Source organism: Lycorma delicatula, chromosome 2 (genome assembly GCF_047948215.1).
Source record: "Lycorma delicatula isolate Av1 chromosome 2, ASM4794821v1, whole genome shotgun sequence".
Classification (NCBI taxonomy): Eukaryota; Metazoa; Arthropoda; class Insecta; order Hemiptera; family Fulgoridae; genus Lycorma; species Lycorma delicatula.
In genome coordinates, this window is record NC_134456.1 from 56394041 (window position 1) to 56538219 (window position 144179).

At 31.0% G+C, this 144179-nt stretch overlaps 1 protein-coding gene across 1 annotated transcript; it reads left to right on the forward strand.

Moving 5' to 3' along the window:
• The first annotated feature begins 22634 nt into the window (after positions 1-22634).
• LOC142319879 (uncharacterized) lies at positions 22635-78357 on the forward strand. Its single transcript, XM_075357552.1, has 7 exons — positions 22635-22720; positions 32725-32798; positions 34613-34755; positions 38925-39695; positions 43094-43327; positions 60346-60443; positions 78322-78357. The coding sequence occupies exons 2-7, from the start codon at positions 32734-32736 to the stop codon at positions 78355-78357; spliced, it is 1347 nt and encodes a 448-aa protein (XP_075213667.1). The 5' UTR covers positions 22635-22720; positions 32725-32733.
• Positions 78358-144179: the final 65822 nt, after the last annotated feature.

Genomic DNA, 144179 nt, shown 5'->3' on the forward strand with positions numbered 1-144179 from the left:
TATTTTTGAGAAATGAATTGAGTTTCATATCAAGCAGCCTGTAATCGTAATGTCACCACGTATAAAATATATACAAGAACATTTGTAATTTACTAAATTGTACTTAGGTTACGCCTAGATGTAGGGTAGACGAAGTTTATTCATAAGCAACTCAAAAATTGGATTCCGAATTTTCGTAAAAAATGTCATTTTAGCTAATAACGTATATTATAAACTAAAATATTTAAAATATATAAAGTCTAAGAAGGAAATTAACATTTGCAGTACATTTTCTTATGGTGTTAATATACTGAAATTAAAATTGTTATAGGAATTCAAATCATTCTACAACGAATAAGGTGTAAATTCTGGAACGTAACCGAACCCAGTATTGAATATTTTATCATTATTTTTATTTGTTTATTACCTTTTTTCAAATTATAAAAGTTAAAGCAGGTTAATTTTAATACATTTAACCGGAAATTAACTTTTCGTTTTGACGTACTTAATTTTACTCTATATGTAGCATAATAGATATATACTCCAGTGAAAAATTACGTTGCCTTAATGAAAAAAATATATATAATAAAAATGGTAGTTGAATAAAAGGATAAAATAGAGCGTAAGGGATTGTGTAAAAAAATGTTAAATAATGAAGAGAAATAAATAAAGAGTAACCTTGTAATGAATGGTGACTCATTGGCGTGACGCTATCCCTCTTGTCACTGAACATGTGAAATGTGCTGCAAGTCAACATTTCTTCTCTTTTTTAATTGACTTTAATATAATATGTTACTCCGGTTTCTTTACTTCACAAATGTATTTTTTTTTTTTCATTACAAGTATTCCACTAAACAATTCCTTCACGTGTTCACAAATATTATAAGGCAGATTATTATACTTTTAAGATACGCTATTTTTAATCACAATTCAGATGGTAGACCATACACTTGGAAAAAAAATGTATTTAATATGTTAAGTACAAAAGTGGCATTTTGCTAGTAGATGGTAATTTTTATTTTCCGGATTATTATTTACTACTACAGAGGTATTGCTTTCGATAAAAAATGATCTTCGAGATTTTTGGTTTTTTTTCTATAGACCTCGCTACGAGAACAATAAAAATTTTACGTAAAAAATTCCATGTCTGTGTGCGTGTCGTCTACTAAATTTCTTTATATCTCAGATGTTACCAGAGTACCCAAATAATTTGATATTTGGCATGATGCCTTCTGTATATGCGGCATTGATGCCGTTAAAATTTGATACTGATATCTTGCGGGAATAAAGTGATAGTAGTGGGTGGGAGAGTCATATCTTGCGATGTATAGAATTTAGTGAAGAGCTTACTCTGACGCATTTTGAGTAGTAGTTAAGATATTCACTGCCAAAAACTTATTCAAATAAAACCAACCCCACTCTTAAAAAAAAAAAAAAAATATTATAATTTCTTTAGTTTTTTTATTACTTCTGTTTATTTAAATTAAAATTTAATATTACGGCTTCCAAATACGGAAAATTGACTTTTTTAAATTTTAGTAACAATGTGTTTGGGAGTGAGATGATATTATCGCTTGTTCGCGGCTCCGATTAGGATATTGAGAGATTGACAATTGAAAATGTTTAAATTTCAAATTTAAACTTTAGTTAAGGTGGGTGATCGTGTTGAAAATCTATTCCATGTAGTATTCACTGCTTTTACGATAATATTTCATGATGTAGAATTTATCAGCAGATTACTACACTGAAGATAATAAAACGTCTGGTACATATTAATTACTATCTACCCGCACATATAGCCAAAATTCTATATAAAACACAGAAGAAATCTTTAAGAACACATTCGGTGACAGAAAATGCATGACTTTAAAAGGTTAGCTTCATCCATGAAGTCAATTTGTTCGGCAGTAACATAAAACTGCTAACCAAACAACCGTTTTAGAAACAAGGTTACTATACCATTTTAAAACAACTAAAGAAATTTATAATATCATATAAACAAAATAAACGCATACAAAAAAAGTAACCATAATATGAAAATTTTTAAGATAGTACATAATAATTAGGATTTTGACTTACGTATCTGAGTAATATAAAATTTATCTTCTCAATAATTTGGAAAAAATAAATACGTATTAAACAAACAGATATATTACAGATCGCTTTTAGATTAATCGATTACATAAATAATTCCTTCCCCTCTTAAACACGGGTCTCATTACAAATGCATCACTGATAACTCCAGTGAACAGTAGAATTAAAAACTTTCAATTGACTTCGATAGGTCAAAACAATAAAAATATTCCATAGTTAGTTAACTTTCTGGATTCGGCCCCATAGATTGTGCATCCCTTGTTCGTGGACATGTGAGTGAGATATAGTCTTGTACAGACTCAGGCCAACCGTTCCTGAAAAGTAGTTAATTAAAACCCAACCACTAAAGAACACAGCTATCCACAATCTAATATTCAAGTCAGAATAAAAGAGCGACAGCCTTTGTTAGGATTCGAACTTGAGAACATATACTGATTTCATTTCAAAATCAGCTGATTATAACGACGAGTTTTACCACTAGCATAGCCCAGCGGGTTATTCCGTAGTTTATAAACTATAACAGTTATTAAAGTAGTGCATTATTTCAGTAGATTTGTAATGGTTTTTTTTTGAAACGGATTTTAATAGGTCTCATTCATTTAGCTAACTGATATCCCTTATCGGTTAAGATATAACGGAAATCTATTCGTAGGTTAAAGTCAGGAACCCCATTAGGTTCCTTAAGCTAAAATACAGGTTGCTTACTTTAGTTGCCGTTTTTAGACTAGATATCAATTTACACACGTTGATGAAAATGTAAAACTTTGCGTTCTTAAGTATTTACAAAAAAATTCCTGATAAAATAAGTTTAAAATAAATTAAAAAAAATAATAGACTAATTTTGTGTAAAGTATGTAAATGTGGCTTGCTTTTTATAAGATTATAAAAAAAATATATAAATTAAAAAAAGGTTACTTTATTTTTTACAAACTTAGAACTATTTTCTTAATCGTAACACTGTTATATAATTCCTTCTTTAAGTTAATAAAAAAGTAAACTTATAGAAATTTAGGTCAGAATTGTTTCATATACCCTGAGCATATATAAATGTACATATAGGTCTTTAAAGTTTAAGTGAACAAGGCCATCTACTCCATCTTTACGTTCTCATTTCTTGTAAATAGGAAGCGATGCAGCGTTAACATATATATAAGCTTATTTTCACTACGAATAATGATTTCGATTACATTTTTTAAATTCGTTGACACTTTTTGCTGCTTTACTCTTATTTCTGAAATTCATTCGTAAAATTGAATACCAATCAAAAAACAATATTTTGACTGAAATATTAATCTTTTTAAAAGCCTTTTGCACATGTGCGAGCGCGCGCGCGTGTGTGTTTCTATGTGTTTAATTAGTTTGTAATATTATCTATTAATACCGTTGATTCAATCCTTTTAAGATAAAATAATTTAATAATTTTTATAAAAAAATGTTGATCGTTCATCATACAATTAAGTTTTTTATTTTTATTTTTGATTATCTTAACTTAATATTTTGTCTCTTTAATAAATTAGATAATTTCATTTCATTTCATAATTAAACATGGGTGAATTAATTTTAAGAGAATTACTAGAGCAATGGGCTTTAAACAGTTTTATTTTCCAAACTCCTGTTGTAAAACACTTCGTTAAAGATTTCATAACTGCCTGTTGAAACAGAACTAGTTCATTCATAGTGAAAAAAAAGTAAAAATATCCATGGAATTGAAATCAGGGTTAACGATGTCATCTTACTTATTGATAATTGCACTGTTTAATACTTTTCTTAAGTTAAATCAGTATTCTGTGGAATATATTAATTTATGGTGTTGTGAAGTTTCAGCGTCTGCTTCTTCACCGTACGTTGTAAAATGAGAACGAGTTGATCGTCTTTCTATTTTTGTAACATTTGATTATATTTTCTTCTAACCGCTAACGTTCTCTTAAAGAATGTTCAACTTAACAGTTATAAATGTTCTCCTCGGTTCTTTAAAAATAATTATTTGTAAATAAGCTTGTAAAGACAATCGCTAACAAACTGTTAAAAAAAAATTAATTTAAACTAGATCGAATTTTTATCGTGAAAAATTCAGTAGTAATAAAGAAATTGGTTAAAGTAAATATAAATTTAAAAAAGGACCTTCAATTATATATTTTAAATAAAAATAAAAACTAATGATGATTATGCTGAAAAATAAAACCAAAAAACAATATTTAGGAAAGAGTTCAAAAAATAAGTGTAAATAAGTGTAAAAATAATAATAATTTTAAACTTTTTTCTGCTTTCTTATTGTAGAAGAAATCAAAGATTTTATTTGTTAACCTGTTTTTACTGATTATGACAAAGGGATCAAAGAACATCAATCTTTGATTTTCCATTTTGCGTAATGTTTTCTATATTTTGATATGTTTCATTATTTCTTGTAAGTTTTAATGCGTCTTTATCCTTTACTGGATCTAATATTTTTCTTCTTTCTTTCTTTCCTATATTTTCCATATTTGTATTCAATTATTATTACGTATTATTAATATAATTAATATATTATTGTATTAATATAATTAATTTTTATTATTATATATTTTTTACTTTAATTAACTTGTTTTACGATTTCTTTTTAAATTATATTTACTTTTATATATTTTTACCTATCTATTGAGTGTGATAATTTAGTAATTGAAATACTTACGTAAATAACCGTTTATTATGCCTTATTTCTAAGTACATCTTAACTTTAAAGTTCTTAAAAGTAAAGTTCAAAATATTTATTTTATAAAATATATTATTCTGGTTTATTACACTGTCTGTACCATGCCTGCATGGCAATGTTTTATATAATCTAAATATTACCTTACAATTTCACAAATTTTTGAATAAAAGGTTAAAACCATTTAAAATTGTATAGACAGCTGTTTGAGAAATTCAGCATTGAAGTTTTGTAATTTTAAGTAATAATTAAAAAATAACGCGTTTGGCAGGAGTAAGATCTAATGTTAATAGAACGTTCATAAAATTTTTTAGAGTTAAAAAAATTCACTATTCTTAAAAATACTTGAATTGAATAAAAATATTTTTAAAATGATCTAAACCCGGTACAGATAATTTCTAAATTAAAATTCTCTCCTCCAATAGATTCTAGATATGTTTCCATACGAATGATGATAAACTTTTTATGCTATCCTCCTATCTTTTAAAATTATGATTATTTTTAATTAAAGATAGTGAATTTAAATGGATTTAAAATTGTTTAAAATGTACACCACTACAGATCTTCATAAAATCAATTATTATTATAACCTACAACTTATTTCTTGTACTATCTTTTAATTAAAGAATTATTTATTTTTTTGTACTGTTTAAATAAAGAAGAATCTTTTTGATGCAAAATATTACAATTTTTTTCTTGTAAATTTAATGAATTTTCTGCTAAATTTTATCTAGTTTGCTTTAGCAGTCTACAGTTTGGACCGTAATTTTCATCTTTCATTGGTTATAGACTAAGATTTAATATTTTTCCAGTGATCGTCAATTTTATAGAAGTAATTCCCATTTAGACGTTCTATATTTATGTAAAAATTAATTTAAAAAGGATTTATAGAGAATTACGTTTTTTTTCTTTTCTAGTGTATTTTCTAGAACACTCCTACAAAGAATGATAAAAATTTTAAACAAAAAGTGAATCATTATCATTGCAATAATAATAATAATAATACAAGAAGTATAACCAGTCCTCATTTTAGCCGTATTTCTTTAGGATAAGAAAATTCCTCGATCTGGATATCAATCACGTAGCCACAACCACTCTCAGATATGTAGCCTAGCTTTACCTCTTCTGTTCGTGTTCTGCATACCCTTGTAACCAAATAACTAAATAACCAACAACGATAAACTAAACTTTCTAGAAAATAACTTAGCCCCTCGTCATAGTCTCCCTTTACATTACCATTCGTCTGTAAACTCTTTCTCCTAGTTTGTATCCTAAAAAAACTCCATTTCTCACTAAAACAGAGACGAAAAGAAAATTAGATTCTCTTCCTCCACATTTCACCCACTTTCCTTCTCTACATATATCTGTCTCACTCAGTGGTATTTTAAAACATAGCCGACTTATTCTTCTTGGGATGAGAATTTTTGTTTTTTTTTTATTAAATTGCATATTCTCTCACACGTGTTCGATATGTACAACAGACTCTATTTGCACGCACGCGCGTGCGTGTTTTCAAAATCTAAATTATCATATATCATGAAGCCTAAATATTCGCTTTTAACGAAATTTATTGCAACTTTGTTACGTTTACAGAATTAAGAAGTCTTACATTACTGCTTGCAGATTTATCGAACTTGTACGGTTTTAGTTGATATCACAGAGAATGCCTTCTTTCCCTTAATTTCTAGGTAGTAGAGTTAACTTTCATTAACTGTAGCCATAAAGCTAAATATTCTAAATAAATAAAATTGTAATATTTTCATTTATCTTTTATTATTGATTGTTTTATAATATAAATTTTATAAATAATATTACTATTACTTTATAATAAGGTTTTCCTTCCATTAAGTCTAATAAATATGATTATATTTAAGTCAGAATGTGTGAATGTATTTTTTTTACCGTTGTTAACATTAAACTCAGGTTTTTTTGTTTCGATTTAAGTAATTCATTAATTATTATTTCCATTAAATGTTGAATTTAGAGTAAATTTATTCAAGTAAACGCCTTTTTTAAGTAGTGAAACTTAAATAGAAACTGTATTAAATTCTACTGCGCTATATTTCGTGTAGTAATATTTTGCATCGACTAAATCTGTTCTATAAGTCAGCGTTTCTCAACCTTTCAGTATTTGCGACCCGACTTTCAATTATAATTTTAATCGTGCCTCCTCTCATACAATATCAATGTACACAAAACTAATGTATTTTGACGCTAAAGCTACACTACGAACGTAATTACAAATCTTAAAAAATACCAAGAATAAGTAAATTTATTGAAATTTGGCAACACTGATCCCCTACATTGACAAAACTAGAATGTATGCCTCTCTATTGCTCTCTGTTGTTCGCCCATCGTATCGGACATTCTCGCGGCTTTGCGAAAAGTTCCGATTTGTCTCGAACATTCTGGAACGTCTGCGCAAAAATTCCAGCCACTGTCAGTCGAATCGATCCTTCTATCGCTATCGAATCTATCGTGATGTTGTAATTTGCGTGTTAATTTCAATTCACGGTATTAAATATTCACGCCAGTAGATTTATACAAAATGATGGATAAATTTTTAAGTGAGCGTAAGTGAACATTAGACGAAAAGTGAAACATCAAGTGCACAGACCAGTACGGTTCCGAAAATAAAATCAAGAATACTTAAATTTTGGGTTTACCAGTACTGAAGTAAATGATACAGAAAGGCCCCTGTGTTCATTTGCTCAAATATTTTGGCAGCAGTCAGGATGAAACTTAATAAACTTAAACGACATTTAGAAACGCTTCATAGTGAAGAATACGTTAACGAACACCGAGAATTTTCGAATTAACATTAAAATCATATGAAAAGCAAACATCTTTTTAAAAAGAGCCTTTGTCTGTGAATGAAAAAGCTTTACTTGCTTCTTACAAAGTTTCATATAAAATGGCCAGATGTACAAAGCCTCACACCATTGGTGAAAAGCTTATTTTGCCAACTGCAATTGAGATGTAGAAACTATGTATGCAGATAATTTTGCCAAACATTTGCAGTCCATACCTCTATGGAATGATATTGTAGCCCGTCGAATTGGTTATATACCTGAAAATGTACAGCATCAGTTTTTGGCAACTTTCGTGACAAATCGTTTTCAATTTAACATGGTAAAGCAACAGATAGCAATAAAGATGTTGTTTCATTGCCTATGTTCGATTTTGTGATGGTGTCAACAGCAGAAGAATTACTTTTCTGCAAACCAATAGAACTCAAAGCAACGGCACTCGAATTACTTGCTACCTTAAATGATTTTATAAACGAGCGCAACATAGACTGGAAAAAGTGTGGCAGAATATACACTGATGGTGCTCGTTCAGTGTCTGGAAGATTCCACAGTATAAAAGGACTTGTGAAACAAAAATCTTCACAGTGTGTCGGCACATTGCATGATCCATAGAGAAGCTCTGTTTCAAAGAAATGAATCCTGGTCTGAATATTGTGCTAACGACAGTTGTAACCGTAGTAAATTATATAAAAATGAGACCCTTAAAAACAAGAATCTTTTCTGAACTCCCATGTCTTTACAATGGGTGCAATACATTCAGCGTTATTAGTTTATTGCAAGGCAAGATGGTTATCTCGTAGAAAATTTTTTCAACGTGTTTATGAATTAAGAGATGAAATCACCATTTTTCTAGAAGAGGAAAACCGACTGGAAGCCGAGAAGTTTCGAGGTGGTTTATTTGTGATGGAATTGGCTACTTGAGCGACATATTCGAGAAATTATATACCTTGAATCTTCAACTCTAAGAAGCAAATACACATACGTTGGATACGAGTTATAAAGTTAATGCTTTTTAGTTTTGTTGAAAATTGGAATTGTGAAGCAAATATTTAAAGCAAAAAACCTAGAAATGTTTGCAAATGTCGATGAATGTGTTAAAACTTACAAGGCTGAAGAAAAACATGTGAAAGTTGTTTTTGTACCAATTAAAAATCATTTAGCCATGCTGGCAAAGAGTTTAAAAAAGTGTTTTCTTGCTGACGACAACTTGGTAGCAAGTTACAAGTGGATTAGGGATCCATTTTAAAATACACCCGAAGGACTCTCAACTGCCGAAGAAAAGATCTTCATAGACTTCACGGCAAGTGGCGAAATCAATAGACAATTTAGTAATAAATCACTCTTTGAATTTTGGGAAAGGGTGAATAATGAGTTTTTGCACTAAAAACAAGAGAATTTCGTATACTATTACCATTTTCAACATCATCCTACTTTGTGAAACCGGATTTTCTGCGGTGGCTGCTTTGATGAAAAAATATAGATCTCAGCTAAATAAAGAAAAGAACTCTGAGAACTTATTTCTAATATTAAACCTTTCTTCGAAAAACTTTGCTTTGCAAGACAATTAAAAGAAAATTATGCAAGATTATTAAAAGAAAATTAAGTATTATTACTAATAATTATTAAACTTTTTTTAATTTAGTATTTATAAGTGAATTATTAAATACATTGTCCGTTAATGATACAATCTATTTATAAGTGTATTATATCAGTGTAAATGCATATTTTCTTATTTATTATGTCAGAATGTATTTTGTTTTGCTTTCCTTTCAGTAAATTAATAATTCTTTTTAATAAAATTTTCTTTCAATATGCTCGCACCCCCCGTTTAGTGTTATCACATCCCCCTAGGGGAGGAAGCTCCACAGGTTGAGAAACTCTGCTAGAAATGATATAAGATAGATTGTATAAGTGTACTAGCTGTACGGTTCTCGCAAGGGAATTTAAAAAAAAAAATGTTGAATATTATTTGTGTATTTGTCATAACCGGCAGATATTAGCGACTAAAAAATAATGAGGAGAGTGTCGTATTTTTTTTATAGCGAGTTGTATCTGGGTATTATACTATAATTTTCTGTAATATTAATCTGACTACATAATATTTAAATTAATGTCTCTTCTTATTTCAATTTGTAACTGTTTTGTATGAGATAATTCATAAACGATAAAACCTATTTAGCAAACCTTAAAAAGTTAATTTACGTTAACAAGATATAGCAATTTACACTAATGAAATCTCAGCCATATTTGGTATTTTTTGTTAATTGAAATATTTACTTGTGGACAGCATTTTTAAAGGAAAATATATGTTGTGCATTTTGATGCTCTTTACAAAAAATAAAATAAATATTTATTACAGCTACATCTCATTATGTGTATATTAAAATTTACTTGTAATATATATTAAATATAATTTATTATATAATTATATAAATATAACTATAATGTGTGTGTGTGTGTGTGTGTGTGTGTGTGTGTGTGTGTGTGTGTGTGTGTGTGTGTGTGTATATATATATATATATATATATATAAATACGACAAAAATATTAAACCCGTTCTTTTTTTAACTTTTTTTAATTTACACGCTTAGGATGCATTAAGAAAATAATTTCAACGAATGAAAATCATAACAAATAAAACTTTGCAGAAACTTAAATCTAAAACTAAATATTTTAAATGTTAAATAAACGTTTCTTTCTTTTCATACCTGGTGAAAGAGTTTTTTTGTAGAATAGATAAATAAAAGATTTCAGTAGATCAAGAATTAAAGAAAATTCATCTTAAAACATGTGTGTTAAAAATTTTTCTTTTGGTATTTTGACCGCTGGTTCCTTTCGGATTATAATTAGGATCTAGTACCCAGAGGAATGCCGAACAGTTCAGGTTGTTATTAAAAATAATGAGATTTAATTGTGAGTTCACCGGTGAGTTTCTTTATATCGCTAACCAACACTTAGTATTGATCTCCAAAATTGATTATTCCTTATTAACCGGATACTTTGTTTTTCGTGGAGGCTCTAACATTCTTTTGAGAAGTATGTAGCTGTACGGTAGACTCTACCGCATCCAAATTATATTCCTTCGTAGAATTGGAATAAGAGGCTGAGGCCGTAAAATTAAAGAAACTAAAACTTTCGTGTTCAAAATAAACCTGCTTGTACTGAATACAGATTTATTAATTACAAATGAAGTATTAAAAACAGCTGTAAAGATAAATAATTGAATCGTTTTAAATGTAATGTTACAGGAAAAAAATTAAAATAAGCTAATTAGTGAACTATGAAATTACTTGCAACCAGATTTTGCAGAAGATTTTTATGAACTATGATTCTTAATTTAAAGAATATAATATGTTTATATACTATAAGTATTATATGTAGAGTACTTTTTTCAATCAAGGGAATAATATCATAATTTCTTCTACAAAGCGTATTTACAAGGAATTTTTTGTGCAGATATTGATTAAGCGCGTGAAAATAAGTTTTGTTTTTGAATCGATCTTATTGTAAGAAGTGGAAAGTAAAGGGGATAATAACGATGGAAGAAGAGTAAGAAGAAATAGTGAGGGATGTAGTAACAGCAAGGGGAGCAGCAATGGACAATTTGTCGCCATTAAAGGGAGAAAGATTTATGAGGCAAGGCCATCGCAGGGATTGGGAAAAGAGAAGGGAGATGGGCCCTAATTGCCACCGTGCACAAACACCCATCTTACTACTTAGTAATACTGCTTGTTACTACATTCACTATTACTGTTGTTACGCATAAGTAATGGGGTACACAAAATCTAGAAGCAACACAGCGCTTGAAGGTTGATCTTCTGTAATAAACGAAATTTTCTACCGACTTTAATTTCAAAACGTTTTATTATTTGGAAATAAATCCTTTTTATTTCTAAATGACTTATTAAGCTTGTTTTAAACCTTATAAAATCATTTGTTTAGCCGGGAAAAATGACAATCACCTTCGAGATAAAGTAATTAATTAAATTTATTCCTTTAATTAATTTTTACTTTAAGGCGAAAACCCTCTTCAAATTAAGATTTTTAAATTTTTTTCGGAAAGTCATTTTGACCGTGATGTTTTCTTTAAAAAATCGATTAAGAACATATAGATTCTAAACAGATTAGGTACGTTTATTGTTCAAGTTGTATTGTATTAGAAACGGTTAATGGATATAACTTTACCTGATAATCATCTTGGTCCCGAATTGGGCTTCGTGTTCTACATCAGAATAGAAAACCTCTTAGGATATTCTCAAGTATATTGGCAGATCTCTCTCTTTTTTCTGATTAGCCTCCGGAACCACCGTAAGGTATTACTTCAGAGGATGAATGAGGATATGTATGAATGTAAATGAAGTGTAGTCTTGTACAGTCTCAGGTCGTCCATTCCTGAGATGTGTAGTTAATTGAAACCCAAATATTGGCAGACCTGCTCACATTCAAAGATCGCAGATAACTCAAAGAAAATCCCAATTCATAATAAAGATACAAGATGTTTCTGTAAATAATTAGAAGAGAGCGAACATGTCTTATCTTATCGCTACTGCTTTTATTGTCCATTTAAGTATACCATTCTGTTTTGTCATTTCTGTTGTGTTACTGAGTAAACGGATTATTACTACGTCTTTATCTACTAATTGTGCAGAATGCAAAAAGGAAGTTACAGAAATCGATAGAGATAATTAATGTATGAAACATAATGAAATGCCATTGATGTTCATTCCTAGAAATGGCATCTCCATTTCATTGTTTATTAAACATCACTACTCTTAGAAAAAGCAAATATGAGTGGTGTTTGTCCTTCGTGCGAGCTTTACATACTTCACACACATTAAAATGAATCGGTGGAAGATAGTCCTGTAGGGCGAAGGAACAATATCTCTATGGTGAAATATTGAGTTAAACTTATCTTGGGATAAATACCAAAATCAACTTCAAAGAAGATATTCTAGTATTTTTTTTTTCTTTAATATCATTTATCATATGTGAAAATAAAAAAATTTAAGAAATAGATGTGAATAAGGGAAAATACTGCCACGTAAAAAATTGATCTAAAGGTTTCGATTAATCTATACGTAGCAAGTTTCCTAGTACAGCAATTTTGTTTTTTAATCGTCAGTTTGTACAACTGTTCTTTTTTTGACTGGATCTGCTGATTCTCGAATAACTAAATTGATTTTATTCTAATTATTTATTAGCGGTCAAGGGATACGTCACTATAAGTGTAAATTTTACGATTCTTGCCAATTTCTTCCAATCGAAAATAAATTTAATAAAAATAAAATTTGTTTTTATAAAAAATATTAGTCCTCTTCTATGTGGCCATTTGAGGTTGTACAGAATTTTATTTTTGTATAAGGATATTCTATGGTGTAATAAGGTATAATGAAATCGATCTTTTTATTTTTTTTTTATTTATATACCTATGATTTCTTTACAAAAAAATTTTTATTATGATAAATTAAATATAATAAAAAACTGTAAAGTTACAGTTTCTGTAGAATTCCTACCTCTTTTTTGTGACAGATGTTATTTAACACCGTGATTTAAAGTTTTTTTGTTTTTTTTATTATTAATTAACTGTTCTTTTAATTTCGTGTGCTTTTTGTTACAATACTGACGTGCTTGATAGCAATAGTAGAATAGTTCACTTAAATTTTGTCGAATATTTTTAATTTGTTTATTAAATCCTAGCTTAGTCAAACGTAATAAAATTTATGGAATGGAATGGAATGCAAAGTTGGCAGGAGTCTATTACTCCCTACTTTATCGCAGAACCTGGACAGAGTCCCTTGCTGCTGGATCATTCTAATCGGGCTTGTTTTTAAAAGGGTTATTTTTAATCTCGGATCTAATTTTTCAAGTTTTGTCTATTATTATTTTAGTGAATTTAAGACGGATTTAATTGCATTCCAATCCGTTGTTAAACCAGCGTTATCGAACCCATTTCATGGGCCGACCGCGGAAGGCTAGGCTTATAAAGCCTGTCCTCCCGACGTAATTCCCCTTCCCCGTCCACTGAAGTCCTTTCGGTGCTAACTCTTTAATAGGCTAGCAGGAATACGCCACAACGGGGCACTAGCTATAAGGAGGGAGCAATGCGTCCCCTTTTCCGGAGGAGTCGCAATTGCTGGGTTATTTTGTCTTACTGTAAGTTTTGAAATAGGAGAGGTTGTGTAGAAGCTCCTCATCCGCAATAATAAAATTTAAAAAGTATAAATAATTTACAGTTATTTTTAATGTCTACACACTACAGTAATTACACCACATATTTAAAATATCTTCATGCGAGAGTAAATTTATTTTTAGTTCGTCAAAAGTAATAAAACATGAACACACATATATAGTACTCCGCATAAAGGTTTATATGGAGTACGATATATGTATATTGTTAAGTGCGTATCTTTTACAATTTATGATCCCGCGTTTAGTAGGAATTCTTTTTCTGTGTAATATATCTTCTCTTAACAAATCTTGTCACTGTAGTCTTTCGAAAAAATGCATAGAGTACGTATACGCTTAAAATATCAGTAAATTAAAGAATGCCTTTCCTATAATCTCAGTTACTAAATTAAAATAACTTGTAGAAACTCAGTTCCATCCCTCTTTTAATCTTGTAATCCTTATTTTTTAATTTATTTAAGGTTTTATGAAGATATAACACACGTATAAAATTATATAAATTATTTCGTGGATCACACAATAAATTAAAAAGAGTATCTAATGATTTAAAAAAAAAAAGTTTTGTATTTTTTATATATAAATATCGTTTATTTCTGTATATACTCGTGTATATATATATATATAGAAATAGTGATTATTCTTTGCCGTGCTTAATGTATATAGTTTTTTTTTTATTTCATTTAAAACCATTATGAAAGGAAATATTTTAAGTTCGAAATATAAGTTTTAAGTTTTAGGTAGATTTCATAAGAAAGCTACCTATTTTAATGGATAAGATGATTCGACTTCCGGAAAATTTCGACATACCTTTGCGTTTCGCAACTCCCAGGCCCCATTACCACCATCAGTTAAAAAGTTTATATATATATATATATATATATATATATGTGTGTGTGTGTGTGTGTGTAGATTTCACTTTCTTGTGGACACGATAACTGCCGTAATTTTGCCCCAATCACTTTCAAATTGATACACAAAATATAAACCCGAAATCTCTGTCGAGTTTGTTAATGGGCAAAATCGGACCATAGCGGTGAAAATGGGAGGGATTTTTCGAAAAAAAAAAACAAAATATCGCTATAACTTTCTTATTAAGTAATCGAATTCGTTTAAAGTTCTTGCTATTCTTTGGATAAGGGTCTAAAACTTATCCATTAAAGTTTTTTGATATCACCAACCATTAGCTCAGGGGGTGAAAAAATGGGGTTTCGAAGACAAAAAATCATACCGCCCTTAATAGGCACAGTATCGAATCGGTTTAAAGTGGTCGTCAGAAGTAAACAAACTTGTGTCTGAAACAATTTTTTATATGACCTACCCTTACGGCAAGGGATGACCAAATTTTTGCTGGAAATGTAAGAAGATGGAGCTTATCGTTTGCTGAACATGTGAAACTTTTTTCGCATTCAACCATTGTCGTATTGAGTAAATTTGAAGTTTTTCTTAACTTTGGAAATCTTTTTATATCCCCTACTTAGCACCCGTGAAATCTACCTCTGCCTTCTGGCGTGCCGAAAGGGATTTTTTAAATACAGCCGATTAGTTTTTTATCAGGTTAATCTTAGAGCTAATGTTTATTTAAAAGTCTATAACACAGTACGTATATTTAATTTATTTTTATACATTTATTTCATTATATTCCGTGCACGTCATATTATTTATTATATTTCATATTTTTAATACAATTTATTATATTTATTCTGACAATTTTCTAATAAATCTATTTGTTTGTGATATTTCATTATTATTAATTTTATTTACATTTTTATTTAAATTTCTTTTATCGATTTTCTTTATACTCTAGGGAAATAGTTACGGCTTGTAAAAAGCAGTTGTGTTTATGTTACGTTAAACTAATAATTTTGTTTAACAATTTCAAAAATTAAACATTTAAAAGTTAAAAATGTTTATTCTTAATTAATAAAAGCTATTTTAATTCTTTTTTAATTAAAATTACCATTTTAAAAAATATTACTATTTTTTTTTTTTTTTTCAGCAAATTGATTTAGAACCCCGAATTTGATTTCTGATTAATATTTTACGCTGTACGTATTTTTAGTAAGTACTTCATTGCTGAAATTTTTGCTTCTTTATGAATATAATTTGAATAGAAAATTTTGTTTTTGTATAATTTATAGTATGCTTCTCTCAGTTTCTCTTAAGCTGTCAAGTGTTTTTAATAACTGACAATCAAAATTGTGAACTGAATCTAATTTACCATCACATTGTATGAAATAGGTTATTTTATGCTACTGTGAAAGATAGTAATATTGTAATCAATCACCAGCATTCATAATTATTTCTACGTGATTTAGATCTTTGCCCTAATGTTTGATTTGAATTGTTTTCATTTATTCTATCTTATAAATTAAAATAAGTAACCCTACTTTATGGAGCTAATTTTCTTTAAACCAGTGTAAGTTTTCCAGAATATATTCGATTTTAATGCCAGATGAGCCTGTTTTAAAAAAAACAATACCAATAAGACATATAATATAATATAACTAATCAGTAGTATTATTGTTAAAAAAAAATTAAAAATCGTTTTTCAGTTCGTACGGTATTATAGTGTATTTCAAAACTAATTTCTTTAATTGAATCTTATTTCATAATTATTTATTCCATATATTTACTGTATAAAGTAAAAATTCTTTCTTGGTCATTTTGTTTAAAAAAATATCAGCATAACTAGACGAGTGAATTTTTTGAATTATTAAATGCGTACAGCTTTTTAAAATGATATAAATAATTGTAATATTTTATAAATAAACTAAATAGATGTCAACAAAAAATATTGAATTGCTACTTAGTAATATGATAAATATTCTTAATTCCGTTCTTGCTCTACTGGAAGTAGGAAGGTTTGTTTAATAAATTACAAATCTTCCTTCAAATCTCGTCCGATTATATTCTTAAAAGTAGATGTCTTTAAAATATGATCATTTATCACATTTCTATTTCTACTAAGGATTCCTATATAATTTCTTCTGTTCATCGACATCATCATTCAAAGCATTTTTCCAGTCTCTGCCAAAAATAGTCACGCAACATATTAACTTACTTGAATATACTATGTTAAATTGCATTGTGTAATCCATCAATTGCCATAAGCGGTGTGTGTGTGTGTGTGTTTATAAAATATTGTCAACCATGTGCACGCAAAAATGATATTAAACATATTTTATGATACTTACATTTTCTAAGTATATCTTTATCAGTACTAACATTGTTATATAGTCTATTTATAATTTTATATACTATCCCGTACTATGTCCCTAATATCGATCATGGAAATTATTAAATAATTTATTTGAATACTAAAAATTTATGTAATATTTAATAATAAATAAATATATATATATAAGTTTGTTACTTTTCTTAATTTATAAATATTTTCAACAAAATAACTTAAAAATTATTAAAATCAAATTCCTATTAATAGCCGTCCAGTTGGTTTGGAGGTTAGCTGGCTTCTAATTTAGCTTCTCTCGGCTTCCATTCTCGAAGGTTTTGGCGTTTTTAACTTACCGTTTCTCTATCTCTTTCCTCTTTAAAATGAGGGTGTGTAGCAGGCATGAGGTGCCATAAAAATAATAATAAAATTATTATTATAAAGTAAATAATAATAATAAAATTATCATTGTTATAAAACAATTATTATTATTTTTATTATTATTATTATAAGTTAGTAACTCGGCGATTGGGGGCCTCGCAGTCACCAGCTCCACTAGACGAGGATAAAGCGGAGCACGTCGTTAAGATGTTGTTCCCGGCCCACTCGGTCCGTGCCGAGTGGGACTACAGCGACGTGAGCGACTTCCCGCTCTTCTCGATGGAGGAAATGGAGGGAGTCCTGCGGTCGCTGAAAGGCAAAAAAGCTCCTGGTCTCGACAGTATACCGGCCGAGGTACTCAAACTAGTGGGGAGCTGCAGGCCACGTCTTCTACTAGACATGTATAATTTATGCCTGAAGGCTGGGTCTTTTAGCGCCAGATGGAAGACCGCGCGTCTTGCGCTAATTCCCAAGGGCAAAGAAAACCCAGAGTCGCCGTCCTCCTACCGTCCATTGTGCATGCTTGACACAGCTGGGAAGGTATTGGAGAAGCTGCTAAAGAAAAGAGTGGTTGCGGCGATGAATCAGACAGGCGGCCTGTCACCTAACCATTACGGTTTCCGGCAGGGTCAGTCGACCCTACACACAATTCAAGAGGTTGTTGAGGCAGTGCGGCGAGCAGAGGACCACAATCATTTTTTGCGACGTGTGGTCCTTCGTAACGAGAAGGACCACACAGTTGGACGTTAAAAATGCTTTCAACTCCGCACGGTGGAGCGATATGATTTGGGCCCTGGAGCATTCGTTCCATTTTCCTCAATACCTCCTCAGAATGGGGGACGCATATCTGAGGAACCGTAGTCACATTTACGAGACCGCGGCAAGCAGGCGTAGGACTACGATCACCTCAGGGGCGGCGCAGGGGTCGATTTTCGGCCCCGACCTTTGGAATGTCGTCTACATGGCTTGCTGAGGCTGGAGATGCCTGAAGAATCTGTCTTGGTTGGGTACGCTGATGACGTTGCGCTACTTGTCGCAGATCGCGATGTGGAGCGCGCCCAACTGAGGCTCAGTCGAGCCACGCACAGAATCTGTGCCTGGCTGGAAGACCATGGATTGTCTCTAGCCCTCAGCAAAACGGAGATCGTGGTTCTAACGAAGCGTATCGACATCCTTCTTTCCCTGCGGGTCAGGGTAGAAGTTGTCGAGACCAAGCCGACCGCAAAGCACCTAGGTATGATGATTGACCGAAAACTTAGCTTTGCTAAGCAGCTTTGTAGAGCCACCGACAAAGCCACGAGAGTCGTAACTGCTCTCAGCCGGCTCATGGCGAATGTCGGCGGACCGAAGGCCAGCAGACGGCGATTGCTGATGTCCACGGTGCATTCCATCTTGTTATACGGGTTGGAAGTGTGGGCCCAGACATTAAGAGTTGCAAGAAATCGGAAGCGGCTCGCGCAGGTGCACCGCACCGCAGCCTTGCTTTCTTCCGCGTATCGGACGGTCTCCGTGCCTGCAGTACTTGTGGTCGCCGGCGTCATACCCACTGCTATTTTGGCAAGGGAGTGCCAGGTGATTTACAGGAGGCGACGAGCAGGTGAAGACCGGGTGACCATTGCCAACGAGGAACGCACTCGCACGTTCCTCAGATGGCAAGAGACCTGGGACCACGAGACCAGAGGACGATGAACCGCAAGGTTTATTCCTCTGGTCAGACCGTGGACGGAGCGTCGGCATGGAGAGCTGGAGTACTACATGACCCAATTTTTAACGGGTCACGGGTACTTTTGCGCTTGCCTCCATGTTACAGGGAAAGCGCCGTTTCCCGACTGCCTGTATTGCCCCTGTGTACGGGAATACGCTGAGCACATCTTTTTCAAATGTGCTCGGTAGGCGGCAGATCGAGGGATACTAGAGGCGGATCTCGGAGCATTGAGTTGTGGAGCCCACAATCTGGTTGCAATGATGCTCCGTGACCTGAGCAGCTGGGAAAGTGTAGCCCGATTCGCGGCAACATTTTCAGGGCCAAAAAGGTTGACCTGGATAGTCATGAAAATTAGGTAGCACCTAATCAGGCTAATATAGGAGGACTCAACCGGAAGTAATGTGTTAAACGGTTCCGGGTTGAGTCCTGGTAGAAAGGGGGATGGTTTTATTCGGTAGTCTGCTGATAGTGATTGGATAATACCATCAGCGGAAGCCCGACACTCCGTGCGTAAATGCATTTCCACCTCCCTCCGGAAAAAAAAGAAAAAAAATTATCATCATTATTATTATTATCATTATTCGTAAGTTTTAAGTTTTTCTTATTAACCGTATTAATGTTACAATTTACTTAGGAGGCATAAATCTTAAACCTCCTCTTCAAAACTTCCAAACCAACTGATTTTAGATTTCCAGAATTTTTTGAGGAAAATATTACTTGTACATATCACTGATGAGAACTATCCCTCTAAAATATCGTACATTTCAATTATCCTCGTTTAGTCCTTTATATAGTACCTCTGCATTTTTAACTTGAATAGATTAAGTCTTAATGACTTTCATATTGGTTATTTGATATTAGGAGAGGAGGTATAAGTCCTGAGTTCTACCAGATAACCTAATACCGAGTATTAAACTTGTTTTTCAGTTGTCGGACAGGAATTAATTCAAGTCCATCCGTAAAAGAGCCCTCACGTATCAGATATCCAGGATTCATTACTAGGATCTCCACCGAGAGCCTAGATGGATCACTTCTGCACTCACAGACACGAAAATCGTCAAGAAGGGGCAATGAAAAGAGGTCTGCAGTGACGATCAACTCATCACAGTTTAGCGGTAGTTCATTCAGTATATCTTGTGATAATACTGAAAAATATCTATATCAAAGACTTTCTCATATGTGTATCTTTGAAACAATTCGTCGATCTCTTCATCATTAGATGATTATAAGCCCTGAGGCAGGACCTTTTGGATTCCCTAATCAATATTTTTTTCATTTCCAACTAAACGTGCTCGACTTCCTGATAGTTTAATTATCTTTTAAATTTTAATCATTTTTGACATCCTTTTGAATTTTCTACTGATCCTTTCAGTTCTGTTTTAATAAACATTTCTCTGCTCGTGATCTGTCACTACTCTGAATTTATTGAATTATAAAAACAAAAACAAAAATAAATTATAAAAAATAAACTAAAGTATCAAAAAAAAACCTTTCCTTATTAATACTCCTTTTTTCACTGTATCGACTCATTTAATTTTCTCTAATTTTCTCTACTCCCAAATTTTTAAATGCTTCCAGGCTTTCTTTTTAATGCCTGTGTTTCACATCAATACAGAAGTTTTAAACTTGTAATCTTACAACTTAATAATTATTTTATTTCTAATAAACGCTCTTTACCCATTTTGTCTCATTTATTTACTCAATTCATCCCAGTGTTGTATTAAACAGTTGGTAGGATGATTCTGAAACCCACCCAGATGTCACCAAAATTAATCGTAACTGTTAAAAAATAAATATTTCTGGATTAATAAAATTTACTTCTGGATTGGAAATTGATTGAAGAATTAAGGATGTTGATGTTTTATTTTTAATAAAAATTTAATTTTTTAGTTTAAATTTTGTTGTTTTTAATCCTTAAGTAGCTATAACGCTTTGTGATGAACTGTATAACAAGCGTTCTTCTACATCTTTATACATGAATCAAATTCAGTTTTTTGCTCTCCTTTGTTGCAGTTGTTTAGAATCGTTTTTTTTTTTATTTGGTAAAGTGAAATCCACAGTTACATTATGGCAACAGTAATTTTTCAGTTTTAATACAAAAGAAAATCTTATATTTAGGAACAATAAAATGTCAAAATATCAATAATAAATTTTAACTTAGTTAACTTTTATGTATGAACGCATAAAAAAATAAACGACTGCTTCTTCGGTAAGTTTGCTGTAATATTTATGTTCCACGTTCTGAAATGAAGAAGAATTATTCTATAACTATGCCTTTCGAAAAAAAATCGGTAATGATGGGGAAATATTTTTCGACGTTAGTTTAATCTTTTAGAGATAAACTTTTTTTAATTGAATGTTTTCTTTTTCAACATGAAAATTAATCGAGAGTAGCTTACAAACTTGTGAAATAGTTTCCTACTTAAAGCAATTTTTTTTTGAAAAGATATCTCTAAATGATGCGAAAATAGTATTTATTAAAATATATTGAATTGTCAAAAATAAAAAATTTAGGCTTACTTATGTTATTTGATCTGTGAATTTTATTAAACCCTAGACCAAACCGTGATGAACATAACAGTATCGATTTATCTCTGTAAGTTATTTCGAATACATTCAAACAAAATTAAAACTGTTTAAATGTATTCAGAATGAATGCTCTTTTGGTGTAGTTGAACGATAGAAGATTTAGAATGATTTAAGGGAAAAGGTAACATTATACGGAAAACGAATGAAAGAGAAAAGGGAAAGCATGTGTCAGAGGCACTTAGTTGTACAGCCCGATCTCCAGGTCCAATGGGAAAATGGTCCATGATTTCCTATCTTCTGAAACCAACAACAGTTTTACAAACTGAATGGTATTGATTTGGTTCTGAAACCTACGGGGAATGATGCTAACTTCTTTATTCTGTATATAACATGATCTATAACAACTTTTATCCCTTTTGACCTCTGTTTCATCATAACAGTTTGAAATTAACTTTAGACAATATAAGATTCATATACGCCCATTGTATATATATTTTTATAATTTTTTCAAAGAAAAAACTTTTTCGAAGAAAAGTACCGTGTTACTTTTGGTCGCAAAGTGGGAGTTGTGGTGAAGAAGAATTTTCTTTACGTTTTGAGCAATGAAGAGCACAACAATACCATTTACTTAGAATGGAGTTTACCTTTATATATATATATATATATTATATAATTAATATTATTATAATATTATTATATATATTATAATTAATATTATTGTTAAAAAAAATTAAAAATCGTTTTTAAATTCGTACAGTATAGTATATTTCATAATTATTTAATTATTTATTCCGTGTGCTTGGTGCATAAAGTAAAAATTCTTTTTTTTCGTATTTTTTTTTTTATATATATATATATATATAAAACTACTTAACTAATTGATAAATTTCATTGAAATTTGATGAAGATTGTTTGATTCGTTCTTGCGGTGCTCAATTTAAGGTCGAAAATATTTGAGGTTATGTTGACTTTATGTTGGTGTATTTTTCTTACACCAAGTTTTTCTTATGTAGTAAGTCACAGTGGTGAATGAGTTAAAATTTGATGCTTGTGTGTAAGGTCTACTGGTTAGTCAAACGTATGTAGTGCGTTCGTTGTACTCTGAAAATCAGTGCATTTCTGGCTGCGAAGTAGTGATGGCATCAAAAGTTAAAAGTCGATCTTCTTGTCCGGAACTGCGTAAGAGCTTTTTAGTATTTATCTATATTATAATCAGATAATATTTTTTTAATCTTGATTCTGTCATAATATTTGTTTTTGTTTTAGTGTAATTTATATTATTTGTATCACACTCCATATTTATCCAATATATAAAATCCCACTTAAAAGATATTTTTACTTACATTATTTGAAATTCATGAAGTTTATTAATAGTAATTTGGCGTTCTTTATACGTTAGGGAAAATAAAAAAAATGTAAATAGAAAACTGTGATTTTAGTGATAGCTTGAAAAGTATTCTGTAAGTGAGAGTATCGCCACCAATACTGTCGATAAGATTTGAATTAAAAACTTTTATTTTAAACCAAAGCTGAAGGCATTACTAGTTTTTTGGTATGTAAAAATTTAGTTATTAATGAAAAGTATTATTTATTACGTAAGAATTAAGTAGAGAAATGGCTCTAGAATATTGTGGAATGAGGATAATTATTTGTCACCGGACGACAAAAAAGCAGCAGACTCAATTTTTTCCATTTTCTGTCGGTTAAAGTAAAACTTCGTATGTTTTGACATTATAACATTAAAATCGAATTGAAATCCTGAAAAATATCAGCTTTATTGACAAAAGTATTTACTATCTAAGTGCATTTCATATTCCTTTACCTTTTTTTTAAATAGGTATATAGAAATATTTCTATTGATTATTGATTATATGATTATTGTTAATTTCTAAATATATCGTTTGATTACCAAAGTTAACGGCAAATTTTAGAACAAAGATAATTATTTGTAAATAATTATACTACCTTAAATGAAAAAAAAAGGACAAAACGGTTTTAAAATAAATTTTCGATGCAGAAGACAATTTCGTGATTCACCTTTTTATTCTTATAATATAATCTACGAAGATATTTGGGCGACTCAAATTTCTGATTTCGCCTGCTATATCGTTGTATCATAACAGATTACAATTTTAAAATTTTGCTGTATAAAAATTTCAGTTTATTTTTTATTTGTATTAAGAATGGTTTATTCTATAAATTATGGATGTAATGCGTAAATTTCTTCTTTAAACCATTTATCCAAAATAAAAGATTCTATGTTATTTAGTGATAAAAGATTGGATTTTTTATTGAAAAATAAATTTCGTTGCAGGCTTATTTAGTTGCACTAATTTATTCACCTTAGGTTCATGCTCAATTCTCGGTTATTTTTAGTGATTAACTCTCTCTTTCCCCCTCAATCTCTCTAATAACTTTAATATTATTGTAGGGAAAATTAATAATGATTCTTTTACAAAAATAAGTGGTTTTTAAGGAATTACAGAATAACGTATAAAACTATTATAAAATAATTCGAAACTTACACGCATAAAATTTTTTTCTACATTTTATTCTTTTATATGAGAGTTCTTTATAGAACTTTCAGATTTTTTGCTGTTTGAACATCCTTGTGGGGGAAGTGCAATCCCCAGCAGTATTTCTTTGGGGCAGAATGTCGGCTGGGCATTATTAAAGTTCATAGCTCGACAGATGTTACGTTCTTTTATAGAAGTTGTACCAGCTGACTGACTGAGCTCAGTCTAAAGGTACTTATAAAAAAGAATAAATGTAATAAAGTAAATTTGTCACAAATATCAAATACAGACGTAAAAATCTTTTATTAGTATTTCTTTAAACGACTAACAAAAATAGAATTATTTGCTAAGAATTTCCTTGTTTCCTTTTTATAGTGTTATCACTGTTCTATAATCTATAAAAAAAAACCTTTTTATTCCGTTGATGAAATTATAAAAGTATAAATTTATTCTGAAGATTTTTTTTATTTTTAATAAATATTTTTAGTCTCTAAAGAAAAAAGAAATTACATTAAAAAACAACCAAAACATTTTTGTAAAACCAAAAACATAACACATTACTTTTCTAAATAATAGTTGATTACAAAATTTGTTTTAATACTACTCATCAACAAAATCACATTTTCAAAAATAAATATTATAAATTTATTTACTTTGTCTGCGTTATTTTTTTAATATATATGTATATATACTAAATTATGGATTCATATCTTGCATATTATTTTCTGTTTCTTCTTCTTCAGATGCAGGTCTTTTTCTTTTGCGGAGTCTGTGTTGTTCTGAAAGTATTTTTGTATTACTTTGTGTTTCTTTATTATTTTGATCTGATTTTTCAGATTTAGAATCTTCCCTAAAAACATAATATCATAAAAGTAAAAAAAAGTATTATAATTGTGTTAATTTTGATTAAAAAACAAATATATATGCATATGCTTAAAATTGTTTTTAATTTATATACGATCACATAATTTCTAATCGTTTAACTTTTTTATTTACAGTAAATTTATTTTATTATATTTTTTGTTTTATTTAAGTATATTTATTTTTCAGTATCAGTTTATTAATAATATTAAAAAGAGTTACTGACATCACTGAAGTGGAATCAGGGTTTTATGATGGTATGTGGACCAAAACAGAGAGCATCGCCTGGGTTTGCCGCTCATTAAAATTCTTGAATATCTTGATTACTTCAATATGTCAATAAAAATTTGTTCTTAGAAATGCATAGTGTGGAATTAGAACCCACACTAAAGTTGAAAACTGGCATTGAATGCCCCATATAATAGAAAAGAGAACAATGGTAATTTATAATAAATTCCCGTTACCTACAAAAAAAGATTAATCAATAAAAGTACAGGAGGGCTCACTTTCAAAGATGAAATAACATTCTATCTACCTCAAATATTAGATTTTTGCGACGATGCATTTATGCTTTATTATTTGCTCCTGCTATTTCACTTACTAAAATTAAGCTGCAAGTAATAAAGCATTAGCACCATCTCTTATTGAAAATTTTCCTAGCATTATCTTTTCAAGCCATCTACAAGTTCCATCTCTGTTCATTATACACAGAGAGTGAGGATAAGAGAAGAGATTTATTATATTTGGAATTGTACTCAAGATGTAGCAACACCACCAACCATCATTTAATATTAGAAATTCTGCCTCTGTTGAAAGAGAGATTAACACGTACAATTACTTCGTTTCGTTAATGTGTAATAAATTATGAAAGTTAGTAATTATTACAAATAGCAGTTTTTTAATATAAAAATGATAATCTTGAAAATGTTGTATCATTTCTTAACCTTTTCTGTTTAATACTACCATTAAAATATTTTTAATTGCATGGTTAGTTTATTATGTTATAAAAAAACTCAATAGTGACAGAACATCCTGTTAATTTAACTGTAGATGTTACTATTTAGTATGTTCAACAAAAACATGGACTCATCATTAACCTGATAATTAACTGATAAAGTTAACACGATACTGTCAGAATTTAAATAATAATAAAATCACCAGTACCATGATGAAAAACCATCTCATGTCAATCCTCTTGCAGTAAGGCAAAAATGTGCCAATCCACTTGCAGCTAATGAAAGATTTTCATCAGTGAAGAACATAACAATTCATCTTATATTATTTTTTAATAATAAACACCATTCTAAAACTCATCACCTCATTGTGAATACAAAATTATCCCAGGAATGTGCTTCCTGGGGTATATGGTTGTACACCATATGCATGATCAGTTCCTTGACACTAAATATTAAATCACACTGATAGGTTGGATACAATCCCTTTTATTCCAGTTACAGCTTTATCTTTCTACGCTTGATAAAACTATCACATACAAATAGAACCAATTTAAAAAATACACTAGTAATGTATTCAAAGTGAAACTAGTGATTCACTTTTAAACTGAAAACTCTTTATATTTATATCAAACATATCATTACCTCAGAATAAGTGAAAACAGGACCCTAAACAATTTAGTTTCTATTATTTTGAAGTTCCTACTATCATAATTACCCTGGAATAGGGTTTTTCTTTTATAAGTTTGAGTCCGTGTAAAGGCAGTTGCTTTTATATGCATTTGAATGCTAGATTGCGGATACCAGTATTCTTCTTTAGTAATTGGGTTTAAATTAACTACACGTCTCAAGAGTGGTCGACCTGAGTCTGTTCCAGACTACATGTTTACTGATACTATTTACTCTTCCACTGAATTATGTCTGCAGTTATGTCAGGCTAGGTAGCAGTAATTGCATTTGCCTACACACACACACACACACACACACACACACCCAGACCTAACAATATCTGAAAAACTAATTGAAGAAAACAAATAATAGTTTAGTAATTACATGAATGCAAAAAATGATCTTTTCAATTTTTACTTCCACATAATTGTTGACTAAGTTAATGAATATTATTTAAATTAAAAACCAAAATAGTAAAAATTTAAAAAAATGTTTATATGTTAAATTTATAGTTTAGAGTAGATAAATTTGATATTTTCTTACCTTGAACTATATAATTAATTAAATTTATAGTTTTAGTATATAAATTTTATACTTTCTTACCTTGTTTTATTATTTCCTTTTACTTGCTTTGAGGACGTTTTAGTGTTTTTATCTGATCCTTCTTTCTTTTGTCTCTTCTTTTTATTAGTTGTAGCTTTTTCATTGCCATCTTCACTACTTGAAGAGAGTGAAATGATATCATATTGAACTTTTGGTTTGGTTTTTCCTTCTTTTTTTCTAGTTAATTTTTTATTTTTAATTTTCTCAGTTCTAAAAGGTAAGCCACCTTTTTTTTCAGCATTTTTGCCTGATTGTTCGTTCTTTTGTGTCTTCTTTTTAAAAGTTGTAACTTTGGTATTGCCATCCTCACTGCTTAAAATATCTGAAATTAAATCATACTGAATGATTTTTGGTTTGATTTTTCTTTCTTTTTTTCTAGTTAACCTTTTTTTTATAATTTTCTCAGTTTTAGAAGGTGGCTTATTAAAGATGCTCGGAGCTTTTGCAGGTCTAGTAATTTTATCACATGTTGAACATTTGCATTTGTTTGTTTTATGTAATTTTGATCCTTTTTTATTGATATTTTTAGATTTGGGTTTAGATTTGGAATTTCCTTCAGGACATTGTGCGAATGTATTTTCTACCAAATTACTAGCCATCCTTTTATCAGATATTACTTTTAATCTAAAGTTTCCAGTGGGTGTCATTTCTAAAACTCTTCTTGATAAAGCACGCCTCATTGCATCTTTAGCTAATTCTAATCCTTCTCGTTTTAGATCACTTATGCTCGTAACATTACTTAGATTATTAGATTGCATATATTTAACTGCTCCACACACTGTAGGTATTAATCCCATTGGTATTGTCTTTCTTTGCGGCATTTTGTGATTTAATGAATAAAACTCATTCCTGACTGAATGCTTTTATACATATATTAATTTATTATGATATAATTTAATTTTGTGCTTTTTTTAAAACCTTTTCGCTGTTACTAAGTTACTAAAAATAAGTAAAATTGATAAATACTTCTTACATTGTATTGTTTTATTTATTTAAAGAATATTCAATAAGTTTTATTTATTATTTATCTATAAAAAGGTTTTACAAGTATGATCTACCTTTTCATAATTTTTCCATGCAAACAAAAATAATCAGTATAATAAAAATATGGATGGGTGAAATCTACTTAAATTATCCTGGATAAATTGTTCGCATATCACTATTAACTTTTTGTTTTAAAATATGACCTCAGACATGGTACAAATATATTTTAATAAGGAAGTCGAGATTTATATGACTGGTGAAAAAATGTATAACCATCCCAAGAACTGATCCTGAGGATTTAGAATTAGAGAAGTGCTAATAAAGCAATATATGTTGTTGGAAGAGGATATTAGGGAAATTTTATCATGAATAAAAACTTAAATTTTTATTGATATTAAGTAATAAAAACACTATAATAACTTTGCAAATTTGTTTTTTTAAAAACTGGGAAAATAGAAAATTAAACTCCCAGTGTTCACTAATTAATTTTACAAATCAAAATTCATTGAACAGATGACAAATGATGATAATCATTAAATTAGTGTTAAATAAAAGCTACATTTCACTTTCAGTATTTGTGAAAGTGAATTATTTAATATTTAATTATCTTAAACAAATCAAAATTTATGTAACCCAGACATCAATTTTTATTTTTTCACTATTTTTAAGATATAATATTGTTTCTTTCTACTTTAATTTTATTCCGCTATTATTTATTCTCTAGGGATCATAAGTCCTTGATATTGGTGAGAGAGCTTGCACGTTTCTGAAGCAGTTTAGCTGTACTTTAAGTGGTTATTGGGAATACAACTGATTAAAGGTTGTCACAGACTGAGTAATGTAAACTGAAAGCTTTGAATGTACAAGGCATGCTTAAAGTTGTGAGTGCTGCATGGCTTTAAGCAATGAAAACAAATTGAAATTTTTAAGAATACATATTCTTCTGTCCTCTTTCCTTTAATAAAATATGATAGTTTGAATATTCTGTAAGTAAAATGGTCTCCAGTTGTAGCAACCAGAGGAAGTATTTCCTCTGCCACAAGTATTCAAAAGGTAGCCACAAAAAACTAAAAAAAATATTACATTCATTAGACTTTCAGTTTGGAAAGTCAGAACTTCAAAAAAAGTTGGAAGATTAGACAATTTAAGAAGGGGAATGGATAAAAAAAGGTTATATGTATTTTATTTTATTAATAAACATCAGACATTCCTTTGCTCACAATTTAAAAAGAAAAATTAAATAGATGAAATTATAAGTGAAAATTACAAACCCTTGGTATGAATTGAACCTAAGACCAGCTGATGTAGAAGGTAGTGAACTATCACTACATTTGCTAGCCAACTAACCAAAACTTAGAAAGAAATGTAGTAGCAGTAATTAGTAAGGATAAGTGGAAAAATGGGCTTGATTTTTTGTCAGAAAATTACAAGATTATTAACACAATCAGGTAAATAGTAATAATCAGTAGTAGTAACAATTAAAAATTGTAGATAACCTCACTCCTTCTGATTCATTACTGAGCCTCCAATACAATCCTCCAATACTGGCAATTTTGTAAACATTTCAGGAAGTCTAAGTTATAACTGCAATTGTATTTTTAAATTATATTGAAAATAGTGATCATGAGTGACATTTTTATCAGGAAGAGGTAAAATAATATAGAACTTTCTTTTTCTACAAACTGGATCTCAAAACAGCAAAGAACTTCGATGCATTACGCTTTTAGTACAGTTTGACTTATAATGGTCAGTAGATTTAGTGTGTACTAATGATGGGCAATGGTTTTGTAATCCAGTCAGCATTCTCTTTACCTAGTTCTGAACTAGCTTTTCTTGATTTTATTAAGAATCAGCAATTTTATATTGAATATGAATTTTTTTTCTGGACTGCAGCCACAGATCAAAGTTTCATAACAGTAATTATAAGAATTTTCATAAAACTTGGTGCATTGTTATGAACCTGTGGTTGTTTGTTTTCAGTTTTTTCATTTTCTCATCAACAAACTACAACTTCATCTTCTATTGTCTAAAGTATTAACTTACCATATTGGGATTTTAAGCTTTTAACATGATTGTGTCATGATCCATACATGAAATTCCATGATCCATCATAGGCGATTATTAATGAATGCTGTGGAAATTTTTCTGACTACTTTAGCATTCCATCTTGTAGAAGATACAGTGTAATTGTATCCTCTATGAAACTATAAAACCACTCAAAAGCATACACATTTACCATGTTTAATTAATTGGATTTGATAGGTTTCCATCATAGTTATTTTAGATTTTGTCAGAATTCATGTGCACTTCTTCCTCATTTTCATTCATAATGAAATCTAATGGGATGTAAAAAACAACTTCATCCAAGCCATATTACCTGGATTATCTTAATAAAATTAAGTAAAATCCTTTTGATAACAATACTAATTATGCTATTCCATGAGAATGTAAAGAAGGGAGAGTTTAGAAGTTAGGGAGTTAAGATTGTTTGGAGAAATGAAAGGACTTTCAGAACTCTACATAAAATATGAATCTTTACTCTTTTAAAAATCATAAAAAAGACTTAATTATCCAAAATATAACTTAAATTTAAAAATGATTCAGCAGAAATTCTGAAATTTAATAATAGTTAATAGAATCCAATCTCTGCAACAGAGTGATTGTGTACCAACTTTTCATCTGGGATCCTGGGTTTGAATCTTGGTTAGGCATGGCATTTTTCATATGCTACAAAATTTCATCTCCATATTACCATGTATAAGCTTCTCTGTAATCTTCTGTGGTGAATTAGTTAATCAAGCAAAAAAAAAAAAAAAACACAAATTAAGCAACATGTGTAATACTAATACTGATAATTTTGTTGTAACAAATTATAATATTACCAATGGATAAATATAGGCATAAGTTGTGAGTAGCAAGGAAGTTTATCAGTTTTGAAAAAATGAAATGTGTAATAATGTTAAAATTAAAACAAAAATAAACTGGTGATAACATTTTGTGTAGAAAACAATAAATAACAGTAAAGAAAGAGTTAATAGGTGGTATCAATCTATAGATCTAAACAAAGAGAAAAGATTACTTGATAACGTGTTGGAGAAAAAATTGGAAATGGATGATGAATTAAAAAAGAACACTAAGATATGAATTTGAAATTACTCTGAATTATTTAAAACAGGTATAAGCCTGTAGGATAGATGATTTATTACACAAATTATGATGTTATCTAAGTGAAGTGGAATTGAGTGGATAGAAAAATGAAAGTGTAAAATACAAGAAACTGCAGAAAGTCCAGTCAGATTTGCAATCTGTGTAGCATTGTGTGGCAACAAAATATGGACTAATAGAAAACAACACACACAAACAACAGTCTATTGAAATATGGAATTATAAAAAAATACTGAAAAATAAGGGGTTATGGTAGTTTAAAATAAAGAAATTTTAAAATGAATTGGACAAAAACATTGCCTTCCACAAATTCTTCGCAGAAGAATTCAGGGTTAGTTAATTTATTAATGGGAGGAAATAAAAGACAAAATGTACTTGTTTTTTTGTTTATCATGAATGAACAATAAAAAATTAATTACCAAGTTATTAGTACTAGTTAGATAATTTGTCACATAAATATACTTATAAGTATTTTTAAGCTATAAATATATTATTTACAACACAAAGTAGAACAAATGTATACATATGTCATTGACTGATTATTAATGGTATATATGAATGCTTACTTCTCCATAAAGTATGTATCCTACAGGATTTCCCATAAATGGAATTAACACCTGTGATCATTAGTCACCACTAAATGTTTCATTGCACTAACACTGCCTTTTGTTGTTTTTTGAGTTTGAGGTTCTAATAATCCATATTAGAACCTCAAACCTTTTGACTTGCTTATAATAATTCATATCATATATGATATGAATTATATATATGATATATATATTTATTTATTTTTTTTTTTAATGAGATTATCATTACTTAAAACAGCAACTAAGCTCAGTTGGATTTACAGTTGGTCTTATCCAAATTCAAGTTAGTAATTTCCATGATCAGCCGGGATTTGAATCCAAAAGTGTATGACCAAATTATGGTAATATCTAGTTTAACAGAACAACTGTAATAACTGCAGAGAAATTATGATACTCACTTTTCATCCAACCAATATACAGAGTGGACACAAATTTGTCATCTGTAGTGGATAGAATTGCCCTACCCAATATTAATGTAAATTGCAGTACACTACTTTGGCAATATTAGAGGTTGCCCTTGGCCAATATATCACCCAGTTCCTTACTTTCCAAAGTATATGATTCCAATTCAAATAAATATTTATAGATATGCATAAATATGCCACTATTTTAACACATACATTATAGTAATACATTACACGTACAATAATAATTATATGTCATGTATCTTATTATGCTTTTTGTAACAAAACCAATATTAAGTTAGAAAACAACAAACACAATGTGTGCTAAATAAAATTTGAATTTTATTAAAATTCAAAAATATCTAAGTTGTATAAATATTTAATAAATTACTCTATTAACAGTTTATTCAGTTTGTATTTTATTTTATTTATTGGTTACAGGAGGACGGGATGCGATTGAAGCAGGACAGCACAGATGGATCCTTGGTTGTTCCTGCCTCCATGTCACGTAATATGTAAGTATTAATATAATTAGTTTTGTAATAGATGTATGTAGATACACACATACTTTATTGAGACCAATAAAGTAACACAATCCTTTCCCTCCCCCAAAAAAAAAATCAAATCATTCTAAAGGTTGATGAAATTTCATGGCTAGTGCACAAAATTTATTTTCAGACATTTTTAACATTATAATACATTTTATTAAATTATGTTGAGACATCTAGACAGGGAATCAACTCATTGTTAAAGAAGCAAACATATAACCTTCTTACTAAACATATACCTACTTACTATAATACTTACTCCAATATTATAATTCCTCCATTATCTTGTTTTAATACAGATAAGAAAAAAAATATTTTTATGTTGTTTTCAGTTATTACTGTAGTGCACTCAACACTCTTGGTGCTATCATAAGCACACCCAATGCTACATGTTATTTTTAATGAATCCTGCATTAAAGGAAATGTTGATTTAATGTAATGATGTTTGTGTAAAAACATTCACTAGTACTGGTTAAATTTGGCACCATTTTAAGGCCAATTGATCAGTTTATTTAGGCATTAGTTGACTAAATAAACACCAATAATACACAAAGGAATAACACTTATTATTATTACTATTATCTTTTATGACCACATAGGATCTCTTTAGTCAGTACATTATCCAAGTCTCTTTGATGGGACTGTTTGGTCCTCCCAGACAGAACATACTTTTTCATTCATTCCGATTTTTGTACCCTTTCTGAATAAACTGTTAAGAGAGTAATTTATTAAATATTTATTAATGTTCATGTTGTGAGTCTTTTTCTTTTGAGTGTGAAGCAAATGTTTTTGTTCTCGATTTTCTTATTTAATTTTATCTTACTTGTGGTGTCCGCTGATGTAAGGTCAGTTTCCTTCAGATCCTCTCTTATTTCTCTGGCCCATCTGCATCTTGGTGTTTTTCTAGTCAAGAATATATTGTACTAGACGTCTTGAATCTTGCATCCTCATGATATATCCAAACAATCTTAGTCTCCTCTTATCCATGGTATCAGTTCTAACTCTTTGTACAAGACTAACCCACCTATCTGGTATTTTTTATTGGTGCAGGTTCTTCCAATTCTTCTTTCAGTTTTCTGGAGTGTGTCTGTCTGATTATTTGTTCAGGTGGAAGAGTGTTTATGTTGCATAAGTAAAACTTATATTCCTTGTATAGTGTTACTCATTTTTAGTTATCTGAACCCAGGGGAAAATGGTAAACTATCTTGATTTACTCTGGATCTTAATAGATCATCCTTTCTCACTAACCTGAAAATCTGAATCGCCAACCTGAATCTGGAATGTTGATCTGCAGGTTGGGCTCTGTAGTTGTTTCATTAAGAAACCTGGTGAAAATTTGTGATATTGATGTAATTGTTAGTTTTATTAAGGCTTGGATCAACTGTTACTAAAATAGAGACTGCAATAACCAATGTACACCTGCATAACTGGAATTCAAGGTCACTGAAAAGTAACTATTGTTGTAATTGGGCTCAGAAGCTGAGTTCATCATCATTATAGGAAAATTTCTTACCAACAATTCAGAATTATTACCTTATCACTTGCTTAAGTGATAAGTTGAACAGGGTTAGCTAAGTACAAACTTAGGTTTGTACAAAGTTAAATCTTAGGTTTAAGAGATTACAGCACTTTTACATATTTCTTTGATAATAAACCTGTAAATTTTATGTTTGTGGGAAATGTTTCTGAAAGAGTCATCTGTAAAAATGTCAATGTAAATTGTATTTTCCTAAAACTGGGAACTAGTTGATTTTGATTGTTGTGAACAATATTTGTTTCAGTACACAATGGACAGACAAGTTTTCAGATACAATAACAGAGAGAAACAAGAGCAGTTACAACATCAAAAATTTTACTACTCAACAAGACACCCTCTCCTGTGTATTCTACACATCAGATGACCTTCATCTGAGTCATTGTCAAGGTAATTGTATAAAAATATTTTTTTGTTTATTACCAAATTATATTTGAATTTAAAAGTTTCTGGGAATGATACATATAATAGTGGATAAAATGTAAAATGTTACTGGTTCTTCTAGACAAAATTTTTAGAATGTATTGTTATTAAGACTAGAATACATTTAATCTGTATCTGCTAGAAAAACCACAAAAATAGAATTTGAGAGATATCTTTGTTCATTGAGTTAAGCGACAATATTACTTAAGTTAGTTTTTTTTTTTCTTAAATGTGACAGAAAATTAATGTAATCCAGATACAAAGCAATATTTATTGAAAAAAATATATTTTTTTAATATAATTAAGTTAGCACTTATTAGAAATGTTTTTTATAATTTTGAAAAGAGATTCTATAAATCTACATAATTACTTCAATACATGTCATAATATTCTTTATAATGTGGTTAAAACTTTGTTTACTTCTGTATCCAAAATAGTAAAATTTGGCAGTTCTAATATTTGTTTTTCGGTTAATTATGCAAGTTAATTCAATGAACATTTTATTAAAAAAGATTCATGCAAATAAAAATCAGAAAAAGAAGGTCTAGATAATGTAAAGGACAAGTAATACAAAAGTAACAAATAATACAAAAAAATAGCTTAAAAAATGTGTAAAATCGCTATTGACAAGTTTTACTTGTGGCCTGATGATTACCTTTTTGCATCAAACAAAACCACTTGTAAAATGATTTTACTGCCTTGAATAAAATTATTTATTCAGTTAATGAAAGGTTATTAGTACCTTTTTTAACGCCTAGATTTTACTGCATTTGAGAAAAAATAGGACTGGTAATTCTTTAATGAAATATATCTTTTTAAAACTTGATTTTTAGTTAATGCATTGGAATGAAATATAGTTTTCAGTATAGAATGTATAACTCAGAACTCCAAATTTTGCTACTTTAGTAGTTTACACATCAAGTAGAATGTTCATTCCTAGAAAATTATTTTTTATCTAAAATAGGCTTGTAATGTGTAACAAAGTGAATAGCGATTTTAAAGAAAATGTTTATCAATATTATAAAGCTGTTTAGATCTCCCAATTATGTTTTAATAATTTAATTCTTTGTATTTATAGAAAATAAAATATAAATTAACAGAGTTTGTCATTTAAAAGATTTTGGGTTTGTACCATTAGGCAACCAAGAGGTACAGGTGGTGGCATAGATGACAGTAAATAAAAAAAACCAGCATTGATTAATACACCACATTTTTCAAATTAAAGTACAATTTATTTGAAAGTATATACAAAATAATAATGTAAATATCAGAAAAAAGGATCAAGAATGCTGTTTTTTTTTATTTTTATTATTATTTTTTTTTTTTTTTACAAAAAAAAAACTTGTAACTAAAGGGAGAACACTACATTATATATAATCTCCAAAACAATGCACAATAAATAAAATATTTTCATAAAAATTAATTTGGCAAAAAAATAAATGTTATATCAATCCTAAATATGCAGCAATGTTTCCATTAGATTCATGAAAACTTGTTATAATGTTTTAAGATGAAACGTATTAAGTCAACCTTCAGCATACAAAGCAAATTAGCTATCTTTGGTGACCTCCATTTGTTACTATTATATTAAAAAAATATTAAATGTCTAGTAACTCTCTTGAACTGTGCTACAACATTATTATCTTATGTTCAATTGAATCTGAAAGAATAAAAATAATCTACCATCAGACGTTTAATTTAAAAGTTTAAGTAGTGACATTTTGTAGATACGGTTACGCCGGTTGTAATTATTCTCCTCAATAATTCGGCAAAACCTTTCAGAAAAAAATTCAATAACAGCATCAAGTTATTTATTATAAATAAATTATCATAACAATTTAATAAAAAAAAAACATTATCACTATTTACTTTAAACAAAAATATATTAATGTAAGTTAAAAAATATTTATTTTCTATTGTAATTAACTTAAATTATATTCAGTTTTTCAAATTATTCTACCTTATAAACCTTTTTGCTTCTATTTCTTATAAGAAATAATCTTTGTGTTAAAAATTTAGCTAATAGAAGAAATAAGTGATGAGTTTTTTAAGTCCTTCGAATACATATATAGTGCATTAAAAAATTTATCTATACTTTCAGTCTTGACCTAAATTTTCAGAACTTATGAGAATCTGTATAAAATGACAAAATAATAATACAAATTTTTAATCTGTATTAACCCAGGATTTTAATCTCCATTATTTTATAAATGGTAGAAAAAACTTTCAACATTATCGTCATTACCATGCAATGACATTTTAAACTAAGTTAAGTTTTACTAAGTTCTCGGTACTGTGTGTAGCACAATTAGTTATGGCATATCTTTCATCAAGTGTGATTAAGTAAAGTGAATTTTTAAAATAATTTTTTCTTATAAATTATATGTATAAATTGACATCTTCTCTGTTATCTTTAGCAAACTGCTAAGTTGCATGCCAGTAGAAACTATCATTTGAAGTTAATCTAAGAGGTTTTAATTTCTTCAATAACTTTTCATTGTATTCGAAGACTTGTCATTAATCCATTTTCAATAGATTATCAAGGTCAAGATAAGTTTTATTAATTAAATTCACATAAAAGGCTCGCTCATATGATTTCGCATAGTTTTCTCATTAATGTATAGTATGCTAGATTTTTTATGTATATATATCTACTTTTTTTGCTTTAGAGAGTTTACCAGAGTTTGCATAAGAATGATTTTAAAAAATACATATACAAGGTCTGTAAATAAAGTAATGCGATTGGTTCAGAAAAACTTTTTATTTCCAATCCAATTATACATGGACTCTATCACCTTCAAAATAGTTCCTTGGGAAGCCATGCAATGCTTCAAACAGTTTTTCCACTCTTCATAGCAGTGTTGGAACTCAGAAACTGGAATATCCTTCAGATGGTCGGTTACATATTTTTTTTATGCTTTCTACTATTCCAAAATGGTGTCCTTTGTGGTTTTTTTTAAAGTCGGGAACAGGAAAACTCACAGGGACTCAACTCAGGTGAATAAGGTGGTTGAGGAAGTACAGGAATGTTTTTCTTTACCAAAAAATCATTAACTGAGAGTGCAGTTTGACAAGGTGCATTGTCATTATGCAGCATCCAGTTGTCTTTGATGGCTGGTCTCACATGGGCAACTCTTTTCCACAGTCTCTCAAGAATTTCTCGGTAAAATATTGATTTGCAGTCTGTCCTGTTGGCAAAAACTCCTTAGAGACAATGCCATTACTACCAAAGAAACAAATTTGCTTGGTTTTGATTTGCTCATTTTTGATTTTTTTTTGGGATGTGGTGAGTTTGAAGTGAGCCATTCCTTGCACTGGCGTTTTGTTTATGTGTCGTACTCAAATATCCAAGATTCATCACCAGTAATAACATTTTTTAGAAAATCCGGATCAGTTTCAATTCACTCTATAAGACTGTGGCACACTTCCACCCTGTTGTTTTTCTGTTCAACAGTGAGGTTTTTTGGGACTAATTTTGCACAAACTTTTAACATATCCAATTCGTTTGTCAAAATTTGATGGACTGTCGTATGGTTCAAATCCAATTGTTCTGCAATCATTCTGACAGTTATTCGCCGATTGTACTGTATCAAGCCTCTGATTTGCTCAATATTGTTGTTACATTCTGACATTAATGGTCTTCCAGAGCGTGGATCGTCTGCAACTGATTCCCGGCCATCTGAAAGTACTTTAAACGACCTAAAAACCTGGGCTTGTGGCAGAGCGTCATCTACATACACCCTTTTCAGTTTGAAAAAATTTCTGTAGCATTCTCTCCGACTTTAACACAAAACTTGATTGTACAATGTTCTTCATAATTAGTATCACTCATTTTTGTAATGCAAAACAAAAACTTGTTTCACAAAAAGTTAGTTTACATCTCACATGACAACAATAGACTAAAAATATTAATACCTAATATAAATCAGCGCTTCATACAACCATATGTTTATTAGTAATTTCAGTGTTGCCACTTTGGCTGCTAAAGAAAACTAGCCTCATTACTTTATTTATAGACCTCGCATATTCTTTATAAATTGTATTGTATTATACGTGCTCCTAGAACTCTTTAAAGTAATTTTAAAAAACAATATTTTATATAACAATATTATTAAAGAAAATATAACTTGTTTCAGAATTAGATCCTTGTAGTGGTACTTCTTCAGATATATCTCCAGGTGTAGAAGAGGAAAATAGTGCAAGTAGTAGTGTAAGCAGTGATTCAGATTCAGAAGAAGGAAATTTACTTTCTAGAAGTCATGGAATTATAAATCCAAATTATCCAGGGTTTCAAGACCTAGCTGATCAACTGAACAGTGACGAAGAAACTACAATTTTTAATAATAATAACACTATTAACAATAATAATTCCCCTGACACCAACACTAGCAACATCAATAACAATAACCAACACAATAACAGCAACATTAACATTAACAGCAATAATAACGATAATAACAATCACAATAACAGCAACAATAATAATAACAATAACATTGAAAATCTGTGTAATATAGATAGTGTTAATCAGTTAGATAGTGTTCATCATAAGACATTTTATGATACACCAAAATTTAACTTACCAGTGGACTCTATTACTACAGATTTAGCGAATGTTAATCTAAAATCATTTGATACTCAACTGAATAAAGTTAAAGATCTGAACATTTCAAACTGTGAAGGAAAAAATAATTTAGAAAATTTAGAAGTGAAGTGTTTTAATAAAAAACAGGACCAAAGTGACTGTGTGCAAGTGTCGGACATGGCAACAAATATTGTTGGATTTGAACTTCTTAAAGAAAATAATAAAATGGCTGATGCGTTTTTGTCAGGTGTAAAAGATGAAATTAGACAATGTGAAGATACAAACAGAAACTCAGAGAAACTTTTCGATAAACTAACCAAAGGTAAGTTGAAGTACACTTTTTTCTTTATTTATTCATTATATAAAATATTCATTTTTTTATATATTCATTTAATAAAATACAAATTTTCAGTATTTACCTTTGTTATTTAGTTCAAATAATATCAATATGAATTTACCTAAATCTTCAAAAATTTTTTGAGCTAAAATATTACTTTGTTTTTCTCAAGTTGTTGTGATAAAAATATATTACATATAACTTGAATAAAAATGTTTGTTGATGAAACTAGAGACATAAAATATTGATTGTAATAAGTTTGGGGAATTAATTGTATTCATTTGGTATTTGGTATTATTAAAATTAATTGTTATTATAACTGTTCATTGGCATTACAAAACCCTAGTTCAAATCTAGTTAAACACTATAGATGGATTAGATAAATAAAGGTGCTTTTACTCAGACTTGAGTGCCTAAGGTATCAATATACATTACTCATTGGATCAGTAATATCAGCCTGAAGCTGGGTAAAACTGTGTTGAATTGTAATTGGCTTTAGAGCCTGTTAAACTGCAATTGGGATTAGAGTCTTTTGTAAAGTAGAATTATCTCACAAATAACCAGAATTCTCAATAAATGGATCTGTTTATTTTGACTTAAATTGCTCTTTTTATTCATGCCAAGCAAGAAATTCAACTATCATTAGTTTATAATTAAGTTGCAGTGAAGGAGTTGACCTTGTGTTCAGTTCCTTGAACCATTTAAAATTTATACCATTTACCCAAACAAAAGTCTGCTGTACTGGCTACCTGATTGTATTTTTACCTGAACTGTAAAACAAAAAGAGTTAACAAATTATATTTGTACATTATCTATTTAGACTAACTGAAATTAGTATGTAAAACTCATAGATTTTGCTTAGTCAAATTACAAAGCCAAAAATATTATGATATATATGTATATATATGTTTGGTAGAATTGAAATACAGCTTTTTCTCTTTTAAAACTTAATTCATTCAGTGTAGTTTTATAATTACATAATTTTAATTGTATGTATAAATTATTGCATAAACAAACAGTCATAAAGTGATGATTCATGTATTACTTCATGACCTTTTATTGTATTCCTTAACAGATGGTGCTTACCCATCCATTTGTAACCAGTTTTTATTGTTTCCTTTCATTTTTGCAACTAGTTCTCACCATCCTTCTGGAATAACTTTTGTTTTTATTTATTAGAAGAGGATCTACTTAAATAAAAAGCTTTCAAACAATAAAAATTAAACAAAGTAAAAAGTATAAAATAAAACAAGTATAAAAGTATAAAATTAAACAACTTTCACTAAAAAAAAGAAACTCCTTGATAATAAGTTAAAAATTAAAAAAAAAAAAAAAATAGTATCATGGTGTTATCCAAACCTTCCATCTGTTTTAGTTCAGTGAACATACTTATATTTGATTATGAGCATACTTATTACTCTCTTGTACAACAATTTTTCAAAATTAATTTTAACAATTTTTTATTTAACTGCTTTAGGAAAACTTTTTTAATAGTTTAGTACTAAGTTCCTGTTAACTATACTACCAAAACATTTAATAAACAGAATAAAAACAAAAATTCTGTATTATATGAAGATAAATGAATTAAACTTTTATCAGAAACATGCTACCATTTTGACAATTTCTACTGTAAAACTGAACTAAATTCTATAGTATTCAGACATCCACAAATAAACTGGAAAGTTCATTAATTTTAAAATTATTAATAAATTTGTTGTTATAGCTCTAGTTTTTTTTCTATGAATAGATGCACTTCATTCTCATATAGATCTTTTTTCTGATAATGTCTAATTATTGAAAAAAAAAAAATTATAAACTTTCTATTGCATTTTTAACTCCACATGAATAATTAAACATTTATGAATCGCGTTCTAAATACTTGTAAATCAGAGGATCTTTCAAAACTCTTTCCTAGCAAATGTGCTATGTTTTAATGTTGTTAGAGAACACATTTAGTATGTAGTGGAATAGTTTGATCTGTTTTTTTTTGTTTAGTGGGAAATTTAATCAATTTGTAAATTTCCTCTTTTTCAAGTTCATGGAGATTTTAAACAATAAATTATTCATTAATTCTGATTAATCCCATTATTCTGAATAATTAGTAATTTATACTAATTTATTTATGTTCTTAATGTTTATGAATATACCTGAACTATCTTTTAAACTAGAAAATTGTACAGTTCTATTATTCATCTTTTATGACAATCAGATTAGTTTCACTGTAATATTGGTTATTATCATGATTAAATAATAATATCTAACCTAAGATGAAATTATTCTTTTCTATGGTTGAAAGTTCTCTTTTCCTATTATTTGTCTTTTTTTATTACATGAGTTAATAAATATCAATTTGTGCTTTGTTAATGAAGGTCAGCTTCACTAAAATTCAAAGACATAAAATTAAAGATAGATGCTTTATTTATTGTAAATAACTTGCAACAATTTATCATTTAGCAGTTTTGATGTTGATTTCCTTTTCATATCAACTGTAATGATATTCAGAGTAACTATAATCAATTATTATACAAAAAGAATGCACCAGATTCTGATAAGATTGTAAGTGATGACATGTGGAATGTCTCAGAATGTAACACCTAGCAAATTAAAAAATTTGAAATAAGCAAAGATGGCATTGGCTAAATTAGTCAGATATTGTAAAATAATCATTTTAAACCATTTCTCATAGAATACTGAAAATGAACAATGTTAAACGAAGTTTCATTACAGCACAAACTACTGTTGACATTTATTAGGGTTCATGACCAAACTAGTCTATGTTTCTAAAAAATAAATTAAATGAAAAAAAGATTTAATCAAAGCAAGATATTCATGTATCGTTTTAATTTCTCATTGTCTTATTTTAACAAAATTTAGCTTTAAACTTCAGATGTAAAAACTACCATTTCCATATTCTTTGGAAACTATTAAACAATATTGTTGAAAAATTCATTTTTAATTCATAAGTTTATTGAAAGAATCATTCATTAATATATTTCTAAATAATGTAGCAAATTAAAAAAAATTTTTTTTGTTAATTTTTATTTTTGTATCATTCTCTTAAAGGTAACATATAACTAACAGATATGATCCTGTATCCTGGAGCCCCTTGTACTATAAGAATATAATACATTTAATCTTTCAAAGCCAGTTAAAGGTTGTGTTATCGTTGATAGTATATTTTATAGAATGAAGGAATGTTGCTTAACGGGGATCACTTTACATATAAAGAATTAAATGGGCAGAAAAAATACCATTGATTGGGTAGGTATATAAAAATCTGAAAAGTGGCACTTTTAAAAACTGTATATTTTTACTTATGCTAGTGATATATTGTTTGATTTTTAATTATAAATGCTGTTAATATTTTCTGCTGTTTTTTTCAGAAGATCAAGAAAAAGAAACAAATGATAAAGAAAAAGAGGATGACCCTGTCATACCTCGAAAAAAGGAAAAAATGGAAATAAATTATAATGTAAAGAAAGGATGGGTACAAGCACAATCGTCCAACCTCACTGTTACCTGTCGCCCTCGTTCTGACGTTCCTCGATCATCACTTGCAAACAGAAGATCATTACCATCAATGAGAGAGAAGAAAAAAACATCTCCAGAAGTTATGGGTATGTAAAACTTTTATAGTAGACGTTCTAAGAAAATGTGTTTTATGAGAAAACTGTGTGCAGATTTTACTTTCCCTAGGTCTAAAAAACTAGACTCTAACTCTGCTGCTTGTATATTGCCTCTTCAAGACAAGCAGCATTACTATAAAAGTAGAAAGAAAAGAACACAAATTTTTATATACATAATCTAGAAAATGTTTGTGCGGGTAATTACTTGTACTTAATTTAAATTTAGTTATTTCTTTATAAAAACATTATACTTAATTTTACAGAAGGTTGAATGTATAATGTGGTCCACTTAAGACATTTTATTTTTTACACTCCAGGATCTTACAGTACTCCAGGAAGAGTAAACCATTTCTGCAGAGTTGTTAAGTAAATTAACACTAAAATTGTAGGAACATTCATTTAATTTTAATTAGAATTATTAAAATGTATTGTTTAAAATTAGCTGTGTAGATAACATTTTAAAAATTATAGAATGTATTAATGACACTAATATAAATATATATCAGAAGAGAATCTTTTTTTCATTGTTTTGTTATAGTTAGAAAACAAGGTGAAAAAATTCATATGTAAAAATGTTAAAATTTATATAATCAAGATTTATTATTAACATGATCTTTCAATTAAAACTGAATGAAAATGGGATATTTTAAATTCCACTTTTTTTTCAATTGGAAGCACTCCCAAGGCAATTAAGTATGGCAATTAAGCATCACTCAGTCACCTCAGGGTATCGTGGCAGCAGCCTGCCCTCCTTGTCTAGCCCCGTGGGCTCACCCACTAGCCCAGTGGGCTAGCCCACTGGGGTCTCCCTAGCATCATCAGGATATGCCAACTTCCTCTTCTGGATAGCCAGCCCATCTCTCAGATGGAGAGCTGCCCTTCCTGTTCCTAACCTATGAAGCACCAGGTGTGCATTGCACACATCTGGTGCTTACCCCATGCAACCCATCCCCTCACACCCTTACCCTTGAGTACTTCAAATAACAGTACTCCAAAATTTTACTGACCTTGCTGCCTTGTTCATCGTTGGGAGCTGTCAGTAGAAGTTTGGTTCCCCCTGTTCATGTAATTTTGGTGAGGGCCTGTACCAAATGTCTCACCATCTCCGGATCTTCCTCCTCCACCACAATGGCGAACACTGTTAATTGATCCATATCCTCAAATTCAGGACAGTATATTTCAGTGTTTCTGGTATTCTTAACTATCGTGCCACTTGGAACACGACTACCCATTGCCAGTCTTCCCTGAATGCCTGGAGCTGACCTGCGGGTTGCTTCTGAGTCCTTCCTCCCAATTCTTCTTAGATCTGATGAGGACCATGCAGCCATCCTCATCAGGTTTCGGGAAACTACTTTTTGAAAATTTAAATTCCACTTTATAATCCACAAATTTTTACCTTTATTAGATATATTTTCTATATTATTGAAATCAGTTATCTGATTAAATATTGTCTTCTTTTGAGTTATACTGAAAGAGTATAAAATCTATGCTTTGTATTATTATATCAATTACATTTATATGTAATTTCTTACTACAAGGTTTATAGTGGCTATAATTATGGTGAAAAAAAATTTCCATCATTAATATGGTCCTGCTAATTTTAAGAAAATTGAGATATGAAGTTTTTTTAATTCTCACCAAGCTTCTTTTGGTTATTTAAAAAAAATAACTTTTATTAATAGATGAGTGAAATAGATCTTTCAGATAGGAATGGCACAAAAAATTATGTATGAATCATTTCAAACTTTTTGAGTAAACTTTTTCAATATACCTGTAGTTTTTGAAGTTATTTTGAAGCAAACTTTAAAAAAGGGATGAATTGCTTTTAGATTAAAAGTGTAAATACTGCAGTTAATATTTTCAAAACATTTCTACTCTATACTGTTATAAATTTACATAAAATGAATAATTTAGAAAATAATAAGGAAATTTAATTCCTCATCTCTACACATGTAAAAAAATTATACATATCACTGAATAAAATTCCTTTAAAATTCTCCAAAATAAGTTTCACCCCAATACTAAAATAAAATTCCTTAATCAAGCACCTTTTATAAATAATGACTAATGAGTGTACCAGTAAACATAGACTACAGCAAATTTTTCATTTTCACTCCTTAACTTCTTTATTTATCAATATTAATTCTTTTTATCTAATAAAAATTCAATAATCTGTCCATCTGTGAGGATAAAACACTTTCAGATATGTTATTGCATTCCAGTTAAAAAAAATCAATAATATTTGAAATAAACGTTACATTATGAACTGATTTATTAACAAGTGTACTTCACAAAGTTACTTTAGTAATGAAATTAAATTCAGTTTTATTTTTATATATTATTATACAATTTAGTAAATTTTATTTTTTATGATGTAGGTACCTATATAAAAATTATATATATATACATATATCTGTATAAAGGTCTATGTGTTTTTGAAATATTGTATTTGAAATTGTTACTTTATTTGAAAATATTTGTTTTTTTTTTTTAATGCCAACCAATTGAGAAGCAGAAAACTACATAAACCACTTCTAAAAAAAATAATATTAAATTCAAATTGCCAGTAACTAAGTTGTGAAAAAAACAGCACAGTATTGTACTACGTAGAATAAATAATACACTTTTAATATACAAATAGTGAAACCTTGTTATTTTTGTAACTCAAGGAATGACAAAAAAGATTTTGATCTAGCAAAATTTCTAATTACAAAATTTAATTAAACATTTTTAAAGTGTCCTTTAATCTGTAAATACTATTTAAGAATTATCACTTTTAATAAATCATGTTTATTCTTGCATAAAATTAATTTTGAATACCAAATGTATTAATAATGAAACACTATAACAAAATGTAGATGTACATTAACTTTATTTTAATTTGTTATTAATGGTAACTACCTGATATTGCCAATATTATGTTTTACACCATTATTACTGGACTTTATGGAATTTTTTATGCTTTTGTTGATAACTTTGTATTTTATGCACTTGTTTTTTTAAGCTTCTGCTGCTTGAAAATTTCTTTAACCTTGAAATATGATTATAAATACCTAATTACAATGATCAGGATTTTTATGAAAATGTAGACATCCTAGTTAGTCTACACCCTATCATGAAAATCCTTGAAATAACTTTAACGTAACAGAAAATCACTGTTTTTAAAAAGCTTGATTACTTGATTTGCAGGAATTAGAATCCAAAATAATATTGAAAAATTATGGTTAGATGTCCAGTTCCTAAAGATAAACTATGAAACGTAAAATAAAATTCTAATTTCGGATCTTTACTTTTGATGAATTTTGTATGCCAACTACTTCATGCTTGGCCTCTTTTCTTTCATTTGGTTCAATTTCTTCCTCTTCCTCACAATGTACTCTTCCAACAATAACCTGTAACTCTAAAATGACTTTGTCATCATCCATAATAACAAATACAGAAAACTGTAATGAGTTTTTTCCAGTATTTGAGTTCTTTTGACTTATATCCAGTATTTCAAAGCGTTCCTCATACTTTTTGTAGCAAATTTTTTTAGAGTAGTAACAATAACTTAGGGTTTGCCTTTTGTTCCTTAAAAATAAATAATTTTATTTTTATCATTCCTTACTGTTTACCAGATATTGGTAATTGTAATTTTATTTTATTGGTATTTTAAATTGCGTAGAAATGCAGGTTTAAATAAAAATAAAACTACTGTTTTTTAAAGGTTTTTCTGTTTCTTTTTTTCTTACTTTTGCAGAGCACATTCCTTCGTCAAGTGATTAAAAAAATTTAATCTTTCAGCAAAAATGAGAACTATGTAACTTTTTTTTAAATTTTGAATTATATTAATTGTACCATTTCCTTTATCAGATCTACATTTACAAATCTTATTTGTTCATTTATCATTAATATTTTATTTTATGATATTTCTAATTTTTTAATGAGTTTTTATTAATAACAATAGTTTGATAAATTGTAATTATTAGATCTAGTTTGAGATTGAAGAAAGAAAATTTCATAATTCTTTTATATTTTAAACATTTTTTAATCAACTAAATAAATTATAATCAAAGATGAAGAAGTGCATTTTTTAAAAGCATTAGTGAAAAATAAAAATCTTTTTAAAAAAGTATTTATTGGTTTGTTCATTAATAATTTGTGTAAATTCATTTTGATAACTCTAATTAACTATTAATTTACTATATTTCATCTTCAATGTAATCTTAAATCTTTAAGCTGTAAAATTTTTACCTTTATCATAATAAATAAATTATGTTATTTCATAAAAATACTGATTATTGCCAATTGTATAAAAATAAAGTATTTTTTTATTTATATATGCTTGCAAGTACACTCAGTTACAGTTGCCTTTTTGTGGGGGAATTAAGGGGTAAATTAATTTAATAGCATATGTAAAATGCTAACATAACCAGAATTCGATTCATAATCATTAAGATAAAAGTCAAAAATACCAGTAGCCAAAATTTTTTTTAATTTTTTTAATTTAAAATTTAAAAGTATATGATATATATAAATTGAAAGTATGTAATAGATCTAAATTAGTTTAATTAACAAATATTTTGCATTAGATATGTTTGAACTATTGATGTTTCATTGCATTTATAATTCTTAAATTGAATAACAATGAAATAATAAATAATTCTCATTTAATATAATGCATGCATAGGTATTTTGAATATAAGTCATTTTGTTTTAATTTTCCTCTCTTTTACTTTAATTCAATTTTTAATTTAAAAAAAGTAGTTGTTCATTTTCAAAAGTTACAGGCAAAGTTTAACTTCTGATGGAATGCCCCAGAATTGTGTTCTGGCACATATAACAACAGAAATTTACCCATGTAAGTAGTGAAGCAATAATAATAAATATCCCATTTAAATAAATTATATTTAGTACAACTGTTTTTCAAAAAATTAAACCTTAAATAAATAAAGGTTGATCAAAATTGTGAAGTATTCTTTGCAAATTCTGTACCAACCCTGAATCTAATTAACCACAAAATTGTTTCCCTCCATATGATACATTTGTTTCAAGCAGTGACACGGTATCTTTACTTCTTAGGCAACTTTGTAATAAAGACTACCTAATAAGTAAATAAATACAACTCACTTTTCTTACATCATTTAATCATTTATTGATTGCATCCAGGAGATACATTGTATCCCCTGGATATAATCCAGGACATGTGTATCCAGCACTGCAAATATTATAACACTTTGATTACAAGTATACAAACAGTTTATTTTACACAAAGATTGTACTACAACTAAATACATTGATATATATATATATATATATATATATATATATATATATAAAACCTGATTATTTATACTTTTAATATGTATTATCTATTTTTCTCCTTTTAAAAGATTATTCTTGCAGTATTTATTTTTTACATCTTGTTCAGTTTTATCAGTATTTATAATTTGCTTAATTATAATATTTAATACAGAAAGTTTAAAATATTGTTTTATATGTTTTTTCAAATAAAATTAACCATTTTTTTTTATAACATTGGTGTTTATGAAACATAGTTATTATTTCTGATTTACATACATTTATTGTCTTTTTTTATATTATTTGTTATATAATTGTTGGTAAATGTAATAATTTGTACACTTCTTACCAGCAGAGTTATTAGTTGTATATAAATGTATAGAGGATGTTGAAATCAGATTAATGTATATAATGAATAGAATTGAAGCTGATGATAGGATTTGTAGAATGGAGTATGGTGGTGAATGCCTGTATATAATTGAAACTGCATGATAACATCATTGTTAGGCTAACACATTGAGCAGCTTACTGGCTTTACTTGACCGCTCACTCTAAATTCAAAATTATTATTCTGATTAAATAATTCAAATTCATCATTATTATGATTAATATACTTATTCTATATTTAATAACAGGAAATGCAAATTCAAGTTAGTCATTTTAAAATGAGCAACATTTTTTTTTTTTACTTTCAGATTAATAATGTAATGTCTGTGTAAATTTTTCATAAATAAAATGTTAATAATTGTACTGACAAAAATTTAATCTAATCTTTCATCTAGCAATTTTAAATTCAACAAAAATAGTTTAAGTAATTTTAACATTTTTTTTGTGGAAATAATTTAAATATTTCTAATTCTAAAAAAGAGTATATTTATATAGAAATTTTCTTTACTAAAGAATTAAATTCATATACAATATAAGGGTTGTAGAGGATTCTCTAAAAGAACAACATTATTATAACACATTAACCACCAATTTCACTGTACAAGTAATAAATTGGCAATATATTTATTATAATAAAAGACTCATTACAACTATGGTGCTGTAGTTAATCTGTTATTTAAGCAAGTATATTTTTCTGATGTTAATCTGTGAATAATATTGTTATATATTCATTTATATTGTTTAAAAATATTTATATTATCAATGATTTATTTAAAATTATGTTATATTAAAAAAATATTTTATATAATACAATTCTATTTGTACTGGATTACCAGTAAATATTATTACCAAAATTTAAAAGTCTCTAGTCTCTTTCTGTATTTAATTTTTTAATAATACTTTTACCATTTCATTGTAACTTCAGTAATTGGTTTCTAAAACTTACATCCAGTTAATTCCATCAAAGGCTTAATACTATGTATACTGTTAAGAACTTATATCCCGTTAATTCTATCAATGGATTAGAAGCAACAAACTATTCAAGTTGTTAAAAATACCAAATAGTAGTATTTTTATTATTAAGTTGTAATTACCCCTACATCATTTACTTAAATTTTTCTATTGAATAAATATGCAACTAATTGGAAATTACGTGCATATTTATTGTAAAATAAATGTTTCTGTTATTGAATACCCAGTAAATTTTGATTAATCAAAGATTTTCTACCATAAAATTTCCAAATAATGTATGATCAGATTAATTAAAAGGATCTTACTTAATATCACCATTGTTTGTTCTTTTAAAATGCCCTATGGGAATAAACTTTGCATACCTTCAGTGGTTATACCATTAAGGAGTAAAGATATTGTTATCGCTACTTTAATCTCTAATACTTATTAATAATTGCAATTACTATAATATGTTTTTAAAAACTTTAGTAAAAATATTAATAACAGCTTTAATTTTTCCTCTTTTATATCTTTAACATTTCTCTATGGATCAATATTTTAGATGATTTTTTTTCTTTATCTTATAAGTTTGTATAGGAAAAAAAGGAGCATAAAAAGGAACGTAAACATTAAATAATTACAAAAATTTTTTTGTGATCACAGAGAAATTTATGAAAATGGCTTCTTCATTTTAAACAAATATCTTCATGATTATTATCATTATCTACACTGAATAAATTTAGAAAAATAAAAAGAAAATACCAATTTTTGGGGGTATTATTAAAAAGGTTCTTAAAAACCATTAGTCATAAAAAAAATTAATAATAAACTTTAAGATTATACCAAGTTTAAAATAACTCATTTCAACAAATTTTAAGGAATTTTGTCTCCATTTATGGCTGTGATACAACATGTTTACAGCAGTTAGAGCTACCTCCTTTGCTTATTCTGACAATAATGATATTCATTACAATACCAATAGTGAACAAAGAGATGGTGTCACTAATAGGTCTAAGTGGGCTTGGCATGGCGGATATGCAACCATATTTAGAATTATTAAAGAAGGCAAATGAAAATTACTTCCCTCCTCATTTTCTACAAAAAAACCTGACATAGGGTACTTAATATTTTTTGAAAATGGTAATGTTATTTTTAAGTTGACTTACGGCTCAGATCAGGTCGCCTACTACCTAACATTTCAGCTGTGGTAACACTCATATATATTTATAATATATCTTCTAGTGAGCCAGTTAAATTTTACTTCTAAGACAAACTTTTAACATATTAGTTCTGCGTATGAATGTAGAAATTCTTTGTTAAAAAATCACACGCAATATTTTTGAGTATTATTACAGAGGATTATATTTTAACTAATAAATAGATAACTTAGTTCTTTTGTTTTATTACAAAAATGAATGAGTGCAGTTTAAGATCATTAAAAACCCTGGTAAAGTAATGTAACAAACATTATTATTAAGTAAAGCAATATTTATTAAATATTTAATAATTATTATCAAAACAGTAATACTAATAAATTCAAAATCTTTTGTAAAAGTATTAGCAAAAAAATACAATTAGAAAATAATGCCTGACCACTTTTTTAATTGTTTATCTCTTTCTCACAAATTTTAAATTAAAATCTTAGTATAATATTTAATATATGACATTCGAATTAAACAAACTGTTTAAATACTTTCCAGTAAATATTCTATCATCTCCTTTTTTCTAATAATTTTTTTTTTAACTTAACATAGACTGTATCCAATAATTACAAAAGGATACAACTGCCCAAAAGCAACTGACAAAAGATCAAGAAACTGCCCATGAGTTCTGTATCAAAAAATTAATCTGTTGTATTATATAAAAAATTAATCTTTAATACCAAACTATAAAAAAAATGTATACATAACAGAAAATTTTTCTATTTTTCTAAGAATCTAGACCAGTGGTGTCTACTGTCGGTTGTAAAAAGTGATTAAAGGGCAGCTGTTCATTAATCTTACCTCTCTTTCCTTTTTTACTTTTCTCTCTTTCCTTCCTACTATCCTGTGGATACCTGAGCATACCCAGTTGTAATTAGTTCTAGCTTCTGTATGCCTGGGTTCTGCAGAGGTAGTCCTGTATTTCCTCGGTATTCATGGGACCAAAATTTCATGTCCTCAAATAAATTGTATGATGGTTAGCGGGTCATGTGGAAAAATCACCAATACTAGTCTTATGAAAAGGCCTCGCTCAATATTGTCTGTCGAGGATAATAGTTTTGAAGAAAGTAAATACTTAAATGATGAAAAATTCAGTTTACAGCATAAAAACATCAGATTTGTAGTTCTTCAAAGGAAGGTGGCTGGCTCCCTTCATAAGGTCTCGCCTTTGCTGAACAATAAATAAAGTTGCAACGGATTCATGTGGTTCCCCAAAGAATGTCCGGAAATTAAAGAGACGGATGGATACTGATAGAAACGTTTAGAGACGAGCAGAGTCGATCGCCTGTACGTCTCAATAATGTAGATGATATAAACGTAAGAGCGGTGAGCCATAAAACCTTAAATACCAACCGAGAAGTAATTTTTTGCCGGGACCTTCTGGAGATGGTCATTACTGAAATTGCCGATGAGTTTCGTCCCCAAGTTGTAATAGAGGTAAAAGGAATAATGAAACGTCAGAACAGAATGTAGGAACCTTCTCTTTCCTTATATTAATGTTCAACCTTCCCGTACTGCCGGAGAAAATTAAAGTAGGATAATGGTCAGTTCGAGTACGACCATTCATCCCCAACCCTCCAGTGTCACTGTTTCCAGTGTCAAGGGTACGGCCACACTACAACTTCTTACTTGAAAACCGCGGTATGTTTTCAATGCACTAAAGAAGTTTACAACGATTATAACTGCCAGAAGGAAGAAAAATGTTCTAACTGTGGTGGATCACATTCAGTTCGCCCATGAGATTGCCCAACGTTTAAGGAAGAGAAGGTAATTCTCAAAATTTGTATCGTGCATCCTGACCCCGTAGGGGAAGACATCTACGCACCATGTGACAGTTGTGGTCACATGGTGACGCTCCCCTCTCCGTACCAAGCTCTTATGGCCTTTACCATTCAAAACCTCGGCAAAAGGCATCTCTGCCGAGGCCTTGTTCTTGCCTCAGTCAGAATGCCACCGATTCGAATGCCACATGTGACATTCCCATCGGTGTACTACTATCCTTAAAAAACAACAAACTAAAAACAAAACACATCTTACGTTAGTCACAAACAAGACTGAGTAAATAAAATAAGGAAAGGAACTGAAATCCATTACCTACCCCAAGGTAAAAGAATCGAGTTCAATACGCAATTACAATAATACAAACCAACAACAAAAACTTAGCAACTATAAAACAAACAAAAGAAGAACACGGGAAAGCCCAGGCGATACCCTAAATGCCCTCGGAAATCCTTTCTTTTGCCAAATAATGTATAATTTTCTCAACTATTATCCACGCGGCCTGGTTTCGCCAAATGACATGGAGATCCAGCGCCGACCCGATAATATCGAGCCGATAGATAGTCTCCGTGCGTATTAACTCATACTTCGAACAAACGTACAGAACATGATTAAGTGACCACCTTGTTTTCTATTGCCCTCAACAATATTATTAAATGTGTGCAGCCACCTCATTCATGTTCTTTACTTGTTGAAGATCTTGCTCTATATATATATATCACGTTCCATTCAACAGCCACAGCTGTGAGATTATACAGAATACTATGTCTCGCCTTGAAGCTTGATCTAAGGTCACTCACTTCACTTTTCGCCTGAGAAAACAAACGTTTTGTATTCTCTCAATTACGTGATCCATTTATTTCACAAGTTTTTTTTTAACGGAAAGCCATTTGATATCTCTCCTGAAGTTGAACTTGTAGGTTTGCTTTTTTATAGTCGTCTTATGTGTGCCAAATACATAAAACATTTAAAAAAGGAATGTTTAAAAATTCTAGATAACGAATTCTAGTGCTCTCCAACCGTGTAAATTTAAACCAATATTTGTTTCGGTTCCACCTGGCAGCTGATGAGCTGTGCGTCTGCGGGGAGGTCCAATCGAACGAAAACATGATATTTGATTGCCCAGCTCTTGGGGGGACCAGAACTCAGGCCATCCTAGAACATAGAGGTCAAGGGGAAAATTGGCCACTCACAAGCGGCGAGTCGATGTGGCGAGAGCCGCATTGTCGGACCGTGTGGAAGTTCCTTGATGCGGTTGCTTTGTTCAACCGACATCAGTAGTTTACCTAGGGGAAAAGACTCCTACCGCACTGCTGTAGGAAGCTAGCCGAGAGATATGGCTGGCTACCAGCCAGATTAAGGTTTCAAACGCTTTAATGGTGGGCAGTTACTTGCTGGCATTCAGCGGCTTAGGCGTGGCAGTGAATTGCTGTCTTTGACAAGAAAAATTAATTATCGGTAGTCATATTTGTTTTAGTAATTGACGGGGTGCGCCTAGCCATTTTAATGATGTATGACAAGTGGGCGGTGGGACACGCAAGCGAGTGGTGTATGGTACCACGCTTATTCCGCTCGCGTTTTCAGGTTAGCTCTAGGAGCTAGTTAGAACACTGGTCGCTAAACTGTTTCGTGGCTCAGTAGCCATTTTTGGCACAGATATTCGGTCTTATGTTTTAGGAAAACCGAATGGGGTGGTCGCGGGAGAAATGCCAAGCAAACCAAATCACCATATCCTAAGCAATAAAAATGTTTTAGACCGGGAGTTGTTATTTCTGCGAAGTGTCAATATACTTCATAATTTTATGAAGTATATTTTATACTTCATTTTATTTTATTTTATGGAGTATACAGTTTATTATCATAAAACTTTCATTTTATTTTGTTATTCGTGTTTTATATTTTGTTCAAGAAGTTCCTTTTTTATTATTGTAGTTTTAAAAATGTTTTAATCTTTTTGTTATCCGATAAGGCGCCCTTTGCTCTCCTCTCGGACTTCGTTAAATTTTATTTATGTTTATTTTATATTTTTTGCTGTTCTTATTAAATAATATATCTTATTTTCAAGATTTCTTGCGTGATATTAGTTTTAAGTTTTTAGTATGTTGGCTGTGATATTAGTTGTTTTTAATATTTTAGCTAAAGTCAAATTTTAGTTTTTATTTGTTATATGTTTGCTCCGGACGATGATAACGCGAAAGCGTTTTTCACCCCCGAGAATGAAGAAAAATAAAGAAAATCAAAACTGACAAAATTTTACTTTCACAAATATTTCACAATAAAGCAAGTATGAAGTTTTACTTCATAATACTTCACAATAAAGCAAGTACTGTTTATGAAGGATACCCTCATTCAATTTGATATAGTTATATTTAACAAATAAATTTAGATAGTTAGATTTAATATATTAAAAAGCCTTAGAGAACCAATTTCCAATTTAAATGAAATATTCTTGTGGATTATAACTACACGTTTTCTTTTTACTTCTTTATTAGAAAAAAAATAAACTTTATTAAATTTGGCGAATAAAACCCATTAGTACTATTTAAATAAATCTGCAATGGAATAATTTAGATTTCAAATGTAAAATACTAGATTCTATGAAACATAATTAATTAAAAACTGTAATATCGTAAAACGTTTTTTATCAATTTGATTTTAATTAATTCTTAAATAATTAAATACAAGCAACATACTCTACCTTTTGAACACAAAAATACCTGCAATGACCAAGTCCAGAAATTTTATATAGAATAATCCAACACTGTTAAAATATGCTCGGTTTATGATAGTTCGAATTGCCTTTTTATTCAACTATTTCATTCATTATTTCATAGTTGAAATGAGGAAAAAATACTAACAATAAGGAAAAGATATTTAAGTGATGGGTAACTACTGATTGGTTGTTTGATATCCGTTAGGAACTGAGCCAGTTATTATTCTTTCTGATTGATTAATTAATCACAAACAATCTGTAGCAGGTTGATGTTTGGAAGTTCGTTTAGATTTAAAATCTCTTCCTTTTAAATAAAATAAAAAGCAACAAGAAATTAGTATTTGTATAAATTTAAATAGTAATTTTACAAAGAGAATATCGTATTTTTTTCATAATTATCTTTATATTATTGTGGATTGGTTGTTGGGAATATTGTTTGGAATCTTCTCTCTGGATCTATTTTTTATTCAAATTGCATTGGTTGATCAGTTACTGAAATCAGTGGAAATTTTTAAATTAAAAGAAAACTTATCTCTATTTTTATAGAAAGTTTATAGAAAGTGTGCAATAATTTAAAAACTTGGCATTACAGCTTTTGGTCGTTCAAGCTCTGTATCAACTCTCAGCAGAAAAGCTTGAACGACTCTTTTGGATTAGTTGACAGTGGTGATCTCTATTAAGATTTATTTAGTAATTGTAATTTCTAAATGTCTATTAAAAATTAAAAGAATTATTACAGACTTAAACCTTAATATTCGCAGCTTGTAAGTACTTTTATGTTTATGTATGTTTCTTTTTGTTAACTTTAGTCCTCACATTCATTTTATTGGAGCTTTCTGGATAAAAAAAATGTTAAGACATCCTAACTTATGCTAAAATTAAATGCATTCATAGAGTTTGGCTTTTATCAAGGTTTATTGACATGTTAATATCTAAACTATATATTTAAAAAATATTTATCAGCATTAAAATTTTGTATAAAAAAATTCTGTATTATTACCACATGGAAAATAAGAAATTACGCTGTCGCTGCCATCACACATTGGATTTAAATTTTTTGTAAATTATATTTTTAATAATATACAACAAAATGGTTCATACTAGCCCACAATTTTAATACTAAAAGGAAGGACTTTTATATAATCTTTCTGTAAAATATCTTCCAATAAATCAAACGTGTAAAAACTAGTATTTTTCATAAAATGGTACTAAATTAAATTTAACATTGTATAACTTTATAATACAAATGTAAACAATGAAAGCATATGGTCGTACAGTTTTTTTCTCTTCGTCCTGTGAATCCCGGCTTAAAAAATAATTTAATTCTTCTTTAAAGAACCATTAGCGATAGTAAAATACAAAAGTAAACTGATAAAAGTAAAAGCGTTTACCACTAATTTTGCTGGTTTGCATTGGTTTTCTAGAAAATTAGTAGATACAATTTTGTAATCTTTTTATTAAATTTTTCAGACCAAAACACACAGTAAACCACCAAATTTGGCCTTTAATTTAGGGTCCAAAAATGTCAATATAGCTTCATTTTACCTTGGAGCAGAAATCATGGCGAAATATTTTGTTAGCCGTAAAACTAATAGTAAAGAGTTCTTTCTTACTTTAAATATATAGGAACGTTTTTGCTTACACTGATGTTCCAAATCAACTGTTGAAAAGTATTTCCTGTAATTATGAATCGCCTGCAAAATATTTTTAAGAATTGTAAGACTTTTAAAATCAAGTACTTTTTGACCCATTTTGCCATCTAAAATTTTTAATTTGTATATGAATGTGTACAAAATTTACAATTTTTTTCTGAAGAAGAAATCAATAATTATATAAAACCCTTTGTTTAAGATTTTTTTAATGCTTTTATGAAAACAATAATTTATTTTTAATTCCGTTGGTTAATTAAAAAACATTTGTAAATTTTGAATTTTTTGCTATCATTTTCAAACGTTAAAAGATTTATTAGAATCCCTTTTCTGAAAATATCTTTAGAAATTTAACCCTTAACCCTAATTGGAATTAATATTTCCAAGTAAACTTCTTTTCATGTCATCAAAAATAATCCTTCGTCACTTAAAAGAATTGAAAATAATTTCATTAGATTTAACATTAAAAAAATCTACGATGAAGTTTTTTTTACTATACGTATCCAGACAAGTAATCTGACCAATCTAGTTTGTCGGCATAAAGAATTTTTTTTTTTTTTATTTATAATATTTTAGAATGAGTAAGGGTTTATTAATACGGTTATATGTATGATTTATCATTTACCTCTGATTATATTTGTTAACTTTCATGCTTTTTTAAAGTCTTTATCTTACATGCAGTATAACTTTTGTAATAGAAGAGATTAACTACATTATTTTTTATTGCGCGAACTAGCTGTGAAATAATTTTATAGATTAGCCAGAGATTACACTCTTCATGCATTTTAGAATTAAGACGGTCTAAATACGATTATGAATCGTTATAACAATCTAGATTAGATTCGAGATGGAACTTATTTGTAATAATTTTCACCGATGTGTTTAATGTTGAAATTATACGTCTAAATTCAATGTGGAAAGCCATTAACGAAAGTAAAAGGATGCTTAAGGACGAAAGTAAAGTAAGACTATATTTATCCTTTTTCGTCATCAGCTATCATCTGTTATTATCCAGGATACAACTATGTAGAAGTTTGCATCAGTCAATGCCGATAACAGACTTTATATTTAACTACTTTTGTCTCCTTAGAATGTCTTTAAAGCTAATGAGAACTTTTACTATTTTTTATTTAAAATGGTATAATCTTTATTACCTTCTCTAGTTTTTGTTTTAATAATTTCTATATTTAATTTAACCTCCTTAGACTTTTATTTTAATCAGTTCAGTATTGGTTTTAAAAATTAGTACTTATTTTTTACAAATTCATTGTTTTGAGAATGTTACTAAAATTTGAAAAAACTTTTTTTTCTATGAAATTTAAGGTGAAAAGTTATGTTAATATTTGTAATAATGCATAGACTTATACGTTGTTACGCCATTATTTTTGTTAACCTGTTTTCCGTGCTTTTGTTTTACTTTTTCAATTTATTTGTAATATTTATTTTTCTTCTTTTATTTTATAGTTATGAAAAGAGAAAATGCTGGCCTAGTCTTCTTCGAAATGTCATCTTAAAAATGTTTAATCTTTAAGAATTTGATTTGTATTTCTCTTATTGTTCCAAAGTGAAAAAAATCTTGCTCTTCTCCATTTGTTTATGCTTATAATAATGTACTTAAAAATCAAACACAGTCAATATAGTAAAATTGCATTTTTTTAAATTCATAACTGTCTTTTTTCTGAACAATACACTAGTATAATGGTTTTATTGCGTGGTAAGTCAATAATTAGAACTGCTAACAAGTTTTCTCTTTCTCTCTCTCTCTCTGTGCGTGTGTGTGTGTGTGTGTGTGTGTGTGTATGTGTGTATCACATGCGCGCGCGCAGAGAGCGAGAGTGAGATACATTTAAAAAATTTGGTCCAATTTGGTCACTGGTCCATTTTCATAACAATTTAAAAACCTAAATTTCATATACATTTCTGTTAGCGTATGCTTGTATTATTTTAATTTTTAAATTTCTTAAATCGATACCTGCATCTTGAATATTTTTTAAACAAATTGTAAAACATTTTAAACTGTACCTATAAAACAAGATGTCCTGACTGACTCATGATCAACGCCCAGCAAAAATTACTGAAAATAAATAGATGAAAATTTGTATACACCTTCTTCTTACGGTGTAAGTGTGCACTTAAAATGGGAAAATTAAATATTTAAAAAAATTTTAATTTAAAAAAAATAGAAACGAAATACGATCACTTCCTAGTGGTGTTTGTCGGGTAACGCTAAGAACCATCCAAAATACATTTTTATCCGCACGAAGGACGGGTAACCGGCAGCATATAATTAATTGCTGAAAGCAAATATATAAATTAAAATCTCTAAATTGTCAATCGTTCATATAGTCTGCTGATTTTAATAACAATTAATAAATAAGATATTAAGTTTACTTTAAACTGGTTTTCGATAATGAGAAATACTTTATGATAGGGGCTGAAAATATATTTTGGTCATGAATACTTAGACATATTTATAAAATATCTTAACCGTATTTAACATAATAAAATTATCGTTAAGTCTGTTAAATTTTTATATTTGCAAATCAGTATTTTGTATTACTGTATAAAGATAAAAATTGTTATTGTTTAAAAAAGTCTTTACTTTAAATAATCTCTTTAAATTCCTTCATTTTTTGCGGTTTTTATTGTAGGTTAAGTTCATTCATTTTTGTTTGATCTTTTAAAGTAAACTTATTACAATTTACTGTACTAATATATAGAATGGAAACAATCATAAAATTCTACTGACTATGATTGTTAATAATTACTGAACTTAAATGACTGAGGATGAGGATGTTACAAGAGTTAGTCTTATCATATCGTAACAACTCCCACTTCATTATTAATTCATTTAATGAAACAGTATAAATGTGTCGTACAGTATGTATACTTTTTTCTTGCTCTACGTAGTTGAGTGTGCTCATTGACCATATCAAATTAATATCCGTATTAAAAAATACAATTATTGATTAGTATAATCACGGTTTAATTGTTTTATTAGTCTATACTTTATATATTGTTATTGGTAACATTTTGTTATTATTGTAGGCGGATTTGACGTTTATAATATTGAGACGGCTATGCCACACATAGATCTTGATGCAATTGAATCGCATTTGAGAGCTGCACGGGAAGAAGAAAGAAGGGTAAGTTGATAATTTTTACAATTCAGATTAAAAAAAATCTAATTATTTAATATATTATATTAAATTAACGATTTTTTTGTATATGGATATTATTTTTTTCGTGTATTTTCAGCACTTTGCAGATTTATTATCTCTAACTTAATCCAATATTTTAAATTGAAGTTTTTTTTGGTATCATAAAATATATTAATTAATTTTCTAATTTATATTCGCTTTGTTTCTGCTAATCATATTAAATATGATTTATCACGTAACAGCAACATGATCTTAACGGAGTGATTATTTCAATTATTATAATGAGTTTTAATTCGCTAAAACAAAATGGAAAATTGTGGATTTAGTTAACTATATAGTAAGCAGGTATAAGGATGTTTCGCCATGCCAACCAACTAAATATAAAATTAAAAAAAAATCAGATATTAAACACATCAGGTAATTCTAAGCAATTACTTGATCGATTTCAATTTTTTCCTATTTTAACTAACCATAGCGCTTAGAATCAGAAAAACATAAAATTTAAATGTTAGAAAACAGGTTTGGACAGCGGATGACCCGTGCAAGATCAAATTCTGTGTCGCGTTATCAGTATTCTAATCAATTTTATGAGTTATATGACCTCTTCAGAAGCTAATCCGGCCTGTGGAAAAAGGTTAGGATTAAGGTTAGAGCTGGAGTTAAGGTTACTCTGTGAAAAGAGGTAAGAGATAAATTATCAAGGTTTGGCAATACTTAACACTATCTCTTAGCAAACTTGGATGAATTTACGTTTAAAGGGGAATACAGTCACAACAGAGAGAGGCTACATCACATATTCGGTGCTATTAGTCATGTGTATGACGGATAATCACCTTACGAAGACGCCGTCAATCATCTTCAACCATTGTCTCCGAGCCCTAATACTCTGACGACTAATTAAGAATAGTTATCGTTCATTTCTCTCTCCACAAAACTCTATCTTAACTCTAATCTACCTACCTACGTACCTTAACCTTCACCCTATCTCTCTCCTCAAAACGAATTAGCATCTGAATAAGTGGCCATATTTCACAAAACTGGTTGCTAATTGACGCTGATAACGCAGCTTTGACTTTGATCTTGCACGATTCGCCCATTGTCCAAACCTAGTTTCCGACATTTACATCTGGTGTTTTCCTGATCCTAAGATACTACTATGGTATATAAAAGTATGAAAAAACTTAAGTTGATCGAGTAATTGCTCAGAATTATCCAACGTAATAATGATAATCTTATAATTTAAGTAATTTTCTTATGTAGGTTTCGTTACGCTAGATAGAAAAAACTTCTAAGATGAAATAGATCCATGATACGACCATAACTAATTACCTCAGCAGATAATATTAACAATTAACTTACATCACGAGTAAATAGAGAGAAAGTTTTGTTTTTAAAAATCATTATATTAGTACGGCATAAACGTTAGTTTAAAATGATTTCGAGCGGTTAAAAATTAAAGAAATAGCTTAAAACTGTTATCACCACAGTAAAATTTACTTTCATATTAAAAAAAAACACCATGAAAATTTCAGGTAATATCGTTGTGATGTCGTTTCTTTCTTTTTTTTTTAATGTATGGAATTAGTTATATTTCGTTTAAGTATAGGTTTGATAAATAATAAAATTATTTAACATACAAATTCTATAAAGCTTACACATATTTAGTTACTGTAGATTAAATGGCTTCGCCTGCTGTAATATAATTTATATTCCTACTTTTTCTGTTCATATTTTTACATCCTGTGCCGCCAAGTAAATTACTTTTTTCTCTTAATCAATTTTTTCAATTATTAAAATTTCAACTGCAGACATGAATAAAAATAGTTCATATTTCATACAAATTGTTTATTTTTCGTTATTTAATATTGAAAAAAATTTGATCCACATTTGAATATCTCGTTTAATGCACGTCATAGTTTACTTTCAGCAGGAGAAACAAATTTAATATTTCTAATATTTTAAAGTAATAAGAAATGCATACGTCGTAAAACAAACAGTATACTTAATAACATATTTATTTGGTGGTATTGTTTAAATAGAAAAGAGTTTAATTCCTGATCTTTTTCAGAAACATTTTATTATTTGTGTAGAAATCAGAATGTCTTCATGTTTGCCTAGATGTATAAATAAATATACGGACGTATTAATATTTGCAAACAAATAAGATAAATCCGTAGAAATTCAATAGCATAACTTATATACCGTACTATGTAAACAGATATTCACAAATAAACAAATTGACATACATTTTTTTATACATCTTATTTATTACATGTAAAGTTGACGTTCATTTTATTTAAATAACCGGAATAAAAAAAAAATGTAATGCATTAGTTAACTCTTTTTTCTACTTTTTTTTTTAAATAAAAAAAAGATTGCTCCAAAGAGGAAAAATAAAAAAACAAACATGAATAATGAGCAAACAAGGGTTGAAGTGAAGCGGTTCTTCATCACTCACTCGCACCTGACAAGCGAACATTTGTCATCAACATGTTAGTTTATAGGCCTAACTGGCCCTCCATAACTGTCCTCATAAACATGTTTGTTTAACAACACGATCCTCTATCCGCCTGCTGTCATTCATCCTCTCAACTACGAAGTGTAAAATAATGAATAACTCATAGTTGTAGTATTGTCATTAAAAAATATTTTTCGAACGTACTCTAGTAAAAAAGGGCATTCATCATCGTTACTCAACAACTTGAGTTATAATTTCAATCGTAATAAAAAAATGATATGTAAATGTGTTATTCATGTATATATATATATAAAAGCTGCGTTTCCCACGCACTTAACCTTTGTTTTCTGTGATAAGAGTATTAAATACTATTGTTTCTTGATTTGTTAAACCAGCATGAATTATCTACGGTTATCGGTGCTGTTCTTCTTTCTAAAATAAAGAAATATTTTTACAACCTGATTTTTTTCATTTTATTGATTCTTAATAAGAAATTGAAGAACAAAATATATTAAAACAAACTTTTGGCCTTGATATTAGAGTTGTCCAGCTGATATTATCAGATACTTATAATTAGAATCACTTTGCATCTGACACTTTAAACACTCTTAACGTTATAATATTATTTGAAATTTATTTTAACAAAAATTAATTCAACGTTTATTTAACGTCTAATCAAAAAAGAAATCTACTGTTCAAAAAGAATTTAATATGGATGTACTCGTAATATGAAAAAGAAGTGTAATATGTACAACATTTAATAAGAATAACGAATTACAATATCTCAAAAGGATTTTAAATATTTGTAAACTGGCCGGCCCGTCTAACCCGAACCTGAGCCCAGGCGAACCCCGGAGCTACCTCAGCGACTCCTCGGAGTAACCCGGGGCCTACCCCAGGGTCGCAGAGCTCGCTTCAGTCGCCATTCCTGTTTACCCAGAGGGATCCACCCCCTGGACTCGAGCGCTGTTCTTTATTCTCATGGTTTTGAGAATAATACTGATAAATAAAGACCAAAGCATTCAGGGTTTATAGAAACCTTAAAAGGAAACTAAATTACTATAGGCAGAATAATAGTAACTATAGTAATTAAAGTAGACACACCTTTGACGACGAAAAATTCATAACTTATTTCTTGCCATGGTGGCAGAAATATAATAATAAATTAAAAGGATTAATCTTTATTTTCCATAATGACTATCTTTAATTCACAAATTCAATCTCTTTAGGGGTGAAGAATAATGAATATTTTTAACATCCTAACCTTCAAGAGAGCTAAAGCCTCTGTCTATGGCTTAAAACCTTCCCCGAGAAAACGCAAATGTAACTTGAAAATTTGAAAGCAATTGATCGGTTGGTTCTCGCGTGATGCGAGAACAAATAAACAAACATTGTTGTTAATGTTTTTTTTCGGGATGAAATACTCGTACATCTAAAAACCTTCTTGGTAAACATGGGTAAATCTTTAGTTGCGATTGATCGAGTAGTATTTTTTTGTTTATCCCGAACAAATAAAACTCTCTTTTTCTTTATATAATAATATAAGATTGTTAGTTTTATTAAATAAACGCGTTTAATTTATTTTAATTCATCCTAGTTCCAGAAAAAAAATCTATTTAATTTAAATTTATCAAAAATGTTTTACCCCTATTTTCATATAAAATTTTCATCATTTCTTTAAAATTGGTAAATGATTGGCTCCGATAAAAAAATAGATGAGGTTTGATCAAGCAATGATCTAATGATAGTATTGTGAGTTAGATTCGTCAATGAGAGTGAGCATTTTAAGTTACACTCCTGCGGTTATAATGAGTTCTTTTAAACGCATGAATGTATGTGTGTGTGTGTTTTCTTACCATATGATTATGAGCACCAAATAATTTTTACATTGCCTTTTTTAATATATGTACTACTAAACATTTTTATTTATTCTTTAAATATCTTTATGAGAAGGTTAAGATTCTTAACCTTAAGGTTAAGGTTCTTCTCTTCACTAAGAGAAGATAATATCTTCTCTTAGTGAGGTTTTTGTCAGTCTCTGCTCTTTCTATATAACAGCGTTATTGATTTTACTTCGCAGTAGAACAGTATAAAAGTGGAATTTATTGTAGTCAGAGAGAACATTTTTTTAAAAACTAATTTTAAAAGAAAGTTGGTAAAACTTTCTGTTCTACAGCATATTCATTCTATTTTAATCTACTTTTAAACTCGCTTCGCTAGCGTACAGATTTTTCAGATGATATAAAATAACATTAATACATTTTTCAATGGAAAATTACTAATATATTTGTATAGAAATAAAAGAAATACTCTTATTTGAGTTTTTGTACAGTAGGTCTACGTGTTTTTTTTATCTATCAGTGCGGTGAGAAAAAAGATAATTCTTTATTTATTCTTTCCTATCACATATTACGTTAGAACTGAGTAAATTTAAATAATATTTGGTTTACAGTATGAAAGCTTTTAATTGTGTATTAAGATGAAGTACAATTCAAACGCATTTACTTCTACTATGTATGTTTGACATCGCAGGGCAAGAACAACGTACCACGCGTAGCTTGAATATATATTACTCGAGCTTAATTCTGTCATTAATTGGTCATAACGTCAAAGTTTTAGTTGTTAACTTTATTTCAAATAATAGTAATACTGTTAAAATACGATTACCTTCCTAAGCATGTCTGCTTGCGTTTTAATATTATTTATAAGGGAAATTTCGAAATAAAAATAGTACTTAGTAGGTCTGTGTTCGATATCGACATTAAAACTATTATGGTGGTTGCCATGAAAGATGGCGCTTGTGTTTAAACTATTGTATCTCGGTTAAAAAAAAAATGCACAATAAAAATGAAGGTATCCTCAGAAACTGCAGTTACTTTTGAGCTAACTGGATTCAATCAATTTTAATTTGAATTTCTATAAAATCAAAACCGATCGAAATAAAAATTTTCTACTTTTGGAGGTTGACTAAACGATTGTTTCTCAATAATTATAATTAAGATTTAGTCCAAAGCTACTATTATTTAAGCGTTCATTTCAAGTAAAACCACTACATTTCGGTTAACATTAGGTGTAGAAAAAAGTAATTTCGGCTAATATCAGGCATTAATTTTGTAGAATTCATTATTTGTAAAGTTTACATTAATAAACATTCGGCTTTTATGGTGAGGATCATTTTAAGGATCATAAAAAACGATTTATAAACCGGCCATTATAGGATGGACAGAAGCCGTTTCAATGAAAAGGTGCAGTCTCAACAACTACGTTATACCTTCTGTTTGTGTTCTATTTATGAATATTTTACACCACTACATGTGATAATCAATCACAAATAATAAAATGATAAATAACTAATAAAAATAATGAAATTATTTATTATAACTGAGGGTCTTAACTTTATCCATTCGAACTTCTATGAAACAAGTTTTACTGCTGGAATAAAATATTAAAAATGAATGATGAGTAAGCTGACACATTTTTTTTTTTAAATTTCAGTGTTATAATAAATTGTATAATGTTTACCGATATGATTTTAATGGCTTTTTGTAATCTGTTATTCTTTTTATACAGTTGAGTCTTTGATAGAAATATTGTAAATAGTTGTAAAAATTAAAATATATGAAAATAACAGCAGTAATAATAATAATGATAGTATTGACAAAATTATAATTTTTAATATTAACGAAGTATAAAGTAATGTGGAAAAGCTGTGAAAGGCAATATTAATCATGCCCGCTTGTCGCTTGTATGTATGCAACGAGCAGGACTCACGCTCAACTACTAGTTGCAACTGTACTTTATGAATGATCGTCCATACCTTTCCCACCTAATTAAAAGCTTAATACTAAATAATTTATTTTCAAAATAAACTCATTTTATTCAAATTGTCTCAAGGATTACAACGATGAGTTTTCCGTAAAATATTAATTGAAACTAAAGATAAGATTGTCTCGTAAAAAACGCTTAAATAATTGTAGTTTTTGGACTAAATTTAAATTATAATCATTGAAAAATAATCGTTTAATTTACGTTCAAAAGTAGAAAAATTTTATCTCGATCGGTTTTGATTTTATAGTAATTCAAAGTTTACGTTCTCAAGAAAAGTACAAAAATCGTGATTTTCCGCTTTTCACGCCCTTAATTTTCAAACGAATGACTGTAAATAAGATTGGCCAAATTGTACAGATTTTTAGAGTGAGATACAATAGTTTAAACAAGAGCGCTATCTTTAATGGCGACCACTACAGCTCATTATTTACTCTCTGAAATTAAAGAACGGTAAATAATCTTAAAGCTTCATCGACTAGCACTATGAAGTTGATCTTGACACGTCTGAGAGGCAACAGCGTTATGTTGCTGAGAAGTTAGATGAATTGACTTCGGAGAAAATAAAGAAGAGAACAGCATGGTATCGCCCTGTGGCAGGCCAGATGGAATGAGACTGTGTGTGGGCGTTATGATGATGTTTTTCCTAATGTTGATTTGCAGGACGCCTCTTGTGTACACCCGAACAAGTATGTGACGCAATTTCTTTCAGGACATGGCGCTTTTCGGGACAAACTACAGAAATTCGGCTGACTCTGGTATGTGTCCGCAATGCGGGTTATCGGACGATGCTTATTATGCGATATATGAATGTGCTAGGTATGAGTTAATGCGCACAGAGACCATTTGTCGACTTGATATTACCGGATTGACACTCGATTTCCGTGTTAATTGGAAAAACCGAGCCAATGGATGATCGTAAAAAGTTTTATCATATATTTGCGATGATGTTTCGCTTGGACTTTCCTTCTTTGTGTTTACGTTTGGTTTTATTGTTATTTTGTTTTGTGGTTTCCTAAATTGTTGCTGTATTTTTTCTGTTTAGTTATAGATTTGTTTGTTTTTCGTTAGTTATGTTTTATATTACTGTTATGTTACATTATTTATTGTTGTTATATTTTTTTAGTGTTTTTGTGTTGCGTTTATGATTCGTTGTGTGTCGAACTCACTTTTACCTTTCGGGTAAGTAGAGTTCAGTTCCTTCGTTCTTAGAAGTCATTCAGTCTTGTTTGAGACTTGGCTAGATGTGTTTTGTTTGCAGTTTATGTTAGTAGTACACCGACGCAAATGTCGCTCGTGGCATTCGCATCGGTGGCACCCTGGCTGCGGCTAGACTGATTGACGTCATTACCAAGGTTCTGAAGATGACCTCCGATAAAGCCCATAAGGGCCTAGGTACGGAGGCGGTGGCTTGGCGACCTGAACCGTCACACGGAGAGTATCTACCCCTTTGGGATCAGCATGACCTTGACACATTAAAGGGAGTTATGACTTATTAATTACAGCATTGAGATAACTGCGAATACGTCTCCTCTACTTCCGTCATGGTTTGTATTATATAAACATTTACTTATTATTTTTTAATTATTTTTTTTTGTTTATCTTCATTTATGAGTAAGTGACGCTGTAACACTGAATGTAATTATTAAATTATCGTTACTACTTCTATACCAAAGACTGAATATATCCTAAATAAAATAGAACCTAACAAAAAGTTATTGGAATTGTACGGTTATGAGAGTTAGTAATTATTAATTAAAAAACTATTATAATTTTTTTTCTTATAATGATCATTACTGTGTAATATTGCTCTTTGTAAAGTGATCCTTATTTAACATAATTTAATCTTTTAACACTACATTCTTTCTTTCTTTTTCCTGTTTAGCCTCCGGTAACTACCGTTTAGATAATACTTCAGAGGATGAATGAGGATGATATGTATGTGAGTGTGAATGAAGTGTAGTCTTGTACATTCTCAGTTCGACCATACCTGAGATGTGTGGTTAATTGAAACTCAACCACCAAAGAACACCGGTATCCACGATCTAGAACACATTACATTACATATAACACTACATTTAACACTACATTACATATAGTATAACTTTACGAACAAAAACTGGTATACTGCATACGGTTGAATTTCAAGAAAAGAAGGTTAAGGTGTTATAAGGGTAAGTTTTGTAGGGAATATTATTCCCCAAAAGGATGGAGACACTGGTTAATAATGCACCATTTCATAATAAAAAGAGATACAGTAATTTATTGTTATATACTATCCCACAAGTCTTTTTTATTACAGTGTTGATGTACGTAAAGCATTTGAAGTACCAAATGCATTACTCAGTCTTTTTCTTTGAATATCACGGTGTACACTGTACAACCAAATCCTGTGGTGAAAAAAGAGATGCCACCTACGGATATTATCTTATACTTTTCGGATGGGTTTGGACTGCTTATTTGAAAAAGTACGAGTATATTCGATTCAGTTAAGAAGATTACAATTGGGAAACCATCTCACATATCTTTTTTCTTAGTAAAAGCCGACTTGTTGTTCTTCAGAATTACCTGGTGTTATTTATAAAAATAATTGTCGTCTTTTATTACGTCGCCAAAAGTCATTCAGTTACTGAGCCTAACATATAAATAGGGGATATTACCAAAGTCAAAAGTCAAAAGTCGTTTCTTTTTCCTGTTATTTAGTGCCAATGTTTTACATCTGTACAGAATTACCGTTTACATAACATTTACATAACATATCATTTCACATAACTCTTAACTCATGTTTACTTTTTTTGTTAAATGTTTCCTTAGCCATTACTCATCCTTTGTTTCTTCTTTTCCTGAATTCACATCATTATTCTGTTATCATTTACTCCAATTTTTGACTCAGTTTTTTTTAGAATTCATAAAAGAATTTTTTGCTGATTACATGATAAAACTAATTGTCTTGTTACCTTGAGACTGCACTACGTTTGTTGGGAACTGAAATCATTGCTGTTTTGAAAAAGTTGTTAGAGATCGGATTCCATCGTTACAGATCGTACAGTTTTACAGTACGATTGTACAGATTTACTACTTTTGTAATTCTTCTTTATTAAGACGTACAATTCACTAAAATTATTGAATTATAAAGAATAATTAATAGCTGTTTTCTCTATACTGTTTTTTAAGTAGGATATTTTGCCTTTTTCCAGCAAAAAATAAAACGTTCTTAATTAGTATCCAGTTAAAAAGTATAATGATTCAAGCTGTGTGAATGAAAAAAAAATTGCATCATCGTTTCAAGTAGATAAAATTTTCTAATAGCGTCTTTATTTTGAATAATTAGTAACATCTTTTGTATCATTATAGTTAACCAAGTATCACAATTCTTTGTGTTACTCTATACTAGATGCTTGTTGTTGATGTTTATCGTATGGAGTTAGAATGCCTGCTCTTACCTAAAAACCATGAATACACAACCATCTTATAACAGATGGTAATGTTTCCTAACAGATAGCTAAACAACCATCGGTTGGAAACAGAAACTCTTGGCAAAATACAGGCGGTTCGCACAAAATCAGGTTGCAACCCTAGCGGGATCTGGATCACAGAATATAAAATATTGAAGAAAAGATCAAAGATCTTTCGTCTCCAGGCAGTAAATACCTATTCCTGTCAGAAACCTCTCAGGAGATCTGAACGGTTTAATTCCAGAATGGGGGTAACACAATGGTTATCAAAAATTTTCCGTTCTAACTTGAATAAATGCTGCATAAACTTTCCCTTCAAGTAGTAAAATCTCTCGAGAAGTGGCTCAGATTTTCTAAAAGAACACTTTCGCCTACCTCTGGAGTTTTGTCGCGTATCTAAAACAACAAAAAAATCAACACATTTCCAGATAATGAAGAAACTTATTTATTTTAACTTAATCACTATTTCTTTTCTTTTTTTAAAATTTACTAGTAGATGTAAGTCACTGAAAAACTGTTAAATATTTGAGTAGGTAACCAGATTGCGAACAAATTCGTTTTCTGTATTGACCAAGTCTATGACGTCCAGCCATTGGCTAATCATTGCTGAACTATCCTCCGCACATCTCTGTACTTTTTGTTCACTTCACAACTTCTGGCTATTGATTTTATTTTAAATAAAATAAAAAACAATTATTCCTTTCAAAATGCTATTCAAAATTTTTCTCATAAGTTTTATCATTTCGTTTTTAAATGCAATACATTTTACGAGCGATTTCAATCTAATATTAAGTGTATTTAAATAAAAGGTCTCTTTTATATCGATTTCATGCAGAATTGCTGTTTACGTTAAAAAAAGCAAAGCACAATAAAAAACAAAAAAATCAGATACAGAACTGGTATAGACAATCAATGATAAAAGTATAGACTTAAAGACAATCAATGATAAAAGTACAGACTTACAGACGTAAACTTGAAATTAAAGCAATTGTTAATTGCATTTTTTTTTCGGTCTGCAATACTTAGATATCCTTCGGAATATATATGTAAAAATAAACCAAACAAATTTTTACCGGAGTTTAAAAATAAAGGAAGTTTTTAGTTCTATCAATATCATATCCTGGTTTATTTTAAAACGTACTAACAACATTGGACTAATTTCATAAAACTTCTAGAAGATGAATTTAGAACATTAAGAGTAAGTTTTAGACGGTACAGGTTAGAATATTGGAAAAACATTTCAGAAAGATATAGTGGTCGTTTTAACAAATAATTCTTTGTTACGTAAAAATCATATCCTTTTTTTTTAAGTAAAGTACGACTAATTTTCATATCTAAATGTAAGGTATGTTAAATTAAAATAATTTTATCAAAAGACTTATACTGTACATACTGAATACAGTAAGTAACTTTTATACGAGACATCGGAAGTAGTGACCAAAAACTTGTCTCTTGATTGGTTTGGTATATTGCTAATACATAAATATAGTATGTATGTTGTTTATAATTATATCCGTTGTAGTGACATATCGGTTATTATGACTTATTTTTTCTATTGCAATGCAATATTTTATCGTTTATAATGACGACGGAAGTGACTCGTAAGTAACGTAGTATATCTACATTGTAGCTACAGTAATATTTTGACGGTTAAAATGAGTGATATTTTCCTTTTTACCTGCATTTGTATTATAATTCTTGTTTTTCTTATCTTCTTCCTGTACCAGATTATTGTAGACTGACGCAGCCACATTCAGTTATTAAACTTTTACTGTGAGCGTATCATATCGTGCGGGTACAGTATTTTACTTTACTATCCTTTGTAATTCATTTAATAGTGATTTAATTATGACTTCGCAAAAAAAAACATTCACGATAGAGGAAAAGGAGCACATTATCTGGCGGTTACAGTGGGGAAACTAATAAGGACATAACCCAAGAATTAGGCGTAGGTCATTCGACAATAACGGTAATATGGGAGAACCGTAAAAAAAAAAAAATAAGAAAGATTTTGAAACAGATTCTATGAAATTAAAAAAAAATACGGCCTAGTCAATACAATGATGTAGACCAAGCACTGTTAAAATGATTTAAATACCAGAGGGCAGTGATATCCCTCCCTATTAACGGTTCTATATTGCAAACTAAGACGAACGATTTTTTTTTTAAATTCGGAAAACCACGTTTAGTGACACAAATACATGGAGTGTTTGTTTTGATTTAGTAAAGAAGGTTCAAAAACTGTATTGCAACACAAAATGTTCGAAACAAAGCAAAGTAATCGACTTTTTGCAGAAAAAGTAATTCTAAACTTTTTCTCTATCTTAGTTTACTCTACCGTATTTGTATTTATTACTGCATTTTTTTATACTATTTTATTATGAAAATAAATTATTATTAGTTTTAATGATTATAATTTTACTGCTTTACAATACCCGTAGTTGGCATATTAAAGTTGTACCACTAAGCTACCTAAACATCGGTTATTGTGACTATCGATTATAACGACTTAATATCGTCGGTTCCTTGGAGGTCACTACAAACGATATTTACTGTACTACAAAAAGTAATTAATAATTTTTCTTAAAGAACTAAAATGTTTCCAAATTAATGCCCCACTTTATTTTTAACTTTTTTTTATAAATTGATAAAATATGGTAGAACATTATATTTTCTTCCTTTTTCATTTAAGTTTTAAGTTAATTTTAATCTTTTTAAAGTTTTAATCAAGTAATCTTATTAACAATAGCTAAAATAAAGTTCAGTGGATTGTATTTGGCATTAGTGGGTGTACTTTTGACAGGTTTATTCGTCTTTAATTGTAAAGGGAAAAGTTTATCGTCGCCTAATATTATAAAAACGGAAATAATATTATTACATTTTTATCAGAATGATAAGCTTAATTGTATTCCGTATATAACCATTTAATGTAGAGTACGGTACTTCAGTGTTAGATCGTTTATTGTATGTTAATGGTGTAAAGTGCTGTCTAAATTTACTTTTTTGCGTTTATTAATCTTCTTTTATTGTTAGTTTTACGCTAATTTTTACAGCTAACTTTTTTTTCTAAAACGACTTCCATTATTATTATTTTATTGTTCAATTTGTAATATTTATTGTGCATCGGGTTTGGTTACATTTTTCATATTTAATTTTTTGTATTTCATACAGCATTTAATTTATTTGTTATTAAACGCTAATTTTAAAGTATATAAACATATACTGTAAATATAACTACAGTAGATTATATTCTTAAAGCGTAAATGATATTTATATTATTCTATTGCGTAAAATAATACTAATCATTCATGAAGTATTTTATCGGTTATTTTTTATTTCCTTACGAAAACAAACATTTATTGACTTGTTTAATTATATTGACAAAACTGTATTTTTATTACAGGAAATATTTTTAGCTGTTTCGTTATTATTGTGAAATAATTGAGTACGTATTTCTTTTTTTATCATTAAATAAAAAGCTAATTAAATAATCGGTGATATTGAATATTCTGTTAGTAACGAACGGAATGTTAGAGGAAATAAGTGAAGTTGATTTACCTTGGAATATACCACCGACACGTGTTACATCAGTACAGGTACTAAATATTTTAATTATAATTTTTTTATAAATTCTGTATTTATATAAAGGTAATTTGAATCTTAATTTTTTATTTAAGTATGTGATTTTTTACCAATAACACTATTTTCAAAGATAAGTAACCAGATCAACGGCACAGCAATCGTTTGTAACAAAGAATGCAGCGTTAATTACGTACAGTATATATTGCTTATGCGACGTTCCGTATTCGACATACCATCGTCAAAAAAATTCATCAATCGGCAACAAGAACTGAAAGTTATGAGCGTAGTCTATTTTTTGTTCTCTTGACTCTACCGCGTGGCGCACTGCGACTCATGTGTTGCTGTTCAGTGCAGTGCATTTTATCATTGTACGCGGATCGTTTTGTCGTCTGTTACTGTTTATGCGTATGTGTCTGTGTGTAATGTGTTTAATTTTACAAATATTGTTGTGATATTTAAAAGTTGAAATTTGTGCAAGCACGGAAAGAATGGCAACGAAAAGAAAGAAAGTTGTTGTATCGACGGAACAAAACTTAAGGCAAATCAAGAGAATAGATAACGGAGAGACAATGTAGAAGGTAACTGATGACTTTGGCGTTAGACGGGTAACAGTAGGAGACTGGAAAAAGAACAAATAGAAAAATGTGTACATCAAGAGTTATGGAGAGTGACTTAATAGAAAGAAAAACTGTGAAAAAATGTGATTATAAATGAGTGAAGCTTCGTATGTTTGGTTAATACACTTCAGGGAAAAATATGTGCCTATTTCAGGACCTATTTTACAGTAGAAGGGGTTGCATTTTCGTAATAAATTCAATGAAGGGGATCCAGATTTCACAGCAAGTTTCGGTCGGCTTGACCGCTAGAAGAAACACAACGGTATCCGTCAGTTATGTGTTTGTGGTGAAAAACTGTCGTAGAATTTTGAAGAAATAGAAGCATGCAAGAAAACATTTCAGGAGATAAGCGAAAATGAAAGCCTAACGGGTGGTCAGATATTTAAATGTGATGAGTCGAGCCTTAATTATAAAATGTTACCTATACTGTATTCGGTTAGCTTGTAGAGTGAATAATAAACAGTCGTTGCGTTTATTTTAGTGATTTCATCACGTTTCTCTTGAGTGGCGTATAAGTGCCGATTCACAACGCGGCCGTATCTATATACTATACAATAATCATTACTCATATTAGTCGCCGTATAATTAATTATTCATATAGTACTGTAATTATTACATGTAATGAAACGTTTATGAATTTGTAATAATATGTCTTGCAGTTTTGTTAAAACCCTTGATCTATTCATATAATTACTCTTTTTGTTCTTTTGTTCAATTTTTGTGTTTCTTATTTATTAACTCTTATGTTATTTAAAGTTAATATATCGGTAATGCAATTTTTTTTAAGTTTACTGGAACGTAAGTGTAGTTTATTCTAGATTTGTGTCTGTACGACTTGAGTTGTACCGTTATTTTAACACCATGTGTGATACCGGTTTAGCTAACAATAGTGCACAATTATCAGCATTTTTTTTGGAAGGGACATTGACATCCTCTCCAAAAAAAGGCCGCAAAAAACATTTAGGTAGTGCGGAAAAACACATCATTTTAAATGCTTATAAAAATGAATTTTGGGTGATTGCGCAGGGGCTGTGTACATACCATGTGGATTAGGTCTGGCCTCTGCGTGACTAGATGAGAAGGTTTTTTAGCGGATGACAGCCCCGCACTTGCCGTCATAGCGGGCCTGGCAGCGGTTGGCAGAACGTTTTCCTCCCCCTACGGAGAAATTAAAAGTTACTTAATTCTAGACAGATTTTTCTTATATTATTTTTACTTCTTTTTAATATTTGCATTTAATAGCAAGACAAATGAGTTCTACTGGTATTAAAATATAAAATTTGTTTCTTTTTAATGAAGCAATATAAGAACTTATAACCTTAATTTTATGTAGTATTGTGTGTTGGGTAATCTTCATGCAGTCATTAACGCTTAGATTTATAAATATAAAGAAAAAAACTTTTTAATTACAGTAGCTGAAATTTAATGTTTTAATGAATGAATAAGTCAAACATTTTTTTAACGTACGAGGAGTAAAGTTGTTCGTAATTGGTGTTGTAAAAAAAGAAAAGAAAAAGAGTTGGTAGTAGCTGGTTAAAACGAGTGTAGGGTTCAGACAGATTGATGGTGAGGTCAGCTCTTCGTTGTGTTTGTAGCCGACTATGGGAAAGGGATTGTGAGTAAAGAGTCAACGGACAAAGGGATATAACAGCAACTCTCTCTCTCTCTCTCATGTATACTTTGCGAACGTTCGTTTGTCCATAAACAAAATACCCTGTTTCCTCTCAACCAAAATTTAATGAGAGCTTACGTATACCTATATTAACAGAATATGTTTCACGATTGATGTACTAAATACTAATATACTATTATACTCGTACGATTAAATCGATGAAACAAAAGTTATATATAAAATATAATTTTACTATATTTTCTGGGTTCTTGGAGATTTGAAAACAAATGAACCACTTGTTCATTCCATTTATTGATTCTGAAATAACATTTTTTTATCACTGAATTAATTAAATCAAAGTTTATATTTTGTAAACGCACTTTTTAAATAATTTTATTAAAAATACCCTTCTCTTTGTGTATTTAGTATGATTTTTCTCCTTAGGGCCACCCAAACAAAATTCTTTACCTTGAAATGAATGTGAACCCCACATAACTCGGAATTAGTGAATTGAATTAGTAGATAACTCCAACAATGAGGAAATTTACCGAGCTGCAGCGGCTTTATATTTAAGTTAATTTTTCTGGTTTTTCTGTGGTTAGGTGGATTTTTTTTCTGAAACTCTTCCTTGGTAAATTATTAGAATGAAAAATGACATGGATGATAAGAAAAATTATGTAACGGAGACTTTCCAGATGAAAAATATATAAAACCGATCCGAACTTTCTAGATGACTGATAGAGGTTTTTTGCTATATTTAACTTGCATAGTTTTCACGTTCCAAATCAGCGTCAGGTGAAAACCTTGAAGTAAACGGTCATCGGAATTTTTTTCATCTAGAAAATAATCTTAACTGTTCTCGCAATAAGAAATGCTTGTAGAAATTACTAATACTGACACGAATAAAATTAGTAACGAGAAATAAACCTGGATGATTATAATACTTTGATGCCATTCTCCATTCATTTGTATTTTATGGGACTCTTTTACCTCCAACATTTATCATATACTATATCCTCATTTATCTGTTTTACATATTCCAGAATTCTCCTTTCTATAATTCTTTTTTTTTTAGTCTGTACGCATCCTTCTATTACTAAATTAACTAAACATTGGAGTTTTAGATCCACCAACTTATATTTTTTTTTACAAGATTTTTTCCCAATCTTTTTCCTTTCTATTCGTTTTATGATTTCCTCATTTACTTTATCAACCCATATAATTTTCAACAACATTCTTTTACACCACACATCAAAAACTCCTGCTTTTTTTCTTATTGTTTATGTTATCAAGCGCTAACGCCACAGGTATATTTTTAAGAATATTTTCTAATTTTTAGATCCATATTTGACAATATTAAGTTGGTTTTTTTTCGTAAAAGCTGTCGAGTGTACCAGTCTACTTTAGTTATCTACCTTACTTCCTTATACCCTTTGTAATGCTTTTACCTAAATTACAAAATTCTACGTTCGGTATATTGTGTTCTTCTACCTGAAAACTTATTTCCTCTAATTCAACTTTTCTGTTATATATCTCTTTACCATTGTTTTATTCTTATTTATTTTAGAAATGAATTTCTGTCCAATTCATAAGTCCATGCCCCTCAGAATTTCATTTTTTTCGGTTTCTGGTAAATAGTAGTGGTAAAAAGAATCCTCGTTTTTGGTTACTGTTATATTATCCAATGAATCTCAAATTTAACTCTTTTTCTTCTCGAGGACTCTATTCTCAAATTAGTCCTTCAATTCCTGTATTGCTTCTTCTCTATAAAATAATATATAAATACACTTTTTTATTTTTTTCATTATACGATTTCCAACATACATTTGCACGTAATTTAACGAGAAAAAAGAATGAAGAATGAAATGATAAATGAGAAAATAACAAACCCTTGTTGGGAATCGAACTCAAGACCAAACTATCTAGAAATTGGCAGCTCTACACCATTTGGCCAATCAAATGGTCATGTAAACATATAATTTATATAATTACACAATATACTCCTACTATTTGCTTTTTAAAAAAGAAAATAAATGTTTTGCCCTTTACATATTAACAAACATATTGTGAGAGTCTAAAAGATGGTATCAAGAATCTTTAGCCTTTTGGTTTAGGTAAACCGTAATCTAGAGACGAATTAATTCATTTCATAGATCAAGGCACTTAAAACCTATCATATATCGGTAATCATAAACTAAAATACCTTTTTCATTCCTGACTGTTTAAATATTATTGTTATATCACGTACATGAATTAAAATCATTCTTTAAAATACCTATAACATAAAAAACGGTATTAATTTGTATTTTTTCAGAATAATGGATCATTTCCAGTTTTGGAAATCAGTTGATTACTATATTTTCTTGGAACTGTTTAAAAACATGCTTTTGCTTGTTGTTTTATACATTTTGCGGTAATGCTAGAAGTTAATAGTTAATAGCGTATGTAATGCTTGCTCTTTTCACAGAATAAGAAAGTTAAGTGACTGTTGAAGTGAGATTTAAAAATACACTTTTTATTTGTAATACAGTATTTTTATCACAAGCTCCAAAGCTTTTATTTTATAAACTTTTAACATGTGAAAAAGATACAGATTCATACGAGTCTACTATCGATCCGAGTCTTTAAATATCCAGCTTTGTTTGCTAGCTGGATAGAAATAAGTATGACCTGTTTTGAACATTTGTATCTAGTCTATTATCTTTTTCTTTATATATATATATATAATTTTCAAAAATAAATTATTTTAATTACATTATATTAAATCATACATCCACATTGATATATGATTTATTCTACGGGAACTTAGTTTAACGGAGATTCAAATTCTGGCAATTACTTTTACCTATACTTACAATCATGTATGTACAAGTAACGTTTCCTACAATTTTTGTAAATATAAGCTATATATCCACATTCCTATTAAGAAATTTATTTCGTGGTAAAAGCCACAAAATTTTCAAACCATTATCAATCCAATTGTAAACTAATTCCAAAGATAAAATAACAATTATCCTCTACAACAAGGCTCTTATAAAAAAAAAGATGTAAAGAAATGAAACACCAGATAACACTTAGTTCAGTTGTACCTAATTGCCAACACGGTAAACAAGAGAAGGCATAGTCGGTGTTTCTCGAATATTGTTGATAAAACTGAATAAATGTTAAATTTTTTCTGAAGAACCAGATTCAAGCATATTTGATTAAAACTGGAGACAGAATTCTCAGAACTATTTAGAGAAATTACTTTATTTTTATTTTTCAAAAATATTTCCTTCGTATTTATTTTAAGAAATCTAAGTAAATGATTTTTAATTAAAATTAATTACCGCTAAGTAAAGTCTATTGAAAAACAGTGTTTTAATTTAGTGTGTTTGTTTGTAAAACGCTACTTTTTTTTAATTTGTTAGACAAATTTTTATATATTTATTTCAAAAACCCATTATTATTTTTCGAAAAGTTAATAAGTTGTAGAATAGTAGTTAAATTATATAGATAAGGTTAGTAAGAAAAGAATAGAATATTAAGTGAGTAAACTCAACTGCCAGAAGGTTCAAGATCTTTTTCTTTTAACTGATCCCCTTCCTGTTCCTCTCTATCTGTATTCTCTTTCTTCCTTTTTACTCCCGTTCGTTCGACTACTGTTTCACTATCACATGTTCTCTTACCCTTTACATACTCTTTCCCCTCCTACCACCACTGTACCTCATTCGCTGTGCTTTCTATCCTATGTTATTTTCTTACAACACCGTATTATTTGTCTCCTTTTGTTTCTGTGTACTAGTTTTTCTTAAGTGTATGTTCATGCTTTTGGACAGTGATAAATAGAACACTATTTACTGTTGCTACGGCAACAAATTACACCATCCGCTTGAACTGTAAAATGGCTGAATTCTTTGAAAATTATTTCCGTGCGCCATTTTATTTAAAATCTAAAACTGACGGATGGAGATAGTCTAGTCATTTTAATAAAACTATTTTTTAATTTCCCTAATCTGCAAAAATATTGTAATTTATCACTCTTACATTAATAGTAATGTTTTTTTTAAATACTAATAGGTTTTTCATTTTACACCTTTTCAGTATTTTGTGTCTGTGTTAAACAAAGAATTAAAGGATATTTTTAAAATTATAGCCCCCAAAAGTGTAACTAGTGTAATTTATTACTTGGGAACCAAACGCGTGAAATGTTAGTAATTATCCATTAAGAATAATTGCTAGGCATGTTGTTATTTCATGCCAAGTTGTTATTCACACGGTAGTTGTTATTCATCTCATCCTCTGAAGCAATATCTAATGGTGGTTCAGGAGGTTAACAAAAAGATAATTGTATAAAGAAGCCTTTTATGACAGAAGAACTAACCCCAGTATGGCAACCTACACTATAACTATTTTACCATTAACTAAAATAAAATACGTAGAAATTTATATTTAAATAAAGTCATTGAATTAATATTTAACAGAATTTTCCTTTATCCAGAAATAAATCATATTTAAAACCATTTATCAATAATAATTACTATTAAAAAAGTGATTTTATAAAATTAATGACTTTCAGTAATCGACAGTTGACAAGAAATTATAGAATCATTTGAATTTTTTTTGTAATTGTGCTTTTCAGATACTAAACATCATCTTCAAATTGTATTTTTATTGAAGTCTTTATTTATAAGATGTTATAAATAATTAATTTTCCAATAGATTTAGGTAATTTGTGAAGTTAATTTAAAACAACGTTTTTATAAGTTACATTAATCCGGTCATCATTTTTTTATATTGGAACTACGTATTATTATAATTCCTGAATAGTTGGCAGCCATGAATTATACATATATTTTACAACAAATATAATATAGCATCTATGTTAAGATAGAAATGCTTCATTAAAACAATAGTGATTTCTTTTCGAATTCGTGTATAAATCCATTTATTTGTTCATTCATTACTCTGTCATGATGACCCAGTTGCGTAAAAACAGTTTTTTCATATCTAGGTCAAAAAAGAGTCGAATAAAAAAGTCTCAAAAAGGAGGCGAATTAAAAAGTCTCTTTCTTTCAAGAAAAAGAATTTTCTTAAAGGGAAAGGAAATTATATTTATCGATGTCGTAAAAGTTAATCAAAGTAAAGAAATTCGTTATATTTGTAGAAGGTAAGTTTTTTGACATATCTCTGTATTTTCCAATCAATTCAAAGAAAGTATGTCTTACAGTTACTACTTTTCTGTATAATAGGTAGAAAACTAAAGAAAAAATGAAAATAACTAAAAAAAATATATATATATATATATATATTTTGTAGTTATCTAAAATCAAACAATTGTACTATTCTGCTTTAACTTTTTTATTTAGTATCATTTACGTATTTCTCTTTTATCTTCTTAAAATTCACGGTGATAAATTACGTTATTTTTTATTTTCAATATACAAGCACGCGATTGTATATCGTGTGATATATATATATATATATATATATAGTGTGTGTGTGTGTGAACGCGCGTGATTGTGGATGAACACTGACATACGTTAAAATTCACACATAGATCATACCCAGTATGTAACAAATACGCCTATATGTATTTAGATCATACACACAATCCGTGAATTATTGTTCAGCGTCAACCGAGCCCGTTTGATGAGGTTCATTAGACGAACGGTGTGGTAGTGTCAGTTGCAGTAATTATATGACGATAATGAAAGAGGTGACACCGAGGCGTGTAAACTATATCAAATTACCCGCTGCCACCTACTACACCGCAGCTACTACTGCAGTATCAGCAGCGGCATCAGGGTGGCAAGCAAACCGAGCAGGTATGGAGTACGGTGGCGAGACACGTACTAACCGGACGAGAAAGCGAGGACTCCCCTCCTCTATCCTGTTCTTTATCCACCCCTGAACTTCCACTATTCTCCTTCCACCACCCTCGTGGGACCCTGCGCGGAATATAGATCACCTCTTATTGCTCCTCCTGAATAAACTCCCTATAAATAACGAAAACTAATAGAACTTTAAGCTAATAACGAAGAAAGGTAATGGGAAAAAGCTACGGAACAGTGCAGGACTCTGGAACGAGAAACCGCCCACTGGAACTTCTTCCTTTAAACGATAACGGAGAAAGGAAATCATACCCGTATAAAAGTAAGAAACGCAATTTAATACCTAGCCGTTGTTATAAAAATGTATGTGTTTTTGCCGGTGCTTAATATCAAACCGATACCTATAAACACACACACGCGCACACATATACATACATACAAACAAAAAAATAAAATCTTATACGTATTGTTTTATATTTAAAAACAAACTGTGGAATCATCGACCGCATAACTCTCAGTATTACTATATTTTATGAGTAAATACAAGTTTATTGTTAAAATTTCTTATTAAGTTTTTTTTTCAATATTACTTAAACGATTGTGTTTCTTAGATATCTCCGATTACAGCAGGTGAACACGGGCAATTAAGTTTTTTTATACACGTACTATTAAAAAATTGGCAATTTCGTCACAACAGTAATCTATTAAATACTTTATAATTTCTTCATATTTTTCTGTAAATAATTTTATTAGCACTGTTATACCAAAGCAATTTAAATTTATTTTACTGAAATATTAGTGCGCTATAGTTGATGTAAGAATAAAACATTTAACATATTGTCAAACTTGAGTTAAAATCTCAATGTCATAGTATATTTTTATTAAAAAAACAATCCATACGGCAACCGGCAAAATTGATTTTTAATGCTGACTTTCAAATAACATCACGAGTCCAAATACACTTATAATAAAAACGAGTAGCAGATAAATATTTACTTGCTGAAAACAAACCTTAGAAGTTAATTCTAAATAAAGAATCTGAGTTCTTTTTATTGTTAAAAGATATTTTCTTTTGTAGTAATAATTCTGAATTATGGTTTCATCTGATAGCTTGAAATGTCTCAAAAATGTTCCGATCTATGTTATTTCTTACATAATATTTTTTTTAATGTGCGAAAAAATATATATTCAGAGTAATAATTTAAGTACAGAGGTCTATCTAGGGACGTATATTTCTTTCCCTAAGTTTTCAATTTTTCAATAAAATATATTTCTATTATTATTTATTTATCTTTGCTCTTTAAAAGGAATATAAAATACAATCAAAAAAGTGATTTTTTTATTGATTTTTTTTTATACTTAGCTACAGGCCAAACTATTATCTTTAATTTTTACTTTTCATACAATTTAGTTTGATTTTATGTCTTGTTAGAACTTTTAATAGCCGGTTTTTTTATAATTTATTTTTGACTAATCCATTTCAGTACGTAGATTTGTATTTCTTTAATATCATGAATATTGTGTTGTACTAAGGAAACACTTTATTCCATTCTAAAGTAGATGAATTTTTTATCTCTTAGCGAAAAGGAATGCTGTACATGCAAAGATGTTACAACCTGTAAATCATATCTTTTTAAACGCGTTATTATTTTTATTATGACCCTCACGCAATAAAGTCGCGTGGTCTGTGTGCTCTACACAGTGAGCTGTGCTCGGTCGATGTAGTGTATTCGGGTGGAAAAGTATACGTAGCTGGCAGCAGCGACTGCATAGCCATTATGAAAGGCTTCGTAAACGCTTCTATAATATTGGGGAATAAAATATGGCAATTTTGTGGTGAAACGAGTAAAATACTTGCGACAATCTCTTCTTATTTTTATACGCTTTTTCCCTATTATGTTCTTTGGCAATTTCCATTTAAAAAAGAAAACAATTTGCGATTGCGCCAGTCGTAGTCGCTGAATGATCATATGTCGTGTTTGTTCATTAAAAATATTATTGTCTTTTGTAAATATTTTTTTTTAACTTTCACGATAAGATTTTATATTAACTCATATTTTTACTACATAAAAGTTACATTTATTTACGACGAACAATTTCTCGTCAATTTATATGCTACATTGGCCTATAGAGTTTTACAACGCACTGATTTTTTTTCTCTTTTATTTCGAATAAAAACAAGTAGACTTTATACGCTGTGCTATCAAGTGTTTTATACTTGGCTGATTATATCGTGCATAACAAAACATTTTATTAAGATTACAAAACGATGCGAATTCAGTAATAGTTAAAAATAGTTTATTATTCATTATTTCTCACTAACTTAATAATTTTCTATAAATCCCTAACTTAAAACGTTGTGATTACTTTAATATTTAATTGACAACGCTAGAAGTGCTTTAAGAAGTCGATTAATTAGTTTTCCTAACAATAGATTCTTATTTTCGATTTCAGAGGTTTCTAAAACATATTGTAGTTTTCTTCTTTGTTGAACAAATTTTTAAGGTTAAGAAACATTAAATAACTGGATTTGCAACTATAAAGATGCTAGTTTTTTAAACTGCAGGAGCTCTGTGATATAGAATCATATACTTAACCTACATTTATTTAAGCACAAATTCGTACATAGTTTTTTCCACAAAGATTCAACAACTAAATAGTTTTTTTTTATAATTTAATTTATTAAAATTAGTTTATAAACATTGTTAATACAATGCGATTAGAATTTAGATTATTTAATGCATTTGAAATGTTTTAACAGTCAATAAGTACACATATTCAGTTTTAAACTGCAGCCCTACATTCATTAAAATTATTATTTAATTTTTAAGATCGTTATATTTTACGTGGAAGAGAAGAGTGAAATGATAACTAAACATTTCATTAGTTTTCTTTATTTTATTTTTTTTTTTTTAGTAAAGGTTAAAAACTTAAATTATTCGTTTTTCTAACTGTAATATTACAGCTTTATTGTTACCATTCTTAGTTGTTGTATGAAATAAGTCTTATATAATGATAAGTACAAATTAAAGTATCCTAACCTTTTTTATATAATTTCTATTAAATTTCATTTATTAAGAAAAAGCTGTTAAATATAATGCTTCTACTCAATTTGTTGTGGAAATAATATGGGTAGTTAAATAAGTTTTTCTTAATAGTGAAAATATACTGTGTATAGAAATCGATAACCATAATAATTCTGTATTGTTTTATCGTAAAAAAATTAACGGATTTTTTTATAATTAGCTATAAAAAATAATTTCTACTTTTGCTGCGTTCATTTTTTCATTTGAAGAATGTTGATTATTTCTGTTTCTCTTTTTTTAATGTCTCACGTAATAAATTGTTTTAAATTTTATTTACTAAGATTATTTATTGGACGTCTTCTCTCTCGTCTTCTTTTTTTTTTAAATTTAGTATTCATTTTTTTTTGCCTGTTACATTATTGTATGATAATATACTGATTAAAGCAAAATATATTTTTATATAGAGCCGCCTAAAGTGTACAGTTATCTTACATACCTATAAAAATATAGAAAAATTCATGAGGAAAGGAAACTGATTAGAGTGCTTGAGATATGGAAAAAATTCGCATAAACATATGTTCAAAAACGCTTTGTTATCGAGTTACGGCTAACGAAAAATTTCACCCTGATTTCACTGACTTCCTGAAGACTGCTTTCCCCTTCATCACCATGTACCAATTGAGATAAAAAGTGAGCGCTGGGAAGTTTACCATTCTCATGAAGATTATTAAAAATTATACAAGATACTTTACTATTTGGAACTACTCCCCAGGATACCTACGTCGGTTTTCTTCCGCCGCAGCTGCAGCACTTCCATTGCAAAATCTGTACACAAAAATCATATCAACATAATCTGCACGAGCGAAGAGACGCGGCATTTTTCAAAACAGAATTTCACTTTTTTAAATTCAGATTCAATTCGAAAAATATAATTACCGTTTAAAGTACAACAAACACAAAAACACTTCGTAACTTGATTCTCAAAAATAATTAAACACAATCAAAATTATCTCAAAAACAAGTAAACCGCCTAATTTTTATTAACACGTAACAACAATTTTATGTCATCAATGAGTAGTATTCAAATTAATTTCGAAGCATACAGTTAGTGCTGCCAACCTAATTTTTCAAAGGTCTAAATTTATCGTTCTGAAAACAGCCGCTTTTAATTTTTACAAATTCATAACATTTTTATGTTTTGTTTTTAATAATAAATGTTTTTTTTTTTTTTTAAAGACTTATTAAATCAATTTCCTCACAATTAAATTCTCTACAAGTTTTGATAATAAAAATCACGTATTTATTAGTTATTTAATATAGCTACTTTACTTCAAACCTAAAAAAAAAAAGGTTTTTCGTACCAAGTTTTCTGTTTTACGTTGGATATCATGGAAACTGCTGAAGATATAGTACCTGTTTTAATCGACTTTCAGGTCAAAAAACATAAGAAATCATCAATTTTTACCCCTTATATAACATCCTTAAAAATTTCAGTATGACCTAATTTCACCGGAGGAACTAAAATCCGGGTGAAATTTTTCGCTGTCCGTTACTCGATAACAAAGCGTTTACGGGCATATGTTTGACAGACATTTATCCTTACCTCAAGCTCTAGAATCATTACACAAATTATTTCTCTTTTCTGTATATAAGTGTAACACGAAAGCTCGGTATCAGAAAGCACCCTTACAGGTATTTATAATATTCAAGGGAAATAGTACATCAAACCAATTCAGATTCTAGACTTTTTGCACTATACAGGTAGATCTAAAAAAGTTTGTTAAATTTTTACTTTGAAAAAATTAGAATTACTTATAATAATAATAAATATTAAATTATTTATTTATTAATATTAAATTAATAAATATATAATAAAATTAAATTTTTTTTTTTTTTATTTACAATTATAAATATTTGCACTATTGTAGGCATAAAAAAAATTGTTGGAAAAACCTTTCCTTTTTCAGTCAAGAACGCTTTCCATTATCGATTTTTGTTTTAAAAATATTGCTCAGGGAAGTATAACATTGATCTAAAATGGATTTTTTTATTGCAACAACCAAAAATTATGGATAACAGAATCATTATTCGATAAAGAATAGTTATTGAAATAGGTCACAAATTAGTGATGCGTAAGCGGATGCGAACCCTCGCGTAGAATGATGCACATAACTACCTGTGGAGTGCCCATCCAAGTCAAGATTCCAGAGTATCTGAAACTATATTTCCTTATTTAGACAATTATAAGAAACTTCTAATTTTTTTCATTCGAAGATAATAAGGTTTTCTTCTAACCACAACTTAAAAAAAATACTGTTGATAAATACGGTATAACACTTTTCTCCCCCGACAGTTATAGTGTAGAAAACAATTTGCTATAAGAAGGGGAAAGTATGGTAATCGTGCTAAAAATCACCTACCCTTTTTCTTATTTTACTAGATTCTAAAGGGTTCACGAAAGGGTGAGAAATCCAAATACAGAAGATTAATTATATTCGTTTGTGTGCTTATGTTGGCGTCTATTTTGCTTAATAACCTGACTGGACAAAATCTTGAATATGTCATGAAGACTTTTCTATACATGTAGTACTGATGCTATTAAAATTTGGAGTCGTAGTCACAAAAAGATTGTGAATATAGGGAAATTCAATGGTCATATTTTGGTCATTATCAACGGTTAGTTTTCTTTTAAACATAAGTTTTCTTTTAAGTATTCCATTATTAGGATTATGGCATGTCAGTTCTCTTACATATAGATAGCGGATATGCCTAAAATATTATTCTATAAAAGTAAACTAATTTAAGATTTTATTCGTAAAGCAGGTTGTAAGTATATTTATTATGATAATATTTATGTGTGAAAGATGAAAATTTATTTATATTTGAAAATTATTTAACCGTTGTATTTATTTACAACAATGTATCTACAACAGTTTATCTACAGACAATTCAATTTTATGAAGGAAAAATAAATTTTATTATTTTTAATTCATGCTGAACATTAGGAAGAGTAATGGATTTTGGACTTTATCGAAGGATTTAATAAAATAATTATTGTTTATGAATTAATAACTGAATAATTGATCTGTTAATTCCAAAACTTATAAGTTTTTCGTCCAGAGGTTTATTAAGTAACTAGTTGGATATAGGTGTATCAGAAAATTTTAAATAAAAAATGATATCTAGAGCATATAAAAATTTTAAGTGTTATTATTCTAATTACTATTCATAAAAAATAATAATAATATGTTCATATATTTAAATCACTTTCACTTCGAGTGAAGAAAAATTTGGTTTAATATAATTTTTACTTATTTTCTGTTTTTTCTTGGTTAAAATAAATTTCGTTTGAATAAATGACTTTATAAAAAAATTTTTAGATTATACTTGTATTCATTTAAAATGTATTCACACAAAAGAAAAATTCATTTAAAAATTATACAAAATTTTAAAATTTTACAAATTATACCCGATTATTAGAATCGGGTAAATTTTGTTTAGCACAGTTACCAAAATCGGCGTTATCACTCCCTTGAAGGTGTTAAAACACTCAAGAGCGACTACATAAAAAGAAGCAGTAATTGTGGTATCTTGTAATAAAGATGTTTAAAATTCAGAATTTTAACTTAAATGTAGGATAATTGTTTTAATTATAAATAAATTAAAACGAAATCAACAAACGGCTTATTACTGACCTTGTCAAACAAATCAACTTCATCAGAAAAATGAATAATACGTAAAATGAATATGTAAAAAATGAATTAAAAGTGAATAATACGTTATCATATTATTCCAGTTCTAATTTAAAGGAAATGTCAGTTTAAAAGAAAAAAGCTACTGTCTAGTTCTGTTAGTAAAAAGGTAGATAAATTAACATGTATGTAGTGAAATCGTGATACAAGCTTTAACAATAAATGGGTATTCAGTTTACCTTGCATTACTAATTAAACCCTTTACCTTGTACGGGTTTTTATTACCTACAGATAGAATTGACAAATTTTGCATTATTGATTTTATTTCTTAATAAACCTGCCTATCTTATACTTTTGATAAATATACATTTGTTAGAAAAAAAAACTTGTTTATCTTTCACCTTGAAATTTTATCATACTTTTGAGTAACTTTGTGGAAGAAGAAACTAATGAAATGTTTACTCTAAGAAATAAAATATGAACATGAGTAATTGGTTTAACACATTTTGTTACTACGTATTGAAATAGATTTGTTTAATATTTTTTAGTTTTAAAATAACTTTTATGCGGGTATTGGTGGAAAAAATAAACTGTTACCTAATATTAGAAGTTTCACAATATCCATTACAACCTTTACTCGTTACAACTGCGGGTTAGTCCATTGTACAAGTAGCCTTTTTTTTAAATCAAAATCAATAATTGACATTACATTTACAAATTATTTTTATATGCACCTAACAAACAAATTTCTAATTTTTTCTATTAAAATAAAATAATAAATGAAATACTACCTCAAATAGTGTTTACTTTTTTCTATTTTTTTATGTTTTGGACACACGCGCGCGCGTTCATGTACACACATACACACACACGCACACACTAGGTCTATGTAATTACATGCGTGTATAATCCTGTTTAGGCATCATTTAACGTATATAATATTCGATTTCATAAATTTTTTAACTGCATTTACTGATATAAATTTTCAGTTATAATACATACCACCAGCGTAACGCAGAAATAAATAAAATTTCATGGTACATTGTTTTACTGATTTATTTATCGATTCTACATTTTTATATGACTTAAAAACTGCTATTTATTAAATGTATTACTTTTATAATTTGTCTATATATTACTTTTATAATTTGTCTATATTATATAATTTGGCTTGTCTGCTTTTATGTTTTTTTTTTTTTTTTACTACAAGAAACAGAAAATTAAAACAGTTTTTTTTTTTTTATTAGTTTCACGTATGATTATGTATCACTAGTGTATTTATGAAGACAATCTAACATAATAAAATTTACATTTTACAACCATTTAATTTCGTTAGATTGCTTTGTGGTTTAAAAAACGATATACCGAGCACGTAATTGTGTAGAAATAGCGATTGTAAATTTTATTGCTCAAAGCATTAAACTAATTGATTTATGCGGTATGGGTACAAATTTCGTATCATTAGATACTACGCTGCGTGTGTAAAAAACATAATGTGAATTTATTGATAAATATCAGTGTTATATTTTTATCATGTTCTTGACTTATCAGTCATCAGTTTTGATAAAAGATAGGAGCTTACTAATACAGTACCGTAGTTACTGAAGTATTACAGAAATTTCCCAATTGCGAAAGGACAGAGGGGAATGACCCTCGCCGCGGGACACTTTCATTTTCGAGCGGCGTCTGAATGAAAGTCTAGTTAGTCAATCTATCTAGCGCCTGTTATCTACACCTAATAAATGCTCTTAAACCGGTCCTTTTTCTAACTTATCATTACTATTGTTATTTTTTTCCTTTCTTTAAAGATAGGCTTGCATTTTTTCCTACCAAAATTAATTTATTATCCCGTAAAGAGAAATAAACTTTCATTAAAATATGAAAGTTTTCAAATATTACTGTTTTCAAAATAATTACAGAGTATAAAATTAAATTTCAATTTGTAAGTACATTAAACCGCACTTTTGGTTTACTGGTGGTTTTGGTAAGCTATTTTAACAAAATTTTACGGAAAATTGTTTTAATAATGAAAATACGTACTTGTATAAATGAATTTAATTAAATTCTGAACGATAAAAATTATTCCAATCATAATACATGAGATTTAAAAGGATTAAATATGCAAATTTATATTGTAATAGTGGTTCTGCGTACGAGTATATTGTGTTGCTGTCATCATACATTTAACGTTTTTATATTATTTTAATTATGTTACAAACAAAATTTTCATTTTTTCGTCTTGAAAATTAAATCTTTTATTTTAATCTACAGAATGTTCACTTTAAAATGAACGGAAATAGAATTAATTATTTATAAAAACTGAACTCATTGAAGAGGGATATTTTTTTAATACACAGGTGATTTCAATTTCTTTTCCGTTTTAATGTATTTCTTACCTACATTTAAATAATAATCAAGCTAAGTTTTGTTCAAACTACTTTAGTCGTTTGAAAATCCCCATTGCGCAAAAAAAAAAAAAAAATTTTAAAAACATGTAATTTGTGACCTCGCTTCATAATTAAAAAGTTGTAAACTGAAGAGAACTTTTAAAACACCGGATAATTTTCTGGTTATAATTGTTATTGGTAGAAAATAAGATTATTCATTTCTAAAATAATCAAATATAAAAAGAAAGCATGTAATATTTATTTACCTATTTATTATTTTATTAAAATATTATAACCTTGACATACTACAAACTTATTTTAATGAAGAAGATGAGGGGAGCGAAATGACAGATAAAAAACTGATAAAGATAAAAGTAGCTAGTTATGAACTTAAATGTAGAATTCAGTTCAGTATTTTTAGATTTACTTTTAAGATTCGCGGGGCTCCCTTTAATTACAGCTCCCCGGTTTGTAATCTGCACAAACACAAATACACATTTTTATTTAAGTACATGCTTTTGGATGGAGATTTTAAGCTAATTATTAATATTTAATAGTTCTCGATTCGTATTTATTTATTTTTTTTTTTTTTTTATAGCTCTGTATAAGCTTGAATTGTGTAGGGGTAACCTTCGGAATGGTAATAATAATTCCTATTACTACGGAACTGGATGAAGTTCCGTAGAACTTCTAATCCGGGATTTTATGTACAATACCCATATGCTTTGAAACATTTGCGGCACACAACAGCTGGTATGTTTCAATACAACCAAAGTATAAGCTGACTAGCTGTACAACCTGCAGAATAGTATATTTTGTAGGCAACATCTTCCTGGTATTAAAAAGCGTCTGCACCATTTAATTAACGCCATCTTCTTCTGCTCAATAAAATTAACTTCAATTCTTCTAATCAAGAAAAATTCTAATAAAAATAAAATACTGGTCATGAAACAAGCAATCTAATTAGCTCTAAAAAACAATTATTCTTTCAACGCAACTCTCGTAAAACAATGCTGAATTTTGCAATGTTCATGACACTCCTGAGTAGTTCTGACGTCTCCTAGATATTAAGGCTCGCAGTTTAGGAACCACTGGTATATTTCAACGATAGATACCCGTTATTTAAATAAAAAAGTTACAATTAACAATATAAGATCATAAAATACAAATACTGCTACCAAGTATAGGTTTATTACAGAAGAGAAATCCATTTATTCTGAAAATTATTTACAGGAATGGAAATTTCAATATTCTTTTACAGTTGCATTTCTTCTATTGCAGTGAAAAAGCTATCGTAATTAAATATTAACAACGAATTAACATTAGCGCACTGTAGAATGTTTTCTTACTTAAAGGAGGCTATGAGATCAATTCCTGCTTCAGGCTGTCATTGGAACTTTCGAATTAAATGGTTTTCAAGGTGAAGTTTACAATCTTTTTTTTTATATTTTGATGTTTATTTTAAATTCACCAAACAAACAAACTCTATTAACTTAGATTTTTGATTTTATTATGTTAAAAACATACTTAGATTTTATGAATCTAACTTATTTTTTTTTGTTTTATTATGTTAATTTTGTAAAAATCATTGGCAAAATAAATTTTCTTTACGTGAGTGTGTTCTAACATAAATGCCAAGGCCAATGTACAAAAACATAAATGTGTTAACAAAGCAAGTAAAAATGTATTTATTTAGTTTTAAATAAAATTATTCTATCGTTTATACTGCTTTACTATGATTAAGGTTAGAGCACTCAAATTTTTGATATTTTGTTAATTACCCTGAAAATTTGTATTTCTGTTTTTTTTTAAATTCCTTCTCTTAATACCTACATAAAAAAATTAAAAATAATTTTTATGTAGTTTTTGGTTGAACTGACGAATGAGTTCTGTATTTTGAAATAATAATCTGAACTTCAAGTACTCTCAACCAACAAATTTGCTCTTTTACGGTATTCCTGCGTGACCAGAACGTTGATTCTCGAAAACGCTGTTATAAGACTTCTCCTAAAATAGTATAGAGATAAATAAATGGTATAGAAGTAAATAAACGGCATAAATTGGCGTTTATGTTTATTGTTGTACTAGAAAATGTGTTTTAAATAATCTTACTGGGTAGATATGAGATAATATTTAATAAATATTTGTTTAGAATATTTTTTCAATGATACTGTGGGTTAAAAAATTGACCTCCAATCTTAAACTGGAATTGCTCCAATTCAAACATTTTTCTAAACCAAAAAAAAGTTACGTCAAAACACTTACATTTGAATTTAATATGAACATCATAATCGTTAAATATATCTCTAAATATTATAGACGAATACAGTGTGCATATTTATACGTTTACATACTCTTCAGTTGTAAATTAGGAACTATAACATAAAAAATACGGAGAAAATGTTAAAATATAGAATTTTTTTGTGGTCATGAAGATATCTTTCTTTTCTAAATTTATTATTGTGAAATATTGGTTATAATAAACTTTCATTACAATTTTATTACAAATGAAAGTTTTCAACTAAACAAATGATAATGATTAAAAATAATACGTATATAAATGTATGGTAAATGTAATTTTTTTAAATCCTCTTTTTTTTAAATTAAAATAATGAATATTACCTCTTGTAAAATGTAATAGCTTTTATGGTGAAAACCAGAAAGTAGTTACTTCTAAAATCTTGTAAAATGAGAAAACAACAGTCAACACCTCTGTAAATTAATTTAATAAACAAAGTAACATGTTTTTATATAAGCTTACTTGCTGCTTTAACCGCTTGCTTTTTCATTATATTTTATTATTATTCCTTAATAAATTATTTAGAATAAATTTTCAAATGTAAACAAATCGTTACTTGATGATTACATAATAACCGGTGGTTATTTTTCGTTATTTTTCCTCATAAATTCGATAATCTAATTAATTTAATTTAATTAAATATTACTTAAGAACGAACGTTATTACGAGTACATGAAATTAATTGTAAAATTAATTAATGAGTTTTTCATAAATATTTAATTTTTGCTGTTGAATTAGTTAATTTACTCTTTTAATAATTATAGTGAATATTATATTAACATATTTAAATATTATTAATATTTAACAACGGTGCTAACTATTTTGCTTAAAAATTAAAAGGTCTATTTTTGTATTTCATTGAAAGGGGTAAAAAGAAAAATGGAAAAGGTTATAATGTTGGAAGAATTAGATGGGTTTTTGGGAAGAGTTCGTAAATGTAAACTTATAAAAAATAAAATTAATGAGTGTTGATAACAAACTTATTAATGCCATGCTGGAAGGACAAATTATAGAACAGATAAAGTCATTCATTTATTTGGAAAGGTTGATAACTTGAAAAAGAGCTTGTGTGTAATAAATAAGAAAAAGGATATATTTGAAGAAAAGAGCTTTTGAAAAAGTAAAACAATTATCTGACTGTAAGGATCCCAAATCAATAGAGAAAGAGATTTGCTGAATTTTTTGTGTGAGCTGTTTAATAATATAGATCAGAATCTTGGACAGTTAGATCCAGAAGGAAGGAGGGAAAATAATTGGTTAATCTTGAAATGTGGTGGTCGAGAAGAATGTACAAAGTGAAATGGCAGGGCAAGATGACATATATAAAGTATTTGAAAACTAGGAACACAACAGAACTTGATTAAGATAATAAGAAAGAGTAATGTATCTTGCTTGAGGCATATCCAACTTGAATATTTTCATCAGTGAAGGATCATGCAATGAAATATAGAATGAAGGAAAGGAAGAAGAAAATGAAGGATAAGGTGTATACACATATTATGAACAAATGAATGAAGATTCTCAGGTTTAAGAATGATGAAGGATATTCAGTAAAATCTTTTTAAAAAAAATTCGCTGAAGAAAATAAAACCTCGATTTTGTGCTGTCTGAGGATGTAATCCACTTTTTTTTTTCTTCATGACCATCACAGGAACCTGAAGGCCAGTGTATGCATAATTAATTCATCTGAAATAAAGAAATTCAAATATATGATGTTAATTTCTTTTATTTTTAGCAAGTGTGGCTAACCAAATGATTTGAAATATCAGATCGTGCATGAAATAAGCAGTTTCTTGTTTTTATATAAGGGATTATTTTTATGTTTTAAAATTTTGGCGGCCATCTTGGTGAACGCGACGGCCAATTACGACAATTTGTGTATTTTTGTAATTCTGTAATTATGCTTAATTCGAATCCGAAATCAAATTCAAAATCCGGTACAAAAATTGTTGCTACACATACTCGTGTACATACATATTGAATCCATTAACGAACTGTTCGTTGGTTGAAAAAACATACAGTTGACAAGAATTTACCCACGTTTGAAGATATCCCATTTTCAAAAATTCGAAATTAATCCACACCCCGAAGCACGACAAAGCAACAGATATCAATAAAGTCCTTTCAATCTCAATTCCTTTCAAGCTGCCCCAATATTATAACTAGAGGTCGTCTGACAGGATGATGAGTAGGGATAATGACGAAATTATCTATGATTTTACTGGCCCGAAAGCGATCTATATAATGCAACTCCTGTCGATTTGTCCAGTCTAGCTCCTCACATAGCACAATTAATGCATTCTACAGTTTTCAAACACATCTAATTTTAGGATTAAGTAGAAGAATTAAAAGGTTAATTCTCTGCAGCACAGACGACATAGCATTACTCAGTTAGAATACTCAATAATCTTAAGTATAATTGATATTCAGTTATTGAATAATAATTCCTTTGATCTAAAAGTAACCTAGTTATATTTTACAAAAAAAAAGGTTTTAAGTATAGACAGTTCAACATACATGACTTTGTTAACTGCGTGCTATTGTCAATTTTGATATTACGTAAGTTGATAAACGTATTATGTTCTATACATACAATATAATTCTGTGTTAGGGTTAGACAATTTTATTTGCTACTTTAAACATTAATAATAATTTATTTATTAGCAACAGGTAATGAATACATTCTAAGAGAAAGTTGTAATCATTAACTTAAGCCGAGAAAGCAATTATTCTATTGTAACTTATTCATCAGACATGCACAAACGCGCGCACATAAATCCGCACACACATTTGTATTTTTTTTTTTTTTTTTTTTTATAATTTTGCCCCTAAGAGTCCTATTTTTTGTTATAATGTTAGAAGCGTGGGAAAATGTTTACAAATAAATAAAATTAGATTCTTTCATGACGTGATACGCTAAGTTCTGTTATAATTATTTCCATAGCTTTCATCCACGAGGATTGCATACATTCAACCTTCATACAAACAAAATATACGTTCTTTTATAGAGATGAATAGCTACTTTATAATACTGACTTGGTCTTGTCAGTATTGAACTATCACTTATGTTTGCAAGTTTTTTTTTTTTTTAAGTTCACTGAACTCGTAGCATAAACTGAATAATATTTACATAAATTATTTACTATTATATTTGTAGCTTATACATCGTTTATTATTTTATATGTGTATATTGTGTGTGTGTTATATATATATATATATATATATATATATATATATATATATAATGTATCCAAATGCCTTTATTTTTAAGTGAATTTAATTTATGGAAATATATATTTTTTATCAGTTAAAATTTCCTCTTGACCATAAATATTGTTATTTTTTGACAGACCTAATTATTAAAAAAAAACAGTTCTAGTAATGTATATACATTTACTTTATTATTTAACTTCTCAACCATGAAATATGTTCTTCATTAAAGAGCTTTGACCTTTTAACTGCCGCTTATAATTACATTGAGCAGCTATAAAAGAAGTATAATAGAAATAATTTAGTATTTTAATAGATGTGTTTACGTTTATGATTATTATTTATTATTTTTTTTTTTTTTTTACATTATAAAATCAAAATATTTCACCGTTGTTAATGATGGTTATCTTTAAAAATAACCTTGGTCTGATTTCAGGTCAAAAAATTGTATAAAGCTAATATTCCGACATAGATGTGTGCTATTTCATTGAAGTAGTAAATCATTAGAGTGACCGTAAAGTTAAATTAATTCTTGATTTACTATTATTAAAAGACCACAAAACATTATAATACCAAACCTGTATTAAGAACACGAGTAATTCACTTAACACGTTTGACTGTGACAGGTTGATTTTGTGCTACTAAAGTGAATTCTAAAGCTTGTTTTATATGACCAGGTTATTACAGAAGCCTTTTAAGAGTGGTGGAAAATTAAGATTGTACTCTGAATTTTGCAAATACTAAATTATTTCGATTCAAACGCTTTCGCACTTGTCGCTTTCAGAGTGGTACCGCTAAGTTGTAAAATATATGCCAGATTCAAAAGATTAAAATCTGAAATCTTAAAGAGAGATAACCAAGATTAAAATCTTGGTAATCCACGAATTAATTTATCTATATTCACACTAGTTAGAATTGCGGCGACTTCTCAAAAAATTTATCTTGTGTATTGTTACAATCATTGATATTTTACATAAAAGAATAAATTGATAGAAAGTACAGGGGAGGTTTGAAGTTTAGATATTTAATTTTGAGGCAGATTTTCTTTATTTTATAGTGTCTTTTTTATTGAATTTTTTTTTTTTTTTTGTAATAGTAAAGATCACTTGAACATCCTACAGTGTAAATTAAAAAAATTTTTGAATCATTGTTTTATCATTATCATTATTTTTCTTTATATCATTTAGGAAGAAGCCGTAAAGAAAGATCAACAGCAAAAAGTAATTTCTTTGAGATTTTCCTCTAATAATAATAATAATAATAATAATAATAATAATAATCACAGATGTAAATAATGAATTTAGTGTGATATTATAAGCGGATAAATAAGTAGCTGAAGACTGGTTTCATTTTCATTTGTGCAACCTGTAGGTGTTTTACAAAACCTAGATAACAATGGTTAAGAAACATTAGCCCACACATTATGATCGACAAGTGTTTTTTTATTCCTATATCTATATGTACGTTGCAATCTGTTCATCTAGTGAACAATAAGCAACCTCCCTCACGGCCCAATGTGATGAAGATGATAGTATGACATGTAAACCAGCTGTACAGAATCAGGCAACTATTTGTGAAACATGTGGTTAATTGAACCTTAACCACAAAAAGTACATCAAAGTACTACTACGCACCAAGGAGCGAGTTTTACAGCAAACTCAACCACTTACCAGGACACGCCGTCCAAGCCAGGTCTCTTACCGCATTTAATTTTACAACTGGCAACCATGAGCTCTTCTGTGATGACGAGTGGGATATCAATGGCAGCTATTTCCTTCCTGTTGGTCAACAGGTCAATGGCAACAACTGAGTCCGCCTTCTAGTTTTTTTTTTTTTTTTTTTTTTTTTTTTTTTTTTGTTTTTGTTTTTTTTTGTTTTTTTTTTTTTACCGGATATCCATTTAAGTATACTCAGTCGGGGAGAGTATACTTAAATGGATATCCGGTCCATTCTTTGAGATTTTTCTCTAATAATAATAATAATAATAATCACAGATGTAAATAATGAATTTAGTGTGATATTGTAAGCGGATAAATAAGTAGCTGAAGACTGGTTTCATTTTCATTTGTGCAACCTGTAGGTGTTTTACAAAACCTAGATAACAATGGTTAAGAAACATTAGCCCACACATTATGATCGACAAGTGTTTTTTTATTCCTATATCTATATGTACGTTGCAATCTGTTCATCTAGTGAACAATAAGCAACCTCCCTCGCGGCCCAATGTGATGAAGATGATAGTATGGCATGTAAATCAGGTGTACAGAATCAGGCAAGTATTTGTGAAACATGTGGTTAATTGAACCTTAATCACAAAAAGTATATCAAAGTACTACTACGCACCAAGGAGCGATTTTTACAGCAAACTCAACCACTTACCAGGACACGCTGTCAAAGCCTTCTAGTAGTTGTAGACGGATTGCTTCACGATTTTCGTCTTCTCGAAGCAATCCGCTGGCCAGCTCCTACATTTTTCCCTCTTACAAACCTTCATCCGATTAGGCTACTTATCGTAGTCTTTTCCAGTTGTCTTCTTTTTACTGTCGTATGTTCTTTTTTGAATTACGTATTTAATTTTCTGAAAAATACCTATCGAGTTGTCATCAGTTTTTGTTGTTGTTCACCAAAAAAGTATAATATAGTTAAACCATTAAGTTGATTTTTTAGTACTCCAGCATAGTTAAAATTATATGTAACCTCGATAAGAATTAAATAAGTTTGAATTTTAAAAATTGGGCGACCATTTAAAGTAGCGACAGAACATTTAGTTTTATAACGTATACAATTTGATACTTTGTTCAATTTACTCCATCTGATGTCTTTCAATTTATACATTGTTCTATAATTTTGAACGCTGTTTGATTTTTAAAGAACAAATGGTTTGTTTGATTTATACCTTAACGCTTTATTGCAATGCCTATAAAGTTGAATTACGTAAACGTACTCTAATGATATGCGTTGTAAAACTGATAGTATCTAATCTAAATTTGTTACCGTAACTTTTGAATCGATTAAATAATTTTTTTTTTAATTGAAACTCATTTTTTTAAGGAATTTGAAAATTTATTTTCATATAGCGGTGCTTTTATTTAATTCGATTCAGCAGTGTTGTTATGATTAAGCAAAAACCGTATTTCGATTTCTAAAATTTCGTTACTGATCATAAAAAATTCATTATTCCTTATACTTATCTATTAATCTACAACAAAACCTGCAAGGCAATACTTATTATGAGTTTCTGATATATAAAAAAACGTTAATTACAACAAATGGAGCTTTTTATATAAAAAATAGTTGAAAAATTTAAACTGCTGATCAGATTTTGAAAATATAAATTGTGTGTAGTCATTCTTGGCAATCTCTACAATAACTATAGCGAGAAAACATTAAGATATATGTTGATATTAAAATTTCGAATGGAAGTGTTATTTTAACGGTTTCACAAAACTTTATTGTGATAAAAAACGTAATCACAGGGTATTAAGGTAAGGTAGCAGTGTAGTTAAAATCTCTCAAACATATTCGAATATTGCTTGTAGTATCTTCAATTAACATAATTTTGTAGGGGTACACAGTTTCTGAAGTAAAAAATAACAGAATTATTAATATAGTTTCTATGCGTGCTCCCATTTTGAAATAGTCCTAATGGAAAATTTGAAGAAAAAATCAGATGAGTATTAACTTGAATAGTTATCGTTAACAGGAACTGTAATTCAATAAGTTTTTTATTTAATATATATACGTATTTATATTCAAAATAATACATCTTGATACATCGTTATGTATAGTATTATACAGTCACATCAGTTAATAGTATTAAATAATTTAAAGAATTTTTAAATATCCTGCATGTCTTAATGTACATTTTTATGTCTATGAGTCTTCTTGAATCACATGAATATTCTTGTAGTGTATTATTATTCACATAATAATATATATATTTATTATTATTATTATTATTATTACATCAGTTACTCAAGAGTTTTTTATTACAATATTTTTTACGATAATGAGGATATATATGGAGTGGTATCTAAAAATACAATGAAAAGTAGTATATATAGAATAATATTCAGCCTTATTTTGAATGAGAGTACAATAGTAGTTTTCTTATACTTTCACTAGTTTATAAGTAGCTTGTATACTATGCAAGCTATAGTTAACGATTTTCATAACTGTAACATGTAAAAAAATGTGTGTTCCATAACAGGAAATTAAAAACCTAAATGTTCTTGCTTTGTCATTCGGCTTTATTATAGATTCATTTAAGTCTAATTTCTTAATTTTAATTGCTAAAAAAGTAAAATTCATTATTTTTTTTTCTGTGTGTATGGTTATGTAATCTTGTAATTAATCTGTTTATTCCAATAATAATATCCGGAACAATTTTATAATCAGATTAATTCATTAGCTTTCGCAACCTTAATATTGTTAAATTCATCATAAAAATGAGTTATTTTATTTTTCAATAGCATTTATTCAAATCTCTGAAAATTTTTTAAATAATTTTGCTGTACTTATTTCTTATTGATAATAATCTTCTTTTTACTTATTTATATACTGCTGTATTTCATTCAAATTTCCTTCTTTCCCGTATATCAGCAAACTGAAAACGTTATCCTGTTCAGTTTATATACAATCCTTGAAATAATTATTTTTTTATTGTTCTCAGATGATTTCAATTAGTATATTCCTTTAAATTAATATAATAATAATATCATGAACATTCATTATTTCCCTTTTCTTTAGTTAATGGAGTTAACATGATTTTTCATAAGTCTCTGTTCTGGAAGAAAATATTTTGCAATTCTGAAAAGAGTACACTGTATTTATGTCTTGCCACAGGTACTGGCAAGCTACATCATCAAGACCACTTCAAAATCAATTCAAATTATTCAAAATAAGTTATGCAATAATAGATGTATTGATAAATTATTCTTTATTCTTGTTTATCTTATTTAAAAAAATACATATTAAATTAACGGATTTTGAAATAAATGTTTTTTTTTCCTAAATTAAAAATACTATCTTTGCATAATTTTAATAATTATTTTACAAAAATTATTATATAATTATAATAATAGTATCACAAATAATATTGTGTTGTGTAATGAACAAATAATGTTTTTTCGTCTTTACTTTATCCTTAATTTTTTTAGGATTGTACACCTGTTTGTGTTTACTGTTTTTTCCTTTCTTAGTCACGAGTCACGCTTATTGTATGCAAGGTTATAAAAGTCACGAGGTTACTTTTCGCAATGACTTTGATACGCTTGTTGAAAGGAAGCTATAAGAAGTCGATTACGTTCGTCTTAAATTTGTTATGCGATGATTTATAAATAATAGATTTCTTTTTATTAACCTATATCCATTATGACATAAATAAATAAAAATAGATAAGATAATACCGATTTTGTTATAAGCTTTCTTTGTGTTTATATTTTTATTAATTTTAGCGCAAAAAATCATTAGACAACTAAAACAAGATAACAAATATGTTTTTAGTTTTTAAGATTTTGTTGAAAGCGTAAGATGACATTGTTTTGATTACCAGTTTTATGTCTCTTCAGCAAATAAGTGCACAAACCACTTAATCTATAAAATGGTTGATATGTATAGTATAGCAATTTTCCGGAAAAACTGAAAAGAAAAACTTAGTGGTTTTAAAATATCCTGTTTTCACGAAATATTTTAAAATGAGATTTTTTAATCTTTAGTAACAAATGTATCACCCGTCATGCAATTTATAAATTTCCAGGGCCAAAAAATATGTAAAAAGATATATTGTAATTTCCAAATTACGAGCCAGAAAGGTATTTTGGCCTTCATAAGCCCAACCAATGAATGTAGTGATTATTACGCTGACTTCTAGTATCAGCTGGTCTCGGGTTCCATTCTTGACAAAGTTTAGCATCATTACATCTATTTCTTTTTTCTACTTTTTGAAGTTGTTTACTTATTTATTTTTATTTTTAAATAAAGTAGTATTTTGAAGTAAAGGAAGTATTGTGATCATGAAAAATTTATGTTTTCATATTTAAACGGAAATATCCATTTTGACCAGTTCGGAGTGAGGTCTGTACGTACGTACGTATGTATGTGCATACTTAGATATCTCGCATAACTCAAAAACGGTTAGCAGTAGGATGTTGAAATGTTGGATTTAGAACTGTTGTAACATCTAGTTGTGCACCTTAGCACTTTTGACTGTAATCGATTGGACCAAAAGTGTTCAAAAAAGCCCAAAATCAAAAAGAATTTGGATTTTCGACTTTTTCTTAATTGCAGTAATAAGCCCTCATTGATAGATTTACAACGAAACATCATAAGTGGTACTTAATTTCATTAGTTCCAAAGTTACAACCTAATAAAAATTTAATTAATGAAATATTTGGATTTTACAAGGGACATCGGTTCGAATCAGACTTCATCCCTTTTTTCTTTTTCTTTAATTTAGATATATTGATTTATAAAATAATTATTAACCTCTGATAGTAAAAAACTTTTACAATAAATAATAATTCAATAACAAAAAAAAAAAATGAAATATCAGAAGTTAATGAAATAAAATTTTATGTACTTTCCATTTCAAAAAATTCATTTTTAAAAATTTTTAAATTTATTTTTAAAAAAATGTGTGTATGTGGCGTACAAGGAAGTCATGTGGTCTCTAGATCAGATTTTTTTAAAATTTAATTTACTACTTCCCAGTTTTATTTTATATTTTAGTTTCCCCGGTTTTTTTTTGTTGGTTTTTAAGAAAATTTTATAAGTATACCTCCCACTTGTCTGTATACATGTTTGTAAAAAAAATTCCTTTCGGCACGCCGGAAGGCGGAGGTAGATTTCACCGGTGCTAAGTTGGGGATAAAAAAGATTTCGACCTTAAAGTTAAGAAAAACTTCCAATTTACTCAATACGACAATGGTTGCATGTGAAAAATGTTTCACATGTTTAGCATACGACAAGCCCCCCCCCCCCCCGCCATCTTCTTACAATTCCAGTAAAATTTTGGACATCCCTTACCGTAAGTGTTGCTCATATCAAAAATTATTTCAGACAAAAGTTTTAGTTGATGTTTAGAGAACTAACGACCACTTTAAACCGATTTGATACGATACTTTTCTTATGAAGGGAAGTATGATTTTCTTTTTTGTCTTCGATACCCCATTTTTTCCACTCCCTGGACCAATGACTGATGATATCAAAAACAGGGGCCCCTATAACCCCTGGCGTCTTGAGTCTTCTTCTTTTATCCTGAGGATATTTCTTGCGAAATTCGCGAACCAGTCCCAGTTTGCTTCATTGACCAATGACCACCCGACCAGATTTTCAGCTGTTAAGTTGTTTGCTGCCATTTCGTTTCTGTACTGGGCCCATTTGCGACAAACGAAGATTGTATGTTCAACATCGTCTACTTCGTTACAGTAGATATATATAGGCGATAACCTTTTGCCAAATCTATGCAAGTAATAGCCAAATGAGCCATGCCCAGACATTAGTTGTGTCACATAATAATCCAGATTGCCGTATTTTCTTTCCAGCCAGACCTCCAGATCAGGGATCAATCGTCTTGTCCATACCCCAACCAATGAGACAGACTATTCGGTCTGCCAGTTATTCCTAGTCTCTGCTTCCGCTTCAGTTTTTGACATACTCGTTGGTCTCAGCCTTCGATTTCTTATTTGTAGTTCGATTGGTGGTACCCCAGCCAAGACACACAGCGCATCATAAGATAGGGTGCGGTACCCTGCCAAACGCAACCCGGTGTGCACTTCTTAATCTCTGTTTATTCCTTTGTATGCTCTTTGCTTCACCCCATACCGGGGCTGCATATAGCGCTGACGATATCATGGCTGTTGTGATCAGTCTCCTGACTGAAGCTCTAGGTGTGCTATGGTTGTTGAACATTCCCCTTAACGCCCTTATAGTGAGGGCTACCCGTTTGCATATCATCTCTATGTGCGCTCCAAATTTAAGACTCTTATCGAGCATTACACCAAGGTATTTGGTGCAACCTACCTCTAAGATATGATCCCCTCGTATTACGATATTGATTCCCCGGACTCTTCTTCTACCGGAGGAAAGAATACATCTCGACTTGGCAGGGGACACCTGTAACTTGTTGCTTTCTAGCCATTCGTCGATTATTCCTAGAGACTGATTAGCTTTGACCTCTAACTACACGGTACATATTTAATTTCAATTAACCATTCGATAGAAAAATCATTATAAAGGTTAGAAGAATTTCCATTAAAACTGCTGTCAAATTTGGAATATGGAAATATGAAACATTAATTTCCTGGAGTCTGGAAAGTTACCATTGTTAGTTAATAAGTTAATAAATCAAGCCTTTCTCAACACGAGAAGTTCTACCAAATTATTTATATATTTTTGGTTAAATTTATGATCATGATGATTTCCCTTAGTAAGTAGAAAAAGTGAATATAATGCATTGTTTGAAAACAATAAAAGGTACATTGATTTATTATTGCTTTTACACTGTCTGTTCTACCTTTCTTAATTGTAATTAAGCTGTAAGTACGATTAAGAACCTGTAATTAAGACTGTAATTCATGTAAGCATTTACGGCACCAATTGGAATTATATTTCGTAATAGTTATGTTCAATAGACAGCAATGTAAGACGATTGTCATACGATTTTTAATTTTCGATCTAGATATGTGTGATATTCCGAAAGTATTTTACGTTATGTAGTTTTCTTGAAAAATGCCCATAGTCATCTGTGTCCCTTGTTCAGTTAGCAAGATTACTTGTAACTAATTATCTCCTACATTATCAGAACAGAATTTTATATTAATAAAACCAAACAACAGAATGATGGCCAGAAAAATATTAATGCGCTATTTTCAGTAATAAACACGTTTTCGACGTGAATAGTTCAGTCCTCATCCTTAGAGCACTACACTGACTAGACATTTTGTATTTTAAGCTAATTTAGTACCACAGATATAAACTTGAAGTTTTCAGTATTTAATCAGTTTTATACAATAACTATTATACGAAACTGCTGTAAAAACGACCAGTTATATCTATATTAACTCGCTAAATATCTCAAATAATGCAGAATAAGAATATACTTTGTTATTTTATGCTTCATCTCACATTTTACTTATCGCAAAAATCAAAAATCGCTTAAATACCACTGAAGTTAATTAGAATGAAATCTAATTAGATTTTACCCGAGATAGAAACTTAAAAAAGAATTAATAAACAGCTTCCTCTGGTAATAAGCTAATGAGCAACAATGCTGATGAAAAGTCTAAAATGGATGTAAATTGCCAAAACTAAATTGTGTAATAAATAAAAAGCGTAGCCATTAATTGTGATTGTTTTATTCACTATTTGTCTAGAAAAAGAAGAAACATTATCAGAGAGTTGCAAAATTAAGCTTCTGCTAACACCTCATAATGATTTTTTTTCCATTTTCTGAAATCGTTATAAATTGCAGTAATTTATAAAAAAGAATATTTTTTTCTCCAGTCAATTGCAATTCTAATCGTTGAAAAGTTATATGAAAATTTACGAAAAATTTGCATATTTAAAAAAAATACCGATTATTTTTGTTTTGTTTTAACCGTAATTACTATTTTACAAGCAACCAAAATGCGTTAAAATTACATGTTCACTCATGAAATACCAAGTGTAAAAGAATTAATAACTGTCTTTTTTTTTTAAATATTTTTGAAATAACAAATGTATTTCCTTCCCAGAATTCTGATTAGTATTTTGACTACTGAAATCAAAAGGTCGCTTTGCAAATATTTTCATTCATAATTATTTTTTATATTCTGCTACGAATGAAGTGGAGAAAATAGATTGAATTTATTTCTTGTGAAAGAAATTTACAAATTGGCCATCCGTTCATAAACGGCTTATTAAAAATTAGCGTTAAAAAATGCATACCTGTTCTATAAATGACAATCATTATTCATTCTTCCTGATGAAATTTTTAGTCGTAAATTATATGTCACATAATTGTATCTATTTAAAAAGATTTTTTTTTAATTTTAAAAAAATATTTTTAATTGATCATCAAATTAGTATTTATGTTGTTCTAAGGACGTAAAGATCGATTTCATATCTATGAATTGCGCATCTCGTTTCCGAGAGCAATTTATCGATGCACGTAATACAATGATGCAACGATATATTAGCTGATACTATGTTGTATTTCGTAATTTCAATTTTTTGCGTAAACAAATATTATCTTTTCTACCAATGATTATCTTACTTGTTAGATGTGAGTGCACGCAATATTAAAACAATACCCATGATGTTTTCGATCAAAACAAAACAATAGAAGGAAGAAGGCGATGAATAGTGTACAAGGCAACTGGAGAGAGTTAGATGTACGGAGGACACACCTACTACAGAAGGAAATAACTTGTCAAGGATATTTCCCTTGGAGACAAAATGAGGATGATAGTCATGAGCGTAGATAGGTTACTCCCTGGGTGTAGTCTAATGTTTTTTATTTTTTTATTTTATTATCAATGTTATGGATATTAGAAACTAAAAGTGACCTTTTTTATTCTTTTAATTTTATCGTTCTCGTATAACGAGACTTGTCCGTTTTATTTTCAAAACAAAGTTTAGGTAGTATAAACTGAAACCTGTTTTCAATTTTTGAAACATTTACTGTTGATTTTAATTAAGCTTTCCCATCATAACGTTAGGCTTTTACATCTTCATAATTCAGAGAGATCTTCGTCTTAACAGACGAAATAATTACCTCCTCAGTACAGCAGCAATAAATTTAATTTTTCATGCAACTAAGATTAACCGTTCCATTACAGCCACAGATATTAGAAGAGTGCTTGTAACGTGTAAAAATTACCGAACCTAACTAGGGTTCGAACCTAGGAGTTATCGAATGAAAGATAGAGACGCTACCCCTACGTTATGAAGATCGGAAAATGAAGAAATGGATTAATTTTATTTATGAGAAAATTTACACCCAGATTGAATCAAATGATACTCTGAAACAGATTTTAGCAGCCAGATGTATTAACCGCCATACAAATAGGCCGGTCTTATTGACTGACTATTGTTTCCGCGCACGTGTGTGTTTTATTTTTTATTGCATTTTATTAATTATCGTGATTTTCTTTCAGTAGTATTGTTTCACATTCTTCTCTATCTCTTATTATCTGATCAAAATAACCATATTTTGAATCAGTATAAATGCTACAGCCTTCGTTTTAACATATATGCCTATACTTCGGCATATATGTAAAAATAATCTTTGTCTCCTAGTACAGCTTTTAAATTCTACATTTTTCTATTAAAAGATTAATTTAGATTGTTTCTCGTACTGAACTGGGGGTCTCTGAACGGGTTATATTGCAGATGAATTCTTACAAAGCCAAAAAATTTTGCGGATGAGTAAGTGTGTTATTTAGGAAGTCAGATAAATCAATTTATTTACCGCATGTATTTAAGCTTATTAAAATAGGTTGGTGAATAACAATGTTCTGCTCTTATTCTATATCAAAATTTGACGATTTTCCGAGCGTAGTGGGTGGATACATCCTGCCTGGACGGGGCCTTCACAGTATTATTCTCTGAGTGAAGTTGTTTGATTCCAGTCAACCCACCGGGTTAGTCTAGTGGTGAACTCGTCATCTCAAATCAGCTGATTTCGAAGTCGAGAGTTCTAAAATCCAAATCCTAGTAAAGGTAGTTGTCACTTTTATACGGATTTGAATACTAGATCGTGGATACCGGTGTTCTTTGGTGGTTAACTAACCACACATCTCAGGAGTGGTCAACCTGAGGACTGTACAAGACTACACTTCATTTACATTCATACATATCATCCTCATTCATTCTCTGAAGTAATACCTTACGGTGGTTCTGAGGCTAAACAGAGAAAGAAAGAAGACAACCAGTTTTGGTTTTGATAGTAGTACGGAAATGGTGGTACGGCGCCAAACAGTGACGTCATTTCAAGATGGCGGCTGTCCGCCATCTTGGATTCCAAGATGGCGGTGGTCAGCCATCTTGGATTGTGACGTCATTGGCGCCGGTACCCCGTCAATGTTGCCAACTTGATTTATTTTATGTCGATGTGAGTCAGTGTTACCAACTTGATTTATTTTTTGTTGACATGTTTATATATTGAAGAAATATTTCAAAGGTTGGTATCACTGTTGTGTGGCGGTCGATTTGAATTAAATAAATGAATAATATTTAAAGTGAAAAAAAATCTGTCGGCTAGAGGATTCGAACCCGGTCATGACGGGACGCGACCGACTGACGCCTTAAACCAATCGGCTGCGGTGACTCCCTGATGTAATGAGTGAAAAATGTTCTACGTAAGCTGTGAATTTTAACGTAACATCAGTCTGTACACACACACACACACACACACAAGTGAATATAGACGTACCTCGAGGATGATCCTGGTCGTCCAGGCGATGGCGTCGGGAGGCGTTACAGATTCTCGTCGTAGATCGTGCACCGGGAGGCGGTGGCGGTAATGTCTGCTACGACACACACACACAAACACACATACATATACACACAAGTGAATATAGACGTACCTCGAGGATGATCCTGGTCGTCCAGGCGATGGCGTCGGGAGGCGTTACCGCGACGGAGAGAGGTTCTCGTCGTGGATCGTGCACCGGGAGGCGGTGGCGGCGATGTCTGCTGCAACACACACACACACACGCGCACACACATACATATACACACAAGTGAATATAGACGTATATATTGAAGAAATATTTCAAAGGTTGGTATCACTGTTGTGTGGCGGTCGATTTGAATTAAATAAATGAATAATATTTAAAGTGAAAAAAAATCTGTCGGCTAGAGGATTCGAACCCGGTCATGACGGGACGCGACCGACTGACGCCTTAAACCAATCGGCTGCGGTGACTCCCTGATGTAATGAGTGAAAAATGTTCTACGTAAGCTGTGAATTTTAACGTAACATCAGTCTGTACACACACACACACACACACACAAGTGAATATAGACGTACCTCGAGGATGATCCTGGTCGTCCAGGCGATGGCGTCGGGAGGCGTTACAGATTCTCGTCGTAGATCGTGCACCGGGAGGCGGTGGCGGTAATGTCTGCTACGACACACACACACAAACACACATACATATACACACAAGTGAATATAGACGTACCTCGAGGATGATCCTGGTCGTCCAGGCGATGGCGTCGGGAGGCGTTACCGCGACGGAGAGAGGTTCTCGTCGTGGATCGTGCACCGGGAGGCGGTGGCGGCGATGTCTGCTGCAACACACACACACACACGCGCACACACATACATATACACACAAGTGAATATAGACGTACCTCGAGGATGATCCTGGTCGTCCAGGCGATGGCGTCGGGAGGCGTTACCGCGACGGAGAGAGGTTCTCGTCGTGGATCGTGCACCGGGAGGCGGTGGCGGCGGTGTCTGCTGCGCGTGTGTTTGCGTGCGTGCGTCAGCGGAGCGACGCAGACGTGTTTACCGTGCGAGATGCGGCGCTCGACTGAAGAATTGTGGGACCGACGTGGTCTGAAGTTGTCCGATTGACCAATCGCAGCGTTGGAATTCGAATCGGCGCATGCGCACTAGCCGTTAGTGCGTACGTGCGAACTCGAACGTCGTCTCTAATAAGAGCGGAAGCGATAAAGAAATTTTTTTTTTTTTTTATTATTATTATCGGGTCACTAATACAAAAGTGACTTGAGTTGTTGTAACCGGTTAAATCCGGTTGCGTCTGGATCTGTAAAAAAAAAAAAAAAAAAAGTTATGAAATGAATTTATGTGTTGGAACACTCTCCTCACCTTTACATTACTGTATGGGGGTTTAGAGTGTTGTTGCATTTCCACACCACCCCAGAGGTAGCAACCGCGGTGCGTTGAGATTTTTTTTTAGAGTGATATCTCTCCCCAGTAGGCCTAAAAAACACTCGACTATATATATCTTAAGAAACGTCTTCATGATACTTCTTTACAAGACCGGGATGTTATGAACAACAAATGCAAGTAATGAGTAATGATAAACTTATACAAGAAAGCACATCTATGTGAAAACAAAAAAAATCCCAAGATAACTCTCTAATTTATGTATGCGAAACCTACCTTCTTGTGTAAGTTTATCATTATTCATTAATTGCATTTGTTGTTCATAACATCACGCTCTTGTAAAGAAGTAAAGAAATAATGTTTCGCATACATAAACGTAATATTGCAAGCATATGTCTATCGCACCACTTTCTACTATTTTGAAAATACTTAAAAAATGTGTAAAACACTCTCCTCACCATTTGTAACACAATTGATAGTGGATAAATCCAATATCATATCATGTCACGGGCCTTGGAACCATTGCATACAGTAAACGTAAATAAATATCGTTTTTTTTTAAAAAAAACAATAGTTAGTTACGATTTATTGTATGGGGGTTTAAAGTGTTTTTTGTTTTGTGTATGTGTGTAATTTTGTGTTGATTGTGTAATGTGTTGTAGTCCTTAAAAGGACTTATTTAAACATCGTAGAAATTAAAATATTCGTTGACGGTTTTCTTTATCCTCTTCTTTGCGTTTCGTATTCTTGTATAAAATAAAATAAAGAGAAGCGATGTGACGTCCTTTCATATATCGATTGGTTTTAACGTAATCGAATTCTGAATTTTCATTTGTGTCGTACGCCACCAACAGCGGTTGGGTATCATCATCATCACAACCATCGGCGAAACAATCTACCTCATCACGACCTCTGAAGAAAAGTCCTCCGTCCGTCGCTACATTAGCTGTTACTCTTCTTCTTTCGTTTGCGGCATACACGTTTACAGCGAGTACGTTATTTTTTCGATGCGACGTATTGAGATTTTTTAACACGGACGCATTCAAATTCATATTCGACGAACGATTTAATTTGAACGCCTTTACATTACCGTCGTCACCGTAGAATCCAGAAAACAGTACTTCTTTGCTGTGAATAAGTGCGATAGCTTGTTCACCGCATTCAAATTCGCAATAATATTTTCGTCCATATCCGAAATCATCATCATTGAAAACCACTCTTATGGTCAAGTTATCACCGTTTTTATCAAAATGATGTTCAGATAAATCGACAATATATACGTAACTGTGTTTTAATTTAAAACACATAGTCGTCAGTTGTTGGTCACCGACGCGCACGCGTACATCTTCTTCACTAAACTGAATCATGTTTATAACTCGAACGTTTCTCAACGAATAAACTGCTTCACTCAGTTACACTGTATTTATAAGCTCCTCCCCACCACCACAACTACCACACCCTGCTATCAACGAATCAGAATGTCACAACCTCCCCTCCACAATTCGAAAAAAATTCATCTGATAGGTATGGTGATATCCTGGCAAGTGCATTTTGTATGATTTGAAGCTACAATTTTTCTATGATACATTTTCAAAGTGTTATTAATAAACTGTTCTGTTATGTTAATTTCGACTATCACCTTTTCGATACCATCAACATCTGGTTGGCATACGAATTCAGGACTCTGACAACAACCCGAACCTATATCACAACGATGTAGAACAACATAAACCGGTCTGAAAATAAATCTTTGAGAATTTAAATCTTTCGAAAGACTCATTACCGGTACGGATCTTTGTTGCGGTACTTTACACCGAAAAGCTAACGTTTGCATATACGTTTCGTAGAATAACGAATGGTGACACTCTACAGTAGTTATAATGTAACACAAAATCTGTACACACAATAAAATATTCATTTTCCCGATGTTCAACCGTTCACACCAAATGCAGAAGTAGGAATAAATTTATTGTCGTTAGCAGACGACTAAGACGCCCCTCGTGAGAAATTTTAAAAACAAAGAACTAAGATCGTTTTTGTTTAAACACTCTCCTCACCATTTGCAACATAATCCGATAGTAGATAAATCTATTACCACATCATGTCGCGGGCCTTGGAACCACTACATTCAATAAATGTAAAAAAATATCGTTTTTTTTTGTTTAAAAAAACAATAATTAGTTACAAATTTATTGATGGGGGTTTAAAGTGTTTTTTGTTTTGTGTATGTATGTGTAATTTTGTGTTGTTTGTTTAATGTGTTGTTGTCCTGAAAAGGACAGTTTGAATAGCTACCTGGTATTACTCGAATACCACATCGAAGGCTTTTCCGATGCGTCCTTTGAAGACGAGTTTCAGCTTCATTTCAGTTATTGTCTCAAATTCGTCCTCTTTTAACGTTTCCGCAAACCTTCTCGGCAAATATACATTGAACATGGTTTCCTCACCATCGCGTAAACGACACACGATACTTTTGCCATACCGCGTTGCAATCTTTCTTAACCATACAACCTCGTACGGTTTCCCAATCGTAAGATCACCAACGCTCTTCGTCTCTAGGTTGGTTGCAACAAGACGCTTATTCAAATTGTGAATAAAATTGTTTCTTCCGTCAGTCATTATAATGTTGTTATTTCTTCAAACGTTAGCTCTAGAATGAGACTAGGACGGTTACGAATGGCTTTTTATACCCACAAATCTGCTTATCAACATCCGCATTCGGTATTCCAAGAATCGACGAATAATATTAATTTTAATTTTTTTATCAAAGCGATAAATAATTCCACGAATTGCATTTATTTTAATTTCTTATCTACTAACCACATCCGGTCGAGCCAATTATTTTTTCTTATCGAAGCGATAAATAATTTTTTATTCTTATCGTCACGATAAATAATTCCACGAATTGTATCTATTTTTAATTTCTTATCTACTACCCACATCCGGTTGAGCCAATTATTTTTTTCTTTCCATACCACAAGCCAATTATTTTTTTTTTGTTCTTATCGACACGATAAATAATTCCACGAATCGTATTTATTTTAATTTCTTATCTATAACTTGCGTTCAGTCGTATCATATAAAAATTACTTTTATCACGTTCACTGAACGCTATTCACAATGGATCTTGTTACCGACGAGCAATTTATATTGTACGACATAGAGTGCGATAATAAAGAAAATATCGATCCAAATATTGGTGAGATTTTTCAGTATTTACAAACTTTAACAAACAATAATAATAATCAATACCGAAGACCTATAAAGAAAAAAAAGAATAAAGCAAAAAAGACTGTTACACAAAATTATAATTATGTACATTTAAGAATTTAATTGATTTAAAGCCTCTCGAGTAAAGGTACATTCGCGTTGTGAGAGGATGAGAGAAATTTTATAAGTCTCTTAAAAACCTTTACCACCACCACAAAAAAAATAAATTTGTTCGAGTTGCGTTTCCACACCACCCAAGAGGTAGCAACTGCAGCGCGTTGAGATTTTTTTTATGCGAGTGATATCTCTCCCCAATAGGCCTACAAACACTCGTGCAAAATTTTACAAACTTATTTTTATATCCTCGTTGAACTCGTCAACGTCACCGTTGGCGAGTTTTTTCTTTCCATAATAAGTTAATTTCATCGAATGATTTTTTACAACGTTCAATTCATCGTCGGTAAATCTGTTTGTATACGTCTTTGGTAATAAGGTTTGAAAGCTTTCCGGTTCATCCGATTCGCTGTCGTACAATATTACGCAAATACGGAGTTCGCCGTATTGAGTAAATATTTTTCTCATTTCCAACAGTACGTAGCTCACACCGATATCAAGATCGGTCAACCTCCTGAACGGCATCTTCTTTAGAAAACAATATTCATCGTTGAAAACGTTAATAAATGCTACGGCGTCCATCTTAACATTCGCAGTGCTCAAACTCGAATGGCAATTGCAATTGTGATTTACCTTCTTACCCCCTATTTCCACGACAATTTTGAAAAACAACCGATAGAGTTCGTTACGATCGATAACTGTACAGGCGAACGGACTTTCCCATAACACTTCGTATTTATTTGCACGTACCATAGCGTGCATTTTTTTCACGTTTTCAATAATCAGTTCGCACGAACATAAGTATTCTGGTAGACCACGACCGCAATAGTCGAATTTCTTACAATCGAAAGCATGTATTTCATCATTAACATCGTAGTGGGTGGTAAGCATCATAAAACAATATTTGCAAATATACGATGCAATAAACCTCAATTCGTTTACCGAATCGCTAAACGTTTTCATCGCTACTATATCGAGTCGTCACTATAATTAATATAATGTCTACACAAGCCGTCTACAGTATCTATTTTTAAACTGTCTAAATATTCTTGTAAACCGTCGTGAAGTTCAGCGTAAGTGGCGTCGTAATTGAAAACCACTCTAATCGTATTGAAACGGTGTATGTCTGCGGTAATTCTTGTTGCGTGAGGAAACGCAGCAATTGTAAGTTTCATAAGATGACGCAACGTTCTTACGCGACGATTCGGAAAAAATCTAATCGTCCACACCGATGCGGCTATGTCAACGTCCATCGCTAAACTGCGGATGGAATTACACATCGGAAGGACTTTTATGGAGAAAAAATGCAATAGGTTTACTATAAAACACTCTCCTCACCATTTGTAACACAATTGATAGTGGATAAATCCAATATCATATCGTGTCACGGGCCTTGGAACCACTACATTCAATAAATGTAAATAAATATAGTTTTTTCTAAATTAAAAAAAACAATAATTAGTTACAATTTATTGTATGGGGGTTTAAAGTGTTTTTTGTTTTGTCTACGCGTGTAATTTTGTGTTGTTTGTGTAATGTGTTGTTGTTGTTGTCCTGAAAAGGACAGTTTGGGAAAGACGGAGAGGTGACTAATTGAAATAGATTTTTATATAGCCAGTCACCGCTTGTCTACACATCCCACATGGAAGGTTGTGTTGTATTAAATAGCGTACACAATCTATGCAGAATGTGTGACCGCACGGTAGTATCGTTGCTCCTACACGTGCAATCAGACATATTTTACATCGCAGTGTACTGGTCAAATCTTCATCTCGTATAACACCTCGTTCTACTGCACATTTCACATTTCTTAATACCTCACTAAGCGATTCTAAAAACAGTACATCTGCACCCTTCACACTTGAGATACTGCGCACCAAGTTTCTAATACTGGAAATCACTCTTGCTTTAGCAACTTCGAATGATGTCGATGTTCTCTCACCCATGTTCGTCTGATGTGCAGCTGTGTTGTGAAATGAATGATGTAGTGAGCAGAGCGACAAATATATATACCTTATCAGTGCGACTGTTATGGACTGTACTTCCTGTTATTTCCCGCTTGTTATTTTAAATTTAAAAAAAACGGTTACGTTTCCACACCACCCACGAGGTAGCAACCGTGGCGCGTTGAGATTTTTTTTTTACATGAGTGAAATCTCTCCCCAATAGGCCTACTGTAAAACACTCGAATCTTTTTTTATATTTTTTTTATTTTTTTTATTTTTTATTTTTTTTGTAAATGTTTGCAAGTGATTCAGTGCAAGCATAAATAATATTCCAGGCATAAAACCAAGATGGAAGGCAATAACTATAATTGAGATCTCTAACCAAAGATGTTGATTCATCAACATCTTGCAGCAGAATGAGCTCTACAGCGGTACTCGACGTGGAACAACATGTTCAAACGAAAGCGGTACGTTTTCCTTGATGCAGTTTTGACAACGAGTTGAGTGGTGATGCACATCCATCCTTTCGTTACACCAACAACATTTTACACACAATTCGTTGAAGGAATAGTAATAACCGTTTTTTGCCAATTCCTCTTTGTTTTCCGCGTTTGTGTTCGCAAACGATCGCAATCGATCGGCTTCTCTCACCAGATCCAACGGCTTTTTACACATCTTCAACCACTCCATGTAGAAACAACCGGTTTGTAACGCACATTTTCCACTCTCCTTGTGCGTGTGGTACGGACAATTTACGATATAATTTGAATTCGGTTTCGGTGCGCCGTCCGGTATCTGACGAACATCGTTATGAAACCGTCGCAAAAATTCCACTTTCTCCAGCCCTTTGGTGTGTATTGTGGCAAACTGCGAACATAACGCCTTCATGATATCGTCGTTGTAAACGACTTCGCCGTAATTCCAATCGATTTTGTGAAAATTCCTCTCCAACCATCCGGCCATCCGTTTGTATTTAGATGTCAACTCAGACTTTGGGTACGGTGATCGAAAGTGAAGAATCATATAGTTTCCATCACCGACAACAGCAAGTTCTTTAACTATAAACTCACCTCGTTTGCCGAGAAAGCCGTGATACTCGATAACTCCTTCCATGACGATCGCTCATCCGTGTATGAGGATGGCGATATGTAACCACCGACGATGTCTATGAAATCACAATGTTGGTGGGGGATATCCCTTCGTTCCCCTTATCCGCCTTCTTTTTGTCCTTCTTCTTCTTCTGCTTCTTATCGGTCTTGGTCTTTGTGATCGTGTGTTCAACTGAAGAAGGTTTATCATAAGATTTTTTACGCGGATTTCTCCTTTTGCGGATCTTCGTTGGTTTCGATTTAACCTCCTTCTCAGTCGGTTTCGTAACTTCAGGATGGCGATCGATGTTATGCAAAGAATCGTTCATGAATAGAAACGATTGAACGTCGTCTGGCGAATAAACACCACTTCCTTCCATGACGGATGCTCAACAACTACTGATTTGTGTACGCAGTCGGATTAAGCCTTTTTATACTTTCAAAGTAGAAGTGGTGGGGGTTACCCCCTCCACCTGTTCTTCTTCTTCCTCGTTTAGAGGACCATCATAGTCAGCATCATCATGTGCATGTAACGTTATGTTAGGTAATGAGATATTGGTAGCGTTTACCTTTGGTAACACTGTTGTCTTCGCTGAAGGTAATGATGATTTTACATTCACTATGGTTTTCCTCTTCAATGCGGTTTTGTCGATGTTTACCTTTGGTAACACTATTGCTTTTTCTGAAGGTGACGATGTAGTGTTGTTGCTAACTACGCCAGCAGGCACGTTTTTTGAAGATGATGGTGATACTGTAGCGTTGTAAAAAATGGACAAAACCTCCACAGACGATGAATTACACCATACTAACGGTATGTTAACCGGCGATTGTGCAGAAAAAGTCACTCTACACCGTATCGGTTTCATCGTTGTACAAGATTCATGCGAAAAGTCGCCCAGTAACAGTGTTACGATTATTCCAACTGCAATACCCGTTTTAAATACACTAAATGTTATCAGCCATTTCGTAAACTGTCGCCACGTTGACAATATTTGCTTTTTACGTTCCTCTTCCCGTCCACCACCTAATTGATCGATCTCAAATACCTCCCGCATTACATAAGTTTTTTCACTATTCCAGTGAGCGGAGTGTATGTGACGATGCTATCATGTATAATGAGACAGTAGGCAGTCGTATTGGCTGGTATATTGTTTTTGGTATCGAAATCGATACGTACATCTACTGTTCCCGTTTTAAGCGATTCGTTCTGACGAGAACAGTCGATAACAATTAACGGTACACTGGCCTTGAAATCCGCCAAACTGTAAGCGGGACATTCGTCCTCCGGTTTGTTATAATAGGCGGACCGAAAGCTGGCGAACATTTCATACATCATATTCACATCTCCCTGTAGATTGTCGTACGGATAGTACTGCGAATTCAAATACAGACGAACGTTTACCAACTCGCACATATCGAAGAGCGTCAATGATTTTGTAGCTTTATCCTTTCTGTCCGTCTGTAAACCGAATATCACGTATCTCGGTTTCTCCGTTTGCGCACATGTTTTTACCGTCCATGAATGTATGTTTGTTTGTGGTAGAGCCGGATATTCGTGGATCTGCCATGTACGAAAAGCAATCGCTAACGGTCTATCTCGTTCTACGACCTTCAACAATTGCAATCGCATCGTATCGGCAACGTGAACATACGGAATTTTCCACGCTATCTTAGTCACTTTCAACTTGGAATCAGGTGCCTCTTTGGAAGACACTAATGCGTTCACATCGCTGGAAGATCTAAGCAAGACCAATTCTTGTTTGACGTTCAATATTATGTGTTTGTAATCTTCGGCGAAACCCATCAGCATACGCAGCGGAACGTAGAAACAAAATCTTCCAGTGGTTTCATCTAAATCGAACTTATCCGTAGCTTTGAACTTCCACCCGAAGTTTTCCAAAATATTTTCTTCGCTTTTACGCAAGGAAAGAATATTCTTTATCGTTGTCGTTATTCCTAACTTTTGTACGCGACACATTTCCGCGCCGTTTATCTCGTATCGTATCTCCTCGAAGAGAAACGGTATCGCGTTGTTTGTTAAAGTCGATTCCGTTGCCTTTTTATCGCCTGCTTTAGTAGTTAACGCACCTTCGACCATCAAATAGCTTTTATGCGGTAACGTGTACACATCTTGTTGGTGTATCGGAATCCGGATTTCATCGTTGTTGTTGTAAGTCGACGAAGCGTACGGTAGATGGGTATGATATTCGTACTGTGTGATCGTGTTGTCGAACGAAACACTTTCACCGACGTCCAACATATTCGCTCCTATCGCTGCCATTACGATTCACCAAAACTGTAAAACCAAGTTTTCGAAGAAACAACACGTTACGCGATGTTAACGCTTTGGTGTTTGCACGTAGACTGATCGGTTTGCGTGACGTTTCGCTACTAGTACCAGCGCTATTGTATATTAACCCCATTTATCGGCTTTCGTTTTACTTCGTTTTCCTTTGTAAATGCAATCTCACCGTAACGGTTTCACCGCGAAAGTTTATCGGTTTTCCGTCTTGATCGGTAAACTTTATGGCGATCTCGTCTAAGCTCTTCGTATTCACCGGTAGATAGATTATATTCTTCGGCGATTCGATTATTTTGAAACCAGGCGGTACGCTTAGCGTGAATTCGTGCAACACGTGTCCCTCTGATCCGTTCGTATAAGAGCCTCGTATAAGGTTGCATTCGACCCGTACGGTGTTCACGTTGTTAATGGCGACTGGCTTCGATGACTCGTGCCATATATTCGCCGTCAAATTAGTTTTCTCGAACCCCAACAACGGTGCCAAACTATCCGTTGATGTCAAATCGATCGCGGCACTGCATTTAAGTTCGCATTTTAACGTGTTGTTATTCGGACGCATAAGTAAATCTATTTTGCTTTTGTCTTTGAGTTCATCGCTCAAGCGTTTGGCGATATCATCCACTTCGTACGATCCGGTCGCTAGTGTTAGCTTAATCGGTTTTTGAGGTTTCTTTGGTACAACAGTAAGTGTGTTGTTGATTCCCTCTTCGACATTTGGAATCGAGTTGTATGTGGTTAAGTTTATCAACGCCAATTCCCATTCGCCATCAGACAAATCCAATGACGGAAAGAATGTAGCGTGTAAGAACGACGTATTTCCACTTATGCAGAACATGTTTACCTGTAGACTGACGAATCACGACTGAGAAATTCAAGACATAAATGACCGCAGATAACCGTGTTTATATTCTGTCTGGCGTTATAATTGAAATTTATAATCGAATCGAGTGGAAAATAACGCATCAATTCGTTAGGTGGACGCAAATTACCGAAACTATCGAAATAGTCCACCATCCGTCCACGTTTTCTATAACATACCCAGTGTGTTCCATGACCGGTACTGCGGTCAAGATTAACAATCGCAGTTTCGTTAGTCTTCGGTTGTGTGGGTAATGCGTCCAACATGAAGACTCCTCTAAAATCTGCTATATTTAGTCTTCTCGCGTACCACATTAGTTCTATGTTCGATAGCGGTCGCACTGGTATTCCCTTTATTGGAGACAACGACGACGACGACGACGACGGTGACGACGTTTTTTTTTACCGCCCATCCCCGATCCGGTCAAAGGGTAGGGCTTAAGGTATAATCCCTGCCCTGCAGCGCCCGCTTTTTGTTTCATCATTTCGACAAGGCGTTTTATATTATTCCTTTTTGATCGTCTTCTTCGTCTTCGTACTCTTCCACCGCCGAACTTTGCTTTTAATTTCATCGCGTTTGTAACCGCCAATGCCGTAGCTTTTTCCGCGATACTTGAATCCTTAGCTTTAACTCTTTCCCAAGCGCTATCGGCTAATTTACGATCTGCTGCCGCTCTTCTTTCGTTATCGCTGTACGTTGCGTATGCGATATCGTGTTCTTTACAAGCGGCGTCCAACTTGTTTACACCGGGATCGCCTCTCTTTAATCGTTTTTTTAAATTCGTTCCCGGTCCGCAGTACTGATATCCCGGAATATGTAACTCTATCGGTAGTAAATCGATCCCTTTATTTACAACCTTACCCACAACCTTTTTGACGCCTTTTAATGCTTTATCGCCAATATAAGATCCCAACGCTCCTGCAGCTCCTGCTGTTAGAGATGTTAACAGTCCACCGCCTCGTTTAAGACTGGCTATTCGTTTAGATCTTCTCACCTTACCCTTTCGAACAGGAGAAGAACGTTTTGACCTCCTCACTCTTGCCATGTCGGACTGACAATGAGCTTGTTAACTACATTCCACCATCTTACATTGGATCCGTGTTCGGCAATCGTACCATATTTTTATTCACATCATCCGAGACCGGGGGACGTATCATATTTTCATTAACATCGTCATTCTTCAATGTCACATCCTCATTCTTCAATGTCTTATCAGTGATCGGTGGACGCACCATATTTTTTGTCACATCCTCGTTCTCCATTGTATCTTTACTGCTTAGAATTGTGTTTGCAGAATCGCTTTGGTGATGATTGTCAGCGGATAGTACACTCATAAGCGTTTGTTGATTTAAGTTTCTGTTAGCGTTGTCATTAATGTTTAATAGAAACTTGTAGAACCTAAATAATGTGTCATCGATATATCCCTTAGTCGCAGTAAGCAATTTTTGTATATGTAATTCCATATCGTCTACGTAGGACTTTGTTGCGACGTCCGTCTTTTCGACAGGATCACCGACTCTACATATTCGCTTGTTTTGATAATTGATTGCGTTGTCATCATCTTTAAAAACCTTCGCTAAGAATACACTAGTTAGATCACTATGCATTACGTACTCTTCCACTATCTTTTTCTTCAATTGACCCCTCATTAGATCGACATATCCTTTAGTCGCGAGGTCAGTCAACTCAACAGGTGCCTTGGCGTTTGTTATAACACTTTTTTGGATATCCACAACACCGTCTTTACTCGTAAAAATCCCATTTGTCACTTTGTCTACGTACGACTTTGTAGTGAGATCCGTGCTATTAATTGGTGCACCAGCATTTGCGATAACGCAACCTCTCGCGTTAATTGTCTCATTTTTACCGAAAAGGTTTTTCCGTAAATAGTCGACAGTTACGGCGTCTGTTTTTACAATTGGATCGGCGATATCGCACAATCGCCTCTTTGAAAAGGAGAGTGCGTTGTCGTCCATCGGTGAAACCGTGGGTAAGTATTTATTATTCAACTCGCTTTGCTTTACGAACATTTTCTTAACGTGACCGATTGTTGCACCATCATCATCTTCAACAGGCGGTCCAACGTTGCACAAACGTCTTTTCTTGATATCGAAATCTCCATCGGCGGTTTTGTCAAACGTTTCGACAATCCGAGTTGGTGGTGGTTGGGTGGTTGCGCTTCCAACCCGTGAACGACCGAACTTGTCGATACTCATCTTCAGACTGTTTAAAATAAAAAGTTCCCTGTACTACCCTCCTTTATGTATCCGCCTTCTTGTAGTTCTTCTACGATCGAGACTATTTCGTTATTATGACCGGTATGACCCGCACGTTTCGAAGCCAATAAAAGTCGCAGTCTATCGCACAGTTCGTTCGGATCGTCCCAGTAAACGTAATCCGGTCTAACCGTTTTCTTCGCTCTCATCAACAGACCCGATCCGGTTATTGGACTTTCTTCGTCGTCATGACCGCTTTCCGACGAAAGATGTGTACGAGGAAACAGTCTTTTGATAATATTCTTGTACTTTAACGACCGACTGGAAATTATGCGACCGGTGTTTTGACTTTTATGCGCCTCAGTAGTTTCTAATATTTTCTTATAGTTATTTAAATCTTTGTTTGTGTAATCTACAGGCTCATTCAAAAAAATCAATTCATATAAACCTTTGGAACCGCTATACGTCTTGTTGTCGATAACTATTTTATTTCCTTTGAACTGGAGTGGTTTTGTTCCGATCATCCATTGATCGTCAATGTTTTTAACACCGTAGACGTTGTCTATTTTTTTACCTTTATCTGTTACGGTAAGGTTCAAGAAATGTTTTGCACGAAAACCCATCGTTTTCGGCGTCGACGGGTCTACAGGTTTCACGAATTGTTTTTCCGACGTCGGTGTTTTAAAGAGTCTTCTCATAACCGTCGGTGTCTCTTCCACCACCTCCTCCTTTTTTTCAACCACTCCATTTGCATTCTCTTCTTGTTCTTTTTTAACATCGGACTTTTGTTTAAACGATTGATTAAGTTCTCGGAGCGGTTCGACAATAGGTTTAAATTGTTTTTCAATAACTTGTTCCGATTCTGTTATTCCTTGCGTAATAGCGCGATGTTTTCGTTTAATCGAATCTCGTATTCTATCGATTTCCATTACCAACTTCGCAGACGTCGACGACGATGACATATCGACCTCGTTCTTGTTCGACATCGTGGTTACGAATGATCGGAAACCAGTCGACACATCACCATCCTAGTTCCACCGATCTAAAGAACACTGCATGTTTTTTGGTTCTGCGTAAAAAGCGTATAATATCGATTAACGAAACATTCATTCTTGTCGGACGACGAATGGTATTGCACAATTCGCGGTAATATTGCGTTACACCCTGATCGATAGACGGTATCATGAGTTTCGTGCTTGTGTCTTTAAAGACAACAGCTCTCTTTACATTTCCAACCCACATTGGGATATCCACAACTGTTGAGTGATCGCGTTGTGGGACCTTTGTCAGGTACCGTGTGGAAAGTCGTCTGATCGGATGACGATCACCTTCCGAATGTAAATGCAACAGATAGCTATTGAACAGCCAAAATTCGTCTGGTTTCGCTCCTGCATATTCGCACCATTTTCGCAACAGATCTTCGTTTTGGACTTCAAACAGTTCGCGTCGTTCGTTGTACCTCAATCCGAACACATTGGCGTATAGTCGCAAAGTAGGTATCGCTTCGTTTAGAAATTCACCGGAAAAGAGCGCCTGCGCCCTGTTGTTCACGATGTCGAACGGTAATCCTCCTCGTCTTATCGGTAATGTTTCCGGTACGTCGTCGGTAAATTGTACTCCGTAAGCCGTGTCCACAAAACATTTTCTACCGTATGATAACGCTAAGCGGTACAACGTTTTTGGCGACCTGATCGGAATAGTTCGTTCCGTGATCACTATACAGCATCTCGCTCCTTCTAGACGACTACCGTATTCCAACATGTGCATGTAAACGTTTGTGTAGTCCATAGATGCATGTCGGTTTCGAAGTTCCAATAAAGGTTTTTTGTATACGAGTGGAGAGGGTCTAAATCTTGAAATAAAGTTCCATCCGTGTCGAATTGTGGTGTTGAACATGTTTTTATCGTATATCACCAGTTCGATTGGCATCTCGTATTTGTCACATTCTTCTAAAAATTTTAACCATATACGCTTATTGAAAATCTTACCTTCGCTAGTAATCATCAACAGAACGACCAACGGATAGTCACGATTCATTCTTTTTACATGTCGCCAGCATCGTCGGTCTTTATTTTCACAGTAGTTCACTTTACGACACACGTAGTTACCGCAAAACTTCTGACGGTCGCTAAAATATTTGGAACACAAGTTGTTTTGCGGTTTTTGTCTAAAACGTATGGCGTTAGCGTACGGTGTTCCGTCCTCATAGGTGTGTATGCTTGCCATTGTTACCGACTATCAACTGATCTCTTTTACAAAAACATCGAAGCCTACTCTATATCGTCCAGCATCGATATCGCTCTCCTTATCCACAACCAAAAATCCATGAGGTTTTCTCCATGCAACACCACACAGACTTTTAAACTGATCGAACTTCATATCGGTATTTACGTGATCTTGATATATGTGACGTAAGTTGAGATCGTCTTGTTTGAATATAAGAAGGAGATTTGCGTTGTCTCGTACAAGGTGCTTCCCGGCACTTGAATATGTCTGAGTCAAATAAAAGCTATCGATGTTGTTGTGTCGCCCCATCGCAAAGTACTTGCGAATATTATGTTGCTTTTCGCAAGCTACATCGTCAAAAATCATTATCGAGTTCGGTTCCGCTTCGTCGGGTGCCATCACATGATCGTTTTCTGAGTATGCAAAAAAGCCGATCTCCGGGACACCAGTCATGACTTGTTCTAGAAACTTATATTTCGGTTGGTACAGCGATTTAGAAAACACGTAAATATTTCTGAATCGTAAACCGTCCGGTGAGAACAGCAAGTTGAATAGGACATTTGTTTTTCCGCAATTAGACGGTCCGCAGATAATACATCTGATTGTATTCGGTAGAAGAGGTCCATGACGAGACCTTTTCCCCTCTCCACACCCGGCACCTGTATAATCGTCGAAGTTTTCTAGCGTAATATTACCGACCTGTTGACGTTCCAACTTCATGTTTATGACTGATCGATTCACTACACCAAATCCGCCTTATGTATCCAACTGTTGTGTTTTCCATCGAACCCTTGCCACTTTACAAATAGCCTATCGCCTTTTCTTCGTAAGACTTTCTCGACCAAATACACATTATTTGTAACGTTAGTTTTAGTGAGCTCTTCAGCGTAAAATTTACCGCTCACCACCTCACCGTGAACATCGATCAACGTGTAAGTACACGGACGCGTATTATCATGTACCTTATGTACGATAAATATTTCATTCGTCCAATTCGGTAGATAGCCTTTGGCGAATGTCTTTTTAAATTTGCTTATACGCACTCGATCACCGACATTGTATTTCGGTAAAGTAGGTTTTCGATAGAGTACCGTATTTAACCGCTGTAAAACAGCGGCTTGGTTTCGCTTATTTACATCTTTCGGTTTCATTCCGATAGTACGATGACTAGTGTTGTTGTATTTTGCAATAAGTTTCGGTAGTAATTCTAACCACTTGTAGGTTCCTTGTTCGGTAAACTTTCTCCACATCATCGTTTTCAGTGTTCGATTAAACCGTTCGACTATCGACGCTTTTTTATCCGAATGTGTGGAATAGTGATTTATATTGTACGACTGTAATAGTCGTTTAACCGTCGGATTGTAGAACTCTTTACCCAAATCGGTTTGAAAATGTCGCATCTTGTGTTTATCCAATATGGGTTTGAGGGCTTTAGCGATCTCCGTACCGGTTTTGGTTTTAACCGGTACGGCAAATGCTAGTTTAGAAAAACAATTTATCATCGTCAGTATGTAACGGTAACCTTTGTTCGATTTAGCATACGGTATCATCTCAACAAGGTCAGCTTGATATAGGTCTGAAATACCTTTAAGTTCAACGCGTCTTGTGGGGTAGTTTCGACGCGCCTGTCGATGGAGCTCTTTAGCTATTGACGCCTTGACGTTCATTGTTGTACTGACTGTATTTCGTGTGTGTATGTTTGGATAGGAATAGGAAGAAAAAAAAAGGATCTTTATTTCTTTATTTTTTTTTTTTACCCGCCTCACCACTCTTATATCCCGGCCTTGGCACCGGCCGTATCGATAACAATGATAAATCATTAATCGATCTGCACATATGTTCAGATCGGTTAAAGATTTAATGTGTGATCGATTCGGGGGGTTTAGGGTGGTCCTGAAAAGGACCGTTTTGCATAAAGTGTCGTTTTACATTTTAAACGGTTACCGAAAAAACGGACAAGATGGCATACGCTGTATATGTTCCACATACGGATTGTCTGTCTCTTCCCATTTAAACAAACGTATACGACAATAGTCACATCTGACCAGATCGTCGATACCTTCGTACCTGAATCCATGCATAGCTAGGATCAGGGGGGAAAGAAACGGATTGTCCATATGTGGCCATAACGGCGTATAAATCTTTTTGTTACCGTTTCTAGTAACCCTATAAAATGTATGGACTCTATCATAAAAAGAACGATCCATTATGATTGAGTGTTAACGCAAGAATGAATAAAGTTTCAAATAATATTTTTTATCTCTTAAAAAATTATCTTGTTTTATTTTCCAATTATTTTTTATCTGAATGCAAGTTCCGAAAATAAAATTTATACAAAGAGTTGACTTTATAACCGCGATTAAATTATCGTATGCAATTTATTTTATTTTCCAATTATTTTTTTATCTGAATGCAACTTCCGCTGATAAGTTAAATAAAATTTAATTTATTTAATAATTATATTTATTTGTTATAAGAAGTTTTATCAAAACCGCATAGTTGTTATCGCTTACATTGCAGTTAAAATTGTATTTTAATAAAATTAAAAACAGTACATAAACTAAATTGATAAGATTGCAGTTTACTTATTATTTCTTTTTTTTGTATAAAATTAATTGGTAACCGCGTACTTGTTATCGCTGACACTGCAATTAAAAACAGTACATAAACTAAATTGATAAGATTGCAGTTTACTTAATATTTCTTTTTGTATATATATAAGTATCATTCTGACTTCAACATTTTACATGTCATCATTACATATTGAGAGTGTGTTCACAATGAGTTATTATACGGTACAGCACGAGATTGATGAGTTGATGAGCGCATTTCAAGATCTGCTTGTCATTAAAGACCGAATAGTAAGAAATGTATATGACCACTCGGAGATCGAACACGCGGCGACTGATTTGTCAAACGCTATATTGAGGGCAAGAAGACGGGCAATGCTATTAGCCGCTCGTTTTGATGGTCCGCCTCCACCGTCATCACCATCTCAGCATCATCAACAAGAGGTTGCAGAATCCGATGGGTCCGCGACGGATTTCAATCCACACACCGACAACGATGACAACAATGATGACCAATCACCGTCATCGCAATTACCTGATAATGAATTACACATTATTCAGGAAATTGTCGAAGTTGAAGGTGATAACATTGAACATAGTGCCAATCACCGTGTTCAACGTGGTCATCAATGTCGTCGTCGACGTATTCGGGTATGTCGTCGTCCCGTGATCACAGACGTGGATAGTAGTTCAACACCACGACGACCTCATTGTAGTACTCTAAACAGAGTTCTGCAACAGGTCGTCAACGCTAATCCAAGCCAGTCGGACGAGGGCGATGATGGTAACCCGACAACCGACAGATGTCCGATCTGTTTAACAGAATCGGTTACTGTTGAGTTGTCGGGTTGCGGTCATCGATACTGTGAAGACTGTGTGAGGAAATTAGCGAGATATAGCAGGAATTGTCCCGTCTGTCGACGGGATATGTGTGGATACCATCGGATTAGAGAGGGAGACGACGGCAGTAATTGATGTAAGTAATTATAATTTTTTTACATTAAATTTTTTTTGGGAAAAGGTGATTTATATAATTTGTCATATTTTTTTACAAATAATTTTTTTTCACTTAAAATAAAAAAAAAAGTCATTTATATTATTAGATATATACTTTATTTCATATTGTTTTACATTAAATTTTTTTGAAAAAAGTGATTTATATAATTAGATACATAATTTGTCATATTTTTTTACAAATAATTTTTTTCACTTAAAAGAAAAAAAAAGTCATTTATATTATTAGATATATACTTTATTTCATATTTTAAATTTTTTTGAAAAAAGTGATTTATGTAATTAGATATATATACTTTGTCCTATTTTTTTTTACATATAATTTTTTTCACTTAAAAAAAAAGAAAGGCAATATATATCCGCATGATAAAATAATATTAAAAATAGTTATGATCGTGGTCTATGTGGTCTTCGGTTCTCTGGCTTCTTTGTATGTAGTCATGACCATGGGCTATGAGGACATCGTTTTCGATTCTCGGTCTCTTTCGGGAAGTGTTGTCATTGGCGGGTACTTTTCTTTTTTTTATGCTATAATGACCGTAAGGAATAGTGTCAATTTTGTTTTCTAATATGTAACGTTTATCGTCGTAAGGTGAAAGCGATTTCTTTGACTTGTTAATGGAAAATATATTGTGCAAAGTGCTTATGATTCCGTACGCGCTTGTATACGTAACGGAATCATTAAAAAGACTTTTTTTGTACAGATCGTGTCTAAGATCCTTTGCAATGGATACTCTAGGAATACCCTTTGCTACATTCTTCTCTTTCTTGTCGAATTCGAGAATGCTATACATCTTAGCACGAAGTCCGACAAATTCACGAATAGCTTTTCCATTCATTTCGTCTTTGAATTTACCAAGTCGTTTCTTATTGGTATTACTGAAACATGCGTGATCGCGAGGATAATCTGAAGTATCGAACCGATCGATATCGTGAAGAATATCGTCGTAAACGTTATCGGTCACGATATGATACATCAGACTGTCCGTATCGGTCATTAGAAGATTTATATTATGACCGTACTTTTCTACCATGTAGTCATAGTGGAATTCGTACATGATCATTTTGCTAATGTCCAATACGGTAAATCCAATGTAGATCGGACGATTGAGAAATATCTCCGTTTTCTTCAGACTTACCCCAACGACATCCTTGTTATAGATGTACCAAGCTTTAACTCTCGGTTTTGCAATCACCTTATCCAATTTACGTTCGTTAGTAACCAGTTGGAAGTCTATTCTGTTTCGTACGTTTTCCAAGGACTTGCCGTACACCGCGTTGTTCATCAACTTAAAAAAGTCCTTTTCAAAACTGTTTCGTGCTTGTGCACGCTTTTCAGTATTGAAGTCGATGTACGGTTTCAACCAAGGCGACTGGGAGAATTCCAGAACTCTGTGAACGTTTTTCATTTTCAGTCCTAGTCGAGTATACAACTTTAGGTTTCTGTAATGTAAAACGTATTTTTGTTTGTCGTACAATGTTGTCATTAATTTCTTTACGGGACATCTCTTTATGTCCTTCAAATAGGGGGACAACATATCATCGGTTGGTACTAACCGTTCTGGTGCGAGAGGGTAATCCTTGTGACGATCGTGCAATTCTTGTGGATACTCAAGATCCACTTCCAAGATGTAGCCCTTTTCACCACGATCGTCAACGCTGTTAATATCGAGATTGTCAATCTCTTCAGTACTCAACCACCTAAATTTAGCGTGTGGTAAGGGCTCAACCATGGCTGTTCCGTAAAGGTTGTTGCAATCGTAATATTGAACCCAGGATGTGGGTTCGGATGGGTCATACTGATCTGGAATGTTTGGATTGTTCGCCTTGGCGTGTCTGGTTGAAATCATGGCTACACCGCCTCGTGTACCTTTTTCGACAAACAGATGCATATCTATGTCGGTCAACAGTTCCAATTTTTGTTGGGTAAATTTTAACATGGCATTCCACGTGAAATGAGGGGTGGAGTAAAAGTGACAGGGGTCCAAACCGTAATATTGCATAGACGTACTTCGGAAATTTTCAAAGACGTCTGCCAACAATAATACGTCGCTAAGAAGATAAAGATCGTGGTAATCGCCTAACGTATTGCAGTCAAACGTTTCCCACACGTGTTGAGCGTGGACGTAATCATCGTCCGTTATGTTCTCTCTTCTTAGCGTACTGTAAAATGCCATCTGCGGTGGAAGTTGGGTTTCGAAAAACTTGTTTATATGGGTCATGTACTCGTACGGGTAAACGCCTTTACGGATTAAACAATCTCTTTTCTCGGGTAGCGGGTAACAGTTTGTGAGACGTTTAAATACGGTGTCTTTGTCCTGACAATCTTTTACTAGATTTTCCACAAGTTTTTCGAGTGACGACGAAAGAAATTGTAAAGAGTCCAAGAACCTCAACGGACCGACGGACAGTGACTGTAATCGCTCGGACGTGTTGGCGATACAGTTTATTTTTACATCGTCCTTATATTTTCCCAAAGCTTGAACTATATGATGGCTATCGTAACCGCGGAGGTTATGAAAAAATACTGGGATATGCTCGGTGCGCTTACAATTTAAATTGCACTCGTTATGACATGCACCGAGAAACCGTCCTGTGGTATGTGAGTGATGACGTACACGGTCATCGGTCAACTCACAATGACAAAGAAAACACTCGGTAGCCCTTTGAAATGTTTCAGTGTCTTCGGGAGTCATCACCATCGGTTTTTCGGTGATCATAATTTGGTGCAATCTATCGGCGTGACCGAGCAATTCATCCAGCATCTTTTCAACGATATTTTCACCATCGGTTCTCGCTCGGTAGACTACAGGACCTTCACAAATCTCCCCTTCCTCGTCGACGATTACATAGGCGTAACCGGACGGAAGATGATGGGCTACCTTATCGGTAAAACTAGTGTTGGGTTTAGGGGTGGCAGTGTCCATCGGATGTACAAATGATTCAAAGTCTGCATACACCGTATACGGAACGCGTAGTGTGGACGAGTAGTCCCTAAACTTCATCACGCATTCCTTTTCTTTAGCGGGATCGGGAACTCTTATCCTTTGTGCACCGTGTCGCTTACACTCGATCAAATGTTGGTTTAGGTTTTGTGTAGCGACATGTGGGTCTGATGAACTGAAACGGTGCAAACAGTAAGGGCAATATTGGCTGCTACCGCCATGTTTTGTAAGACCTGAAAGGAGACGAGATAGCCCATTTTTACCTGGTTTGGTATTTATAAGGCAGTAGTGAAATTTATCTCTCGTCTCCCCTGCAAGCAGCAATAGGTGTATGCAGTGGGTACGATCGCGGTTTTCGGTAACACGCACCGGGTACACGCGATCGTTATCTTCTTCATAGCCGTAGACATTGATGCTTATTGTGGGATTCAACACCTCGAAGCGATCAATGTCTTTTACCTTTACTGGGTATGATATCCCGGTCATGTTAATTTCATGTTCAAAGCGTGCATACCAACTCTGACGATAGTGACGTCCTGGTTGGTCATGCAGGTATGCTAGTACGGACCATAGGAAACATTTTTCATCATGCGGATTTTTTACATTAATTATTGCCTCTCTTTTTACAAGTTTTTGTGGTGTTTTTATAAATGAACTAGAGGCGCCATATAACGGACGGTAACGGATAATATTTAAATCAATATATATTATTTTATTCATTACCCATCCGCTGCCGTTGTTGATGAATTTGGTCAGTGTCTCTATAATTTTCTCCACTGATTCTATCCATGATTCTTCAACAACGTCGGTGTTATCGTCCAAATTTATCACCGTTCTAGTTTTTCCATGCAAGTACAAATTTGTGAATGTTGTTTCTACTCCGTCTTCGAGTTGTGTCCGCTTCATCAATTCAACATTTGCTGCAACGTACCTGTAGAAACAGAATAATTTTAGTACATATTGACTACTTTAAAAAAAAACCAAAAAAAAAAAAAAAAAACAGTACATTTACAAAAAAATATTAACGTTTTTTTAATTACCATTTTATGTTGCCATCAAAGCGTCTGCCTTCTTCCTTCAAACAGTTCAGGATGTTCTTCTGATACCGTAGAAGGGTTGAAAGGAGATACAACTCCTCAGAGTCAGACAGGTCCCATCGAAGACGGATGACGTTGTTATTTATTGCATGGATAACTACCGGTGATACCATTTCAATTTTTTTTGTAATATCTGAAACAAATTAAAATAACATATATCGTAACATTGTTTTTTTTTTTGTGTGTTTCAGTGAATAACAGAAGAAGACATTTTTTTCATTATATATATCATTTATTTTATTTGTTTAAAAGTATTTTTTATTGTATTTATTTTAATTGTTTAAAAGTATTTTTTTTAAATTTATAAAGTATGTTTTTATCGTATTTATTTTTTTAGATTTAATTAAATAATTTATTTGATTTGATTTGATTGAAAGTTATTTGATAATACCATACTGTTCCATTAGTATTTATTTTTTTTATTTAATTAAAGTAAAACTTACCTTGCTAATTAAGATGAAAATGTAATGATCTCTCTCCGATCGATGTATTCACTTTCAATAACAGATTGCGAATGATGAAATCACACAAATTTTTTCACTTATATACACGCAACCGAATTTAACCGGTTACAACAACTCAAGTCACTTTTGTATTAGTGACCCGATAATAATAATAAAAAAAAAAAATTTCTTTATCGCTTCCGCTCTTATTAGAGACGACGTTCGAGTTCGCACGTACGCACTAACGGCTAGTGCGCATGCGCCGATTCGAATTCCAACGCTGCGATTGGTCAATCGGACAACTTCAGACCACGTCGGTCCCACAATTCTTCAGTCGAGCGCCGCATCTCGCACGGTAAACACGTCTGCGTCGCTCCGCTGACGCACGCACGCAAACACACGCGCAGCAGACACCGCCGCCACCGCCTCCCGGTGCACGATCCACGACGAGAACCTCTCTCCGTCGCGGTAACGCCTCCCGACGCCATCGCCTGGACGACCAGGATCATCCTCGAGGTACGTCTATATTCACTTGTGTGTATATGTATGTGTGTGCGCGTGTGTGTGTTGCAGCAGACATCGCCGCCACCGCCTCCCGGTGCACGATCCACGACGAGAACCTCTCTCCGTCGCGGTAACGCCTCCCGACGCCATCGCCTGGACGACCAGGATCATCCTCGAGGTACGTCTATATTCACTTGTGTGTATATATGTATGTGTGTGCGCGTGTGTGTGTACAGACTGATGTTACGTTAAAATTCACAGCTTACGTAGAACATTTTTCACTCATTACATCAGGGAGTCACCGCAGCCGATTGGTTTAAGGCGTCAGTCGGTCGCGTCCCGTCATGACCGGGTTCGAATCCTCTAGCCGACAGATTTTTTTTCACTTTAAATATTATTCATTTATTTAATTCAAATCGACCGCCAAACAACAGTGATACCAACCTTTGAAATATTTCTTCAATATATAAACATGTCAACAAAAAATAAATCAAGTTGGTAACACTGACTCACATCGACATAAAATAAATCAAGTTGGCAACATTGACGGGGTACCGGCGCCAATGACGTCACAATCCAAGATGGCTGACCACCGCCATCTTGGAATCCAAGATGGCGGACAGCCGCCATCTTGAAATGACGTCACTGTTTGGCGCCGTACCACCATTTCCGTACTACTAACGTAGATACAAAAATCGATAAAAATATATATATAATAATTATATTTTTTATTAATAAACAAATAACGAATAATTACGAAACACAACAAAAAAAATATATGAAATTTAAAATTAAATAAATAATAATATTGGTAAACTGGTCGTCGTAAATCAGTTCTCATCTCAGGTTGTACTACCTTTTTTTAACCTTCGCGACCACCGTTAAAAATATTACTTCAGAGAATGAGATGAATGATTACGTTTTTAGCATGTGAAAATGCCATACCTGACCGGGTATTGAACCCGGTACCTCCGGATGAAAGGCTGAGACGCTACCACTCGCGCCACTGTGGCCGGTCAGGTTCTACTACTTACTTACTAATAAAGGTACTTACTTTTTTCGGATTTGAATCCTAGATCGTGGATACCGATGTTCTTTGGTGGTTGGGTTTTCAATTAACCACACATCTCAGGAGTAGTCAACCTGAGTTTGTTCAAGAATAGAAATTTACCGGTACAGTTACATTATACTGAAAATTTTCTTATGATTTTAATTGTTGATGCGATTATAAATAAAATTATTTTTTTTTTAAATAGTAATAAAAATTAGAAAATAATAGAAATTTTTAATAAAAATTTTTACATTTTTGATTTACACATTCCAAATCGAAAGCGTAAACTTACCATAAAAAACGTTTAAACACTTTTAACTCGCACTCGGACGGGCCATCGAAACCTAATACTATGTCCACTTTGTAGGATAGGACAAGATAGAGTAAAGTCTATCTCAAAAAAGACAGTTATAAATCTTTTACCATTTTCTAGCATAAATCTTTAACCGCTAAACAAAATTTAGACGAGATAAATGTTTAATGTTCGTAGGGTAGGAAACTTTCATAAAAATATCTTTCATAAAATTTTTAATTTTCCTACCGTTATTCATCATTGCTTATAAACAAATTTTTTGGAAAGATCTCTTGTTTATTATGGAAATTTACTTGTGTATTTTTTGACCGGTCGTTGGTCCATTCTCAGTATTATTAAGGTGTCCTGTAATTATAAAAATTTTAAATTTGAATTATTTTCTTTACAAATGCTCGTCCTTTCGGGGGTTTAGTTTTATTCTTTACGTATTTTAGGACAGAATTCGACTTATTTCTTTGACTTAATAAAATGAAAACTGTAAAGTTTAATTTTTTTTTAGATATATTTTTATATCTTTGCTATACGGGGCTAGATATACAATTTCTGTTAATATCTATATGAACGTTTTCGTTTGTTATATTGAAAAAATTTGTTAACTATATTTGCTAAACGTTTTGACGATTTTTCTGTGTGCTGTCAACAAACTGTACAAAAAGCATCGAATTTAGATGTATTCCCGGCGAAATAGCGAATTAATTATTAAAGGGAAACGTGTAGTGGTCGAGTCAAGAATGGGAACCGGGTTTTTTTTGAAAATTTTTAGGTTTCATCTAGATAAAAAAAATTTATATATGTATGTGCATAAGTGTATGTCACACTGTTTTTGGCTTTATATCTCAGCATTGACAAACCAAGTTTTTGAAAATTTGTCTCAAATATTTCTATATATGCATAGATTGTATTAATTTTTTTCAAGATTCGTTTAGGGGGTGGGGCTATATCGCGAAAAATTCATTTCTGATTTTCTTTAGAGGCATTTTAGAGAAAACATTATTATAAAAAAAAGTTGTTTCCTACAATACATATAAATAAATAAAAAATTTCAAATCCCTGTAAAAAAAAACTAACCCTCACCTGTTAATATTGAATTATATGATTTTGTTCTTTTTCTATATCTCCCTTCGGTTTAGATATTTTTCAAAATTTGTAGTAATTTTATACTTCATATATAGAGCTATCATCAAGAAATGTCTGTAGCTTGTTTAAATTATAGACCCTTGACATAAAAATGATTTGAAAATTTCAGTTTTCTTATTTTAGCCTTTATCGAACGGGTGTTAGATTTAGAAAAAACTTTACTTAAGTAAATTTCTTCAGCTTATCTTATATATATTTTTAGAAAAAGTTTTATATTTCCTGCTTCTAAAAAAATATATATTCTGTTTTTTGTTTCTTGGTTTTTAATTTTTATTAAAAAAAAAAAAAAGTTTTTATTTCTCAGTTTAAAGGCAATTAAAATTTAAGTAACTTTTGCCCCTACAATATCCTGGACTCAAAAATAAGAAGTAATTTTTTTTCATTATTATTATTATAAAAGTTATACTTTATTTTTCTCTCCTTTTTAACTTTAAACCATGTTTTTTTGTCGTTAAGGATTAATTACTTCTTAAAAAAGAAACTTTTATTAAATTGTCCCCGAGGAGTAAAGGAGCCCCAAAATAATTTTTTTTTTTATTTGAAATTTAGAAGTTTTGATTCTTTAATATTATTTTATTAATCATTATTGTCAAAAATAAAAGCCCAATTATGGTGGTCACAAAATTTTTAAAAATTTTGAGAATTTTTTTATTTTTATTTATATTTAAAGGTTTATCATAAAAACAAAAATAAGACTTTTAATGACTGAATTTGGTTTAACGATAAAAAAACGTTGCAAGGTATTGTATAACTTGACCGGCGTAGCCGGGAAAGTCATGCGATATTTTTCCGCAGCTTTATTTAATAAATTTTCATTTCTGTACGGTAAGCTTCCATGCGTATTGACACACCATTTAAAGGTGGAAAACATCGCATTTCATTTGCATCTACGTTTCAACGAGTGAATAGGAACGTTGGTGAAATACGTAAATAGTGTATTAATTACTGTACATTCTGAAACTGTAAATATCGAAATTGATGACACCTTTGAAAGCTAGTCGATTTTTAATTTGTTTTTTTCAGCCACCGTACATCACAGATCATTCTTTTATAAAATATGTGTAAGTTAAAAAAAAAAAAAGTTTTAACACTGTTTTTTTTCCCAAAACTATTTAATCCTGATTTATGAAATTAAGGGAAAAAGTTTGCTTTACACAAAAACTTTTGATTAATATTTTATTTACTCATTTATCTGTTAAGAGGGACTAAGATGTCTGATTTTACTCGATAAGAATTTTAGTACCAAATTAGGTGTTTTGCATAACCATCAAATTCCAACATGTAAATGTACCTGCCGGACCTCTAATTTTATCTTTTAAATTCATACACTAATTTGAATTTTTTGAACTTTTTGCTGATTTATATTGTTATCAAGTTATATTATTTATTTCTTAAATATTTTTTTATGTAATCATTAACCTAATTATGTAAATTATTTGAAAGTATATGTAATTATGGCATCTAATTAATCAATACCTATTTTCAATTGAATCTAAGCGGTATGAATATAAATTTAACATGTATTTGGCCACGGAAGTTTAAGGACTTTTATTTCCGATGCAAATAATACCCCCTTTAAAATCAAAATAAGCACTAGCTTTGTCAATATATTTCTGTGAACGTTTTGATACATTATCCACGGCTTTTTTAAGACATTGTGAAGTACTGCGTTCAAAACATCATGAATTCTTTCTACAAGTTCATCAGAGTTTTAGGAATTAGAGGCTTCAGAGTTAGTTCAGAAGTTACGGTTCAGGTAGTTCATAGAGTTCTAGGACGAGTCTTGTAGTTTTCTTCTTTGGCTCAACCATACAAGAAGAAGTCACAAGGTGGCAGAGACACTCTGCCACCACAGTGTCTCAAAGAGACACAGAGACCAACAGAGACCGACAGAGTTTCTCAAAGAGACACTCTGTTGGTCCACCACGGACTATTTATATAACGGGAATCTGAATGTCAAGCCATTCGCGAACAACCAGAGCAAAGTTTGAATTGTTTTGCATAATTTAAAGGGTTTGAAAACCTCTGCGTTGTTACCCTATTGAATAATGATGATAGGCAACATAAAATTCATAAGCAAACCCAAGTAGTGGTTCACCGTTCATTGTGTTCCGTAAAAGATAAGGACTCACCCGTTGGTTGATATCCCTTATCAGGCCACAAAATGTTATGAAACTGATTAGGATTATCTTCCTTCCATCCTAACATGATTTCTGAAAATTCCATATGGTGATCGCAGTCCTAGGCGGATTTAATAAGACTTCCAGGAATGGAAATTCAAATCTTTATTTAAAACAGTGTGAACAGTAAAGAATGTTATCCCGCTTTTTATAGATTCCTGGCGGATGGACTTTGTAGGGCTTCTTTCAAACATTACTCGGGTAACATTTTCTTCAGATCGGAAAGTTAATGGTAGACCAGAACGTGGCAAATCCAATACAGAATCTGATGTTATTAATTTATAATGACAGGTTCTAATGTTTTTTTTTTTTTTGGAACATTACGTGTTGTATTTGTACCATTCTCTGCTCTACATCATCTAAGACTTTATCACCGAATTCAATACTTCGTTTTTTTTTTTGTCTTCAGTCATTTGACTGGTTTGATGCAGCTCTCCAAGATTCCCTATCTAGTGCTAGTCGTTTCATTTCATATACCCTACATCCTACATCCCTAACAATTTGTGTTACATATTCCAAACGTGGCCTGCCTACACAATTTTTTCCTTGTACCTGTCCTTCCAATATTAAAGCGATTATTCCAGGATGCCTTAGTATGTGGCCTATAAGTCTGTCTCTTCTTTTAACTATATTTTTCCAAATGCTTCTTTCTTTATCTACGTGCAGCAATACCTTTTCATTTGTCAATTTATCCACCCCTCTGATTTTTAACATTCTCCTATAGCACCACGTTTCAAAAGCTTCTAATCTTTTCTTCTCAGATACTCCGATCGTCCAAGTTTCACTTCCATATAAAGCGACGCTTCAAACATATAGTTTCAAAAATCGTTTCCTGACATTTAAATTAATTTTTGATGTAAACAAATTATATTTCTGACTGAAGGTTCGTATCGCTTGTGCTATTCGGCATTTTATATCGCTCCTGCTTCGTCCATCTTTAGTAATTCTACTTCCCAAATAAAAAAATTCTTCTATCTTTATAATCTTTTCTCCTCCCATTTTCACATTCAGTGGTCCATCTTTGTTATTTCTAATACATTTCATTACTTTTGTTTTCTTCTTGTTTATTTTCATGCGATAGTTCTTGCGTAAGACTTCATCTATGCCATTCATTGTTTCTTTTAAATCCTTTATACTCTCGGCTAGAATTACTATATCATCAGCAAATCGTAGCATCTTTATATTTTCACTTTACACTGTTACTCCGAATCTAAATTGTTCTTTTAAATCATTAACTGCTAGTTCTATGTAAAGATTAAAAAGTAACGGGGATACGGGACATCCTTGTCGGACTCCCTTTCTTATTACAACTTCTTTCTTATGTTCTTCAATTGTTACTGTTGCTGTTTGGTTCCTGTAAATGTTAGCAATTGTTCTTCTATCTCTGTATTTGAACCCTAATATTTTTAAAATGCTGAAAATTTCATTCCAGTCTACGTTATCGAATGCCTTTTCTAGGTCTATAAATGCCAAGTATGTTGGTTTATAGACTTCTACACCCAAAATCTTAATAATAGGAGGAATACTTCGTACTTTGCTGAAATTTTTGCTCTTTTTTTTTTTTTTGTTAAGAATTAGAGGAGTTTTCAGTTACCTGAAACATAACTGATTAGGAATAAGCTTGCTTTCTATATGATGCGATACCCGTAAATGATGTTCCAACAATATGTATTATAAATTTAAAAATAGGTATGAACTATTCAGACAAATTATAAATAGTCAACTGGGAAATGTGGTTTTTTTAATCCCTTCTATTTTTCTATTATTGCTGTCCGAACTGGCTTTGTTATTCTCCTATTCGTTACAAACCAGATATCTACAAAGTATTGTCATAATTTACTATTCCAATTAAAGCTTCACTATTTATCAGCGGAATTCGCTTTCAATAATTCTGTTTCAATACGTATAATTTTGTTGTGTTTCTTGTTAGGTTGTTTAAGTTATGTTTTACTTGAGCTACTTACGTGAAAGCAGAGAAATCTATTACTGTTTATTAGCTTGTTATCAACACAATACCCAAATTATCATCTCTCATCGTAACAATCCATTAAAGACAACTATTTTATTTTATATCTATTTAATATTTGATAATATGTCTTGTATTGTACTTTATTTGTATTTTGCATTTTGAACGATTATAAAAGGCGTATAAACAATTAATCTAATTTCCTCGCTATTTTCAAATAATTAATCTATAGAGAATATAAACTTATTACATAATGTATGAAATTATATTAAGTCAGTTGAAAGTGTTTTGTTATTTAAGTCGCATTGTGAGAATGTAAGCGCACGTATCAATAATGTTTAGTGAATCTGAAATTCAAAGTGAATCTAAAAACGTTATATATACTGTACATTTTAACGATTTTCTGTGTAATAATCCGAACGCAACAATTCGTGAAAATCTTTTTATCTGCGCAGGAAGCGAATGGAATTGATTACTCGTTCGGCGGGCACAGCGCACCGCAAACTTCATTTATTTTTAACGGAAAAGTAGCCTTATTAAGCAGTGGGTCACCGGAAGAGACGAATTCAGTCTATACTACGTTGTACGCGGTACTATTATATAAGCTCTACGACAGAGGAAAATATCTTACTTGTCTTAGAGAAGGAGAAATATTAAAAGTAAAAATTGGAGTACTGGAAGACGGCGTAGAAAATTAAGAAAAAATTCTAGGAAAAATATAAAAAGTACCATTATGGAAGGCCGTTTTTAAAAGGTTAACTTTTACACCCAAAACAGCAAAACTTGACTACGCTGCTACAAAATTCTTTTATCACTTAACTTTTTAATTTTCTCTCTATAATAAAAGGAAATTTTAGGTAGAAAAAAATGCACAGAGTGAGTCAAAAGTATGGAAACCCGTAAAAAACTCTGAAACCGTTCCAGATAGAATACTGTAACTTTCAGGAAAAGGTGTAGGGTCAATTACTTTACCTTTTGACGAGAAATAGAATTACAACACTTTCTATGGGGGTGACCCAGGAGTTGTAACGCAAGTATTTTAAATGGTAACACTCTTTATGTGATAATCATTTTAAAAATGGACCACAAAAAAGTTATAAATAAAAACTTTGTACGCTGTATGATGTTTTGTACCCAAAATGGCGGCGGCATAAAAATTAGATTAATAATTTAAAGAACTGTTATCACAAATAAATAAATACATAAAAATTTGACTAAACGAATACTATCGAATAAATTTATTTTAAACAAATTATTTATTAATCATAATATTTTCTTATTTACTTAACATTTCATTTTAATAAATTTTCGACTTGTACTAATTCTGTTGTTTGACAGTGTGCCAATCGGTTGTCTGGAAAAGGATGATACTGCGTTATTCAATGATTCCCTAGTGATATTTTATGCTGATTTTTAATTCTATTTTGTAAACCATCAATATCTTGAGGCTTATTGTGATAAATACTTTTTAAGTGACCTCATAGAAAGTAATCTGATGGTGACAGGTCTGGTGATCTCGTTGGCCATTCTATTAGACCGGTTCAGTCAATCCATCTTCCAGCAAAAAATTCATTTAAAATCTTACGTACCTGAAGACAGAAAAGCGGCGGGGCTCTATCTATCTTGTTGAAACCAACTGTTTTGAAAGTTGGGGCCAACAGTGTTTTGAATGTTTAGAATGATATGGTCGAGAAGCAAAACCTCGTACTTCACTGCGTTTAAACTGATATCGATAAATATAAGTCCTGTCAGAGATCTCCCAACAATATACGTCTGTACATTTACATTGACTGGATACTGTGTATATGCCTCATGATACCAGTGTGAATTAATATCAGTCCAGTATAGACAATTCTGGGGATTTACATTGTCATTTAAAAGAAACGTGGCCTCATCACTTAAAACTATGTTGTTTAATAAATTAGGATCTGCATAAATATTGTTCATTATAATTTCGCATACTCAACTCTTCGATTGTAGTCATCTTCATTAAGTTTTCTTGCACCAGACAAATTTTGAAGGGTTTGTTTGAATTTTCACTTTGTAATGATAGAATCGCTGAACTTTGGTAAACGTTATGTTATCATGCTGCTGTTCGAGTCAAAGAATGAGGATTCTCAATAAATTCTTGTATAATCTCTAACGATTTGTTATTATTTGTAGCAGATTTAGGCCTCCCTCGTTTTCCCCCTATTATTAATGCTTCCATTCTCTTTAAATCGTTTATTGATTTTTGACACTGTACTTTTTGAACTAGGGTTGCAGTTATTAAATGTTGCATCGAACGATTCACGTACTTCATTACGCGACCTAACCCTATCAACAAAGCCCCTCATCATTAAAGTCTGACCCTCTCCTGCTCACTAAGTGACATATTGATAGCAACATTAGCAGGTAGCACAATAAAAATGTAAAGAACAATTACAAAAAAAGGTAAAAAAGATGTATATATCAAAAATTGGTTACAAATATGATAAAAATAGACAAAATTCAATTAGCCAACCGATTACAATAATTTATCATAAGAAACTAACAGTGTAATAATGAAACACTCAAATTGGAATATTACACAACGATGAAGTAAGCTTCATTTTTGCAACAATGTTAAGAGACTGTCAATGATTAGCTGATTAGCATGATTAGGTGACAATATTTTTGTTTATTTACTGATTAAATTGGAACAAAAACAATTTTTTTTGTTAAATTAAATTCAGTTTAATTTTCTTATTTGAACTTACTAAATTTAGTAACTTTCAAAATGCAAACTTTATTTTGGGTACAGACATCGTACCAACATTTTATTTGTTCCATTTTTGTTTGTCTTAAAGAGATATTTAAAATATTTTGTCACACAAAGGGTGTTGTCATTTGAAATATTTTAGTTTCAATCCCTGAGTCACCCTTCCCCTAAGAAGGGGTTGAAATTTTATTTCTTGTCAAAAGGTAAAGTAGTTGACCGATATCTTATCCTGAAAGTATATTTCTCTTTCCCGTTTAGCTTCCGGAATACCGTAAGGTATCACTTCGAAGGATGATATGTATGAATGTAAATGAAGTGCAGTCTTGCACAGTTTCAGGTCAAACATTCCTGAGACGTGTAATTGAAACCCAACCACCAAAGAACATCGGTATCCACTATCTAGTATTTTATCTAGAACGGTTTTAAAGTTATTGAAGGGTTTCCATACTTTTGACTAGCTCTGTATTTCAAATCTAAGAAGCAGTTTTTAAAAATAATTAACAAAATTTACGTACATTATTTACAATTTTTTTTTTTAATCTACAATTGTTTACATCTAATACTGATTTAGGGAAAAGAGTCCGAGAACATGTCCAGGCACATCTTGATACTGGTTCATAACTTTTTGGCGACCTAAATAACAAAATTATTCCGCTAATTAAATTTTTTTGAAAAATCAGCTGTTATTTTAATAATCTGCAATTTATATTTTTTGGGAAGTAACTTAATAACTATTAAATGAGGCAATGCAGAAACAAGTTAAGTATATCTTGGAATCATATTTTTTCCTATTGTAGTATTACTTTTTTGTCATGTGAAATGAGGTGCAATTAAAACAAATTATCAATTAGAATTCACTATTATAGTTTTGATGTCTCAGATCAAAACTATAGTGCAGTTGCACATATACTTAAGGTTCCAAATGGAGTCTCATAGCAGTAGCTTTCTTTTTGCAAAATTACTGATAAAAATTGGAAACACTAGGAAATATTTTAATTTATAACGGCATTCTGTAGCATATTACTCTATCAAAAAGATATAGAGTAGTGTTGGTGAAGAAAGTAGAGGTTTTTGGTAAGCGATGCATCCATCCGACTATTTATTTTACATGTGTTATATCGATAAAATTATTAAATTAGAAGTAGGATTTCAAGTTTTGTAACTTTTGCTATCTTTCCAAAAAAAAAAAAAAAAAAAAACAATAATTCTTCCATAGCAATACTCAAACGAAATAATTTTTTCATAATATAATAAGCCCTGCAGCATTTCATCCTATCAGGTATCGTACGCTTCGATTGCAATCTTTAATCTTAATCGATTACTGACATATTTAAATATGTTTTTATCAGTCTATTTTGAATTTAATAAAAGTAATTAATTTTACAGAACCAATATTAATTTTGGTTCTAAGTTTAATCTTTATTGTTCCTGTTTATTTTTGTTCTTTATGACTTTTGTTATTTTATGTAATACTACATGATAGGGTTACTTCAGTTGCTAATGATTATAATTGTTGATGCGACTGTAAACAAAAGTATCAACAAAAAAAATAAAAATTATTTTTTAATGAATTTTTAAATAAAATTACATAACTATAGACTAATTTAAAAAATATGAATTTTCTCCATTAAAGTTTAAATTGCATAAATAATAATAATAAAATGTGTTTAATTTGTCTTTAAATGTGTTTAAAACTCTAATAATTTTTAAATGTGTTTTACTGTCATTTCATATATTTATTGCATTTTTTTTTATAAATATTGATTCAATTTCTATTAAAAATTAGTTGCTTTTATACAGATTTTAATAGTAGTCAGTAGATTCCGGTGTACATTGGTAGTTGGGGTCCAATTAACCACACGTCTCAGTCAGACAAGGTCGACCTAAGTCTATACAATACTACATCTCATTTAAATGTCAAACTTATCCTCATCTCATTGGACCGTGGTAGGTGATTGCTTATTGTTCACTAGTTGAACAG

What these genes read in the sequence shown, in the direction of transcription:
- LOC142319879 (XM_075357552.1), top strand. Translation starts at nt 32,734, where the DNA reads ATGCGATTGAAGCAGGACAGCACAGATGGATCCTTGGTTGTTCCTGCC. An exon ending in GCCTCCATGTCACGTAATAT is followed by an intron (nt 32,799 to 34,612) that starts GTAAGTATTAAT and finishes TATTTGTTTCAG; the next exon opens with TACACAATGGACAGACAAGT. An exon ending in CACGGGAAGAAGAAAGAAGG is followed by an intron (nt 60,444 to 78,321) that starts GTAAGTTGATAA and finishes GTATTTTTTCAG; the next exon opens with AATAATGGATCATTTCCAGT.